The sequence below is a fragment of the Platalea leucorodia genome (genome assembly GCF_965183815.1).
Source record: "Platalea leucorodia genome assembly, chromosome: 3".
Taxonomy (NCBI): Eukaryota; Metazoa; Chordata; class Aves; order Pelecaniformes; family Threskiornithidae; genus Platalea; species Platalea leucorodia.
In genome coordinates, this window is record NC_138825.1 from 60,148,111 (window position 1) to 60,292,289 (window position 144,179).

At 38.7% G+C, this 144,179-nt stretch overlaps 1 protein-coding gene across 4 annotated transcripts; it reads left to right on the plus strand.

Annotated features, from left to right (window-relative positions):
- The first annotated feature begins 4,590 nt into the window (after nucleotides 1–4,590).
- On the plus strand, nucleotides 4,591–118,753 carry ZDHHC14 (zDHHC palmitoyltransferase 14). Of its 4 annotated transcripts, none has more exons than XM_082305375.1 (9): nucleotides 4,591–5,687; nucleotides 65,546–65,718; nucleotides 80,983–81,141; nucleotides 94,089–94,226; nucleotides 98,256–98,304; nucleotides 103,135–103,237; nucleotides 105,009–105,118; nucleotides 108,327–108,429; nucleotides 117,517–118,753. In XM_082305375.1, the coding sequence occupies exons 1-9, from the start codon at nucleotides 5,437–5,439 to the stop codon at nucleotides 117,916–117,918; spliced, it is 1,488 nt and encodes a 495-aa protein (XP_082161501.1). In that variant the 5' UTR covers nucleotides 4,591–5,436; the 3' UTR covers nucleotides 117,919–118,753. The 4 variants fall into 4 exon arrangements, with proteins under 4 accessions (XP_082161501.1, XP_082161503.1, XP_082161502.1 ...); XM_082305377.1 differs by having other exon boundaries at nucleotides 117,562–118,753; XM_082305376.1 differs by having other exon boundaries at nucleotides 65,546–65,706.
- The last annotated feature ends 25,426 nt before the right edge of the window (nucleotides 118,754–144,179 follow it).

Consider the following 144,179-nt stretch of genomic DNA (forward strand, 5'->3'; position numbering starts at 1 on the left):
GAAGTTACTTCTGAAAAACAGCACAGAAAAAGGAGAAAAAGTTTTGGTCAGGAAAACAGGAATATCGTAGAAAACTTACCATTATGTGCTCTTGACATTGTAAACTGGCATGTATGATGTACTGTAGTTTTCAGCAAGTCTGGACCTGCAAGACTACTTTCGGTGTCTCGCATGACAATGGTATTATCACGACTTTGAAATGTTTTAAAATTTATTTTTCAAAATTCATTGTGAAAGATGTGGGAAATGTGCCTAGAAAATGTGTCCACAGCAGTGCCTAGCTTGCTTTCCACCTATAAGAGTACCAGAAGATCTTTCAGTTCAATACCTGTCACTTCATGCCCCTTCTTTGGTTGGAAGTAAAAAGCAATTGGTTTCGCAGTGTAGGATGTGTGGAGTGCAGATATCTTATGTCCAAAATGCTACAGTTTGATAGTGTGTGCTTATTTAATCCCTTAAATACTTTGTATGATAATGCTTCCAGCATAGTCAAGCAGATTCTGCCATGAAGCATGGGAACAGATGTTCTATATGTGTTAGGTGATGTGTCATCTCAGCAAATTAGCTTCCCTGTTGTTTTAAGACTTGCCCTTATGACACCTCCACACTGCAGGCAGGGTAAGAGATAGCAACTGACAGTGGCCACAGCTCTTTCATTAGCATTTTCCTAACAAAAAGATAGTCTGTCTTTCTTTTTAAACTAAGTAATGTTTCTGCAACATATTCATCTGTTGCACGAGATCAACCTGAGTCACAAATAAGAAATCGGAAGAGTACATACCGTAACGCATGATCCTACAAAGTTTTATGAAGAGAGAATATTATTCTACCTACTGTGTTTAAGATTTAATCTATTCAGTGCCTCAAACCAATTTTCATTAATGTTCTGAATAAACGATAACAAATGCTTTCAAGAATAATGTTGAATTGTATGAAATATTAGCTGAATAAAGTCTTTTTTGTAGGGGAGTTTTCAAATTGTTTTAAAAACAGCTTCAAAGAGGTGTTGATAGTGTGTCCATAATGTTTGCAAAAGGGTGTCAATAATACTCTAAATTCCAACGCAATACTGGTACTGATTAGGGACTAGAACAGGCTATCATGTGAAAAGTACAACGTGTGGCACTGGATGATCCTGTTAGAATCAAAGTAAATTCACTGTTGAAAGTAAAAGTGTGTTTATTCTCTGAGTTTGACTTTTAGAATTATTTTTCCAGGCACTCCTCAAATTCCTTTATGCATTTCTCTCAATTAATATGGCTGAAGTTCACTTCCCAACCATAACGTCTTAAAACCCAAGGGAAAGACCGTGGAGCAAGACAGCAGCTTGAACGAGGTGCTGGTATTGTTTACAAATGTTTTACTTCTGAAGAGTGTTTCTGAAATTAGCCTGAGTGCTACCCGCGAAGATAAGCCAACAATGAAATTTTTACATAAACTGTTTGCTCTCTTTGCAAAAGTCTGAAATATTTTATAATCTCAGGAGAGAATAGTGCCATTTGACATCATACAGTCATTAATATTGTCAAAGCACTGAAGACAGATCTCCAGCAATATGCTAATAAAAACCTGATGAAGACTAAAAAGGCTTGTCAGTGAACCACAGAATTTCTGTCAGCAGCCTTCTGCTGGCATATATTGATGCTGTATTCATGCAGATCGGAAAAAGTCATTAGCTGTTTATAAAGAACATTTCAAAGAATAAAAAATGCTGTGATATGTAAGTTAGGAGATAGCAGGCAAACTGCTGACAACAGGCACTACGAGAGGAGGAGGAGATGGGAAGGAATAATGCAGCAGCCTCTATTCCATGCGGGAAAAAGGATGCCAATGCATTTGCACAAGAGATGATAGCAGAAACTGGTCTTACATCCCGCTGCCCACTTGCCAAAGGACTACTCTTTTCCACCTTGCAGAGGGAGACACCCCTCCATATTTTTCCCATGTGGCTGACGTTTCAAAAATGATTCCTGTGTATCAATATAATGGATCATACACTCACCAGGAGAGTGTCTACCAGGCTACTCTGTATAATTTGGTTACCAAAGTAATTGATTTCCTCCAAGGAAGAGGGAGTATCCAGTGCTGGTCAATCTGTTCCATGGTTCCTTTGTTATCAGGCACTGTTTATGGATAAAGAATTAGCTTATCACATTAAATTCAAGGGATAAATATTCCATTCCAAAATTAGAAACGGAATTACGAAAAGAGAAAACACATTGCCTATGTATGAGAACTCAGCTGCATCCTCACGCTGGGTTTTTGGTGTCTCTCCTAGGACAACATCGGAGAGAGATGCGGGCTCGTTGCAATATGTCTTAACCTTTTCCAGAAATTTTTTCAGGATGCTTTTGGGTTTCTTGAACTGAGGGTTGATTCCTACGGCGTGTCCCAAACTGGCCTGTCCTCTGCAGGTTACGCAGCTCCGCTAGCAAGTTGCAAACCTTCGTAAGAGACGCGTCGAAGCGAACCCGTTGTTAGCAGCGCGCCCGCCTGCTTCTCCCCAGCGGCCCACGGAGAAGGCAGGGGGCAGAAGCGGCAGCGAGCCGCTCCGAGGGCGGCCCTGCCTCGGCGGCGGGTGGCGGCCCGCCGGGGCTCTCGGCAGGCCCCCCGGCCGCCGGCGCCGCCGGGCACCGGGGCGGTACCGCGCGCGGAGGGCTCGGGGCAGGGCTGCGCTTCCGGACAAGCTTTTCCTTCGCGGCTTTCACCTTTCTGGGATCAGCCTCGTGAAGCCGGGACAGAGTCAGGGCCTGCACGAGCACCTCAGCGATGGTGGACAAGCCCGCTTCTTCCCGCAACGTAACGGAGCGTGCCGACGCCGCCGCTGGAGCAGCGAAACGCCTGCACTCGCCAGCAGGAGCGGGGACGGCGCCGCTTTGCCCCGCTCGCCGGCGCAGGGGAGGGCTGCGGGCAGCCGGGGCGGGAGCAAGCTCCGGCTGCGCCGGGCGACCGGGCAGCCGCGGAGGGGCAGCGCAGCGCCCAGCGGGACGGGTCAGGGGTTGCAGCCCCGGCCCTCGGGCCTGACTGAAATACAGCCCCGGAGATAAAGACCAGCCGCGGCCGTGGGGAGGGCGGGGCTGCCTCGGGGGAAGGGGGCCCTGCGGCGGGCGAGAGCCGCGGGGCACAGCCGGGCCGGGCCGAGCCGCCTCCCGCCCCGCACCGGGCGGCAGCAGCCGCCGCCGGGGCAGCCCCGCCCCGCTCTGCCCTCGCCGGGCCCTGCCCGCGCTGCCCCGCGGCCCGCCCCGCCCCCTCGCAAGGCATGCTGGGGCTTGTAGTCCCTCCCGCCGCCCTCCCGCCCCCGGGGCCCCTTCGCGGGCGCGGGGGAACGAAACTACAACTCCCAGCGGGCGGAGGCCGGTCTGACCGGCACGGGGAGCGGGGCTGGTCCCGCTGGGTCGGGCCGCCGGGGCGGGGCTCCTCTTTCCCTGTCGCTCACCCGCCCGGCCCCTTCGCCTTCGGCCCGGCAGCTGCAGCGGGGGAGGACGGGGCCGTCGCCGCCGCCCGGGGCTGACGGCAGACACCGCTCGCGGCTCGGCGGCGCGTGCCTGTGTGTGCGCGCGTGCCGGGGGCGGCGCGCGGGCGGCTGGTTGCGTGGGCCGGGGAAAGCGAGGGCTGAGCGGGCGCCCCGCGCGGGCGGGAGCGGGGCTCCGGCGCGGGCAGCCGCCGCCCGGGTCGCTCCCCTGCGCCTCCAGCCCGCCCGGCGGGCGGCTGCCTGCGGGGGCGGCGATGGCGGAGAGTTAGCGCTGTCGCCGCGCTCTAGCGGCTGGAGCGAGGGCCGGGCCGGGCCGGGCCGGGCCGGGGCCGGTGCGGGGGAGCCGGCTGCCCTCTGGCCGGGAAGCGGCTGACTGACTGACTGACCGACCGACCGACCGACCGGCCGCGGCGGGGGGTGCGCGCCTGTGTGGTCCCGTCCCTCACCGCCTCCCCCCGCTCCTCCCGCGGGCGGCCGCCGCTGCGGTGGTTACCGCCTCCCCCTGAAGATGCGGAGGGGGCAGCTGCTGCTTCTGGGTCTGGCTGCTGGGGAGAAACCTGGGTAGCGGCTGCGGGGCACAGCGGGGAGAGGAAGTCGCCGCCCTCCGGCTGGCGGAGGGGGAGCCGGGCGTTCGTCTCGCCTCGCTCCGGGCAGAAGCGCAGCGAAAGCGGGGACGCCGGCGGGAAGCCGCTCCTCTGCGCCGAGGGGAGGGGGCGAGGATGCGGGGGGCGGCCCGGCACCGCCGCGGGCCGTGGGCGAGAGCCTGCGCCGCGGCGGCGTGCGAGCGCCCGCGGCGGCCCTGAGGCGGGCGGCGGGGATGGTGGCGGGCGGGAGGAGTCCCGGCAGCGATCTCCCAGCGGCGGCGAAGCCTCCCTCTCCCCTCCCTCCTCACCCCGCTTCCGCACGGCCGGCCGCCCGCCCCGCGGGGCTGCGGCGCCGGGGAGCATGAGGCGGCGGCGGGGACCTGTTGTGTAGCGGCAGGCGGGGGTTAAGCGCGGCGGCGGCGGCGCCGCCCGGGGCGCGGGGCGTGCGGCGGGGGAGCGGCGCGGCGCGGAGCGGAGGGAGGGGGGGAGGGAGGATGAGGACCTGCCGCCGGGGCGCTGGCGTCTGTCGGGGACCGGCCCTGCCCCGGGCTGCCTCGGGCTCGGGAGGATCCCCCGCGGTGGAGCCGTGAGAGGGGAGAAGGGCGGCGGGGAGCCCTGCGCCCGCGGGGCCGCGCCGAGCGGCGGCCGCTTCCCGCTGAATTGCGGCTTCAGGAAGAAGAGAGCTTGAAGTGTTTCTCGGAAGCTGGAGTTGCAGCCTCGTTCCTTTCGTGCTCTTTTTTTTTTTCCTTTTTTTTTTTTCTTTTGCGTAATGATTTGTTACGCGCGTCTCTTGAGGGAACGGTTTAGGAATGGTCATTTTTAGCAGTGAAATCTGCTGCGCAAAGGAGGATTATAACAAATCTCTATGAATGATAGACTCGATTGCTAAACCTTGCCGTCACCAACCTTCTGACCCTCGGAGAGATCTCTCAGGGTGTGCGTGGGAAGGAAAAAAAAAAACCACCCTCCCATTTGAAAATAAACTTGAAAAAAAAGACTAAATTTTTTTGGACAGCCTAACTGCTTTATAATTGCTTTTTTGGGGGGTTTTTGTTTTTTTTTTTTTTTTGGGTCTTGTTTTGTGATAAGTTGTTTTAAAAAGGATTGTCCTACGTGGTTGTTTTGTAACTGGTGGAGGAAGGAAGGAAGGAAGGATCCCTCTCAAGCGTTTCTGATATGACAGCTTTGGTTTCTCAAGAGTTAACTGCTGTTTGCATGATACACCTATTGCTAGTCTGGTAGCAGACTTTTCATCTTTTTATTTGCTTTTTTTATTAACTGGGGCTGGTGGAGAGGGTTGTCTTGGTCAGAAGAATATTTGCACATATATATATTGTATATATTTTTGGTGGGGTTCTCCCCACATTTTACTCTCTCTTGATGACTCCTGGAGGTGGTAGTGGGCCCATGAAAGACTGTGAATACAGTCAGATCAGCACACACAGCTCTTCGTCTCCCATGGAGTCTCCCCATAAGAAAAAGAAATCAGCTCCCAAGAGAAAATGGGAGGTTTTTCCTGGAAGAAACAAATTCTTCTGCAATGGGAGGATCATGATGGCTCGACAGACTGGAGTCTTCTACCTGACTCTTGTTCTCATCTTGGTCACCAGTGGACTCTTCTTTGCATTTGAGTAAGTGACATTAAAGTCTTCATATCTTCCTTCTCTTCCTCTAGTTATTTATTTTCTGGCTGAAAGCAAACTAAATGTGTTTATCCAGAGAATACTGACTGAATTCAGCTAATGTTGATTTATATAATTGAAAATATGATCTGATAAGATGCTGAGGGATGCATGATCCTGTTTTGGTTATCATACCCTGTGGAAAACTGATGTTTGAGGGTTAAGGCTGTGATGCTTTTATACCACAGGTTTCCAGCTCTTGTTGATGTTGCAAGAGGAGTATAAAACAGCACGTTTGGGATGGTCAGGAAATGATGCAGCTTCTTGTCTATCCATTACTCTGCTGAGAATCAAAACTGGCAGGTGCAAAAAACCTGACCCTTTGTTGCAGAACCGAATGCAAGAAAAGCAATATCTTTCATTAGTTTATGAATTAGGCCTTTTTTTTTTTGTCTTGAAGTCTAATAGCTTGTAGATGAGAATTCCAAGTTAGTAAAAAAAAAAAAAAAAAAGAGCAAGCTGCACAATTTTGCATGTACCTAGCTTTCCACCACTAGGTAATAGCATTACTTTCTGTTTGTGAAGATAACTTGTATATGGGTTTGGTCTTAGTTTAAGCTATGTTTGTTCTGGAGTTTTGGATTTGTTTTTAAGCAGGCTTCTGGTGTCCTCTTAGGGCTTTTTTCTCTATTGCTCTGAATCTTAAGGAGTCCTTTTCATCTATAGAAAGTGGACACACAGTGACAGCAAATCAAACGTACTGATTTTTGCACTTACATTGGAGTGGTTAAATTAACTATGCATGACAATAAAGAATTAGGCACTTGATATGAACAATACAGTTCAACTTTTATTTACTTACTTTTTTAAAACACCGAGTACAAAGGTGCTCACACTGCCAAAACACCTGCTATAGTAGTAATTGAATTCTTTTTAAGGAGTTAATGCTACTTTAACTGTTTTAAACTATTGTAGCTTGATTTGTGGTTTGTGGCACGAAAAAATTCTTCAAAATACATATACAGCTCTTACTATTTTCTTGAATAGGAACTATTATTTTTAAGTAAGCTTCAGCGCTGCCTCCAGAAATTCTGTTCACTTTGCTAAGTTGAACAACAAAGGTCATTCATTACTTGGCATCTTCAAGGAAGAAGATAGTGACATTAACAAACCCTAAATTGTACCCGTTAAATGCAGACCATCTTAACATACTGCTAACAGTAAAGATGGTAAAAATGCTCAGCAGGTAACCAGTGGCTAAATGTATATGTGAGCTCAGCAGAGGAATTGTCTTTAGTGGGCTCCAGATTACTTTAGAGGGATTTATTAATTGTAAATCTTCTGCAGATACTGTGAAGCTGCTTGAACATCCCTTTGAGTAGTTGAAATAACACAGTCAATGACGGTATCCAGGTACTGCAAGTGTGTTTACTTTCCTGGTTTTAAAGAGGTGTTAAAGGTGTAACCTGATAGTTTGCATCAGGACTGGGTGCTACTCTGTCCTGTTTGCCATGATTAGACCTAGTTTTGGAAGGCTTTTCTGTGTGGACGGACGCTCGCGTCTGTGTGCGGTCTCATCACCTTCAGCATTGCCTCTGAAGGCAAGCGCTGGACTTCCTGCAGATACCAGAATGTAAATGTAGGATCAAAACTGTAATGTTTTATAATCATGATTATAAAACTTCTTTATTAAGCCACGATTTACAGTTTAGTTATCCGTTTTAACACTTTGATCCTTCAGAGATAAATATTCTCTGCAGCTGCATGATTCAGAACTGCTAAAGCAGGATGAGCTGGTAGCTTCTGATTTCATTACTACTGTGAGTTATGTGCTCTACCAGAGTCGAACACTACAGCTCCTATCGTGTCTTTGAGCTTATTTGTAGTGTAACAGTATGGGATGGACAAGATTTTTAGTCAGGCTACAGCATTTTGATATATAATTGGTGCTTATTCTAACCGGAAGTCTTGAAGCAGGGAAAAATCTTTGGCTTTATATAACTATATAAATTCTGTGTGTATGTACTGGTCTTGAGTCATTCTTGTACCACTTGCACTCTCCTTTTAAGGAAAATCAAAGTAGAGGTTGGCAATGACATTTCGTTTTTATAATAATAAGGTAGATTTTAAAAAGCACTTGCACTGGAAAATTATTGCTCATCCTCTGAAGGCTAATTAAAAAACAAACCTTAAGACACTGAGAATGGTGTTCAGCATGTTTGTGATGTTTGAACTGCAGAAGGTTGTTAATGTTACAAAGAAAAGAGGGGAGTCTCTTTGATTAAACAGTGTTACTTTGAAGGAGTTTCTAATTGTGTCTCTTAGTAGTCGTCTTAAGTTACTATTTATTGATCAGTTGATAACTGTTGTTAGAGCGTCACCTCCATTACTTGGCTGATTTGTCTATGACACTTCTCATTAACCAGCGATTTACAGAATATGACAGAAATGTGCTTCAGTCCTTCGTGTACACGTGGGGCAAAGTGATTTTTTTAAATGGGCATGTGCCTTGTGTGTCTGAACTGTAAGGTCAAACTGTCATTGAAGAGGAAGATACCTTGTATGTTCTTGGAATTGTTTGGCCTTTTTGCTACAATTGAAATAAATGATTTTGTTCCCTTTGGTTTTGGAAACTGGAAAATACGTACTCATGTTCCAAGTCATTCGCTGGTTGCAGGCAGTGAAGAGGGGGAGTAGGAAAGAGGTGACTTTGACAGCTAACTCCTGGGAAAGCCTCATGCTGACATAAACACTTGTCCTTTATCCTTTTGGCTTCGTTTGTTCCTCTAACATGATTTTTCCCCCTTTCCTTTTATTTTACTCTTGACACCCATTCATCCAGAGCTGTATCCCATGTGCGCTGGAATGCTTTCCAGGGGAGAAATACATTTCTCTGGATCAACAAATCCTAGCTCTCCAAAAGCAAACATGTCATATATCTTGACCTGTATAGCTTTTCACATTGAACCGTGCCTTTGTAATCTTTGTTTCTTCATATTTATGCTTCTGTGCTTTTTCCTGCCTGCTTTTTCTACCTCCTACTTTCGGCTGGTTTTACTCCTTTCTCTCTGTTGACTTTTCTCTCTCACATCTTCCAAGTACATCACCACTGCTTCCTTTTATCATTTTACTGTTCTTTTTCATTTTCAAAGAGGTAAGCCAGAATTTGCTTAAAAGGAAAACAACAAGCCATGAGCTTTCAAGCAGGTGAAGTATTTATAATTCCTGCCTCCCTCCCCTTCTGAAGGAAGACAATGCAAGTAACAAGCAGTTTTATTTCTGTAACTTGCCTAATAAATGTAATGTGAATTATTGCAAGCACTTTTGGGTCTCAAGAGGGATGCTGTGCTTGAGGTATTCTTAAAAATGATGCCTATTTTAAAATGCTGAAGATGAGGCAGCACAAATTACTGAATTAGTCTTTAAAATTTAGGTATGTTATTTTATCTTGGAAATACATTTCCTAGCTCTAACCTTGTGATATTTAGCTGTTTTTCTTTTTTTCTTGCAAATTTGGCTTTGTGTTCAACTTCCTTTTTTTCCTTTGCCTTGCCCCATTACACAGACATACGTATTTTTTTTAAACTATTCAGTGCTCATGTAAAAGTAGCTGCATGAAAAGCGTGGAAAACAAATTCCTTTCCCCAGAGCAAAGACAGCATCCGTAACTGAAGGGCAGATCTCACTGCTGTACCTAGCCAGTTCAACCACTGTATTTACATATATGTAAAGTCCTTTATTGGTGCAATAGAGAGAGGCAGAACTAAGGCACTTCATACTTTCTGCTTTTATTCTGCTAGGTATACATACTCAGAAGAGAAAAGAACCCTTTATGCCTATGTTCATTTGGGGGTACTGTTTTTGCAGGTTACAGGGAAGCAAAATGGAGGCTGAAAGATATGTTTAACACACTAGAATATGTGAAACAGACATCTTTTTGTTAAATGACAAGTCTTGTATGGATGTACAAGCTTCACCAGTTCCAGAGTGGCGGTAGGCAAGCTTGGCTGCTTTGCTACTGTAAGTTAACGCTGTCCTGTCTGCCAGCTCCCTTCCTTCTTGGACCTCACTGCGCAGGTAGCAGGAGGGAACATGTCTGCACCTGAGCTGCTTCTGTTCAGGCAGGCAAATTAAACTTCCCTTAAAAGGAAAGTTTAAGTGAAGATGCCGACCGAACTGAATTGACTCAGGCACAGTCCTGTTTTCTTCTGTCAACTCAGTTGCAGGGTGAGTAGCTCTGGAAGAAGGTTGGAGCAGATGGTAGGATGCCGGAAGGGCTGAAGCAGTGCAGCTCTTTTCTCTGTAAACGTGAGTCAGAGCCCTATCACTTCTGATATAATTTGACACTTGCACTGATTCAACAAACTGGAGGGTTTGTTGTTTTTTTGTTTTTTTTTTTTTGAGCCAGTTAAAACTTGATTTTTGTGAGCATTTGTGTAATTGCACTGTCTTTCAAAAGATGGATGTCGGAAAATTATTTAAACTGGGACTGTTTATATGGACATGTGTGTACAAATCATTGCTTTCTGTCTGCTCTTGCAGTTGCTGGCAACCTGCTCCATGCCTCCCACTTTGAAAACCAGTGTGACTGGAGGACATTCATGAGTCACACTTTCTGATGCAGTGTAGATTGTTCAATATTGAACTTCTATAGGACACGCTATGGCGAAGTGGTGTAACTTGCTGCTCACTGTGACAAACCTCTATGTGTAAACACTGATGTCAGTAGGCTGAGCATTTCACTATGGTATTGACAATCATCTTCATCTTATGGCAGATGTTTTCTGCTCTTGCAGGAGGTGGATTCTTAGTGTCAGGTCATATTCCAAGTAGGTGGAATGTTCTTCATCTAATAACCTCCTTTATCTTTCTTCCTCTGCTCTTAAGATGTGTAGCTTACTTGTGTCTTTTGATGACCATGACCTTAAACTGCCAGCTCCTTAGAAGGAAGTGCTACCAATCTGACTTCAGCTGTTAAAGGTTGCTATAAACTTGTAGGGCATTTGCTGCTGAAGATGTCAAAATGGATTTTAAAGCAAAAACCATGGCATATAAACTAAAATACTTGTTCAACAGAGAACTGCATCCTTTTCTGCATGGAAGGCAGTAGCCGCCTAATAGTGTGTAGTGGCGTAGGCGAATGCAGTGATGAGTAGGTGTTTTTTTTCCCCCCAGTTTTGTTTTAAAAAAATCTGTCATTAAAATTAAACCAGAGCAGTATTTCTGTTTCTCATTCTGCCATATTATGCGTCTCTGATAACTTAGACATGGAATACAGTAAGTCTAATCTTTAGGGTTTACATTTTGTACTGAGTTTATATAGATATACCAAATGATATGGCAAATTCCTAAGGGATGGTATGCATTCCAACCAGATGTTGTTTATTCCTTGCATTTAAATTACCCTGAAAATGTTAACTGTCAGAATCAAATATCTTTCAGGTACAAAGTATATCTAATACTTTTTTCCTTGACAAGGGACTTTCCTTTCCTTGGTCACAAAAAAGTTTACTTAATTCATCTCTTTGCAGTTTCCCAGTGATCTGTGCAAGTATGTCTGCAAGTTTCTCCTTGGCCAAAAGGGAATAGTTGTGTACTACCCTATCTTACAGTAGCACTTCACTGAGCAGGTACATCAGTTTAAACTTTTAAACCTGCTTTGAATGAATTATATGATATAAATTGAAATCCTTGTACCCAGAAACATACTAATAGCATTTGATATTAGTTCATGCACCTCTACTTTTCAAGGGTAGGTCTGTTTATGTGGAAATGGATAATGATTAAGTGCTTAATTTTTCAGATTAAAATTCTGTGGGAATATTGGAAGGTAACCGCTCTTGTTTTTAGAAGTCGTACCTTTTTTACTTCCCCTGAAACTGCTGAGGCTTTTTATGGTTTTGTAACACTAACTCCTTTTCCAAAAGAAATATTAAATGGCTTTTTTTTTGAGGGTGGGTTTTGGGTATTTTTGTTGTTTGTTTGTTTGTTTGTTTTATTCAGCTTAGTTGATGGCCTTTATTTACTGTTTCATGGAGAAGACAAGTTTTGAATAAAAATTATATTATTTTAGTTTACTCCTTTCTCACCTACAGTTCTTTTATTTCCATGTTTTCTTTGCAGAGGTGGAGGGAGAGGAAAATAGGGAGTATAATGGTGTAAGATGTGATGTTGGTTTCTCAGATACCACGTCCTCTCAGGACCTTGAGGAAATCGCTGTGTAGCTTTTTGACCATCGATACATGTGCATCTTCAGAGTGAAATGTGAACGTTTGTGGTCTCTTTTGCCTAATGTGTCCCCCACCCCTTGGAGAAAGAGGGGAAATTCCATCGCAGCCTGCCAGGGGGTGGTTTTCTGCTCTATCATAGCTCAACATGGTGGTTGTAGATAGGTGTAAATTCTTACCTGGGATATTTGCTATCCTTTCCAGAGTGGGGGGAAAAAGGTAATTTCAAAAGTTTGGTTGAATAGAACAGACTATTTCACTTGGAAGGGACCTACGACAATCAGCTAGTCCGACTGCCTGACCAATTCAGGACTGATCAAGTTAAAGCATGTTATTAAGGGCATTGTCCAAATAAACACTGACAAGGCTTGGGGCATCGACCACCTCTCTAGGAAGCCTGTTCCAGTGTTTGACCACCCTCTCGGTAAAGAAATGCTTCCTAATGTCCAGTCTAAACCTCCCCTGGCGCAGCTTTGAACCCTTGCCACATGTCCTAATGCTGGATACTAGGAAGGAGAGCTCAGCACCTCCCTCTCCACGTCCCCTCCTCAGGAAGCTGTACAGAGCAATGAGGTCGCCCCTCAGCTTCCCTTTCTCTAAACTAGACAAGCCCCAAGTCCTTAGCTGCTCCTCACAGGCCATGCCTTCCAGCCCTTTCACCAGCTTTGTTGCCCTCCTCTGGATGCATCCAAGGACCTTCGCAGCCTTCTTAATTTGCGGGGCCCAGAACTGCACACAGTAGTCAAGGTGAGGCTGCACCAATGCTGAACACAGTAGGTTAATCACCTCTTCTGACCGGCTGGCTGTGCTGGGTTTGCCGCACCCCAGGGTGCGGTTTGCCCTCCTGGCTGCCAGGGCATGCTGCTGGCTCGTCCTGAGCCTGCTGCCGACCAGCACCCCCACGTCCCTTTCTGCAGGGATGCTCTCCAGCCGCTCCTCTCCCAGTTTGTACTTGTGCCTGGCATTACTCCGGCCTAGGTGCAGAATCCAGTTACTCTTGCCTATATAAATGTCTTCAAATATTTACAAATCCTGATGGATAATACTTCTGCACATCTTCAGCCACCAGAATGTGAGGTTAGACTTGTAATTTTGTGACAGTTGTTTGATAAAATCTGTCTTAATTTATCACTCAAAAGTTTGAGGTTTCTGTTGTTGCTATAATCTGTATAGTATACCTGTTTTGTTTTGCCTTTCCCTGAGTAGATACTGTTGCCCCTTTACCGGAATGGATGTGTGCCAAAGGTATAAAATGTACCTTCTTGACACTAGTGTAGGGACAGTCATGTTTAATAGATTTACACTATTGAAAAACTAATTTCTATTAGTTCTTCTTGGAAGACTGGCATTGCCATGTGACCTTCTCTGGGACTCTTCTGACATCAACCCTGCAGAAATTTTCATACCTTGTTTGAAGGAAAGATGTTTTTTTCCCAGATGTTTTCTCAAGTCAGTTTCTCAGGAATCATGTCGCATGTTTAGGTTCAGGTAAAGTATTCTTTTTACTCATGTTTATATTTGGACTCATGATGCAAAGAATACCTGTGTTGCTACACGATTTGTTTTCTGTCATAGCTGTGTTGCATTATTATTTTGTAAATGGCATTTCATACAAAACAAAGTATATCAGTGATTAGCTACCCTCTGGATGACTTTGAAATTATCTTCCTTTAGAATGAAAAGAGAAAATATTAGTCTGTGCAGAACTTGAACCAAACTGTTCTGTTCATTCTCTTTTTTTGGAGGGGTGGAAAAATATTTTGTTAAAGACATCTGGGCTTATTTGTAGATTCAGTAGAAACTGAAATGCTGAAATTTGAACTGGACGTTAAAATATAAATTCTCTTTTAACAACTAAGTTATACCTTTTAAGTAGTTAAAAACAACAACAAAGCAAGGCCTTTTATACTGCCTTTCTAATGGAAAGAGTCTCTCCATTCTAGTGCAGCATTAAGCTGTTAGTTGTGACATTCAAATGAGAACTAAGTAATGAGAAGTGAAGGTGACTGCAGAAGAGGAGAAAGCTGAGAATATTTTTTACTTTCTAAGCTGCGTGATTGTTTCAAAATAGCCCAGTCAAAAAAGCTACTGGCTTAAAATACTGGGACATTTTGAAAAATTGCTTAAAATGTTATAACAACTTTATCTAGGAAATTTTTGTTGTCCTGATTGATGATCCTTCTAAGCGAGGCTGTAGTAGCTGATGATCACTTAAGTTCCAGGCTGCCAGTAAAGGTTTGTACGTGTCAATGCCGCTCGTCTTTCATTTGGCAAAACTGATGGAAAAGGAGAAAAATCCCCTGAAGTCAGCTGGAACCACCAAAGTTTGTTAACCTTCATATAATTACAGCCCATTTTTTTCAGAACTTCATACAAAAACTGTAAAATGGTTAAACTTTTTACAAACTAAACCAGACTGAAATCAAGATTAAGTCTATGTGTAACAGCCAAAAATAAAATTCTGTTCATATTTCTCACATCACAGAACTACTAGATGTTACTAACATGTAACGTACTTAGGGAAGGAGGCTGGAACATTTTGGAGTTTTTGTGTAGCACACACCCTGTCCCTTACCCTGTTGTACGTGTTCATATTCAAACTCCTGTTTGTACTGCAGTTACTAGGTGAAGGGGGCTTCGTATTTGCGAAGCCCAACCGTGGGCTTTCTGCAGTGTGCATTAGTGGAGATCTTGCCCAATTGCATTCCAGAAGTTTAACTAGTAAGTTGACAGCGTGCTGTAGTGCTATATGATTATTCAGCTTCTGCATCCCTCATCACTCCCTTTTCATCAGTGTCCATAGGGTTTATTCACGTTATTGTGGGATGGTGGCTAATGAGGTCTTACATAATGAGCTTGGCTAATGAGATCACAGCTGGTTTTGTTTTATGTTTTTCCACTCCTGCTGTCCCCTTAAGTTGCTTACTGCAATACATGCTGGCAGTGTGCATTTATTGTGGTGAATGTGCAGTCAGTTCAGCTTCTTCTTTAAATTTTACTCGCATTTTTAAAAAAATATTTTACAAAACAGAGGTTAAATAGAATACTGAGAATTAAATTGAAAACTGAGAACCTGATCTCAGAAGTTAAGATGTACGTAAAATCTGCAGTTAGTGAATTTCATGTTATAGTTTAAGTGCAAGATAACACTGTTACATTGTCTGCATTGAGTGAATGTATGAAATAAATTTGTGGGTCTTAGTGTATGTTTCTTACACATATGACCAATATATGTTAGTTCTTAAGAGCAGGGAACAGATATGCTAGAATTTGTTATTATTTCAGCATAAACACTCAGTATATTACTAGAAGTTAGGAATGTAGATTAATAAACATTGGCAGGGATCGGAAGCTTTTTCCCCTGCTAGGAAAAGGAGTACTAATACAAAACTTCTGTTTCTGATTGTGATAAATTTTGTGTACCCTCTTTTTTGATCTGTCTGGATATCAGGAAATTGCAGTCCTGGTCTTGTGTGTTCAGTACACTTGTTAGATATCCCACTGGTTCTGAATGCCCTGTTTCAGGGTAGGAACAAGTGTCAGACCAGCCTGTACTTAAATTTTGCTGGCATGCCTGTTTGTGCTCATGGTGTGGGTTTTCATGGCACAACTATCTATGCATGTTCCTTAGTAAATACTGTTTTATTGGGAAAAAGGCCTTTCTACTGTTTAATTAGAATGTGGAAGAGTTATAATTTTTCCTAATTTGGAACTATGTAAAGCAGTTAAAAGCACTAGAAAGAAAAGTAAAGGCTAGAATAGTGGTGACTTCTCCCTCATCAGTATTGCAACTCTGTAATAAACTTGCTTCTTGTGAATGTGATTTCTTTAAAGCTGAAGCTCATAATGCTTCTATATAGTGAAAAAATACAGCTTTTAAGGTACTTTTATCATTCAACATGATTTGAACACTTTCCAGGGCTGGACAGGCATCAGGTGTGGAAACAACCAAGTAAACTTTGTCATTAGTCTGAGTAGACTAGTGCGTGAAATATGTTGTATGGTGTGATATAAAAGATTGGAGTGCACTGTGTAAAGAGCACAGTCACTTCCGGTTTGCCTCAGTGCATTAGCCTGGAAAAGAGAATGCTCAGGGGGGATCTGATTAAAGTAAGTACCTGACTGGGGAGGGGAAGTTGGGGGAAAAAAAAAAAAAAAAGAGCCCTGGACTCTTCTCAGTGGTGCCCAATGACAGGACAAGGCGCAATGGACACAACATGAAATACCATTTAAACATAAGAAAAAAGGGCTTTTTTGGTTTTATTTTTGTTTGTTTGCCTGCTTGGTTTGGGTTTTTTTTTTTTGCTGTGAGGATGACCGAACACTGGCACAGATTGCCCAGAGACGCTATGGACATACTGAAAACCAACCAGATGTAGACCTGAGCAGTCTCTAGCTGACCCTGCCTAGAGCTGGGGCATTGGACTCTATGATCTCCAGAGGCCCCATCCCACCTCAGCCGTTCCATGTGGGATGGGACCCTGTCAAAATCTGAGAACTTCTTCCCGTAAGATGGCAAAAGGTATATCTAGTGAGATAATTTTAATCGTGTTTTAATGACCCATTTATTACATGCATATTTCATGAGAACTTCAGTTTTACCTAGTCTTGGGATCTGAACCTGAAGTCTCAGTCCAACAAAACTTAAAAATTTGCAAGTGAAATAGCCATAGCTGTTCTTTCTGTCCCCCCTTTTCTCACCTTTGAATATGGCTTTCTTAGTTCAATGTGCATTTTCCAAGACTTCTTGGAGGTTCTTTTCCTGCTTTATTTCACTTACCTGCTGTTTCTCACCAAGCTTTGCCCTCTACTACCCATTTGGCTTTTGCTGAATTATAGTTAGTATTTTCTCTTCTTATCATGTAAACAACAGCATTAAGTTTAAATAAAATCAAGTTCATCCAGAAGAATGTCTCTGTATACGGTTGTTCCAGCAGTGTGATGTATTCATCAGTTTGTCCATGTCTCACTTAAATTTTGTGAACATTTCTTTCCTTCCATCTAATCTTCCTAGCCACTTTCTCACTTTTAATAGACTTAAGAGCACTGTTGCTGTAGAAGAGATGGGGAAGCAGTAAAAATGAATTTGAAAGACTTAGTTTTCCCCTTTCCATAGTCCTAAGGGATGAGCATACAATTTTTTTCTGTGATCTATACTGTATTTGACTATATAATTGTGCAGTTATGTAAAATCATGTCTCCCAGTGCTTGAGCCAGGTCAAAAAGTTGTTTGGATCCTGCAGTTCAGCTTCCTCCTTGAGCCTGCTACTTGACAATACTACCTTCAGACCAACTCTTGTACCTTAATAGATAGCATGTTCCAGCTTCTGGACTCCTATACATAAAGGATGAAATGGTTTGTCTGAAAAGCTGCTAAAGTTGGACTTGTTATCTTTAGGGAAGGGAAAACACCCTAGATATGTCGGATTAATCTAAATTGCCTTTAAACATTGATTTACTCAAAAAAAAAAAAAAAAAAAAGTGTAAATAATTCCAGTAGGGCAGGTGTCCAGTTCTGATTACAAATTGAAAATGAAATTATAAGAGGACAAAGTTTAAATGAAACAGAGCATATTTTATTTGAGTGAAATATATCTGAATCTCTGCGCCCTATAGTAGCTATCACTGCTAAGTTTCTATGAGGCTGGTGGAAGCCAAAGGGGCATTTCCCCATACCACATATTCAAAGCGCTGTTTTTTTCAGAGTGAGCTTCATGCCTGTAGACCTGCCTGCTTTTTCTGAGGGGACACGGGTTGGACTCTTACTGCTCATGAATTCAAACAAAACTTCAGAGCATTCCACAGGAGCATGCCGGTTTCCTTTCTGTTTAGCAGGCTCAGTTGCAGTCTGCTAATCTGCGAATCTGATGGTCATAGGCTGCTGAAAAGGATGGACCCCCCCCTCTTGGGGGTTGGACTAGGTGACCTTTAAAGGTCCCTTCCAACCCAAACTATTCTATGGTTCCCTTCTCCCAGGCCTCAGATGTTACTACTTTTGTCTGGCTCTGCTGTTTTCTCCACCCAATGGTGAACCACTTCAGGGAGTTCCCTTCCCACAGAAAGCTTATCCTTCCCTCCTGCCCACACAAAGAAAAACTTTCTGCTGCTTTAGATCCTTGACCTGAATCCCTGAAAATGCAGAAAAATGTTATTACTAGTGCAAGGGAGGAGATTGTCAGATCGTCTTAGCTATAATTCAAAATTGTATCCCAGCTTGAGAAAACTCATTGTTACGTAGTCTCGTTTCATTGTTTGGCATCTGTGAGGGCACAAACAGAACATCTTTAGGCTTACCTGAAGTACTATTTAGTTGCTTAATGAGAAACTAGAGTTCTGTCATCTTAACCATATTTTATTTCTGAAGTAACTGGATTGTAGTTTACAGAACTTGAGCTTCAGCGTCTTTCAAATAACACATTATTAAGTGCTCCTTAGTTGTTCATGTCTTACTTTTTTTATGTAATTTTTTTTTTTAAAGACATGATACCCAATTCTGTAACACAATACAGGGGCAGTAACTGAAGCATCCTTGCCTGTGTAGTTTGTGTTCCCCATATCCAGACTGCAGAGCCAATGTATTGTATTGCATTTGATAGCAGAGCCTATGGAAAAGCTGCATGAACGCTGCTTCACCTTAGTTTGTAAAAACAGCTGAGTTAGCTCAAAATATGCTGAACTGAACCAGGAAAGGAGTATTCTCGGTCCTTGCTGTTTCTCCCATGCTTCAGATGAGGTATCAACCAACCCAGGGAAATTGCCTGTTTCTTCACAGTCCCATTCAGCTGCCTACTTGGGTGTTTTTTCATTTTGTTGTTTTGTTTGGTATTGTAAATGTTGAAAGTTTCAGATGAAGAAAGAATCATAAAGCTGTTAATGGAAAATTGAATAGCCTGCATACAAGAGGCAGTTGGAGTGGATGTCTCTATTCACAGTGCGATAAAAGAATTGGCCTTTAAAATGATTTTGTTAAATAAGACACCTAAAGCTAATCAGAGCAGAAGGAATTGTCTATAGAGCAGAAGATGGGGAAGAAGTTGTAGACTGAAATCTGACAGAGATGAATCTAATTCAAGACCCTGAAAGGATAATCATTCTTCTTTTGCAAGACACTAAGCTCAGAAGGCGATCTTCTCTTTACTTTGAGCTGTGGAAGCTCTGAGACTTCTCATCGCTGATGTGAGTGTTCATCTTCAGAGTAAAATATGGGGTTTTTCCTCTAATGTAATGAACCCCAGACCATTTTAGGATCAGGCTGCACTGTGCGTTGTTTTTTAATGCTAGTCTCTGGAAGCCAGAATCTCATTTCCAGTATTCGAGTGTATCAAAAGAAGTGTGCTGGGGGCAGGATGTTTCAGAGGAAAGTGTATAAAGATTGGATGAGATAAAATAATTTTGCTTTTTTACTCAGCTCGTACTCAAGAGGAGTTTGGGAAACAGGCAATTGGCTATGAATGTGAAAATCAAAACAGTCTGATATGAGAAAAACGACTGACATGCTTGGATGCCAGTAAGTGAAACTGTTGCGGGCTGGCATCCAGCTCAATTGAAAGGTAAACATGCCCTTCCCAATGTACATACCTTTCTATTATTGCATCCTAGAAAACTTTAACCAACAGTTAAAGTTGCTAAATGATAGTCTGGAGGTGCAATATTACCCAATGGTTGACTGTTCTTGGCAAAAGTAAGTTTATTTTCTGTTCTGAAACTTTTTTTTAAACCGTTGTTGGCACTAGCCCTTGCTGTTGCAACAAAGAAATGGCATTTGTGAAAGGAGAACATAGGTTCATTGCTTCTTAGTCCAATACAAAAGAAGCAACCTTTGTTGTAAAGGTAATTCACTGTTATTGAAATAACACTGTCACTGAAATAAGCTTTTAATCTGAGCTTTATTTACAAGCATTCTTTCTGACTGTGAAATAAAGGTCAAAGATTTAGGGAGCGTGCAACTTGTCGCCAAAGTTGATCTCTACAGATAAGAGTTGCATAGTTAGGTTATTCATCCAGAATGAGTACATCCCTAGGCCAGCTATGCTTGCCTTCATATTCTGAATGACAAAAAGACTGACAACTTTGGAAGATTGTTCCATGCACGTGGAAGAGTTGAGCCGGGGGGAATAAGGAGTGGGGAGGAACTGAAGTATCTGCTGTAGTATTTGCTTCTGGAAATTAATTTCAGGTACTTGAGGGACAGTTGTTTTGTGTCCATATTTAGTTAGTACCTATAAGTAACCTAGTAATAACTTTTAATATGCATGCTGGATTTTTCAGTTGTTTTTGTATTCAGTACTGTAGACAGAGCTGGACTGCAGAGCAAGATACTTAACTTACACTGCACTCTAAGTTGCCTATGGATGTTGTATCCTACCAACATCTCTCTCACTTCAGAGGCTGAAAGAGAAAAATAAACATAGGAAAAATAGTTGTGAATAGATATGAGATGTTAAAGTGGCTCATGGAGATACACTGTCCTAGTTCATCAGCGCAGAATTAAGAACTCTGGGAATGACAGCATGGTGCATAGATCTTCATTATTCGACTCCTTTTGGAGTTTGGTTATTTATGTATTTGTTTTAAGAGCAGGTCAGAAAAGTGAGCTGTTAAGGACAGTAATACCAGTAGTGCTTTAAGGTTTCAAAATCTTTTTGTGTTTTTTTCAGTCCAGAAATACTTTTCCCTTTTCTTACTGTTCCTGATTTCTCTTGTGCTAATCTTTCATGACAGAGAAGCTCCATGGCTCTGGCCAAAGTTGTTCTTTTTTTACTTCCAGTGCTGTGATGGTGAGGGAAAGACCCAGGGGACAGGCTTGCAGGTTACATATGGAAAAGAGAGTGGGTTATTCTGAATCTTTGTTATACATAGGCAGGAGTCTGCACGTGTGAGAGTCTCGCAAAGATGTATGTTGTGTTGTCTTCATAGAAGTCCAGTATTGACATCTGCCCAAGCTTGGGTCTTTTGTGCATGCTAAGAACTTGATTTTTATCAAGTAAAATCTTTGAAACCTGTGCCTGTGCTGGGCATGCCTCTCTGTGGGCATGGCAGAACTTTCACTGAGATGAGTTTTGAGCAATGCCAGCCTCCTTGGGAGTTTGGTAGCACAGCTGCTTTTGGGAGCTCTGTGGGGCTGCTTTCACCTCTGGCTACAGGCAGCATAAATGAAGAAACAGTGAAACTGCTTCATTCACCATGCATCTTCCAGTTTCTGCAATCTCCAGTTCTGTGTATTATTATTACACAAAATTCATCTTCGCTTAAACCCAGGTTCATTTCCAGAACAGTCCCACCCACAGCTTGAAGTGAAGCAGGGCTCCTCAGGGGGTGGGGAGCTTGAAACTAAAAGCTCTGTCATAAGGCACATGACAGGGGAAGGAGAGCCTGGCAGAAGGGTGTCACATTTAATTTCTACAGGCATGCTGGCATTTTATTTCATCTTGGCAGTCTTGAATGTAGCAATCTTGCAGTTTGTTTTAGCATAGTTTTTCTGTATGTAATTATTAGACCAGTAAGTTCCCAACCAGGCACTATTTCTGTTCTTTTCCACACACTCCCTCCCAATTCAATGTGTCCCCTTCCCTCCTCTTTCCAAATACCTTGTACATGCTTGCTTTTTACCATTGTGTTCTGTGGACTGATGCTTCAGCACTTTTCAGAGAGCCATAAGGGGCAGCAGTGCCTCTTTCTTCTGCTCAAGACAGCTTTTGAACTTGTTGCAGGGATGGTAGAGGTAAAGGCAAGGGGCTTCATTCATTTTGTGGTGATGCTGTAGTCCTGCCCTATTTTCTTCTCATTTCTGCAAGTCTTGCAGATGAATCTCTTAAAGTTGCTTTTGTTTTTCTGTGCTCCTCTAATTGAGGAGGGAAGCACTATAGATCGTGAGAGTACTAGAAAAGAAGAGGTGCTGCGCTGTGTGCTTTTACAGAGGGAGGCATTTGGCTGTTCAGGTGACACTTGTTTGCCACTGTTCAGTTATCTTTTACAGCGCTTGTGGTGTGGGTGACTGGAAGAAACTGGGGAAGGTTCAGAGATGCTCTTTGCAGGCAACAAAGTACAACTGGGAATAAGTAAAATTGGGCAGCCCAGGCCTTGACAGAAGTATTTCTGCACAGGGAGGGCTACTGCTCTGCTATATAAAACAAGGTGGCTTGATACATAATCAGTCTTTAACATGGTTCATAATATGTTGTACAGAATACTTGATTAAGTGGGTCTAAATGTTGCTTGTATAGGAATTGCTATAAGAAAAAACACTTTGTAACCCTAAATGCTCATTTTGCTTTTCAGTTAAAGCTCTAAGCAAGTTGCATAAGGGGAGCTATTTGATTTAAGTACATGTCAGTAGTCAGACTTGTGGAATAGCAAAATGACTGCTGAAACTGCCTGGGTCTTGGTGAAATGGAAATTCACAGCAAATTTAGGTTGGCAGAGTCCATGGTGTAATAGCATTTAATGCAGACAATTTTAATTTTGTGAACATTTTATACATGGTCTTTCTTTACATTTGCAAAAGAACAAAAGTAGTAAGGCACTGCTCTTTACAAGGTAATGTACTGCAGATAGTTTGGCAATTAGGCCTACCAGCCCTATATTGACTGTTTTTATTTTTTGTGTTGTAAAGCTTCAGAATCTACTTTATTATTATTTTTTGTAATTACTTCCTATTTTATTTTTGTGTTCTAATTCTGACTGACAATCAGCTTTCATTTTTTTATGTGTTAGCATTAAATATTTTTTGTTTTGAAGGTGTAGGAAACTTATTGCTGCTTCAGCTTTGGTCATGCATTATAGTTCTAAATTTATTTTCAGTTTGTAAGATGACTCCACCTTCTGATAGCTGTGTTCACTGAAGTGGAGTAAAGTTCATTTGCCGGTAGAGGAAACTGAAGAGATCAGCTTGGTTCTCCAGTGACAGCATTGGTCTAATATGCATGAAAAAAGTATAAATAACTCAAAGTAGCGTTTACCTGTATGTGGTAGTTATAAAAGGGCCAGGTGTTGATCAGAGTACAGGCAACTCAGACGTCTGTGCATGTGTGTGACAGATCTGGCGGGTGATAATTTTTGCTTTAGTACAGATTTTCCTCAGCTGTGTTGATCAGCAGGCACAAAGACTAGTTAACGCTAAACAGCTGGCCAGATGGAGAAGCAAAACTACTTTTGCTTTGCTGCTTGTTATTGCTTATTACTACATTATTACACTATGGCTTGGGGTAGGTTTTTTGCAATAAGATTGGCACTGGCTGCTTCCTCAGCTAGTTATCGAGGCTCCCTGCCATCTCGAGTTTATTTTTCTTGCACAAAGCCTGGGAAAAAAGATGAACCTTTTTCTGAAGGTCACTGTGTCCAGCCGTCTTTCTGAGCAATGGGAGTGAGTGCATTTCAGAACTACTGACCCTTCATATGTAATATTGTGCCACTGGCTGCCCTCATTTACATCAAGGACCCTCAGGACATGGAGGGGATTTCAGCAGTTGTGGAAATGAATGAGGAGGATGTTCCCCCAAGGTAGCTGGATGCAACCTAGTCTTGTTCTGGCAGGTTCCACTGGAATTTTCTTTAAGGAAAAAATCATCCACAAACAAACCTTTTTCTTTATTTGATGAAAACAGAGTTTTAAAGGGACTGTCTTATTCTTATGGTAAGACATCAATTAAATTTTAGTACTATTTGTGATTTTCTTTGAGATGGGAGGCTGGCTTCTGGGAGAGCTTGAATCCAGTCATCCACATCTGTTTCTTTTGATCTCATGTTATGTTTGTGAACACAACTATGTCACCAGCTTAATAAAGGTATACCTGTAGAGTGGAATTTGACACACGGTGGAATCCTTCCAAAGGAGAAAATGGCCACTGACAAATGCAGTCCTGGTAATATATTTACTCCCCCTCCCGTTTTTGGCTGGGGACAAACTTACTATGTCCTTTCCTAAGAAGTATCTGAAATGTAGTTGTGTTTTAGAAATGTGGTTTGTAGCACAATTCATATTATGAATTGAAGGCCAACTCTAAGGTCTTGTTTATTAGAGCCAAAAATATCTTTTGGAATGCACTGAATCTTCCCAGATTTTTTCTTCAGACTTGTTTTTTTCTACATGCTTATGCTTTAAATTATTCTTCAGAAATCCTGTTTTCAGTTTGTACTCCACCAGTAGGACTAACCTAGTCAAATGAAACTCCTCAGAATAGTACATTTCTCCTTGCAGCATTGCTTGGTTAGATGCTGGATAGCAACTCAACAAATATTTGTGCTCTGTGTTGTGCAAAACAACGATAAAAAAAAAAAATCTGTAAAGGGAAATCTGTTGCGAACAAGTGGACTTCTCTTTCAGTGGCACTGAACTGTGACAAATATGGCATTACGAATCCATGCAGAGACCAGATTAGATCAGATTATTCTTTTCAGACTTGAGTGACGATTTCTATGAAGTAAAATCTTAACGTGTTTGGAAGAGATCACAGGCAATGCTTATTATGTGTACAAAAAAAAAATCGTTAAATGCTGTTAGTGGCAGTGTAAACTGTTACTGTAGATCAGAACTGGCATGTGTTTAATTACTTGACCATGTGGGGTTTTTTTCTGTTGCTTTTACTGGAGAACTCTCTCTCCTTCCTTATGGTCCTGATTATGCTTGGGGTGATGTGTAAGGGCAATGTAATGAAAGATGCTGTCTTCCCTTGGGTATTGCTTTCCTAACAGTAGATAAGTTAGGTGTTAAATTGAGAAATGTCTTGAATTTTTTTTATTTCAATTTTTTGAACTTCTTCCCTTTTATTTTTGTCAAAATTAGAGAATCTATCAGTTAAACTAGCAGTTTCTTCATCACGAGAATTTCTTCCTTCTCTTCCTCTTCCCTCTCACCGCCCCAGGTACCTTAAAGAAGGTTGGGATTTCTTTTACCCAGAGAGGATGATGCTGAGAGAGTTATGGTGATTGCCTTTGGATATGTAGAAGGATGATAATAAATGCTTTTCCACATTGTTTGGGATGTGACAGGAAGTTCTAACTTTAAGTTGCAGCAGGAAGTATTCAGGTTAGAGGTTAGTAGACATTAGGGGAAAAGAACCCTTTCCAAGCATAAGGGTGGATAAGGACTGAAATAAATGTCCTAGGAAGATTGTGGAATTGTCATCATTAGAAGTTTTTTGCAAAGCAGGCTAGACAAAGCTTTATCTGAAGTGGTTCATGTATAGGTGGTCTTTTCTTGGAGAAGGGTAACTTCCAAAGCTGGTTCCACTACCATTATTCAGAAATATATATATGAAATGCTAGAAGGATATTAGTTGAAACTGATATTTTTCTTGTCCTTATTAATAATGCAACACCATTGGGGGTGGAGAGAGGGAGAGTACTGTGTATTGATTAGAACATAATTATGTCAGTTACTTAATGCATTGTAACTATTACTACGTAGAGGTGATATTAGAAAGGACTTTCGAACTTTGGAAAAGGGGACGGCTATTGGTGACTCATATAAAAGAGTTTTAAAAGGAACCTACAATCTAGAGTTTAGAGTTGTTATAGAAGACTATTAATGTGGAAATAAATTAATCTAAATATTCACTGATGTCTTAGTAAAGGTAATTAATGAAGTATGACATGAAAAATTTAGTAGGTTACCAAACTGACCAGATGGTCAGGATCCACTCCTACTGCATACAAAAAAAATCTAATTTTATTATAAAGCATGTTCTTTTTCTGTGTTCATATTAATCAGCTATATAATGCTATAAATGTGTTTTCTTGTTAGTAGGAAAAAATCATACTCCACTAGTAAACATACAATTCACTTCTCGCTTACAAAGGTGATTCATCAGTCCATCTCTTGCAAAGTCTGAGGGCTCTTTGAAAACAAATAGTACTGTAATCCTGGGCATCACTTTTTCAGAAGAAGATGTCACCTATGATATGTATCTCGTAACAAGGAAGAGTTGAGCACTTTGATTCCCCCTTGAAGAAAAATGGCAGATGGGAACAGCTTGCTCATGCCCTCAGCTTCTTTGATGGCTAGAGGTAGGTTGGACCAAGTAGTCAGGAGCTGTGTTTAGCTCCTGCCTCCCTGATTTCTCAGACAGTGTATGTATAGTTTCTAGGAATCCCTGGAGTCGTAGTATGTACACTTACCAACTGTCTTGACATATACCATGGAAAGGACTATGGCCTGAAGCCATCTTCTGCCACTGAAGAAATATACGGTCACCTTATTAGAAAAAGTGTGGTCTGGCATCTTAAATATATTAAACTAAAATCAAAGGTAGGGCGTGAAACTTGCAAAACTTTCAAAGTACTTATGTGTTTCATGTGATACATTGAGCTCTAAATATGTGAATTTCCAAATTACAGTATGTGTTATGACTTCCCAGTGAGTTTCAGTAGCATTGGTGAGAGATCTATTAAAAAATAATAGTGTGTGAAAACATGAATGTTTGTTTTGGCGTACATGAAATAAACACTCATGGAATCCATTCTCACTGTTTGCATTACTAAACATCTGAATTTTAATGAACTAGTACTTACGGTTTTTTTGACATGTCTAAGCAGGTTTACCTGTCCAGTATTAGCCTTGGAATCAGAGTAAGTAATGCAAACCTTAGTTTAACAAGGTAACTTTGAGATAGACATAGACAAGTGATGAAAGCATTGGCAAACAAATTGTCAGAATGGTCCTGAATTGACTGGAAGGACAATAGACTGGTCCACAATGGCAAGTGGAGGGCAGTTTGCTTCCCTCAAACTGTTGAAGTACATCTGGGACAAGTTGTCCAAGCTGTTCTGGGAAATAACCTCTTAAATTGGTGCAGGAGCAATTTGACAGCGAGAGAACACTTTTGGATCTTGTGACATGGCTGTAATTACTAGGCTTAATCGGAGTGTTCTAGTAAGTAATTTGAAGGGTTAACAACCACCTCTGGACCTGTTGTTTTGCAGATCTTTGAGATCTCATTTTTCTGCTGTAGCTAGGTGTTCTCTCTTACTGCTGTTGATAGTCTCTGCAGTGCTTAATAAGCAAACAGCTAACCTGCTCTATTTGATCAGAGTTAACTTGTAAGTTGTTTCCCAACATGTGGAATCCTGCCCTCCCGCCACTCAGCCATACTTTTTATCTCTTCCTTTGTTAGCAAAGGAGGAGGCTGTGCTTACCTTCAATATATATTGCAAATAAGCTAGTTTGTACAGGCCAGACTTGACCATGAGTTTTAATCCTTTATGAAGAGCATCGTGTTAATTACCCTCTCAACTGGAGTGGTAATGGAGTTTCAGCTCCTACATCTCTACCTCTGTGACCCCAGCTGTGATGGTTCATTACAAAGGGGAGAGAAGAGGTTTCTTCGGGTGAGTGGATACCAAACTATTTTAGTCTGTATATGCTTCTATTACTTTGTGGCTGTAATGTAGAGTTTTGTATTGTGCAAAAAGAATGATATTTAATGTTAAAGGAACTCTATGGGAATTGTGGGGAACATAAGTTTCAAACTGTAAAGCTTTCATGGTTGAATGTTAAAAATCTGTGGGATAGGAATGGATCATAACTGCCTGGTATTATATTCCCACTCTGTGCTAACACACTGTAATTGTGTTTCTGCCCGAGTAGGGAAAAAGGCTAGCTGCAGATTGTATGTTCAAATATATATATTCCCCACCCAACTTCACCACATGCCTATTAAAAATACTGCTTTTAAGGCATTCTCTTAACTGTATGAGGGCTCTAAATCAGTTACTTTTTAGGCCTAACTTGGCTCCTAACACTGGGACTTTGCAACTAATTTCACCTTTGTCCTGTTTTGTTTTTTTTTCTTTTTTTCTTTTTCTTTTTTTTTTTTTTTTGGAAGTCTAACATACTGTGGTAAAGACAAAAATTTGAGGTAACTAATGTTACCTGTTTTCAGATTTGATAGTGTAATTGATTTTACTTTACTGAGGTAATGTGTAGAAACAGGAAAATACTGCTGTGTGATGCTAGACAAATCGCTTAGTGCTTGGTGTTACCATGACCTTCTTCAGCTGGGTCCTTCCAGAAGATTATAATATTTTCTGACAAATGTGACTCAAATCAATACTGTAATTACCACTTGGATGTATTTGAGAAGTAGCAAATGGAAGAGAGAGTGCCATAGTTCTCCAGCCATCTTTCTTCTGCTTTAATTTGCTGATGAAGATATATTTTCTGAACCTTTAATATTAACTAACAAAGAACGACTTGTATCACAAAAATCAGAAAATAATGTAACATACAGAAGAAAAATATAAAACTTGTTTTCTTTACAGATTACTTGTGGTGGTTTGTTTCTAAATTCATAGTTATGCTTGCATTAAGTTTTTTTGTGCTTATCAAGAACATAATGTCCTATTTTTTCTATTAACTTAATGTGTGCAAATTTTTGACAGAAAGCGCTTTGATTTTCTGTGAATCTAGGGATATTTTGTCACAGATTGAAAAAATGAAGCAATGAAAAAAATTTAAATATTAAGTATACTTGAAAAAAATTACCTATAAGTAGATTTAAAAAACCCTTATTTATAATATTTCATTTTGATTGACAGAAGTAGTCTTCATTCTATGTAGGTGTGTTAAGGTATATAACTTCAGACTAGATGAAAACTCCCTATGTTAAAGAGACCTAGCTATCTCGGTGACCTTAAACCAGTAGGCAACTGGTTTGTAAAAAGCTATTTCTTCATATATTCTGCTTTTTTTTGTAATTTGAGATTTAAGTAATCATCATAGCTCTGACTGGCATGTGATACAGAGCACATTCTTTAGGGTACACTTCAAGTCTGCTTTATTTTTTCTCCTTTAACTGTGTTTTCACACTGATTTGTGTTAAATTTAGTCTCTGTTTTAGGTGTGTATAGTGTGATTGGTAAAATTAATTGGAAAATCTGCTGCTTCTGTGTCATTTCATAATGACAGAATTATGTCTTTGTTATTTTAGATCAAAAATGTAGTCACCAGAGTACTTATTTTATCTTCCTGGTTTGACAGCCCTTAACATACTTGGATTTTGTGTGTGAGATTTACCAACAACACATAGTTTGAGTCTGGAGAGTGAGGAGCACTAGGCTGTTCTGTGTTTTCTAAAGCATTGATTTAAAAAAAGTCCTTGTAATTATAGTTCCTATATTCTTGTGAAAGAGAAAGTATAGCATCACTTGAATAATAGCCAGTTTTATTCCCACTGAAAGATATATTTCCATGAGCATTATCAATCATAGAATTTTGCGAAAAGAGAACAATTAATTCCTTTGCTATAAGACAGAATGTTACGAAACGAAGAATATGTGGTGGTTGGTTTTTTATAATTTATCATTGCAACTTTTAAGTTGTTGATTAGGTTTACACTGAGTAATTGCTGGCATATTCAAGGCAGAAACATGGACTTTTTGAAGAGGAAGTTCATTAATTCGTCCCATGCTGCCTTTGTGGATCGTTTCTAACTTTAAGTGTTTTGCATTATCCTACACTTTTGTATATTACCAAAGATTTTTTTTTTTTGGATGCAAAAGTTTTTTCTGATATTCATCTGTAATCTAGTCCTCTCTCAATATCTGAAAAGTGCAAATTAAAATACATCTGATAATTTTTCTAACTTAGTAAAAATGCTGCTGTGGAGTCCATGGATTTTCTTTCCCTGCTTTTCCCAAGTTAATGAATGCAAGTACAAAGTAAAACTTTCTTCCAGGTTTTTCTTGGGGTATGTTGTCCACTAATTTGTTGCTGATTTCATGCAGTAAAATGCCAGACAGTTCAATTCAAGGATTTCTCTTGTATGACTCTGGTTTTTTGTATGCACTTAAGGGTGATCCGGAAGACTTTGAAATGAAACAGAATGGGTACCTGCAGAGTATTCTGGAAATGTGAATCAAACTTTGCTTTGGATATCTTTTGCAATATGAATTGTTATCACGTCTTGTATGTGTTGTAGTAGGGAGATCTTGTACTTTTGATCTTGGCTAACTGAACAAGATTATGTTGTATGGATATTGTTTAAGTATATCTGGGTCTTCCTTTCTAGCAGATAATGAGGATCATATTAAATCAGCTATAAAATCTCCTTTGCAAATGTTCTAGTATCTAACTTCCTTGCCAGTGGAAAAAATAGGATGGCTTCTCAGACTGATTTATTTTTTTATGCAAACTATTTATGATATAAGCAGCATACATAGAATTATTCTTCCATTTCTACCATGCCTCTTTTAAAAAGTTTCTAGGAAGAGGCCACTTAAAAAAAAAAACAACAAACAACTCAGAACTGTTTTGTCTACCTTGTCAGCAGCTTCTGGTGTTGCTATCCATGTTGTTTTCAATTTTTGTTTATGGATGAAATTACCCAAAGATGTGGTCGAGGGGGGGGGGAGGACTACAAGACCAGTTCCTTTCTAAACCTGGACAGAACAACCAAGGTACATTAATGAGTCATAGACAACTAGAGGTAAATATAGTCATGGAAGACACAGAATAAGATTAAGCTCGCTGTCATCTTTGTGTTGGCAATTCAGATACATCTGCCTGTGCAAATCTTGACCTCTGGTGCCTAAGCTGATATCTCAGCCTCTTTCTCTGACATTTTCTTATGAATATCTAACTGTCAAATCAGGGTTAGCATGACTAACACAAAGCACTATCATCTCCTTTCCTACCTCCTCTTTGATCAGTAGTAGCAGTAAATCTACTTCCTATAGATTTTTGGCTTGTTGGCATTGAGTGACGGCCACTGGACATCCGATGTTACAAGTGCACTCTCTCCAGCTTGCCTTTTCTCATCTGTGATGGCAGTAACAGCAGGAAGATTGGGTCTTGTGTATATGTAGGGAGAAATACTCAGTTGCTTGAGCGCTTTGTACATATAGCCCCTAGCTGCCTTGCTATTTGCACAGTGGTTTACTTTTGGTGGCCTGGCAGAAGCCTGCTGCGAATTAGATGCTTGCAGAGGAAGAAGGGTTTTTAAAATGCCTTCTGTAAACTCATGGAAAGATATATAAGAAATACCTTTATAGAAGACGTTCTATATATTTGTGGAAATGTTTATAGATGATACTGTCTTTTTGAGAGTTTGGCTGTAAGGGTGTAAAGTCTACCTTTGAACATGAAAGAAAACTAATTTGGGGCTATTTTATTTGGCTGCTGTCTGTAGAACCTGACATCTAGTTGTGGAGTCCTGTCCTGAGTAAATCAGCAGTGCATAGTCAGGAGACTGAAGGAGCTTAAAGCAAGTCTAGTTGAAGATTGAGAAGGGAGTAAAGCAGATTTGTGGAGCAGTTGTTTTTTTTTTTTTTCCAGGTTTTGTAAACAGAGCAAGTTTTAGTGGTGTTTTTCAGAGAGCAGGAGTCCAAATCCAGGGGTTCTTTTGAATAGTGTAATTATTAAAATCTGCTCTTGGGTAGTTGCTTACATGGAAAAGCAAATGTTTTTCTTTGTTACAATCAGCAGAGATGTGAACAGCTGCTGTCAAAGTAAAAATTACTCCAAATTATTTTTTGGGTATGCCAGTCATTGCTACAGAGCAAGTGAAGACTGGCCTGTTTTGGCACCGTTTTTTTATTTCATAAGTTTAGCCTTGTCATCAATTGGTTTCTTCCTTCCTTGCAGTGCAAGGAATTATGTTAAATCAGACTTAACAAAAATGCAGCAGAAAATATAATCTTATTTCCAGTTTCAGAAGAAACAAAATTATTTTACCTTTAATATTTAATCAACTCTTCTTTTTTTACTTGTCAACATGGGTTTTCATTGCTCATAACACATATACTCTGAAGAAGCATTTCTTCGAAGAAGGTGTTTTCTTTTGGTGGGTTTTTTTTTTTGTTGTTTGTTTTGTTTTGCTGGCGATTTTTTTGGATGGGGTGTTGGGTTTGTCTTCTGTTTGTTTTGTTTTGTTTTTTTTTTTTTTTTAAGCAAAGACAATAACTTTTTGGCCTATTGAAAGGAATAATGTTAATTACTGTACATTTTTAATGGAATTGTTTGTAGAAGAGATTAGACAAAGTCTTATTAGTGAAGGGATGGTCTACATGGATTATAGTAATTTTCAGAGTTCGTTTAATACAAATGCCAGAAATGCATTTTTCTGTATAAGCAGTTATTTGCCTACATGAAACAGTTTCCTTTTTCATTAAGATCCTGTCCAACTGAGAATGGTAAAATCCAAACAAATGCAATGATGGCCTTCTAATGATTTGTAAGTATGCAATTTAAATAGGTAGTATGATGTATTTTGTCATTTAAACTCAGACTTAAATATTCATACGACTTCGGGATCGGGTTATGTGCCCTGCCTTCTTTATTGACAGCTGCCTGGAGATACAGTTCAACCTCATTTTTGAGAGCTGTGTTGATTGTTCAGACTGTAAGCTATTCTCTAAGTTACACTTACTCTTTCAGTTTTGTTAACAAGAAAGGCCAGTTGCAGGATATAACAAACATAATGTTTGAAAGATTTGCAGTAGCCAGAGGAAAAACACAGTTGTGGTGATATTGCTAGTGATTTAACAATTGAAGGCTTTCTTATAGGAATTGACAGCATTTCCTATTATGCTTTTCCCTTTTGAGATTAAAACAAAGCATCTAGACAAATTAGGATCTATTTTTTCCTCTCTTTCATAAACTGTACCCTTTGGCTGACTGTTGAACTAAATGAACAAAAATGTTAATGTGTTTTTGTAAATAGTTCTTGTGACTTCTAGCTTAAGCATGGAAACAATCTTTGCTGCTTTTCAACATGACGGTAGTGCTCTAACCAGGCACACAGTTCCCCTGCTGAGTAAGGAATGAATATAGATACCAGGATTGAGTAATTCTCAAGGTAGCTTTTTAAGATCTTTCTGCTTTTTAGCATTAAAATGTACAGATGAAAACGTATGATGACTATTGAGAGTTACAATACAGTTTTGACTTTAGTTCCAGTTTCCTCATTGCTTATAGAAGATACAGCATTGTAAAATCTGTATTGACTGTTGAAGATATAAACAGGTGTTTAAAGAGGTCAAGTTTGTAACCTTTTGTCCTTTTGTCTTAGGGGAAAGAAACTTTGAAAAACTAGGGTTTGCATATGAGAAACAGTTATGCTGTCAAGAAGGCAGTGGAGTAAACTAGACTTAATTTTGCTACATTTTTCTCTTGGGTCTAGAACCCAAGTACTTTCAGGCATTTTTGTTTAACAAGTGAATCTTTATAAAGGAGAAGTAGTGAAGCTTCCCCTCCCCCCCCCCCCCGCATCATCTATAAAATCATTTTAAAATAACTGCATCTCCATGAAAATTCCATGCCCCGAGTGCTTTGGAGAACTCTCGGTTATACCTGCCCCCAATACCCTCTTATCTTCCTTCCCACAGTTATCTCCGGTATAAAAGATAACTATTGGCAACAGCTGCTGCTTCTTTAGCGGAGTACTAATTTCTTTGTCACCTCTACCTTTTGAGTTTAATTAGAGCAAACAAGCTTTTAGATATCCTTTATTCCTTTGTCAAAAGCAGGTGGAAGGTTTGTCCTGGTATTTTGGAAGTTTTGGAAAGAAGCTGGAAAAGAAAGAGTAGATGGATGTTGTTTTGTATATACTCTAAATTATTAGAAAAAGTGTGAGAGAACTCTGTAATTGCCTGTCCTGCTTGGCCAAGGAATTCTGTGGCAGTTGCAAAGACTGGATCTGCGACTGGCGACAGTAACTATTGCAGCCGACTGGTGCAGAGCGTTTTCTTGGAATTTATATTGTTACCTGTTTTTTCTTTTCTTTTCCTTGTATAGGAGTTGCATAGAGACAGGCAATGCTTTGTCTGCAGTGTATGCTTTCATGTATGTTTGACTGAGACACATGCCTCCAAACTGCCACATTTTTGTTTTGAGGAGACTGCAAGAGCTCTCTGAATTTGCGTGTATAACGTGCAGTTAAAATTTTATTTAAATGGTAGCTAAGCAGTATCATATAGATTTTTGTTGTTGTTTTTCCCCGCTGTTTGGATTTAGTGGTACTGAGCTCTGTAGAGGACAGAGGAATTGGCGAGTCTGTTTTCAGCAAATACATGTCATCCACTTGGCCTGATCAGGATGTTTGCACATATTTTTAGTGTAATTGACTATCCTGGTAACTTCAGATATGTAAACTCCTGGTTGTGATGTATTAGTAAGATTTTTATTTGAAAGAAATAATCTCTTAAGTCATAGTGCTATTATTTACTTTGCTTTTATATAGCAACAAAAATAAACTGTTATATTTTTCTCGTAATAAAATTGATTTATATGAGATTAGTGTACAAGTAGATTCTGGTCCACAGAGATATTTAGATACCTAGCTTCCTGCTGGAATCAGTAGAATTCCAGAGAGACACCTGAAATACATTTCTGAACCTGGCCACAAGTACTTTAAATGCATTTTTTAGGCCTAACAATAACTTTTCTTTAAAGTGATCACTTTATTCTTTAGAAGCGTAAGTTTCTTTTGCAAGAGATATTGATATAATACTATGTATCACAGAGAATACCATCAAGAATAAATGTATTTCAAAATGATTGTATAGATTTGAATTCAGTTTGCTTGCTGCAAGGGTGTTATGCTGTTCTGTTCTTTAAGGGTAACTTTACTTTAGGACCTGTGAGAGGCAGTTACTGTTTTGGTAAATATCCATGGTTTGCATATTAGATTAAGCTGCCTGCTGGCAGAAAATATTCAAATTGAGAAAGTAATTTAAAAATACCCAAACCTGCTCATCCTTAATTTTTTTTGTTTTAAGAGCAGTGTGTGTGAGGGAGACTAAGATGAAGGGGTAAATATGTTCAAGTATATAGCAAATTGTGTTTGAATATGAGGAATAAAGAAGGAGGGTGTGTAGGGGATTCATTTTGCTGTTCTACCTTGTGGATAACACCTCCAAAGGGGGTCTTTACCTCTAGCGAAGAGGATAGTGAGGGACTTTCAGGTTAGTGAGCGTGGGCATGATTTAATTGATTATAATGATGTGTTTATTGCATGGTTTCCTTTGGGACAGTTCTTGATAGTGTTTGTGGCTAGAAGGGACCGTTAAATCATCTAGTCTGCCATCCTTTACATACTACAGGTCTCTATATTTCATCCAGTTCTCCTGATAATGAGCCTTTTCACTTATCTGACCAAAATGCAGTTTGTGTTTGGCTAAAGTGCATTCGTCAGAAGGATATCCATGCTTCATTTAAAGACATCAAGGGATAGAGAAGACACTACTTATTGTGCTCGTTTTATTCTGATGATTGCTCCACTTCCTTGTTTGAAGGCAAGAAAAAAAAAAACAAACCCCAAACCAAAAGTATTTCTGCATTATGACATTGATTTAAAATTGATCTCAGTCTTAATTACATTTAATATATTTTTGTTTTGGGGAATTCTGCTGTGCCCTTTGGCATTTACATATGAGGTATGGATATGGTACAAAAATCACAAATTGATTGGAATTAACATAAAAGTTTTCACTGTAGTTTTATCTAGTACAAACATTTTATAAAATTCTGTAAATTAATTAAATAATAATAATATGATTCCTTCAGCTTTTTATTAATTACTTTTGCCTCTGAAACTATTTGCAGCACAGAGCTTCCATTAAACATTATGAGGACTGGATTGCACAAACATCTGCTGCTAGATTTTAATAACTTTTGACTGGTATTTGTCTTTTAGCTTGTGCTAGTTATATTTAGAACTCTTCTAGCTTAAGTTTTTCACAACGTTCTACAAAAGTGATGTTTTTATATTTATTAAGTTTTTGTGTCTCGGGCGTATGCGTCCGTAGCACTTGTCATTTCCCACACTGTATGTGTACTGAAGAAGCATTGTATTGGCCAAAATGCCTAATTGCTTCACAGCTTCCTATGAGAGTGTTCTTTTCCGTCAGGTTTTGGGTTATTGGAATCTGTCCCACATAGCACTAATAGACCTTCAAATATGGCGTTACTTTCCATTCTCCTTCACTAGGTTGCTGTTTGGCACGCTATTGCATTGAGGTGCAAAATTGCTTTCAGGATGTATGTTTTGGTATACATGACTCTAGTTTTCTGTGTTGTGTAATTTGGTTTTGGTCATGCTGTGTGTGTCCCTGCTCCCCCAGTAACAAAATTTCATCCCTTCATATGTAATCCTCTTATTTTTAGTATGGTGACCTACATTTTTCTTCCAAGTATATATTTGAGAAGCTTGGGACTACCAGCCATATCACTGACTTTATTTTAGAATTTAATTATAGAGTACAGCTCAGTGTTGGGTTGAGAGCTGGACTGTGTTCCTACCTTTCCCAGGTTTCTTATAGTGATTAATTTAAAATCAGAATTTCTGTAGGTAGTCACTACTTGACTTCTTTTGGCTCAACTTAAGAACCTGGAATTTGACTTGGAAAAGTGCTATGAGCTCTCAAGTGCAATTGAATTCGTGGTAATGTCGTGTTAAGTAAATATAAAATACTACTTTTATATATATAATAAAAATACTATGAGAGGTTACCTAGTCTGGAACATAGGCTGCTAGGTGTTTCAGTTTGGCATCCACAAATTTTGTTTTTGCCTTTCTGTGCCCGAATTCTTCCATCTCAAATCTTGGGGTAATGCTTTATAGATTTTAGGGGTGTATTTTGAGGACAGTGTTTTGTAAGACATTCAGTTGATATAATAATGAGCCTTATGGAATGCCATACCAGGAAACTGAGGAGTCTGCCTTTGTAGAAATACTTGAGTATACTGCTCAGTACAGCAGGCCTCAAGCTATATTTCAAATGCTGAGAAGAAAACAGAATATTGAGTGGTGGCTTAGTAAACGTGTTCATTCTTCTTTTTAACTGAATCAGGGAGCAGCCTTGTGGGGGGAGGTAGGATGTGATCCTATAACTAAAAACTTGACTGTAATGCATACACACAGGGCAAGGGCAAATCAAGGCTCCCAGGTATCTTGCCCGTTGTTTCTGGCAATGTCTTTGACATTTGCTGACTTTGGAGTGCTTGATTTTGCAACTTGATTTTTCTCTGGGCCTAGTTTCTGTTTGTAACTATACAACACTAGGAATCGCCTGAGGAACCTATGACAGAGTGAGAGATGGTACAGAACAGTTTATTTTGACAAGGTCCATTGTTGGGCTGAAAAGAAAAGTGTCGTGCCAGAAAAAAGGTCAGGTGCTTCTGAATTAAGAACAAATGGCTGATATGCCAGTGTATTTGTAAACTGTGTTTAATCATTGCTATGGACAATCTATAATTTATTTGCCACTAAGGAAAAGGAACATGAAATTTCCTTCTCAGAATAAGCGATCTAGTGTGGGAGCTATTCATCAAAGTTTGAATGTCAGAAAGGTCATGGGAAGAGATTTGTAAAATTTTCTTAATTCCAGAAATAACTCCTTCGGCATCCGAAAAGAAACTTGAGTGTTTAGGAAAGAACCCATAATGTATCTGATACCATCCTGTGGCAGGGTGGGTCGGCTCTGTGTGATGGATGTTCTCTTCAGCAGAGCTGTATGTTTTCACATACCCTCCCTTCCACCCTGTGGGAAGAAAGGGGGAGGTAATAAGCATATATTTTGTGTGTGACAAGCAGAGTTCATCCCCTTTGCTGCTTATGTCTGTCTTATTTTGATTTTGCTACTCTGTGTGAAAACCAACAGTATACTTTAGAGACCCTATATTAAACTTGCTGTTAATTAAGTTCTTCAGATAAATTTTTCCCAGCAGGAGAATTTTGAGTCAGGAAGATTTCAAATGGAGCTCTCATACAGAGGCTCCTGCTGTAACATGCTGTGCTCTGTGTGAAGGCTCTCCATGTCTAAAATGTCAGAATAGCAAGGTATTCATCAGCCAGTTTGTTAATATTTTTTCCATTCTCTAGGCAGACAGATCATCATAAAATAATTCCCTTTTGTAGCTCCAAATATTTTCTACCTTTCTTCAGTTTTCTCATGGCCCCTAATTGTCCTCATTTCTAAACACATGTTCTATGTCAAAATGATTTTCCTAGTATTTTTTTTTCAAGGTCTGGCTCTTAAACTGTTAACATCCTAAGATTGCAGGTAAGAAACGGAAATAGATTTCAGAGATTTTTTTTTTCCCCCTAGATTAAGTATGTCAAGATGCAAAATAATCAGTTGCTCATTGTAGATGTCTGTGAACTGCCCTTGGAAAATTGTACGTTCAAAGAGATTAGTATGAGGAATCAATATTATTCCCCTTTTGCTCAGTCTTTTCTCCACTCCCCCCAGAGTTTAACTAATCTCTGTGATCAGTATTAATGTAGGTAACAGTAAAGAATGTAAATATTCTTTCTAAAAGAATAGTAACAGGAATAACTTTAGTTTCTTTTCTTTAAAAGCAAAGCATGTGACATTTTAATGTAGAAAAAGATACAGCATAATTGAAGCAAACTGATTTCAATTTGAAGTGTTTGTGGACAAGATTCACTTTACAGAAAAAAGGTGCTTGTAAAAATTGCCTGTATTTTTCCCCCTTCCTTTTTTTTTATGTCTGTGTTGTATACAGGTCCATAGAGTAATATGTGTGCAGTGTCAGATAAAGGAACACCTGCTACATAATTGGTAGACCAATATAAATCTTTCAGGGAAGTATTTGATTGCAAGAGGCAACTCTGCCATAAATAAATCCTCTAACAAATTCCAGATCAGCACTGTGTAGGTTTCTTCCTGCCAGTTTTTTTTAATTAGCTTTTTTGATAAGACCTTGTTGATGACTGATATAACAAGGCAGGCAGAGAGCAGAGGCAATTCAGGAACATCTTAGGGTCTTTCCTTACTGGTTTCACTGTTGGAAAAGAACCAGCATGTAACAAGGTTTTTAAAATATTCCTTCATCCATGATTGGAGGCTATTAATATAGTTCATGCAAAAATGTGAAGCTTTCAGAAAAGAGAGTGGTTTTAAGAGTTAAAATTTTAGTTTCAAGCATTTTGAGAATAAAGATCACAATGAAGAAAAATGAAATTTTTCTTATGTGTTAAAGTGTGGGTTTTGTTTGTTTTTTAATAATACCTAGTGTTGCATTAATATTTTAAATGCCTGTTTTGGCAACCATTTCATCTCTCTGCATCCAGTTTCATCTTCTATATGATAATCTATGCCATTTTTCCCTTTCTGTTTTCATAATCTAGAGTGCAGCCTGGCAATTTTGTTCTTCCTATATAGTGCTTTTTTTCTGATATCTGATACTTTGTAGTAAAAGATTGGCACAAATTTAGCAAAGCCTTATCTGGAGAATGGCTTTATAGAGGAGTTGTGAATTTACAGTCATATGTTAATGCTGCATAAGTATACATGGAGGGCAGCTTTAATTGTAATGATGTTTTGAAGTGCCTTGACTCTACTGAAAGTGGCTCCAGAATGGATGAAAACTGCAGTTCTGTGGCTGAAAGGAATTAGCAGAGCCCAGGAAGTGCTGTGTAATGGTTTTCTTGATGATTCACAGCACATTTATTTTTAGCCAAGGAAAAAAAAAAATTACTTCACAACCTGGTGGTGTTTTGAAAAACTGTGAAAGAAATCAAAAGGTTTGTTCTGAAATGCATTGCTCCTATTACAAAGTAAAAATGTGTTTAAATTCACTAATCAATTTATTTTTATACATTTGGTCTTTTTAATAATTCAGTTCTAAACTTCACTTTACTCTTTTTTGAAGATGGACTTCCTCTTATAGTAGAACATTTTATTTTTAGTGGATTCTTTCAGGCCAAAGAATAATATGACTTTTCATAGAATCACAGAATACCAGGTTGGAAGGGACCTCGAGGATCATCTGGTCCAACCTTTCTAGCACAATCTAGACGAGGTGGCCCAGCACCATGTCCAGCTGAGTCTTAAACGTGTTCAGCGTAGCGGAGTCAACCACTTCCCTGGGGAGATTATTCCAACGATTGACTGTTCTCATTGTGAAACATTTACCTCTCATGTCCAGTCGGAATCTCCCTGGGAGTAACTCGTACCCGTTACCCCTTGTCCTCACCATGTGACTCCTTGTAAAAAGGGAGTCTCCATCTTCTTTGTAGCTCCCCTTTAAGTACTGGCACATGGTGATGAGATCACCTCTAAGCCTCCTTTTCTCAAGTCTGGACAAACCCAGCTCTCTCAGCCTATCCTCATACGGCAGGCTTCCCAGACCCTTGATCATCTTGGTGGCCCTTCTCTGGACCCCCTCCAGCCTGTCCACATCTTTTTTGTATAACGGGGATCAGAACTGTACCCAGTATTCCAGGTGTGGCCTGACAAGCGCCGAGTAGAGAGGGATAATGACTTCTTTATCTCTGTTGGTGATGCCCTTTTTGATGCAACACAGCATCCTGCTGGCCTGCTTGGCCGCAGCAGCACACTGTTCACTCGTGTGACTTGTGGAGTTGCACTGTCAGTTTTAGTTCCTCTTTTATCAATGCCACTATGCAACAAACTTGCTGGTTTTAAACCAATTGCAGATTTGGAATAATTACTTCTGGTGAGAGAAAACAATTTCAGAAATGTTTCTGATGAGCTTTCTTTATCAGATGTCCTGGGAGAGAAGAGAATTCCAGCTTTACTATGCTCAAGTCAAATATATTTTTTTATTCCTCAGAGTGCCCATTTGGATTACAATTAGTAGGACCATACTATGAAGTTAGGACTATACAACCCTCTGTCAGAAAGGACTTCCACTGATGTTCAGACTTACAGCTAACAAACGTTAGAAGTTGCAAGGTTTTTTTTATATTGACTTTTCATATATTATTTTGTTTAGTGCATTTTTGTCAGATTCCCTCTTGTAGAGGTTTAGGTCAGCTTTATATAGTTGGTATATAAAAAAAAAAAAGCTTGACTGTGGCACTGCTAGCACCAAATCTTTGCTTTGATCTTTTTTTTTTGCTTCCTCAGATTTCTCAAATTCTCCTGCACTAGCTAATGCCTGTCATCTGTCTTTGTTCTTCAGAAATAAAACTTTGAATTAGCTTTTGCATTGCTCCATAGTTAGATATAGTTACCTTGGAAACACTTTAAAGTTTCTTGGGACCACAAGAGTCAGAATACATGTGCGCATATGTGTGTGTACACTCATGTATATATAAACATGTATGCATAGGAATAATTGTGTGTGTATACATATACACATATACATCTATACGTACATGTGTATGATATTTGATTCTGAAAAATATGAATTTTGTACAAGATGTGAAGGCATAAAAAAGTATAGCAAATTCCTTGGACTTCGTGAGATTTACACATGCAGCTATCTTAGAAGAATTTAGATATGGTTTTAATTCATGCTTTGCATGAGGGTTTGGGTTTTAGTGTAAAACATCCGTTTTCGTTGCCTATTTTGCCCAGGTAGCTGGCCTGTTAGGTGAGCAATCAAGATGCTTATCATTTCTTATACACAAGTCAGGTATCTAATCACAGTTGGAAGTCCTGTAATCTTGACCATCACCTTTGGAAGCTTTAATAGAAGACCAATCTTAACGTTTCTGTAGCTAAGAAGTTCTTCAAGGTTGGATGATATTTAGGTTAACATACTGTGTTGAGCTGTATTTGGTGTACACTGTTACTGTATCTGGTATGTGATTGCTAGCTTTTCTGATTGTTTTGGTTGTAGCGTGATGTAATGTAGTGTTGAGAGTGAAATTAGTGTTATTTATAATTAACATTTTTTCTAAGCTCTTAGTAGTTGTATCTAGCAATACCATAAGTAAAAATAACATTTTGAAGTGGCTTTGAGGAAGCAAAATGAAATATTGAGGAGAAATGATTACTTAATGGCTTACTGCTTTAAAATAGTCGCTGCTATTATAGCTGAATTTCTTCAAATAGGAGTGAGACAGCACCAAGCAAATGCAGTACTAGAACAAAACCTTAAATGCTGTTTGTGTTTTGTGTTGGCTGTCTACTAGGGATGAATTTCATGCTCAGTGAGAGAATATCAGAATGAGTGGCTGTAAAACCCCTTGCAAAGCCTTGGCAAAGATTGAATATGAAAATAAGTATCAAAAGAATAGTAAACCAGCTAGGTTTGGGGAAGATACAAGATCTTGGTTTGGAAGAGTAAGGCAGCAGTTTCTTTGTCTGATGTTAGATTGCTGTTACCAGAAGAGAGAGATCATCTTTCTAATCCACTCCCGCAGTTGCCGGTATGGTACTTTTTACCATGCTCCAGTTCTGACGCTTTGCGGACTAGTCCCTGATTTCCTCCAGTTTGCTAATGGGGCAGAAAGTGCCCTTCCCCAGCCCTCTGCTGGGTCTGGGTGAGGGAGCTGCACCGGCTCCTAGGGAGCGCTGGCGCAGGGTAAGCGGTGGGACTGTACAGCTGCAGGGTGCGTGGGCAGAGCAGGATCGATTGACTCCTTCCATCACACGGAGTCCTACCTTTGTCTGTAATCTCGGTGCTTTTTCATACTACAGAGCAGTCGTTTTCCAAACACACCCTACATTCAAGTTCTAATTTTGCCCATTTCAAAACCATGTTGCTAGTCTCTCCTACCACAGCTGCTTTGCAAGAGATAAGATGCATCTCTCCTTGACCTCTGGCCCAATAGGCTTTTTTTTTTTTTTTAGGACTTGCAGATTTTAGACCTCACCTTTTAAACATGTATCTTCCCACTTGCACATTTCAGTGACTTAGAATTCTTTTTACTGGAGTTGGATTTAGCCTTCATATTTTGCATAAAACCTTATCAATATGCTTATTGTAACTTGTAAATCCTCTGAATGAGTTTCTAACAAGCTGCAGAAATCCTTTCTTGTGAAACTTGCAGTACAAAATGTTAACATAATTTTCTGCCTCAGCTCCTGGTTGATCTTTTTTTTTAATCACGGGCCTCTGCTAATCTAGGGATTAGTACTGGTTTCCTATAAATTAAACAATTTAGATGAGGATAGTTCTTTTGGCTAAAAGTATGTAAATGTGCAACTTTAACATTATTATTGAAAGTTTCTTACAGATTAAATTCTACTATTTTTATGCAAGTTAATAATTATTAAGAAGATTACTATTTAATGAGTGGGTTTTTTCCAGGTTGTCAAGAGTTAATCAAGAATATATCTTTATCTCTTAGCAAAAAAGTGTAAATCTAAATAACTGTAATCAAGTGTAGAGTTTACCTACCTCACTTTATTTGCTATATGTCAGAGATACTGACTTTCATAGTTGTTGGTTTGGGGGTAATTTACAGGATCCATCACTTTCTGTAGTCTGTAGCCTGGTTTGTTATTGTGTGTGTCTTGTTTTATATTGTGTATGGCTTGGTTTATATTGTGCATATGTATTATGAATCACTTAGTAATCTGAGAAAATATTTTTATCTTTGTCTGTTTTTTCTTCTGCATAAAATTAAACAGCTGTTTCCAGTGATGCTAATTCAGATGTCTGTTTAAATTAACTTTGCTTCATAACAGTCCTTTTAATAAATTAGGGTTCTTTAGTGTAGCAGTAATCTAGGATCAGTAATCTGCTTTTAAAAAGTGTGCTAATTTGAGACACAATCATTGAAGCAGGCTGTCAGCACTTTACATTGGCTTTTTGACTTATGCATGGAAAATTTAAATTGCAAAAGCAACTATGGTCAAAATGTGATTGTGTTGTCAAAAGTAATGGATTATGCTCTTCAGAAATTTCTCACTCTCATGCTATTCTCCTCTAACAGGTGAACTTGTCTTTTAATTTTAATGAGTCATTCTGCTACTGTGAGCTCCTATTATGATTTAGGTGAGGTAGAGATTTCTGGCAAGCCTGAGCAGAATAAGGCTTTTGGGTACTGTGCAGGTCTTTGCAAAGAGTGTCGGATCTTGAACTAGGCAAGGTGAACTGTAAGTCTGGATAGGACAAGAAGCAGGAATTTATTTGGTAACTTTTATGATGAAGGAATCCAAGTTAATATGTTTGTCACTTCAGTGTAATTGATTTTATGCGTTTACTTAAGTATCATTAGCTCACCTCAGTCAATGAGTAAATGTGGAAAGAATAATGGTCGGAGATGAGACTTTCATTGCCCCATTGCTGGTATCGGTGCATTACGCACTAGTGCCATTTTGAGTAATTGGCAGTCTTTGTTTCAGCTGTAAGTCCTTGTTCTGTATCCACTGCTGGGTTACTGATCATCTGAATGTTTAAAATCTTGTGGACAGAAATAAAAACAAGAGCCTCTTGGTTGTAGCCTTGCATTTTGAATTTCTGCAGTTTATAGGCCTGTCTTTGTATTCCGTGAAGGAATATTAAAACCAGCAGTTACTTTAATGGTATTGTTACTGTCTGTTTATCCTCAGTGTTCAAGAAGTTCTTAACTGAAAGGTTCTTTCCTCTTTTGTTAGGTGTCAGCTGAATGGTCTGACCATCTCTCAGCAAAGAAGGAAGGAAAACACTGTTTTTACTGATTGGATTACTTGAAATAAGAGGGATGTAGTCCTGCTTCCTCAAATACATTATTCGCGTTTTGATATCTCTGTATCTGTAGCTGAACTTCATGAACTCTCAGCAATTTTAAAAATGCAAATAGCACTTTTCTGTTAAGTAAAGAATGACAATAACACCATTCTTTCTAAAGTAGCAGGTGACCATGGTATTATGCTAGCTTGCTTGCTCAAAGATGTAAACAATTACGCACACTGGCAAACACACACACCTGAAAACAAACACAGAGGCAAGACACTGAAATAAACCAAAAGTAACTACAGCGTGTGCTTTTCTAAGTTTATACCTACTTTTTATTTCTAGTTCTGTTACAATCAATGTTTGTCATAACCTGAGTTAAGGCTTCAGAATCTTTCTCCAGATTTTGGGAAATGGGCTGCATTTTTGAAAAGATGTTTCATGTCTCCAGAGGCAAAAGATTCACTTTTTAGAAGCTACATATTAGACATTCCAGGTACTAAAGTTTGGTGAGCCCATGACTGAAGTAATATGATAGGATTTCTCAATCAGATAGCTAGAACTATCAAGTTAGCTTTCTTTTTCAGTCATACAAATACCATTCTGAGGTTTAATTAATACTTAGACTCTTTCTAGTGCAAATCCCTTCCAACTATGTGAAATCTTTATTATAAAGTTGTGTTAAAGGAAACATTTAATATGAATAGTAAAAGGTTCAGATAAGCTGAAGTTCCATTTTCAAAATTTTTTACTGAAGTCCAGATAAACTAGATGGACTGCATTTGCTTCATCTTTTTTCAGTTCATCAAAGGCAGATGTTGAGTAAAACTTTGTAGTTTGTCTTTGTTTACTTTCCATTTCTTCAGTTCTTTCTTTCAAAATGCATTCTAAAGCTTTTTTATGGTACTTAGGGCAAATTCAGAGTTCGATATTTGTCTGAATTGTTTTCACAAATGCAATTATTTGCTGCTTGCTAGTCATATGGTAACATATAGCTAATTTCAGTCTTATTAAAAAAAAATTGTCCTACTTAGTTTCCACTTCAATATGCTGCTTCTTTCAGTTTTCTGTATTATCATACCCACAATGGAGCATGGCACGCTCTCTGGGTTTCTTTCACATACGACGTGGGCATTTGTGTTTCTCTTCACTCTGTCTTGTTAGCCTTCTCTCCATGCCTCTATTTTTACTGATCTGTTGTTTCTTGGAAACAGAGGCAAAGCATCTGTTTGGGTGCTCACCTTACATTATCTTTGATTTCTATATGGCATGAATGCACATTTCTTTTCTGGTTTTGTGTTGTTATTTTTTTTCCCAATTAAAAAAAAGAGTGACAAAATTGTACTTTTTGTTCCAATTTCCTAATTCAAATATTTATTTGAGCAGTTCTCTTTTTAAGCAAACAGTTCTTGACTTCCAGGATGTAAATGTCACATATCAGTATGTCTTCCCTCAGCATTTCTGTTGACCTTCTATTCAGTCCTGGTAACTTTCTTGAGGTGTTTATTTGTATAGTTAATTTCAGGCACCTGTTTCTTTCTGTGCCTGCACCTCCAGCCAGATAATTTTTCTGCTTTTTGACTTAAGAAATGACAAAACCTCCTTCAGATCCAGATTCTTGTGTTCTTTAGTTCTACTGTCTTTGTCCTTCTGAGTTGGGGGTGGGAGGAGGTGGGGGGAAATACCTAATTACTGACTGTTTTATCCTTTCATCTAACTTCAGTATTTAAAAAGCTGATTCACTTTAATACCAGTTTATTTCCTATGACCTGTTCCTCTGTAAAGTCCTTCCTACTATCCAAAACCAGATTTTAATTAACATTAGCAGTGTTTTTTGGCTGAAGAAGTCTTTGTCTATCAGGAGTGCTACTGCTGCTTCTCTTTGGTCTATTTGTGAAGAGATCATCTTTCCAAGATGATGAAATTTTTGTTCTGTTAACCTCTATTCCCCAGCCCAATTATTGCAAACCCTTAGTAGTGCTGTAAATAAAATCTTTTTAAACGATCATTTCCCTAAATGACTCTGGCCAAAGCTAATTCTGCTTTATCCAGGGAATCTGTATTTCTAGTTGCTAAGATGGTACTAGCGCACTTCAGTATCTAACTGGCTTTACTTTTGTTTTACTTTCCAAAATACCATCTATCCTTCAGCTTTGACGTGGATATTTCACTATTTTTCTCTGTAGTCTCTTTAACATGCTGAATTTATTGTCCTGAACCAGTATTTCTAATTTTTCACGTTGTGTCTTCCAGGTTTCATATAGTCAAGTGCAAATGTCTGTTGTTACTCTCTAAGCTCTTCTGAAGGAGCCAGTTCAGGTTCAGTTGATTCATGAACGACTGCAGTGACTACAGCTCTCATCCATATCGGACCTTCTTCTCTGCTGTCCTTATAGCTGGAGAATTCTTTAATCCTCTGCTGTGTCTCTGTATCCAGCTTTGCTTGGGTGCAGAAACCAAAACTCCTCTGTGACTCTCTTGGAGTCCAAGGATCCAAAATCTTCTAGGGTACTGACTTCACGTGAAAACAGGTTTAAGTTTAAACTCGTACACATGGGGACTTTCCATATTTCCTACCTAATGCCTCTGTTAGACATTTTTGCTTTGGTCTGCAGAATTACGCATAAATTAGCCTGAAGTGGATTGGGTGTTTACCTATAGGGTATAAAGCCGCTTCAACTTGCTTAAAATCCTGCCTTTAATTAAGATGATGCAATTCTGAGTGCGGATGAGACCTGATTAAAATCCAAAGTGCAGTTGACATTGTCTTTCCATTCTGCTTTGTTAGACCAAGCAAAAAATGAGTGCCAGAAGAATTGTTACTAAAGTTGCAATAATATACAAAGCTAGTCTGAGTGTCACCTCTGTAACATGTTAAGAGTCATAATCTGAATATATGGGGGTTTTATGAACCATATTTTTGTACACTATCAACAAGATGGCACTTGCTGGTCATTTTCATTGTGTTGACCCAATGTACTCACTATCATGTCACTTAACAAAATGGTGGTGGTGGTGCACAGATAGTTGCCAGCGATACTTAAAAGAAAAAAATAATCTTGACAACAAAGGATTGTCTGTTTCTTGAATGTTTGCATTTCTTCAGGGATCTTACTTTCCTTGTTTTGAAGCTTGAGGCCATACAAGGACATGTATTTTTGTATGGCATTCATCATTCAGTGCGCTGTCGGGTTTTGGTGGTTTGTTCCCCCCCCCATTTCAGACTTTGCCATTGATTGCGCAGTCACAGAGCTGCAGGGCAGAGAGGGAAATGTACTTTTCTGTCACTCAGAATTTGCTTTTGTTGGAGAAAGCAGCAGTGCTGAAAGGAACAAAAATGAAGCATTCAGTGCTGCATTGAAAATGCCTTCCCCCCAAAAATTATTCTTCTCTCTTTATTATAGGTTTATAACACTGGGATATAGTTCTTTCCTGCCAGATTAAGGTCATTGAAACTGCTGAGTTACGACATGCTCCTGAATAAAGAGCCTCTCAGGTGTAGTAGTCTCTGTAGCTGTTTCTCTGTTGAGCAGAGGAAATGGTCCCCTGGCTGGAGTCTGCAGTGTTGGAGCACTGAAGTATTTGTCAGGTGCTCAGGTAGGCTTGTTGCCTACCTAGCAAGAAAAAAAGTCGTTTACATTTTTATTTGTAAGAATTGATTATCAGGATGCTTCCCTGGACAGCTGTATTGTTGCTGTCTTCTAAAAGAGTCATTTCACTGTGAACACAAGGCGCCGCTGTCAAGGCTGCTATCCATGTTTCTGGCTGATGTGCACCGGGCGAGGGTAGAAGGGCAACACTCAGGACTCTTGAACACTGGCGAGGGGGATTGATCTGTTCACAGGAAAGGGCTGTGAACTAAGGAAAGCTATTATCCAACAGTTAGTTTTGGGGGAAGGCATTTTGGTGCTTCCTAGCTCAGATGGTCAGTAAGCTTCGCTACTTAATCCATTCGTAGTTCCCCTCCAGTGCTGCAGTGTTAATCCTTTTCCAATTCAGAGGTGTTTGTGTCAGCTTAAAGATGACACTGAGCATTTGGCTTTTGGATTAGGATCATGTGATTCATTCTGTGTTTGCTGGAATTTATTTCATCAACTCATACAGGCTTTGGGAACAAATACAGATTTGTCCTGTTTCTTAAGTAAAGATTTCTAATAGTAAACGCCAGAGAGACTGACTTGGACATGTGCTTTTTTTGCAAATAGAAGGTGCAAAATGCCCGATGTCTGTATTCAAGATTCAAAGAAAGAAGGCAAAAATAAAGGAAGCTTGACAATGAAGGGAATTTTTTACCCATGGAATCATAGGATTATTTTATAATTTACTTAGGCCTAGAAATAGTCTAGTTATTGAAGTATTAGCGATAATGATATACTGTAATATGGAGAATATGTATCAATTCCAACAATTTAACGGTCATTCTGTCCCAAGAAGATTTCGGTTCTACTAAGTAAACTCATCTTGCAGCAAATATTTTTGCTTGACACAAGAGAAAAATTGCAGATGAAAGAAATTTTATATTAAGTAGCAACAACTCCCATATAACACCAACATTTTTTTTCATTATCTAGGAATCAGAGGACTGCTATATAACAAAATCAACAACAAAAGAAAGTCAGGAGCAAAGTGAAACTTCCCTTGTTGTTGTTATGATGGTAATGGTAAAATTTGCTTTGTAAATGAAGTTCACATCCCTGCAGATGACCTGATCTATTTTAACTTAAATAATTATGTTTTGAAGAGACTGAGTGGAATTGGGGTTTCTGTTTGAAAAAGTCTTGTCTGCAAAATTCTGTGGAGTGCAACAGTAAAACGTTTAAAGGGCTGGGTATTTTTAGGTGCTTTGGATTGTTCCTTTAATCTCAATTATAATGGGCAGCAAGTATTGCTTAATAACGTCTATTCATATTATCTATAAATGTCTGTTGCTTTCCTTTAAAGTTTTTTGTTAGATTATTTGATTATTTTTTTTTTTGCAGGTTCAGTGTTTACGTAGAATGCTCCAGGGATTGTAGATGTAACTTACAATGATGCTGCATGGTACTTATTATATTGCCAGGCTAGAGTAAGTTCCTATGGTGTGCTTCAAATAAAATGGAGGTGTCTGATTTTTCCCTAAAAATATTTCAATGTTTTTCTCTGTTGTAGCTGTGTTTACAGTTCAACTGAAGGTGATTGCAAATCTTTGAAGGCTGGTGATCAACTATTTATTAACAATCTAAAATAAGAGACAGACAAATCTAAACAATGAAACAATATTTTCAAAAAACAACCTTCATTTTTTCCTGGGGAGGGCGTCAGCCTGGTCTGTTTCCTTGTTCCCTGGAGGGCTGCAGGGACATTCCTGTCAGCACAAGGCAGGGGTGTAAATGACTCGGGCGGCTGAGAGGAAGAGGAGCTTCAGCTGGCACCATCAACAAAAAGTTACTCACTCTCAGCGTGTTAGTGGAGGAAATTACTGTCTGTACAGACTACTGTTACTCCTCATAGTGGCAAACAGTAAATATCTGATTGCTTCAAGGCTCGGATATGGTAATTCAGAAAGTCTAGGGCTTTTTTTTAATGAAGATACTTTCTTGGAACATGCATGTTTCTCAATATCATTCACTTTACAGAAAAAAGGAGAATTCAGGTATCTCAAGAAACATTTTTTTTCCCCCAGAACTTTGAAGTAATTTCCTCAGAGTTATTGTCTAAAAAGCTGACAGACATGCACTGACTATATTTGGAAAGAAACTGTCGCTAACGTATCTGTCAACATCAGGTTCCTATTAAATGTTTTTGAAAACCAGTTAAGTTCTTGTCTAAACCTGAATGGTATCATTTTATAAAACAAGATTTAAATGTATAAAGGACAAACACCTTGTCTCTTTAGGAGAGGCTGAAACACTTCTTGTTCGGTATATTTTCTTAATTTTTTGTAACTGCGGTATTTTTTTAATGAGACAACTAATAATCAGCATAGTAACATACGGAGCTACTATTTTAAGCTCTCCTCCTTTTTTTTTTCCTGTTGAATTGTGTAAGCCAAGCTGTGTATCCTGTTAGTAATAATTTGTATTTCAGTATTGCCTAGAGATTCCAGCTAATTTGCTTGCTTCTTAGACAGTGTTTTTGTACAGTAGAGTCCAAGACCATCATCAGTGTTCACTGGCAGCAAAAAACCCCAATAAAAATAAATAACCAGGCGGGATTTTTATAGTCATACAGAGTTTGGCACATAATTACTATGTCTTGATTATGCCCTGGATAGGGCATATATATCTAATGCACATATCCAATGCCCTGGATATGCTCCAAAAAAGCAGAGGGATAACAGAGAGGTGAATTGCCTTTGCTCAAGGTCATGCAACAGATTCCTGGTTGATCCAGGAAGACAACTTTACCGATTCCTGGTCTCCTGTCCTATCCACTGAACTGTTTGTGACCTCTGTTGTAACGGGCTTCCCTTAGGTTGATCCATCCCCCTTTTAAGAGAAAATAAAGTATTAGTTCATCAACCAAAAATGAAGACCAAAGCACACATTCACTGCCCTTCAAGAGAGACAAAAGAAGCAAAGATGGATTTTGTATTTAGCAACAGTTGGAGGACACAGTATTGTTTGTGCAATACTCTCTAGGTCTCCAGAGATTCTTTCCTAAGCATAGAAAGGCTGAGGAAGTGGAGGCGTTGGCATGGTGTTGAAGCAGCTGCAGAGGACTGGCTAAGCTACAAGTATCTGAGTGCAGAGTAGGTCAAAAAATAAGGAACGTTGCTTTGTTTTCAAAGAATATATAGTTTTAGCTAATTCTAGCATGAGCATTATAATGTCATATACAAAATAGAGATGATTGCAATGTAGGGTTATAATATAGCGCATTAACAACTGGGTTTTTTACGCCATATATTTCTAAAATATTTTCAATACTTTCTTTTGTAATCTAGACACTTTCTTGGACCAGTTTGACTGTAATAGGCCACCTCTGGCCAGTAATGCTGCCAGAGCCTTTGTTTACACTTCACTTACTCTTGTTGACTTCCTTAGCGTAGACACTTATTGTTTTTACTTTAGTCTTTAGTGAAGGAGAAATACTCCTTCAAATTATGAATTTTTAAATCGTGTTTATAGATTTAATTTAGCTCTTCGGTACCATATGAGAAGCACCTTGAGAGGTTTTTGAAAAGAACAGTGTGCCAGCTTTTTAAGGAGAACAGTAGGGAAAAACAAAGGAAAGAACTTAAGTCCTTTGCTTTGGACATCGAGTAGTCAGTGAAGAAACAGTAAAAATACAATAAAATAGGATAAAATAAAAATAATATATAAAATAATATAATACAATAAAAAAGGATTTGCTGCTGTTCAACTTTCCTTCATAAAAACCTCAACAATTTTTTGGTTGCTTTTGACTCTTCTATTTTAAAATTGTTCCATTTATTGCTCTATTGTAGTTTTTAATATAGCTGTCATTAACATGCTTTTCTGTGAATATTATTCTTTATGCACTGATGCTCTTGACTGTGACAGTGGAGACTGGGCTTCAAGGAAACTCCTGCTTAAAAGCCAACAGTAAGAACACAGATCATTCTGTTTATAGACCCCCATTGTATAAGGCACTCCCTTTTGTTTATCTTAATACCTAGCTAGATATTACAAGTTTTGGAACACCAAACTGTGGACTCATTCCTATGGGTGTTTTAATTATTTTTGTTATGTATGTATGTATATTTCCAGAAAAGGGAGAGAAAGGGTTAATAGAGTATGAATTAATATACTCTCTCAAAGATTAGATTTATATTGGCACCTAGGTCCCATTACAATCGGTGCTAATCATGTTCCTAAATGCTTGGGTTTTTTCCTGGGACCTTCTCCTAGTGTAGGACAGGCTTCCAGAACAAGTGTTTCCTTTTTTAGGTTACGTATCAAAATGCAGCTTAAGATGCTATGAATAATTATCACTGCTGTTGAGGTCATGTTCAAAGAGGGAGATCCGTGCTGTCCTGAGGATGTTCACAGTGAGTTGATCATACCCTCTGTGCAGTGCATCAGCCTGAAACACAAGCCTGGAACTCGTGGTTGGCAGATGTGGACTATTACATTTTCATGGTTGTTCACTGTTCTAAGAGACTGAAAAATTGCAGAGAGTTCATACCTTAATATTTCTCAGTGCCTGTGAGGAGTTGGACACCAATAACAGGGCTTATATGCATTCATCGCCATGAATTTCAATTCAAAGGTAGTTGCATTACAAATCTTTTTGGGGAATGGATGCAGTTATACTAGCAACTTGGTATTTGCCATGCTGCTTGCTATTTATTTTGGAGTTTGTAGCTTTTCTGAATAGAAAAACTGCACTCTCTACTCTTGCATATTTACCTCTATTTCCCTCCAGCCCCCAGTATTTTCTGCATGTTTTAAACAAGTTGGTAGGTGGTTAGTATATATTTGGGACATAGAGGATATTAATGTTGCTTTGCAATCCAGGACAAAATGCAATGTTTAGAATTTTAATTAACATACATTTGAAATGTGAGTTTCTCTCTAGATTACAGAGTGTGGGTTAGGATCATGTCTGTTGTTTATAAACCCTGTAGCCTTCAGTCCTTTTTTCATCCTTTCAGCAAAATCTTATTAGAATCTTCTGTCTGCTGGTAAGAAGACTTGACTTTGTGGACAGAAAGGAAATGTATCTGACAAAGTGTCAAATATGAGAAAAGAATGGAAGTGGTCCAGTAGTGAGGATTATTTGGTTTATTACTTTGATAAAGACTTTAAAAAATAAACAAGCGTGAGTTCAGTACTTGGTTCATCAAGAAGTTCAGTTGCTTCTGGACTTCAAGTTGTGAACTTATTCACAGTGATATGATGAATTATTTGGTGTGTTCTTCATACCAGTGAACCTTTGAGGGCTTGATCTTCCTCAAGCTAATGAAACACTAGGTAATATGCTATTGTTTAATGGATGTGAAAAATGAAGTTTTGTTTTGAAGTGTAAGAGGGCAAAATAATTGCTCTTGGAGGAATAAGTGCACATAATGTTATTTAAGCTTATAATGTAAAGTTCAATGGATCTGAAATTAGATTTACAACTGTATTTTGATTTAAGATTGCTTGCATGACTGTTCATTCTTCTTTGCCTTCCCCCCCCCCCGCCCCCTTCAGACAAAGCAGAGTATTGCGATAAAGAATTCTATACTTCAGTTGTAAAGTAGAGTAGTTTCCTGTGCTTTGAGAGGAAAAGGATTTTTCTATACCTGTGAAGAAACAGAATCTTGTGCTCCTGGTCTGTCTTTTATTTGTAAATAGAAATTACTTACTCTGCTGCAGTGTTGCATGTGTCTTTCATATGCTTTGCTTTTTCACTTATTCACTGTGAGCATTAGCTTAAAGTTTACGACTAGGAGCAAGACGAACCAAGGTCTCTCCTCTACACACGTAGACAGAAAATGCTATAAATCCCCATTACATTGCACCTTTACATAGGAAAGCTATTGAAAAATGAAGCACATACCTGACATCTCTTGAACTTTGTTGTCATGTTTGTAAGGGCACAGAAAGAAAGGAGGAGGAATACGTTGGGCATTTATCCTTTCATTAGTGCAACTGTTTGAAGTAATATAACCGGCACGCTTCTTATAGTTAGACGTAGCTCATCTCTTTGAACGTAGTATGTTCTGCAAACCCAAAAGGCAAGCTTTTCCATGGAGAATGGACTTACTCGGAGGACTGGCTAGAAGAAAAGAGTAAAGGCTGCAGAACATTACCGAACTCTGGATCTTTCTCCTGGTTAGGGTCTGTTCCTGTTGTCGTGTGCGAAGATGCTGATTAATCCAGGGTAGCACCTTCTCTTGAAGTTCAGTTGCTGATATCCTCAGATAAATCAGGGCACTGGCAGGGTGTTGTAAGGGCTGCAGCTCCCCTCTGGTACTGTAGCACAAGGAACATGTGCGTTTGGAGCTGGCAGAAGGTCCCAGGCAGCCTCTGTTCCCTGCTGATCAGAGTCCAGCCAGGAGAGAGCCTGAGGGACTAGCTAAAGGCAGCAGCAATCCTGGTTAAAGACAAAACACTGGAGTAAAAGGTGGGGCTCGTGATATTACTGCTTGAAGGACTCCGTGAAATAGGTTACACATCACCAATTTACGTTTAGAGATGGTGCGCTACGAAGATACAGGATGCAGCATGTTACGCCGTTTTACACAGCCAGTTGCTTTTTTTTTGTACGATAGTGGTCCTATAGTGGTGTTCTGTTTGTTGCTGCAATCCTGGTTTTATTTTGGCTTCTGTGCAATTGTTTTATGTATTCAAAAGATTTCCATTTCTATTTAACTTCATGCCCTGCTAGTTTCCTGTTTGTGCAAAAGTGCCAAAGTGCAGACCAACAGTTGGAGCGGTATTTGCATGGTTGAATGTATCTGGGAGAATTGTTTACATGTCAGCATCTGAAACTGGGAGGAGGACAGCAGGACATGTTTGACAATGGAAAGACGGAGAACAAATCTTGTGTTGCAATTCCTGAGAGTATATTCTGGAAACAATGAAGTAACGGAGCTTTGCTCTGATTTTCACGGCTGGCTTGCCTTAGGGAGAGAGGTCATGTTATTCCACTTGCAAAATCATCTACTAGATGTCTATATAAATAGTGGCAAAAGAAATGCTCTTTCAGTGGGGCTTGGGATCGTATCATATGGACAATAACAAGTTGTATAATTAAAATGGTAGAAGAAAAAAAGTTTGAAATATACAGTTGCAATGGATGCAATAGAGACCTTTGCTTTGCTTCACCTTCTTGTGAGACTTTTCTAAAAAGTTGTGGCAGTCTGACAAAAATACAGATGCTAAACTGAAGAAGTAAATTATACTTTTGAAGAAGGGTAGCAGTAATACCCTATGTTCATTATTCTCCCCTACCTGGAATCCTGGTTCAATTTACGTTAAAGTTTGGGGTTGGTGGTAATTACTGAACAAAATTGCAGTAACAACTCAATTGGGAAAAGGCTTCAAAATTTTAATGAAATAGTAGAAAGCGAAATTTGCATATGAAAAAATTTAAAACTGAGTGGGAATTTTAAATAAAATATTTTTAAGACACAATGTAAAAGCTGAGCATTTCTTCTTTGTTCATCTTCTATTCAAGTCTTGTTTATGCATTAGCAGTCAAAATATTTAATTACTGTACCACAGCTAACTGTAAAGTAACTGTGGTTCTTAAGTGACTGATGTTTGTGTGAGGAACATCGTTCTCTTCAATGTGGAAATTTTTTTGCTGTTGAGCTTGTCACAGAACCTTCTGTGATACTCTCAACTTTTAACCATTAACAGGGATGATTTTCATCCTTAGTTTTTAATTTTCACAGTAACATTTCTGTTATAACTTCCTTTAATTGTATTTTTCTATAATATGTATTTCTTGATGTAGCTGGCTTAAGAGAAAATATGCTGGAATATGTTTCCCTTATTTAAACAGGTGATTTAAATCATAGAATTGATGTATGGTAGAAATAACTTTTGATGAATTATACAAGTGTTCAGGAAGGGAATATGGTATTAATAATTTCAGTCAGTGGCCTTTCTCAAGAGGAAAATGCCTGTGCATGATATATTTGTGGAACTACCAAGAAAAGCATAATATGATAGAGCCACCAATTTTCAATTCAAACATGCTTATCTAGGTTTAATAAGTATTCAACGCAAAAGCATATACAGAGCATTTTAGATGTCTTCAAAAAAAAAAAAAAAAAAGGAAAAATTCAGACAGAAGTATTTCAATATTCAAACAGTGCAATCTTTCCTGCACACATCCCTGAAGATAATTAAATGCTATGACATAGAAAGATTGCTTCTGAATCACGAGAATTAGCAATGTATGGTATTTCTTAAACCCTTAATGCCTGGATTTGCATGACTTGCACCCAAATCTCAGTTCTAATGCAAAATAGTGAAAGGCTATTCCTAGTTTAAATTACGTTGCTAACCAAAATATTTGTAGTGGTAATGCTTTCTGTGTAGATGAAGCACTATGTGCTTTATGGTTTCCCATGAAATAGAAGATTTGCCTCAAGCTGGTCTTGCAATTTGTTTATATTTAAACTGACTCATTTTTAGATATGAAGAGCTGGCACTGCTGTGGCATGATGTGTGCCAATTAGTTATTGGAGGTTTTTTTAATCTGAAGTAGCCTGCAGTATGCCAGTCTGTCCAGTGCATGCTTAGTCTGGGATAAGAGAATTCCCGTGATACTGTGAGGAGGCAGTAGGAAAAAACAAAGGATGCCATTTCAGGGAAAAGTCTCCCAATGCTTGTGGAGACCCACGCCTGTGAAGTTACTACGGACAGGCCTCCTGGGTCTTTGAGCAGGGTAATCAAGTCGCTGAATTGCTACTGCTCAGTTCTGCTTCTTTTGGGGAAGAGGAGGTTAAAGTCTCTTGGTTTTATGCTCCTCCTTGCTTTATGTTCCCAGTTGCTTTATTTATAAACATGTGATGCACACTTCTGATATGTAGTGTGGGCAGGATCATCAGTTCTCCACTTTTTAATAAGTAAAGGAGGCCCAGGAAATGCTGTATCTGTGAAGCTTAGCTCTGTTGGTCAATGAAAGAGCAAAGGCTTGTATTGCAGTGAGTTCCACTGAAAAGTTAAGGTATTTTTTCCCTGGGTTTTAGATTACAGTTCATTTGTGTGTTTTATTTAAAAGTCTTGCGGTGTGGAGAATTGCAGAGGGAAAAAGACACAGTAAAAAAAACCGAATCCATGTAAGACACTGGGTCGGGTCTACTATTCCTAACCTCTTATGACTAAGAGTGGGATTTCATTTTGTGGCTAAGTCCACATAGCAGTTGAATGCCTCTGCAAATGACAGTTCAACTTCATCCTGCCCTCTATGTGTTCCTACCTGTTCACTGGCACTCATTACTTCATACAGTGAGTGAAGTTATTCAGGAAACTCATCTAACAGAAAAGGAATTTTTTTTTTTTTTTTTTTTTTCCCCACAAAAGGGAACAGGTTGAGAGCAGTTCTTTTGTTTTAACTCTGCGTTAGCCAGCTCAGTTGTGCTTACACAAGGGAAGTGACAGCAGAGTGTGGCAAGGGGTAGGGATTGCATTGACAGGCCTTTGCCCTTTAGCAAGAGCTAGGCTTTACATCTAGCCTTTAGACCTTATAAATTGTGCAGGGCGAACACAAAATACTGCTCATTGAAAGCTTGGAGTTCACTATTTGGCAGCAGCTTACTTGCGTATGTTTCCATTTCCAGAGAATCCTGTGGAAAAATCACCTAGAAGCTTGTACTCCTTCAGGGACTTGCGTTTGCGGCATAAGGCATTTCCGCTTGTTTTGTCCCAGTTTTCATTTCTGTTCATAAGTACTTGGGATTAACCTGATGGTTTAGTTATAAAATCACATAACAGGAAATAATAAGAAATAATAAGGAAGTAATATGAAGCATAACAGGAAAGAAAGTGTTCTATATGCACTGTTTAAAAAAAAATCCTGAGTTTGTGCATCTAGTGGAATTCATTAATTGGTAGTCTTTTACTATGGAAACCAGACTTTGAACAGTATTCAAAACCAGAGAATTAAAGAGCAAATATATTTTTAGCTTTTCAAGTAAGTAATTAGTCAGCGAACAGAAATTGCAATAAAGCAAGCCTTTGATTTGCCGCGTGGTTGGAAGCCATGCCTTTTCTGAGGTTGTCTTTTGAGGGTATGTCATACTTGCATTGGCCTTTCATAAAGAAACTGATTATTGGTAAGACTCAGGCTCTTGACGTATAGTTCATTAGATACTTCCCATTTGCTTACTACCTGGCTTGGAAATTTCTGGCCAACAGTTGATGCAATCAGAATTTTAGAAATTTTGTTTTGCAAAACAAGGAAGTTCCTTCTCTGTATAATAAAACAAAATTCAGTTGCCCTTGAAGGATCTTCAGTAACCACATCTGTTTTGCGGACAGGTTCTTTTTGCATTACGTATTTTATCTATCTCCACTGTGAAGTTTGACAGTGGATCATTAGAGGTAATTCATGTAGCAATAAAAATTGGGAGGTCATGCAAGGCTATTACTTTGATTGTTGCATATCTGCTGCATTAAACCCTTAAGATCTTTACCTGTAGGAGGGAGTTTGTGGTTATCTTACACAATGTCATAATCAATGCTGCTTGCTTAGCTTCATCTGAATTCCTACATCCAAATCCAGCCAGCGTAAATCTGATTTCAATGGTAATGCACTACAATATAATGGAGTCAGTGCTGCTAGGAGTTCCATTGACCACTTGCTGGTTTGAGCAGGGGAGGGAGAGGTCCCTGCAGTCTTTCATTCTTGGTAATTGCTCATGTGTTTTGACATCAGCTTTAAAGATCAAACTGTGTCAGGTTTTCACATGAAATTTTGAAGACTGGTTGTTGAGCTTTTGCTCTTCAGGGTAACATTAAGCTAATTTTATTTTGTTCTTGGTTTGAGAGAGGTTCTAAAGTACTTTATTAGGTTTAAGGATCATGCTGTTCTGTAATCTGTGTGATTTCATCATATTAATCTTCTTTGTTTTAAGTAATAATTTCTAAGTGCTGGTAGAGGCTGGGACACTTAGTTACCCAATATAATTACTATTATTCTGTATGTGTTCTCACTTAAAAATTATTTTTAATTAGAATTAAAATTAAGTGAAGTTACCCCCAAGCAATGTAACAAATACAGAAAAAAGTAAGATGTATCCAGTGCCATAAAATATAGAATAAACTAGTGAAGCATTCAAGCACAGCTAAATGCTTCTTGTCTGAAACCATTCAATAAATCTCCATTTATGGTTAGGGTATAATATTTTAGATTCTTAAACTGAGGAGGCTGTAATATTCTGCCTATTTCTTCCCTTCCTGCTGTCATTCTGCCTTTTGTTTGTTAGCTGTTGTGTTTTCCATAGTCTTCACGTGTTTGCAGCATTCCAGATTTCCTGGACTTGAAATGAAGCAAGTATTAGAAGAGTGATTTTTGTCTTGTATTTTATCAAACAAGTTTTTGAAACTGATTGACCATTCTGAAATGAGGGAGTGTATGATGTTAAAAACCAGTTCAAAACACAAAAAAGAATACTGAAATAAATCCATTTTTTTAAAAGCAAATTTCAAATCCCATTGAAATTAGTCTGTGGTTTCCTTAATATCTCTTGAAAATTTTGAGAGGAATTTTAAAGGCTGTACAACAGAATCAGGCAGGTGTAGCAAACTAATGCAGAACCTCCCTAGCTAATCTTGTTAGGCATTTCATGTAACATTGCTTGGAGTAATGTCATGGATATGCACCACCACAAATAATCTATACTCAAATTACATCACATTTTCTGTGTGCCAACAGCATGCTTGTGCAGAATTAACCATTAACTGGTTGATGCATTGCAAGTTGTTTCCTATTGTAACTTTTTTCTTGTGTCGGGTCTTTCTTAAGAGTTTCTTCACATTAACTTTAAAATAAGGTCCTCTCAAAGAGGTAGTAGGATGCTGGGTTTTGGAGGTGGGGGTGGAAACATATGAGCATCCCAAAAAATACTGACTTAAGAACCGATACATTCAAACATTCTTTGATCTTTTTTTTTTCTAGTCTTTAAATTAGGTAGGTACTTTTTTCTGTGGCATTGTTTTCTGCTGTAGCTATGGCTAGACGATGGGAAAATTTATACCATGCTGCTTAAAATTCTGAGTGTATTAAAACTATGTTTTAATATCATAGGTGCAGTACCTTTGAAGTCATCTGTAGCAGGTTGAAGCCTGCAGTATATGTGAGAATCCACCATGCAGTCTTTAAAAGTGCTTCTGTGATTCTTTCTATACCTCCTTATACTTTGCCAACACTTTTCCTAATAGCAATATTAAATGTAATGTTCTCAAGTTGAGATTCTGCTGGAAAACGAGTAAAAAGAGGCAGCTCTCCAAACCCTACATCAGTGAAATTACTCCACTCTTGATCATTCTCTTTGTCCTGTTTATTTTCCTACAGTTTTTGTCAGGCAGCAGCCTTCAAGGTTCTTGCTGTGCCCTCATATTTTGCCCATCCTTGCATCTTCCTCTGTCTATGTTGTGGTCTATGTGCACATCTTTGGCTGCTTTCTTTAAACGGGTAACTTGTCATTAGAAAAGTAAATTATAGGCCATTTCTGTTCTTCTAGCCCAGAGCCTTGATTTGCCTTTAATCTATCTGTATGGGTATTCTGTTGCCCTTTCTGAATTGACCGAGGTCAAGGTTAGAACGTGATTTCACAAGAGGCAGTGGTCTGGATGAAAACCTTACTGACAGCTGCTGAAGCGGATTTCTCCTCCCTCTGTCCCAGCTTCCCTTTCCCTCTAGCTTTTGTGTGTGCTTCTGTCTCTCTTGCCTTGTGCTCATATCAACACTCCTTTCCAAGTGCATATTTGATTTGTTAAAGAGGCAGACAGAGAAGTCAACAAAATGGTGGTCTCTTCATACATTTTAGTAAACTAACTTGGCTCACAAAGAACCTGGCGAAGATTTGCGTTGGCGTAAGGTCAGAAGTTTGGGACTGAGTGGCTTGAAGCAATGATGCAGTGGAGTTGAAAGGAAAGGGAAGCTGAGAGGAGCCATAAATAAGAGCGGCAGGACAAAACCCAAACCCTTCGGGTTAGTTTAAGGAAAGCAGCAGAGTCTCATTCGGATGTTAACTTGTAACGTGTGGAACCAAACGCAGGGTTCACAGTGCAAGCCTTCTCTCTTATCGTTGGACACCACCTGCACACCAATAGCTACTGGTACATTAAATAGGCAATGCCTGCCGAAACATAAATTAAATTGATGATGTAGGAAAAAGAACAGTAATTTTTTTCCTTATGTTACTTGGTTCTACTATACTTTATATTATGCTTTTCCTAGAGTATGTTTTTTTTATATCTGCTGCAGAGTTTTATATTGGTGAAAAGCTTGACATAAAGTATCTTATTATCAGTCTTGCCAGCCAAGCTTGTAGAGGTCTTTTTTTTTTTTTAATTAGTGTAATTAAGTGTGATAGCTACTACATCTTTGCATAAAATCTGTACTTTTGTTGTTTTCTGCCTGCCAGCTTAGCAAATATTAAGTGAGATCTCCAGTTTCTCACAGGTTTGTGCTCTTTAGTAAGTGGCTGTATTTGTTATGAATGTCTTTTTTGTAACTACAGGGTTAGTGTCTCTCCAAGTTAGACTCTCTCCAAAATTATCCCTACTGGATAGATTTGTCATTTGCTGTATCTCCCCGTCAGTGAATAACAACAACTGTCAGTGAACTGTTCAGGAAAGCCTTCATCTTTCCAGGAAAGGCCTTAAGGAAGCTTCCTTTTTTTCCCTCCCCTCTTCTAGTGAAAGAGCTTAAAAGTTGTAGGACTCAGTGTGCGCTCTTCAGTACAGTCACTACATATGTTTTTCTGCTGATCTCGGTAGCCACAGGGAGCATGGTTATGCAGTTAAGAGGGCTGCTGGGTGGTAAGAATTACTTTTGTTGTTCTCCTGCATCCTTCGTTCACAGGGATGATACTTGATAATTATCTCTTAAATGCCAGTGTCATTTTATTTTTATCTAGCTGTGACAGACTAGTCTTCCAGCAGATTTTACTTCTCTCCTACACTCATGCAAACTTTCACATGATGCTTCAAAAACGCAGCTGAGAAGCCAAGCAAAAAACAGGGCTAATTTGTATAAAGCCCCTCTATTAGTTAAACCAAAACCTCAGGTTGTGTTACTGGTTGCTATATGCAAATCCAGATGTTCTCTGAAGAAGCTATTTCCACAATAACAACTTCTAGTGGGATATACAGTCAAGTAATACTTCCTAAAAATGTGTTTTCCGGGATGGAGCCATTCAGTACTTGCTCTGTGCTATCATTGCGGATACCAGTAAAGGACAATTGTTTCACTGTGTCTAAGATGTAAAGTGAGGATGTCAGCTCATGTCTAGCAGTTACCAAGTGCTGATTTCAAAAGGTACGTCACTACTTGCTCTGCAGATGTGCATAGGACAGAGATTTGTTCTGGAGCTCTGTGCTGCTTTATCATAAGCGGTGCTGCAGACAGACAGCCCTCTGTGCACGGAGTCCCTCTGCCTGAAAGTTATGAAATTTGCTGTCAGGAAATACCTGCTAATATTTACTTTAAAAACTCACTGAAAATACCATCCAGAAAAGATATTTCTTGTAATATCTGAGGAAAGCTGATGCCTAAAGGGATGCAAACTCAATTGAAGCAAATTAATTAAGGAATTTGAGCAAATATTAGGAATAATCTTTTTCTGTGTATAGTATTTGACAATTTTAAAAGTAGTAACACTAAAACAAATTGTTTAAAATAATATTGACTTAACATAGCAGTACAAATGCAATTGTTACATAAGCATGCAAATATAAATTATATAAATATGCAAGTGTATTTCTATAGATGTATTGACAATTTTGAGCTAAAATCCACATTTTTAATTCAAAGCCATTTCTAGTGGATTTTTTAATAACCCAGGAGATACTAAGATTTTTTTCCCTGGTTTTTTTTGGTGGTTTTTTGTGTTTTTTTTTTTTTTATACAGACATGAAGAAAAGATGGTCTATACAGTATCTGGGGTTTTGAAATTTAAATGACAGGAACTTGAAAAATTAATTGGGCCTTTCTAAAGGATAGATATTGAGCTCTCAGCAGGCCCACGTAATGTTATATGGTCTATTGGTACGCAGGTTAGACTGGTTTGAATGGTCCTGCCTAGGCTTACTGTCTGAATCTCTGTAAGGACTGGTTTCTCAGTTTGAAATAATTTCTCAATTGGTGGAGCATTAGTTGGTTATTATCGCCAAAGGTGACATCTTCAGTCTTTTCTAGATTGTTACTGAAGCAATTCCAAGTCAAAGTTGATAAAATACAGGGTGTTATACCCTGAAAATACCTTTAGGCAAAGCAGGTTACCTTACTCTTGCCCTGTGGTGAAGAGTGTGCAGGGCTTTGGGAGTGTTTTCTTTCACTGCAGATGGACTTGGTTCAGCAAGGCAGAGACAGACATTTTCAAGCTTTTTTACTAAATGAAGTCATCGCTTTTCGGCAATGCAAGACTTGCTCGCTATTTCAGCACAGGGTTTTTTTCTTTCTACCAATTCCCTATGAAATTATTGTTAAAACAAAACATGTCACTGTCATGAAGGCCCTTCAGTTTCCATTCTTTGAGTATCGCTGATAATTTGAGATTCAGGTTGTGTAGGTAGACTCCATTACTGTTTTTGCATTGGCACCTGTCTAAATTGTATTGCACCTACTGTGCTGCCGTGAGATTATCTCATGGTGCCTTTCGCACACATACAGCTCTTGTTTGGTCAACAGACTTCATCACAGTTGCAATTTCTTTGGTATGTGTAATGAATAATGCAATAGAAGAATAATAGCGCTGTGCTATATTTAGTGTTCACTAATGTGCACGTTCCCTCTAATCCTTTTAAAAATACGTTCTTGCAGCCTATTTGTATTTTTGTCTGAGCATATTACAGTAGTTTTGATTTCAGTAATCCTTTGTGGCAAGAAATAAATTGTGCAGTAGGACATTTATGTGGTATGAAAGCTTCTGTTTGGTTGTTCGTTCTGACTTCTCTGACATGAAGGGAGCAAGGCTTGTATCTACCAGCTGTCTTGCTGCTGCTTCCTTTAGTTAGCAGTGATTTCATAAATCTGGGTCTTTGACACGGATTTTCTGAAAGTGTGCATTTGAAGTACGTTTCCTAGTATTTAAACAGTCTATTCATTATATGAAACTACAGTATCTCTTGCCCCTCACCTTCTTTTATACCCAGTTGTGTTTTTAATCTTTCATAACTTGTTACACCTGTAATATTACATTCATGTAGGGCGAAAGATGAATTCCACTCATAGTGATGGTATGATGCGCTGTGTAATGCGTTTGGACTCACTGCATCTGTGAAAACCATGGTGTTCAATGAAACAGCCAAGTACGTTTAAAAGGATTATGCAGGGAGATAAATGCTTGGTACATGGTAGCCGGTATGAAAAGTGTTTCCGTTCTCTCCCTATCCCGTCGGCAGAAGTGATGGACAGTGAAGCTGACATTGTCATCGCTTGCTCAGAGTTAACATTCCAGTGAGGTTAACTGACTTGCAGTGCAAAAGTTCACGCGTCTGAATCATCATTTAAGGCAGTGAGCAGAAACAGGGAAGACGATGTTAATTAAACTTGATTGATACCTGGAAGCTTTAGATGAAGCTCTAAGGCATAGAACTTGGTTTTCGGTTTGTGTTGGTTTTAGGCTTATTTTATGACTTCTCATGCAGACATCAGAAATGCGTGAAGTCATCTCTGTGTTTTGCCCACCTCTACTTAACATAAGAGCAATGAAGAGTGTCTTCAGCCTGCGTGTTTTCTAAGATGATCCTGCAGTGCTTATTGTATGACTCAGATTAATGGGAGGGGTATACTATGTAACATCTAAGTGTTCATATCCCCTCTTTTTACACAACTGTAAAGAGATGCTTATATTTGTGTGTTGTTTAGATTCCAATGCTTCTGTCCATTTTGATTTTTTTACATGTGAAGCATAGAGGAAAACTTGCTAAAACTGTGATCCTGTCTTAAGCCCTGCATGCATGTTGTAAATCTGGTAACCGTAGAGCCTTTTTTTGTGCTGTTAAAGGGCTTGATGTTGCCCTAGAGCCCCCTGGATTATTTGTTTCCAGGGGTGTTGAACTGTCATTTGCACTTGTCTTACTTTGTAAATGAGTAAACAAGCTTACCAAGTTACAAGAAATGGATTAAGAAAGAGAATCAGTAGTGGTGTTATAATATTGATATGTACCAAGGCTATTAAAGGAATGTGTCACAGGTGTTAAGTTCTTGAGCACATCTTTGTGATGGACAATAAATTCATTTTATAGACTTAATTACATTTTTCAGTTTAATTACATTTTTCAGCGTGGCTTATTTCATCATGTTATGTGCTTTGCTTTTTATTGCTGAATATCTTCAGGTTATTTCCCTGCCCCTGCTCCCATCCCCCCAGTTTGCTTTATATAATTGGGCAGTAGATGAACAAATACATGAGCTTATAAGATCCTGTAACAAAAATACTTTCTTTTCTTATGTAAATGAGTATTGCATATTAGTAAGGTCATTATTATGCTTTTTGGACTTTTATTGTTTTAAACAAATTATGAGAAATTTCAGAAGTGTCATGAACACAAACAGAAATTTCAGCTTCAATAAACGGTCTAAGACAAGTAATGTATCAATAGAAGAAAGTGAATTCTTCATATGCATTTATAATGGTAAACAGTTTTTGAAAGCAACTTGCAGTATGTGTCATTGATTATGTTTAATCTCTTTTCTTTTCCCAGTTGTCCATATTTGTCAGAGAAGATTACACCTGCTATACCTGCAATTGGTGGGATTCTTTTCTTTTTCGTGATGGGGACCCTGCTGCGTACTAGTTTCAGTGATCCTGGTGTCCTCCCACGTGCAACACCAGATGAAGCAGCAGATCTAGAGAGACAAATAGGTAACACTGAAGGTCTGTTGTCTCTTCGCTTTCCTCCCGAGGGTGCATGTACTGTGTGAAGGCAGTGTGCTGCTCTGCTCATGGGAGGAGTTACTCCTATCTTGCCACAGTAATTGTTTTGGAGTTGTAACGTCTGATGACACTGCAGTGATTCCTGTGGAAAGATGGTTGATCAGTTCTTCACTGAGAAAGACAGTAAACAAAATCCTGGCCCTGCAGAGTGATAGTTATTACTGTAAATACTTTTCAGCAAGTATGCGTCAATTCTCTCTGTGGTGCACAAGAGAATACTTTCTAAAGTATTTTTGGCAAGAAAGCTGATATTGCAAAGGTTTACAATTGTGCATCTTTTAAAGTAATGTACCCTCAGAGTTTAACTGAATTTAATTATGTTGTTGTTTATGTTGTGAAAGAGTGAGATAAGTCTCTGTGTTAATGTACAGTCTCGTAAGTTGATGCAGTCTTGGGAAGGTTTTTTTCAGTAACAGTAATAAAATGTTACTATTTTCTATCTGTGTAAAGCCAGCACAATTAAAGGAGAGTGAACTAGATTTTAATCAGCCTCATTTATCAAGAGAATTATTAACTAAATTCTAATTGTGGAATTTCTACAGCTGCAAATACGCTGAATAGCTATATGCTACCTGCATAAGAAAACACAGGAGGAGTTTCAGAGATGCTTCATAAACAGTAGTTTTGTTTGCTTATTTTTTAGTAAGCTACTAAAGCTTACTGAAGGCTACTATATCTGCTTTGATATGATTGATAGTCAATGGAAATCCCATGTTCTGAAGCAATTTCAGAGGAACACTCACTTGTATAGTTGAAAAGACAGATAACAGGTTTATGCAAACACAGGAGAAATACCTGCAGGGTCCTTGATGTTTAATACTATAGTACGGTCTTAGGCTTTGTTTACTGTTGCAAATAATTTAATGCAGTAGAAACAAATGAGTGCACTAAAGCTGTTGTTGCAGATGCTTCTGCATCTATACAGTGTGAATTTACTTCAGACTAGGTTTTGTCTGGTTCTCTCATAGACTATATGTCCCCCACAAAGCATGGGTGAAAATGTCATGAGGGGCAAAGTCATTGCTTTGGACTCTTACGCCATGTTATGGGGTAGAGTTAATTTGGTGTACACATGGAGCAGAAGTTCTGGTTTAGTTTCCTCAGAAAGCAAATGTAGTTTGTACGCACCAAAATCACAGTGCAAACCATGCCAGTAAGTGGGAATGCTAGGAGAATTCATGTCAAAGTAGCAAAATGTTAACAACAATATGGCATTAGTTTTCTCTTACTTTGCTGTTAAGAGACAGTAAGCACATCATGAAGTTATATCTTCTACTTAAGAGATCTGTTGGACAAAGAAATATTGTTAAGATAAAACAAAAAAATCTATCAAATTATATTCACTATTTAGGCCTTTATGAGCCTTTAGCAGAGGAAAGATAACATGTATGTATTTAAAAACAAACATACTTTAGTGGTTGTTTGAATCTAATGATTTCATTGTGATTGAGAAATCTTGTCTGAAGGGCTCAGTTTCAGAAAACTGCTGTTGAGGGAAGAAGAATGGTTTTATTTTCTGGAAACGTGCACATTATCTTTGGTATGGATTATTTTAAGAAGAAGCAGGATTTCAAAATATAGTGATGAGTTCATTGATCATCACTACAGTGAGATCATTTTCTTTCACCAGATTTGGAAGATTCTGACCACAGCTGTTATACTGTGTTATGTGTTAAGATAAAAAGGTGTCTGTGTAATAAACAGCATTTTGTGTATTTCAAAGCATTTGGATTTGAGTTCTGAAGTGGAATCAATGCATTGGCAGCATGCTCTGTGCAGCAGCTAATTGTACTTTGTGCTCTTTGTGTAGGTTTGAGGCTTTTGGAACTGTGTGATCATGTAACGTGTTCATTGAACTTTGTGGGAAGGAAATCTTTTCCCATGGGTGTGTGAAGTCTGAGATGTGTAGTTCACTGAATTTTATAGACCTGGTATAGATTTCTAAAACCAGAATCTTCTGCTGGCATTCACATTTCAAGCATAAAACCTATATTGCTTTTATGCATTGTTTGGACTAATTGTGCAGAGCCAGGAGCCAGCTGTCATTGCCATGACAGGAAGAAGGTTACATTGAGCCAGTCAGGACTTAGCTTTGGGCAAGAACCATACTTTACATAGTATACAGGGAAGAGAACTGTTAGATCCTAGATGACCCAGATAGCTAAATCCCAGATGGATAAATTTAAATTCCTATACATTTTCTTCTGTTTGCTTACTTTCTGATATGGCACTCTGGATTATTTAAAAAACAAATCTTCAGTCAGCCTGCCCTTACATGCCATAAAGAAATTAAATCAGAAATGGAAGAGCATTGTGAAGCCATATTCTCACTACACTCCCCCCTCCCCGCCCCCCCCCCCCCCAAAAAAAAAAAAAAAAAAAAAAAACAAACCAAAAAAAACCCAACAAAACATTAAAAATGGATATGGAATGTGTTTATACTGAGGAACTGGAATTCTCTTCAAACACAATAATTTCAGTCCTTGCTTGTGTAATAGAAGAATCCCTAATATTCACAGAATCCAGATATGTGGAGAACAGATGCCAAAGTTCAAATTTGTGTTGTTGGGAAAGCTAACAGATTTCTTAGGAAGACTGATTTTAGAGCTTATTTTTTTTTTAGCTTTTGCCAGTGCTGTCACTGCAAACATTTTTCAGAATCAAATACTGAGTACGTAATGTGCTGCATAGAAGTGTGTAAGTTGTTATAATGGGTAATGGCATTATTTTTATAGCTGGGAAGGAAAGGGAGTGGGGAAAAAACAGTATCACAGAACTATTTGGGGAAATGTGGGGAAAATTGTAATTTCCCCCTTCTTTCTCCTTTTTGCCCCCACGTCTTCTCAAAAAAAGTTATTCTTTCTCTAGGAATAACTTGTGGGAGGAGGATGGAATTCAGGCAGGTATATTGCTTAGTGTTGCCAAAAAGGAATGCCCCTTTATATCATAAAATTGTGTTATAACTTGTAGATAAACAATTGTTTAAAATTTAGAGATTTCCAGAAAGAGCCATTTTGAAATAGAGCTTCCCATGTAACTGTTTTATTACTGCTTTAATTACTGTGACAGCTCACGAGTATTCTGTGGCTTTTAAAATGGTGTTTTCCTTCAGTTTTATTAATGCACTATTTGGGGAGCAGTGGACATTCTTTGCTTATTTCAGTGCTGGAGTTCCCAGTGAAATGTCTTATGATTGGAAGGTAAACATGTTTATTAGATATTTGAAATCATGAGTATCTTTCTAATTGAATAACCTTCCATAAGACTTACTTGAAGAACTTAGATTTCTATTAAATCTTTACACTTCATAAGTTTGCCACCATGACCTCTCCCAGCTGTTTCACTCCAGCAATCCCAGTGCTCCTATTTTATTTTTTCCTCTTCTTGTGGTGAAGCACAAGTAGTCTTAATTTGCCAGTCACCATCCTGGTCTCTGCTGTCCTAATGGTGAGTAATAGTATATAAGCCATTTCCAAAAAATAAAAGCAGCTTATCATGCCTGATATAAGTTACTTAAGACGTTTAATAAAGGAAGCAGCGCTGCTTTCTAAATAAAATAAAACATGAATGATACTTTTGAAAGTTTAAACTAGGAAGAAGTAGTATGTTTCTGTTAAATTTCACCTTTATCAAATTTGGCATTTAAAGGTAATTTAAAAATGAAAGCTTAACAATTGTTAGATGAATACCAAACTTGGTTTTTAAATTATCACCTATTTCTACTGAACAACACACATGCCATCTTACTTACATGCATACAACCAACCCATTTGTGTCAGCTGGCCTTTTACCTTCTCAGAAAAGCAGCATTGTGTGGGACACTGCTGTACCTAATCAGAAGAGGTTCTCATTAGGAAAAAGCTGAAGCACCATAGGAGAACACAGTATGGAAGCCTGTACTCATGAAGCATATTTAAACCAGAACTAGGAGAAGGGAAGACATTTGTGTCCGAGCCTGTTGACCAACCATCTTTCTTTCACTTTTCATATTAACAAATTTCTTTAAACCCATTTTTGGCTAAGGATAGGATTTCAAAGTTGGTTAGAAGCAAGATTTGCGGACAGATCGTTGGGCTTCTTACTGCTGGTATTCTGTTTTGTTTCTTTTTCTCTGTAACGGGAAAAGTATTGAGGATTGAGAGAATAATTTATTCTTACTATAGTGTGAGATCATTGTAAGAAAAAGCTGGAGCATAACTGTATATGAAGAAAAATGTATTTGAGGGAAGTTACCTTAACTCTGGTTAAAGTAAGGATATACTTGTTGTTGCTTCCCTTGCTAACAGTTTGCTGAGTAAAAACAAATGGAAGAGAAAGACAGGTATGGTGTTTTGAATTGTGCCGCGTATACTGTGGCTGATAGTTCAGCTACAGAAAAATCAGTCCTAATTCCTTAAACTGTTTGAAAATTAATGAAATAAAATCTTCCCAAACAGTGGGAGGCTTTCACACCTGCATTTGAGAAAGGAACAGAGAAGAGGATAAGATGCTGAAAAGAATAGTAGTATCCATCTAGGTATTGTCCTATGTCCCCTGTCATTTCTGTAGGTACTTTTCCATTTCTGTGTCTGTTTCTTTGAATTTCTTGAGTCCCTTAGGCAGAAAATGAACTTAAAATCCATTAACGAAGCTGCTACTGAAATTTACTTGCTGATTATCTACTGGTAATAATGATGGTGCAGTTGGGGGAAAAAATTTTCAGAACAAAAACTTGTGTAACCTATTATTTTTATGTAAAACAGATGGGCTTTCTAATGGAAATTTACCTTTTCAGTAATTACATATAAATATGTTAACGATGACAGTCTGCTAAATGAGATTGCAGGTGAGTTGTTGAAGAGTAGATATTAGGGTTTAGTTATCTTGCTATGACACATATTTTTCACCACTATATCCAGCTACTTGGTGAAATCTTGAGTGTTCTGTAAATCATGTTTTAAATCTGCTTTTATTAAAGGATTTTTCCCCAATTTAACCATAGCAAATGAATTCCTTAGTTTTTAATTCCGGTACCCATATACGCAATATTTAATTGTATATTAATTGTATATTATTAGTAGTATTATGGTTTTGAAATGGATGTGGTGTAGTAGTCACTTTAGAGTTTTTATGATGTGCAGTTTAATTCTCTGTTCTTGTAGAATGGCAGACCTATAAACAGCCTATAAATATTAACTGTGTTCTTGGCTCCATTTGAAGGATTAGGTATTTTAAATGCTTGCTAATTGGCATATAAAGTGGCTTAGATGCATTATTTTCATAATCCAGTGGTTATAAAGACAAAAAAAAAAAATCAGAAGTAGCAGTAAGTTGTTCTTTGAGTAATGAGAACCTGGACAGGTAAGGCAGAAAGCGGCACTGTAACAATGCACTTGTTATTAGGGCCTTGATGCAGAAACAAGTTACCGCAGTTTGTTCCAAAAAGTTCTTTGGGTTTTGGTTCCTGTTTCTGGAGAATCCTGTGCTCTCTGGTGTTGAGAGTCCATTCTGGGTCTCTTTTTCTGCTTCTTGTTTGTATTGCATCTGTTAGGCACATCACCTTGAGTTCTGCCCTGTGTTTCCTATACTTCTGTTCAGCCCTGCCTCCATGGCACTTATCTGGATCCTACTTGCTTGCATTTTTTGTTGTCTGTCACTCCTTCCTCTTTTTCTGATCCTTCCTCCCACTTGGCTTTCTACTCACCTTGTGTTTCTGTGATGGGATTTCCTCAAAGCTTTTCCTTTCTCTGGGCTGGGCAGGTGCCTCCTCGTTCTTGTGGAAGGGATAGGAGTGAGAGCCAGGTTCCTTGCCCTGGGTGCTTAATGGCAGCAATCTCCAATAAACCCAGTTCTGCTGGAATGTGGCATCCTTAGTTTCTCTGGAGTGATGGAGTGTTTATAATCTTTTCATATATGGAGCTAACGTGTGCTCTCCAGTAAAGAAATCTGGAAGTTAACTTTATAGCTTTTAACAAGCTGCTGCTGAGGATATCTGAACCATGACACCACCACCACCACCCCCTTTTCTGCTGCCAAAATTTGTGCAGAAAAAGTTGCATGCTAAGCTCAAAGGCTACAGCATGTGCTAGGTTTCAGCTCCTTTCTTCAAATTCTCTAACACGATAGAGGTATTAAAATGTTTGCTATTCATCCGAGTTTCAGAAGTGGTTGAATCACCTTGCTTAAGCATGCAAAAACCTCAGAAATAAGGTACATAGCTTAGGCTACAAAAACTCACCAAGGTTTGTTTTTGGGGTTTTTTTAAGCATAAAAATACGGAAAAATATAACGAAGCATTCATGTGGCACCTTTTCCTAATCAGTGTTAAGGTCTAGTTTCATTGATCTTTTTCAAGGAATCCATTACTTAGAATAAGGTACCGCATTTAGTCCAAAATACAGGCACAAGTTCCTGTTCAAGGAATTCCTTGTTTACCCTGTGTAAATACTGATCTGTGTCAGGAAATAAATTATTTCAAATAAGCAGCTGAAAAGAATCACTTTTTCCTTAAAGAAAGAGTCAGTCAGATACAGAGTTTTGGCTAAATGCAAACTGAAAACTATGAATTAGACACTGAAAAAAGGCAAAGATTGTAGTAAAGAGTTGATTAAGAGAGCCAAAATGTTTCCATGTGTGACTGTTTCAGAACTTGTGTTTACAAATTTTTTTTAAAAATGGTAGCACAAGACTTGCTTCACGGGTTCGGACTGCTGAGCTGATCAAAACCACTGTCCTTCCTTCAGCAGTAGCAAAACCAGTAGTCTTCCAAAAAGGGCCAACGGAGTCTTGAAGTGAGGAACTATATTGCCAGCAAATGTGGATTTTAGGGCTCAAGTTCCCAAACATGAAGGCTTATGGCAAGTCTAGTGGAGAGGAACAAGCTAGGTAGCTATAACAAATCCTTCTGCCCTAAAACTGCAATTCTGGAATCCACAATGGAAATGGAAAGAAACATCTTTGTACTGTTAAAATGTATTTTTTAATGTACCCTAAAAAGACGTATCCTCGTGGAGTGGCATCTGTGCAGCAGGAAAAGCTGGATGGCTCCTGCAGTTCAGAAGAAAACTTCTATGTACTCCAAAACTGTCATTCTGGTTTGATGGACTTGAAACTTGCTGTAGCTTTGAACTTGAGGTGCATTTTAAAGATGAGGTGCAAGGTTAACAGTAATATACTTCTAGGCAAGACGTTCTTCAGATAAATCACCTAAAAATAATGCCTTTACCAAATTGTTTCTTTTCTAAAATTCATGCATGTAACATGTCCAATCTGTGGCTTTTACTCTATTCAAGTTGTTCTTAGATACTTAAGACTTAGTCTGCCTTACCTGTCTCTCTGGGAAGCAGCCTCACAGAAATTGTTACAGATGCAGTGAGAAACTGTTGTGTCCCAAGAGGAGGAATTCTGATTTAAGAATGCTATTTTGAAGTTCTTTTAAAGCTTATTAAAATTTATTTTTGTGTGTCAGAAAGCACAGAATAGGACAAACAGTTCTCAAAATAAGACCACGTAAAGAAACTGCCAGTACTCCATTCATTCAAGTGGCTTTTTTGGAAACAGTGTGGTCATGCTGACAGCATGAAATGTTTCCATCTAGGCTATCACCTCTTTCCAGGTGAAGATGGAGGACTAACAGAGCTGTGATGCTGCTGTTTCCACCATCAGCGTACAGGAATGGAAAGCAGTTGTTTCCTGAGGATTTGGTGAGGCGGTAGGAGCCCAGCCTTCTGTGTTCATAGCAAAACAGAAAGCGAAAGGAATTGCAAAAAAATGAAGGATGTCCACAAAGCAAAAGGGACCTCTCTTATTGGAAAATATTATATTAAATGCACATCGTCAAGCTATCCTCATACAGAGGAAGACTGGGAAGTGTAATAAGAGGCCATTCTGTCCGTATTTGTAGTTTTACAAAGATTGCAGTCAAAAACATACGAGTGTCAAAAGTGGAGACAGTTTCCAAAGGTGAGCATAAAGAGGTAGCACAAGCGTATAGGGGAAGTGTTGGAAAGGCAAAAGGGGACTAAAGTCAGTTACAACCAGCAAGGAACAGTAGAAGACAACAGGGCAGGTTCTGTTAGAGGTCAGAGGAAGAAAGAGAAGTTGAAGGCATGCTGTGTAACTGGGGAATGAGAAATAACAGAGAGCAGTCTGAAGGATTCAACACTCTGATCTCAGAGGAGAACTTGCACACTTCTCGCCAGCTGGTAGGAAGTGTGGGTCAGAAGAGGGAAAGTAGTAGTAGTAGTAGTTAAAAGAAAAAGAAAAATCTGTCCATCTACTATACTGTATCTATATCTGTCTATCTAACATTCTATTCCAACAGAAATCTGTCTCTTCTATTGCTAGAAACTATTCTCTGTCTGGAAAGACATGGAGCAAGCTGCTAAATGATGAAATTGTAAGAATTGGGGCTGCCAGGGGGTGGGGTTTATGGCCATTTAAGACTGAAAACAAGCAACAAAGTATTTCAAGAGCAAATCAAGTGTAACCAAACTGATGTCCTTCCTTGAAAGAGTAACTGTCTTGGTGGAAAAGAAGCAGCAGGTGTGCTAAATTTTGACTGTAATAGAGCTCTTGATACTGTCCTGCATAGGATTCTTTCTATATAAATTCTGGAAATAAAGTCTAGATGAAATTATCACAAAGTCAATGAGCAACTTGCTGGAAAGACTTTTCTGGCAAATGACAAGTGATCAAGAAGGATCTTGCAGAGACTGATTGGGCTCAAGAAAAAGGGAATATGCTTAATTGTAAAGTTGATGCTGAGTTGGGGGAATTTGCAAGCACTCGGCTCTTTTTTTTTATATACTCTAAATAGTCATAGCAAATTTAGGGAACAAATACAAAATGCATGATTACAAATGGAAATCAAATACTAACAAAAAGAGGGCTCAGTAGTGAATGGTACAGTAAAAGGGGACTTGAGTGTTATCCACAAACAGATTGAGTTGGCATTGTGATATCATGACAAAAAAGGGAAATTCTTTTTGGGATGCGTTAGAAAAAGAGTCATTACATAAACCAGGAGAAGTGACATTCTGCAATATCTAGTGATAATGAGGGCTCAGTTCACTGGCCAGTTTTTGACACCACGTGTGGAAACTCAAGAGGAAGGCAGCAAAATGGAGAAGTCTAGTAAACAAGACCTCTAAGAAATACATGTGTTTGGCCTAAGAGAGGGAAGGGGCATAGGTCTTAAAATACTCTAGTATTTTTTCATATAAGATAATAGAACAAAAGCATCTAGATGCATGAGGCTTGTATAATGCGAAATCACTGAAGATAATGTAGGGTTATTTACTATAAAAGTGCTATAATCTCAGTCAAATGCAGCAGGACCTCTGGTTTTTTTTCTTTTTTTTTTTTTTTTTTTTTTCCTAAATGGGAAATTAAACTTGTTGGTGTAGTATTTTTATTTTGATTATAACTTTCATGAAAATTGAAGTAGTTTTTTCCAGGGCGACCCCAACAGTAGTTGCATCCTTTTCATGGTGCATAGAAGCATATTTTCTGTGATCACACGAAATACTATATTGAGGGGGGCTGTTGTTTCTATGGGAAAGTGAAAACTAGGAGCAGCCTTATTTTGTAACCTCTTTGCAGTTATGATATGTTTTTTGTAGTTAGTTTAGTGTGAAGTCACCTCAAGTGGAAAAATGTTTATAGGATAATAAATTTCTAAATATAAAGGCTTAAAGGGATAACCAGCAGAATGGGTTTCACAGATGGGAAAGCATTTGTCCATTTGATGCATACAAGATTAACAGTTCTTCCACAATATTGATATTTTTTGCATTGAATAGGTGATGCAGATAAATAAAAAGACGATTATGGTAACTTACCCTTCCAGCTTTAAAAAGGCCCATCTATAGCAAGGAAATGCTTTGGATTTTTCTTCAGGGTAACTGTCTTAGCCTAGGTATATCTTCCTAATTTATTCTGTACAACGAGCTCAGGCCAGTTCACGGTTTCTGCTTGCTTTCTTTTGCCTTTTCAAAAGCCCTGAACTCAGTATATTAGCTACAGGAGCACACCATCTCTGGAAGCTGGCTTTGTCTTGGCTCTCTAATTTTCATTGATGCTCAAGATTACATTTGAGAATTCTCCACAGTTCCATCCCTGTCTTTCATTTGTTTTGAAATGCACAATTTGATTTCCTTAGAGCTTTATAAAATTAAATTCGTGCCACAGCATAGGCATTCCGTAGAATTGACAGCAGCCTGAACAAATACATACTGCTTGTGTGTACAGTGTGTGTATGTTTTACTTTCTCTCCAAAGGTGGGATACCAACTTGATAGGCTAATAGTCATACCTGATATTGCATGCTTTAAACAATGTTCTTAAAATAAATTTAGTGAAATTACTTTGTGCATCAGGTCAGTCTTTCAGAAAGCTCTTACTCTCTGTGCTTCTTTCCCTCAGCAAATCACTAAAGATTACATTTCTTTGTGGGAGCGAGAATACCTTCCACATAAAGTTTTAGACTTCAAGATGATGGTGCAATTCAGCTCTTAAGAAAATAATGCATAGGTTTTTCTGAAATCAAGGCAGTAAGTCTTTATCTAAAGTCAGGAGCAATATTTGGTCGGTATCTCTTGTTGGCTATCAGATGAAGAATTATGTGAAGAATGCAGTTAGCAACTGCTAGGTTCAGTCTAAGCCAGGTTCCCAGCATTGTTTGTCCTCAAGATTACTGACTGGAAACAAGAAAATGTTATTTGATTAAGTTCTTTTCCCTAAAAAAAATAAATTACTCTTTCCTCTTGTAGCCCACTGTTGTTAAGCTTGTAGCTTAGATTTAAGTGGTTAAACACAGAGGAAGACATTTCTTAAAGGAGGTTTGCATTTTTTCAGGGTTTTGGGGGGTGGTTGTTGTTGTTCAGGTGTTATAGGTCATACATAAAGATTTTTTTTTCATTGCATTATCTTTTTCTTGGCAGGAAACATTACAACTACTTCAAGTTACTAACTTTTCTAATGATATTGTTTGAAGATTGAAATTGTGACTCTTTAAAGTTGATGGCAAACCTTGCATAATACAGTTGTTAAGTTTGTGTAGAGACAACGTGGAGAGACCTTCTAGAGACTGTTTGTCCTAGGATCTCAGGAAAATTGACCAAAAAAGCAAATGCTTGATTGAGCGGGAGAATCCTGGTGATATGTATACAAAATTTGAGCCTCTGTGTCTCATCTAAACAGCACCTCCTGTTTGTTTTCAGCATAATAATTTGAGAGATCTAAGTGGAGTTTGTTGTCACATTAGAAGGTTGCTAGACTGTGCTGTATCTCCATTAAATACTTGGAGTGACTTTCTTGCAGCAGTGCAGGTACTTTGGTCCTGCAAGGATATGAATTTTCTGTTTGGGGGTTCTGTAATAGGATAATAAAAGTGCTGGAGCCCATCTAGTGCATGAACATTTGAAACTGCTAGAGAAGTTATAAAATGTGTCAGATCAGAGAGGATGGAAGGCAATCCCATTAGCGGGAAAATTTTAACCTTTTTGTAAAATAACTTGCTTTACTACATCAGTAACAGATTGGAAGAGAAAAATGTAAAAAGTAGTGGTCAAATGGAGGTTTATTTGGGGAAGGTGATTCCGTAAAGGTTAATCTTACTATGCCTTAAAGGGACTGCATATATTAAAAGATATAAAGATATTAAAAGATTTAACTGTGTTAGAACCCAAGTTTAAGCAGTCAAGTTGAAGTCTGAAAAATCACTGTGAGACCAGGACATGTTTAGCACATTTAGGTTAGATAAATCTGATTAAATCCAAGCACATTTGACCTTGCCCCGCTGCCTGTTTCCAGAAAAAAAAATTGTTAATAAACAGAAAGACTGGAACTTACGGGTTTGATTATGCAATTTAGGATTGCGGGTAAAATCCTGACTCCATGGAAAGTCAGCAAGACTGTTTTCATTATTTTTATTTGCATCAGCTTTCACCCTTGGATTTTGAGATTAGTTTTCCTCAGAGAACTAGGATTCACTGTCCCTGTGAACTTAAACTTCCCTGCAAAGGTTTGGAAGGAAATCCTCGTAGAAAGCCAGCATTGTAAGTGTAATGGGCTGGCCAGTAGTCTCCCTTCTCCATCAGAGAAGAGGGAAGTTGCCTTTGAGATTCTGCCAGAGCCCGTTTTAGAATAAAATAGATACAGTGCACTTTTTTAACTTCTTGAACGGTGGGGGAATACTGGTTTTAGTCAATGTGCGTTTTTTATACATAGATGTTTCATTAGAAAAAAGAGCATTTTTCTTTTAAACAATTCACCTTGACTGGTTTAAGTCATTTTCTTTCAATGATCATGTACGTAATCAGGAATAATAAGATTTTGTAAAAGAAGAAAATCTGAAATATTAGTGTTATTTTAGGAAATTCAATGCATCAGCATTTCTAGCAGTATAGAAAGCTACACCTATGTAAAACTCAGGCTTCATTAATATTTTTGACAATTATGCATGTAAATTTGAGTATGAGTATCAAATGGAAATAATTGGTTTATTAATGAACATGTTATGCATGCACATGTTAAATGCTTTATTGGATAAAAAGCTAATTAGGGCTAATGACCTGCATTTTTGTTCACAATTTAAGTCTATCTTGACAACACTATGACCAGAAATGGGCATAGTGCTGTGTTTTGTAAGGCCTATGGATTTATAGAAGGACTAAGAATATTACAAGCCTGCTGCTGCTGATGTCACCGAAAGTACGGAGTATTAAAATATATTTATCTTTTTCAGTGATAGTAACTAAAATCAGCTATAGGGGATTTTTATTAACAAAAACTTACTATGGTGTTTTTCTCCCCTAAAAAGTATTGTCTTATGTAGATCTGTACTAGTACTACAAGTTATTTATTTCAGCATTTCATGCAGACTGTGATAATTTGTTCTACAGAAAAGAAGTTTTCATTGTAAATATGGAAGCTTTTTTAATGTCATCCCTGAATTATAAGAAATTCTTCCCTGTTTTCTGGATTTTAGGAATCATCCATGTCTCTGTAAAGCTTTAAATAGTGTAAGCACAGTTGTGCTGTGCCCTCAGAAGAATATCTTTTCAGCTTAGTTCTGAATTAGAATGCAAAAATCAAAAATTACTTAACTCAAACTGATGTGTCGTGAGGACAAATAAACTGTTACGCAAGCGAATAAAAAAATGGTTTTTATTATAACCTGAAGAAATTAAATCATTTCTATTGACCTCATCAAATTCTTGTATCTGCTAGAGTGCTTTAAAATCACAATTATTTAATTAATGAGTTTCTTTTAAACAACATAACTGTAAAAATCAAAACCATATGAACATTATCTTAAGTTTCCCATTGCACATTAAACAACTTTTGTTGTCTAGTTATGCTTCAGCATGTAAATACACTAGTAGCTTGTAATGCAATACTTATTTAATAAAAAATATTTAATAAAAAAATAATTTAATAAAAAAAGTCCTATTGGCCTTGAGATCAAAATCAGTATTATTGATTGTTACAGGAGCCACACAGTAATCTGTACTTCCATGTGCGGATCATAGGACCTGGCCCAGCACCCCAGAAACATTGCAGGGGTTGGTTTAGATCCAACACAAGCAAATGTGTGTACCTCATCAGGGTCTAGTAGGCTGCTTCTAAGCTGCTGTTTCTTCAGTATTCACCACTTCATTCTCATAAGAGATGCGTAGGAGCTTCACACCCTGATTCCATCATTCTCAGCGATTGCTCCCCACCTTCTTTTCCAAGAGTTTTTCTGAAATCTATTTGTTTCAATGGTCAAGTTTACAGTGGTGTCCCACTTTTATTGATGCATGTTTATGGAGCAAGTGAGCATGTTGCAGATGGGAACTTCTTAAGCTACATTTGCTGCCAAATCTAGCATATTGTATAATTACACCTTTGCTAGCACAGCTATGCTCTCACTAATTTGAACACCTTGCTAGGTAGGAGGCTTGCTAGTTGCCCCATTGGAAAATGTATAGTTTGTAAGCTGTGTAAATATGTCTGCAGGCCTGGCAAAAATTGTAATTGTGGGGGACATTTCTAACGATCTGAGCTCACATACAAGTTATGGATCTTTTAGTAATGTGTCATCCAGCCCCATGCTTGTCCAACATGAAAGTGAGGGGGACAACTTAAAACACAGCTGTGCAGGTGACTGTGACTTCGAAATGTAGTTTCATTCATACATTGGAAAACAATTTATTTTACTTTACTATTGTTATTCCTGTTCTGCCGGTCCAAGAGTGATAATTTAGGGTTGTTTTTTTTTTTTTCCACTTCTCTGGTTTCATTTGATTGCGATTACACAAGAACAGATAAACTGAGAAAAAGGTGCCACTTTTACATGTTCAGCTTTCAGAGTATAGCTCAGCTTGGGAGCATTTAAAGAACAAATTTGAACTTTAATGATTTAGCCTAATCAGTCCTTTAGTTGCTGGAAAAATGAATGCTGATGCCCTAAAATAAAACAAAAGCAAGCGAACAAAAGCAAGCAAACAAAAGCCAAAACCCCACCACTTGTACCAAATGAGGTATTTGGAAACTATTTTTATGGAACAGACAAACTTCAAGATGTGTAAAAGTAACACTGGGAGTTAGATTTTCAAACTTTGAAACAGCAAAAGCTGTGAAGTACTATCCTGAATGTGCTCCATTGTATCACAGCATTTAAGAGATCTCAAAGTGATGATTGATCTTATTTCTACCATATGCCAAGCTCTAATGATAGAGCTGCTGTTGCTTAAGTAAATGTGCAGATTCTATATTAAATTGTAGAATTTCTGCAGCACTTGTAGAGACACTATTTGTTATTACAGGAATTCTAAAAAATTCAGGAAAATCCTGAAGATAACTTGTCCAGTTTTTACCACCCTGCACCAGTGGTCACAGTTTTCTTTAATGTATTCTCTGTGAACTACTAGGGGATATGAGAGTGTAAGAGTTTTGGGATCAAGGTAGCTGTCTGTGTTTGAGAATTTGTTTTGGGTGGTTTGTTGTGGGGTTTTTTTTGTTTGGTTGGTTGGGTTTTTTTAATTCAAATTGATTGGCTATGAATGCTATTTGTAATTAATTCTCCTTTTGCTACGTGTCATTTTAGGGGAATAAGAAGGGAAAAAAGTTGTTTAAGTGTGTTAATATAAATTTGGAACTTGCTATACATTGCCATCAAGTTCTGTGCATACACCATAGCTCATGTGAAAAATTTAATGTGTTGTACTTCCATGTTTAGATATTGCAAATGGCTCCAGTTCAGGAGGATACCGCCCCCCTCCCAGAACAAAAGAAGTGATCATCAATGGACAGACAGTGAAACTAAAATACTGTTTTACTTGCAAGATTTTCCGCCCACCTCGTGCCTCACATTGCAGCCTTTGTGATAACTGCGTAGGTGAGTAAAAAAAGATACGGCATATGTTCAATTTAGTAGCTTATGTATTGTTATGAATACTTTTGATATGAGAGAGAAAAGAGTCGGTTAGTGACAAGATTACTCATGAGGTCACTTGCTGCATTCATCCCTCTTTCCTACAAGCTCTGTTAAATGTTAAGAATTTTAGAGGAGGCAGAAGAGGAGATCTGGCCTAACAGATAGGTGTTGCTAATCTAGGAAGGAAAAATATCTTCTGATGCATACATCTTTCCTAACCTGCTCTGCAAGATAAAGAACACAGTTCAAATAGGGCTGCATAGTAGTGCGATGAACTTTCTAGTACGGAGAGAACCCAGCTTTACAGGAGTCTCAGAATTGTTTCCTTCACCAAACTGAATTCAGGGCAAGGAGCTGCTTCTCCGGTTCATTTCAGACTAACTGTAAGGTGCAGTTCAGATGGTTAGGGCTTGCGCTGTGACCAGAATACACGCTGTAGGTGATTCTTACCTTTGAACACTAGAAATTTTAAAGTCAGAATCCATAAGAAATTACTGGGCAAGCATGCTATTTTGAGAGTAAGTAGATGATGTCAGGACCTAAGGATATTTTGTAATGATAGGGTTAGTTTTTTGTTGGTTTTTTTTTTTTTTTCCTCTGAACATCTTGTCTTTTTTCATGACTATTTTCTTTGGAGGGCAGGCAAGGTGATTAAGATATGCTTGGATTTAAAAGCAAACCAAAAAAACCCGCCAATCAAATCTGAGTAGTGTTCTAGTTAATTAGATCACATTTAGAGTTTAGTGCAGCTGATTAGCACATGTTGAGCCTGGATCTTACGCATTCAAGAAAATAATGTAGAAAGATGTCTCCAGCTGAGAAATCTAATTGCAGCATTCAGCACTGATATTTTTAGATATAAAGCAGTCATTGGAAGAATTACAGTTTCGTGTTTAGAAGATACTCATTTAGGGAGTACACTTAGATCAGAGTGAAAAGTTCAGTCTTTCGGCCCTATACAATCAATTGGTACCTGTAGATGTTTCCTTCAGTAAATAAGTTTTTCTGGTGTATTAGAATTGTGTAAGTGTTGTAAAAGCTATTGAACTTGGCAAGTAGGGATGTTTATGAATTGCAGTTGACACATTTTCAGAAAAATATTATATCAAATGTGTAACCTGGACATTACAGTGGTGTGGTATTGCTCAGGAAACCTGATAATGTGAAAATGCAGTTGTTGACCAGTGCTCTAAATAAAAGCTAAAGGCTGTCTTCTTTACTGAGAGAGTACATAAATAACAGCAACTCCCATGCATACATCCTGAAGCTTATTTTAAAATAGTGTTTCAGCTGTTTTAATAAACTGCTATGAAGGATTTTTCTACATGTTATTCTGTAATCTGATTGTGTCCTTTTCATACGAAGTTTGGAAAACCTACTCTGTGAAACATACAAATAGTGATGGGGGAGAAACAACTTAAACGATCTTGGTCTTTTGATTATGTCTGTGATGAAGCAACAGATATGAATTATTATGAATGTGTATCAGAAAAGAGTCTGAGCAAATGACTCATTTAAAAGATAATTGTATCCAAGAAGATTAGTCTTTTCTGCTCCTAAAATAGGTATGATCATTGCAATTTTCTCTTGCACATTTTTTAGTTTGAAGTTATTTATTTTAAATTAATTCCATGCATTTATTGGAATGGATTTGCTGTGGTTTTTCTCCTCAGCATTTATAATGGGAATTACAATAAACTATGACTTTTTCAAGGTTCATTGCATAGTGGCTTTGTTTCCTGATTAGGTACAGGTATTTGTCATATAAATATTCAGCTGTATTGAATGCAAAAAGTGAAATCTACAAGTACCTGCAACTAATTTTCTGTGAAAAATAGGTGTCAAGAAAATGAGATTGCTCAGGTACTTGTGGAAAACTAACAGTCTAAGAGCGTACACTTAATCAGAATGTGTTATGCAGTTTACCCCCACTCTTAAGTTAAGATTGCCTTTATGATGATGCTTTTAATTTTAGTTTGTGAATAAATCTTATAATAGCAATGAGTGTTCTTGTGCCACTATCATTTGCTAGTTCCTTATTGATGTAACTAAATCAATGCAAAAATATTCCTACTTCACATGCATACAGATATTTAAGTAACTTACGATTGCAACTCACGACCAGTATGGCTACGTGTTCCTTTTTACCATGTTGTTCCTGAAACTTTTGATGTATAGTTATAAACTAACTACAGAGACTACGTGATACAGGAATGGAGTCTTTCTTCAAACCAGCACTCACTGCTCAGAAAAAAACAGTATGCTACTTTTACCTAAAGGTATTTTATGATACTGGGCAAATGAATGCAGTGTGAAGGAGAGGTTCTTTCATTCTGTATTTTCTACTGGTGCTTTTCATTCTGTAAGGAATCTTTAGCAGCATTTTAAATATGTAAGTACATACAAAAATTTATTCATCGTTGGTTTTTTCTGCCCTTTGAATTAATCCTAACTTTCTAGTTGTCTAGTAAGCATATCTGTTGCTTGATCTTGTTTGTTTTTCATTTAATCGCTAAATTTTTTATAAATGGATAAGTAGTATATTTAGATAAAAATATGAAGAAATAGCTTTAAAAAAAAAAACACAAACTAATCTGAGTTCTGCCCATAGTAATATTTCAAACTCTTTTAGCTTTACAATGTTTTCGTAGTAGTATCCAGAAAAATCTGGATTTTCATGCAAATGCAGTTTGTTGCACTTATGTCATGCCTTCAAAAATTTGGTTGCCCTGAGGCAAATATTTTGGGCGTATTTCTGACTTACTTTCTCTAACTGCCTTTGGGAATGGCAGTTGGAAGTTAGCCCCTCAAGAGTTTTCTGTGTACCATTATGTTGCTTAAAAATTATAAATGAATTTAAAATAATGTACACATAAACACAACAGATAAAGACTTAAAAAAAAAATAACTACAGCAGATATAAATTCTGAGCTGGTTATTGCTGGGTTTTGACAAGAGGTTTTGATTGCGCTGTGTGATGCTAGTAAGAAGCCAGTGGTTGGACTTGCTTCTGAAATTACCAAATTACCTTTTTTAATTTATTTTTGATGATTTCAACATCAACTGTGTAATTTCCTTTTTTTGTTTTCTTTTAATGAATTTTTGTCTTGTTTAATTTGATTTCTATAATAAAAGCTGAACAAGAAGCAGTTGGCTATTTCCAAACTATTTAAATATAGTACCGAGTGACTAACGAGAAACAAACAGTAAAGCAACTTAGCCCAATAATCTATATGTCTAAAGCCTTCCTTGCATTCACATGCCACAGTTTTACTTGTCAAGTGAAGTAACTGATTTAGACTAAGGCAAAAACCCAGCATAGTGGAAGAAGAGATCCACTATTTATACTAATCTTAGAGAATATGGCCTTTTTATTTGTTTCAAAATCTGTTTATTGTAAATTTGTGTGTGACTGATAGATAAAGATAGCTTCACCAGTTCCACTGTGTTTCTTTCAACACATGATTTTTTTTCCACAGAGGATTCAAAGCTCAAATTTTTGAAATTGGATGCCACAACTTAACTTGGAAACATTTAGTTCAATTTTTCAGAGATCACTGATGAACATGAGAATGGCATACTAAGTTAGACCAAAGTTTCGGTTCGTGCAGGAGCCTGTTTCCTGCCATGGCCAGAGTGGATCCCTGGGGAAGAACGGGAGAAGAGGGCGAGCATGTGGGGATGCTTCCTGCTGAATATTCTCACGCTGACAGAAATTTTCAGCATAGGTCTTCTTGAACCCTGGGGGATTATCCCTTTCTTTTCAGTAGCTCTTGATGGATCCTAGTTGGCTGCCTTTGTACCTAATGTAAACTTTTTGAGATGGGGAACCAGGATGCCAGGAATGCTGAAGGCACATGTACCATACTGGCATTTTCTTTCGATATTTCTGTTTTCTGTAGGAGATAAGATTTCTCTCACTTGTAAGTCTGACTGCTTTTCTGTAGATCCTAAACATGAGACCAAGTGTCAAGATTTTGACAGAAATTTTGACAGAAAATATGCTATATGAGAAGCCAGTAGACACCCCCTTTCTGGTTAAATCGTTGCTTCTGTAAAGCGCTTTTCCCAGGCAATTATAGGTATTGTCTTCCAGTTTTGGCCTTGACCAGACTACATTAATTTATTGTTTTGAAAATACAGGGTGTTATACCCAGCAGTATACCAAAGAGCGGAATTTGAATAAAATTGTTTTTAAAAGTAGTTTCCAAGATTAGGCACCAGTGTTGTAAATTTATTTTCTTAAAATGGGGAATTAATTATTAAAACACATGTAACATATAACACATGCAGTGTAAGACAAAGAGTGAGAATTACCAGTGTCTTTTGGGAGAAGCTCTTCCCTGTAGTTACTCCAGATACCACCATCTTCCAACCTGGAGAACACAAGTTACTTAAAAACAGGCTAAGAAGTGGCATTGTAACAGTTTGGTTATTATAACACCAACACTATGTCTAAGAGTAATTTTCCCAGGACTTCGTGGTCCTTTATAATCAGTGTCTATTTACTTGATGTTAGGACTTTGTTTTGCTTGGTTTTAGTTCCATTCTGTAGCACTCTTCCTTCATTACCTTATCATGTCCCTTCTTGCTTTCAGTTCCTTTTCATGATCTTTGCCTATTTCTTTCCTTACATTTCCTGCAATGAAGAGAATACAATTTTCACTTCACTTTGGGCCCTGATTTTTGAACCTGTTAAACCTTAGCTCCGGGTCTCTTGAAGTGACTCTTTAGCTGAACACTTAAAACTACAAAGTTGGCTGATATGTCCTTTTTTTTTTTTTTTCTTTTTTTCCCTTTTCTTTCTTGTATTTTTTTTTTTCCCCCAGTTTTTACATGTGAGAAATAGCCTTGGCTCTTTTTGTTTGTGCTACCTTTTTTGGGCACTCAAAAAGCTGCCAAATGGAGTACACACCAGCACTTACAGAAGTAATATATTATATGTTTATGATTGTGCCATCTATATACTAGATGTACTTTAGAAATTCGGGGAGCACGGCATGTGTGTCAGAGTTGTTAAGCCTAAGCCAAGGCACTGGGAAATACGGCAGAAAGTCTCCTTAAAAAAGATAATAGTATTACAGGTTACTTCAGAGAGAGGTTGTGGCTTATGTATTGGTCTGCATATAAAAAAAGCAGAAATGATCATAATACCCAACTGAGTAAATGATGTTGTAAACCTCAGATGTCAGAGTAAAAATCAGGGAGAAATTACCAGGAAAAAAAAAAATCTGGAACCTAAGAAAATACACAAATGGTTACATTTGGTGCAATAACAATTTGAAAGATGGTTACGGAATTCAAAGGCAGATACAAGGCAGCAACAGAAGTGTGTAAAACATGTGCTTTCATGTAGAAAAGAGAGGAACAAAGCCATGAACTTTGCGGATGCTGATAGCTGGTAAGGATACCACGCTTCCCCTAGGGACGAGTTGGGGTTTTTAACTCTCTCCCTCCACGGCTGGGTGTGTGTCTGGCACTTGTTTGGTTCCCAACGTGTGAAGGTGTTGTATTGACGAGATGAGGTATGTAAGGAGAGATTGTTAAGCAGACAGGTCCGTTGCTGTGCACTCTTCATACCTATCAAAGAACAGTCATTCTAAACTGCCGCCGCTGCCTTTGAAAATGTCACCATTAATGTCCATGCAGTCAAAGGGCTTTGTTGTTAATTAGTCAACATTTATTATTGGAGGTAGCAGTGAAGTGAGGTATGTGACAATACAGTTTAATTACTGTGAGCTATCCTAGGGCAATGGCTGGATGTTTTCCTAATAAATCAATTGCTATTCTTATTTAAAAAATTAAAGATGTTTATTTTGTTTTTGTGAATAACACTAGTGTGCCACTATTGAAGTTGATTAGTGTGGAAAATGTTGACACTGGAACTGATTTTCTTAAAAAGACCCGCCCAAATGGCTTCGCTGTCTGGGACAGAATTTAAACAATTGTGAGAGTGAAATATTTGTTGAGTAGCCCTTGTGTTTGTGTTTCTGATTGACTTTTTGTTGTAGATATCCATGCACATTATTAATCTATTTCATTAATAGAGGCCCATCTTTCCCAATGTTACATTGCTGTTTCAGTTTGCATCACCTTGTAGAGATTAGTGTAGTGTCCAGAATGTAATCTGGAGTAAACCATCGGTGAGTATTTCCTGAACGTAAACTTGAGGCTAGAAGGCTCTTTCTGTTCCATTTGGTTTTCTTGGGGTGTTTTGATTTGTGATCGGAGCAGAAAAGTACTGAATCTCAGTGATTTAAAGGATCCATTGTGCATTGTCCACAACAGATGTTCTAAAATAACATCAGCATGCATATAAATGCAACTTGCAACCAGTGTCTTGTTCTTCACCATTTTTTTTTTCATATAAATTTCTACTCTGATTTCATTCCACAAAAGCAACAGCAAAGGCATTGTCAGGGGAATGACTGTCACACAGGTGAATGTTGTGTAAGTTAAATTGATCCATATATTTGATTGCTGTTGCCAATTGATGGCAAGTCCTATCAGTGGTTTTTTTTAAATATGATTAAATAAACAGTTTTCTTGACTGTGAAGGATTTAATGCCACAGTTATATTTGCTTTTGTACATGCATACGTGACTCTCAGCAGGCTGTTGGGATTGAACGCTGAGATGAAAATAAATATTTTTTGGTAATAAAAAGTATTCCTTATATGGACTTTTAAAAACCTCATTTGTTTTCCTAAACATTTCGAGAGCAACCAAATTCTGAAAGTACCATTTGTCATAGAAAATATCAAGTCAATAAGCCTGAATAGATGTGGTCATATCATGACATCATAGTCCTACAAAAAGCTGTAATTGTCATCATTATAAATATGTGCAGATGTGTCAGTATCTCTACATAATTGCTCAGTGTGGGTCCACGACAATGGACTTTGTAGTCCTGTGTTGTACTGCTACTATCGAAAGTAATTTTGAGTAATGCTGGCCCAGTTGGTTGAGTTGTAATGTGATTTTTTGACTGACGCAAGATTTGAATAGTGGGCTGTTGACTCTTCCCAGTCCTGGGATGCACGTTTGTGTGTGTTAAATAAAGATGGTAACATTCAGTGAATGCCTTAGGTTTGTATCTTTGCCCTACAATGCTTTACTTGAATGGGATGGACGAATTAGCAAGTGAATTAAGTTAGAAACTTGTGCTCGTTGGCATCTCCTAGTAATGTGACCTAGATATTTTTCCACCTGTAGACTTTTTGTCTTTGAGACTTGCCTTCACATTAAGCTTTAGAAAATGTATGTTGGCATGCAGTGATCCAGTTGAGCAAGGGAAAAGGAAGCAGTTGATAAATAAATAATAAATGTTTCTGAGATCACACTGCAAACAGGTGAGAAAAGCTGCAAACCGAAGGGCCAAGCTGGCCTACAAATGTTCCATGTAAAAATGCTTTTTTGTTCCTTGTAAATTATAAAGCTTTTATAAAATGTTGTGAAAGAGGAAGGAAAGCATTGGGGTCATTTTGTACGCAGTTTCCTGGAGTGTAGTGATTGAAAAATGGAAGCTGAGCATTTAGGGATTTAAGAGTCTACATGCTGTGCTGTGGAAAAGTAGAGATTTGACTCTTCGGTTCTGAGCAGCAAGGAACGTGCTTCAGTGTGGCTTCTGAAGGAAACACTCTTCATCTAAGAGACCATTGCTTATTAAAATGGGAAATGTTCTCAGTTTTGTTTTCATCTGAGATATCCAGCAGTTAATGTTTCTTAAGCAAGTTTTCAAATGTAAATTTTCAGGGAAGGTAAAAACCGAGAGAAATGTCTAAAGTATGATGGAACTTGTATGTTCTTCTGTCATCCAGTTAGCATATATTATTAGGTGAGCATTAATGAGACCACTGAGTCATGTTAATAGCTTGCTGCTTCCAAAGGGGCAGTATCTGAACTTCATCCTGGTTTTTTTTTTTTTTTTCACCCACTTTTGTGATTTTCCTTTGTGCCTGTTCACACAGCCCTTAGTAACACGCAGCCATTGTTAAGTCAGGTTTTCTCACTAAGCAATGAACGAAATAATTCCTTTTTTTTTTTCTTTCCTGCCAGTTCAGGGAACTGACCTGACTCATCAGCAGCTTAGACAATGACAGAAGGAAGCAGGATGAAGTGGCAGGAAAGGCAGCATGTGGCTATCGCTTTCACCGCTACTAAGCTTTTAGATTGGCTCTGTTATCTTGTGAAGCTTCACCCTTAGGATTTGGTTATGGGGGTGCTGACTATCCTCAGAATCATAGAATCGTTTAGGTTGGAAAAGACTTTAAGATCATCAAGTACAGCCATTAACCTAACACTGCCAAGTTCATGACTAAACCATGTCTCTGAGCACTACATCTGCCCATCTTTTAAATATCTCCAAGGATGGGGACTCAACCACTTCCCTGGGCAGCCTGTTCCAGTGCCTGACTACCCTTTCAGTGAAGAAATTTTTCCTAATATCCAACCTAAACTTCCCCTGGAGCAACTTGAAGCCATTTCCTCTTGTCCTATCGCTTGTTACTTGGGAGAAGAGACCGATGCCCACCTTGCTCCAACCTCCTTTCAGGTAGTTGTATAGAGCGATAAGGTCTCCCCTGAGCCTCCTTTTCTCCAGGCTAAACAACCCCAGCTCCCTCACCCATTCCTCTTGAGACTTGTGCTCTAGACCCCTCACCAGCCTCGTTGCCCTTCTTTGGACACGCTCCAGCACCTCAATGTCCTTCTTGTAGTAAGGGGCCCAAAACTGAACACAGGATTCGAGGTGCAGTCTCACCAATGCTGAGTACAGGGCGACTATCACTTCCCTGGTCCTGCTGGCCACACTATTTCTGATACAAGCCAGGATGCCATTGGCCTTCTTGGCCACCTGGGCACACTGCTGGCTCATGTTCAGCCGGCTGTTGACCAGCACCTCCAGGTCCTTTTCTCCAGCTCTCCAGCCACTCTTCCCCAAGCCTGTAGCATTGCATAGGGTATTAGAAGTCGTTATCCAAATTCAAAGTTGCTGATCACTTGGCAAAGGCTAGTAAAATAAAGTCACTGTTTCAGGTTTACTGACAGCTCTTGAGCTTTCTTACCTCTTTGGTTTTCTGTGGTCTTTACAGCAACATTTTTAGTCTCCATTTACCCATCTCCTCTTTTCATTGATACTTCACCTTATAAACTTTTCATACATTTTCTCAGTCTTTTTTGTTTGCTTCAGCTGTTGCTCTCAGACCCTGAAAAATTAATCAAAACTGGATTTCTCCTGCAGTCCTGATAAGTGTTAACCTGTAGTGAGGTTGGTGCTACAGCTAAGATGAATTAATGCTTAGCTGCTTCTGAAAGGATCATTTCATCCCTTCTCTGGCTGTGTGTTCTCACTGCTTCTCTTGGGCCAGCTTTGGTGTTTGTCTGATACTGTGATGAGCTGGTCTGGGGAGCGAGGCAACAGAAAATTAACCACAGTTTTAAATTCATCTGGCTCTGTCAACCAGCTCCCCGCAGGGTAAAATGAACACCAGGCTTGGCCTAAGGACGGAGAGCCATAAAACACACAGGCAAGAGATTGTTCACAGGACTACTAAAAGGGGAGAAGCTGGGCCATCTGTTCTAGCAGTATTCTCGATTAGGTAGATATGACTGTAACAGCATACCACATCCTGAAGGCAAATACCTTGCTGCTTTTGCTTAAAATTCAGTGCAGGAGGATGATCTATCCCAACTTTTCTATCCACAGGATGCTTCTATAGACAAACACTTCAGCCCTTGCAGCTTTCTTCCTCCCTCATTAAGAGTTCTAATACACTTTTTATTAACAAGAGTTTGTATTACCAATGTTTTGATTCTCTTCATCCGCCTCAAATATTTTTACATTAACCTTGTCACAAATATATGATTGAATACAGCAGCATGTTAACTATGCCCTATAAATTTAAACCAGAACTGCAGTCATCACCTCTAAACAGTCCATTATTCTTCATAACAATCAGTTGCATTTATATTTGCTCTGCATTTTAAGTTTACGAAGGCCAGAATTCCCAGTTTTTCTCAGCATCAGTAGTTTTTCATTTCTCAGTGAAGGTAAATCTTAATTTTGCTGCCAACATTGTTCAAGCCAAGTAAAGATGTCAGGCAGAGCTTCCTTTTCCAAATCATTGGTTGTTCAGTTTGCAGGCATCTGGTGTGCCAGAGGTGAACCTTAAGATACTGTGATATTTCTTCATTAATACTTATTCAGCCATGTCTTTTTGTAAGGAAGAAGAAACAGCTCTAGATTTAAGAGTTTATATTTAACAGCATTAGAAGTTTCTGCTTAGTATGTGTCTGTTCATTTTGCCAGGATTGCCTTTTTTCTCTTGCATTAACAACTAACCAGAGCAGCTCACAAGCTGTAAGGCTATTATCTTTAACTTGCATTTACATATTTGTGCTCTGCTGAGTAGAATAATCCCTTGCTTTTTAATATACTGTTTTGTGGCATATAGCATAAACGTCACATCCCTTTCTATTATATGACTGAGAAAAATGAGGCCCATTTTATTCATCATAACACTCATGTAAACCCTTTAATACTTCTCCTTTTCATTAGAGCTGATTCAGATTTAACACTGTAGCAGTGTTTTTCATATCCAACTAGCCTTTTCTGTCCATTTCTGCATTACAAACATCTTAGGTAGTTACTTAGCTTCACAATGATTGGTAAGGTATTTATTGAGAAAGCAGAGCCTTTCAGTTTACCAAGAAAGTTTGAAGACAGAAATTGGAGAGGAGTGACAAGTAGGTTAAAAATACCAAGTCAGTCTTTAGTAAGGAATATATAGGTATGTGTGTATATATATGTATGTGTGTTTATAGATAGGGATATGTGTGTATGTATGTGTTTTTATGGTTGTCTGCATTTATCTGAATCTATGAAATAGATGTCTACATATATCTAAGTATTGTTTCATGGCTAGAAACAGCTTTATGTCAATACAATTTGTAGGTTCCTACTGTGTCAGCATAGAAGAGGATGAATGTGTATATACACAATTCGTCTTCCAAAGACATGTCATGATTTTTTTTTTTCTCTGAAGCAGTAGGGTACAAAAGTACTCTAGGATTATGCTCTTTAAAAGGCTCTATAACTGTATTTTTCTTTGTGTTATTATTTGTTCATGTATTGTATTAGGTCCCCATTAAATGAGGTAAAGTGGTTATCAGAACATAAAGACTCATTCAGAAGCATAAATGTAAAAATAAGCACTGTTCCAATGCAATGTCAACTTATTTTGGGAATACAACTGTATTGCACTGAATAAAGGTAGTATCACCTACCCTTTTAGATACCAGAGTGTTTAGTTCTTGGTATTCTTAGCACTACTTGTTAAATCAAAGTATTTCTGAAGCCTTATCCTAAAACAGTTCGGTAACTTCACCTTGAATAGCCCCATTGGAATTTGAAACAGATTTATGGCAGAAACATGTGGTCCAAAGAGCTGTCACGCAAAACTGTTTAAAAGAACCCTGAAAGTTGGGTGAACTCAGAAATCTGTTGTGCATTTTGGTTTGACTTTTTTTTAATGAAGATAATTCTAAATACATCCTTCAAGGAAAACCTCTAATGTAGGTCTTGAACATAAAGTCATAGCTAAAATAAACTGGTATGCTTGGACAGATGTGCCTTTTTAGCATACGGCTTAAGGACTTCAAATTTATAGCTCGCCTTTCCTGTGGAATTACAAATAGTTTGATATTGTACGTCAGTGGAGGCATAAAAGTCACAGAAAACAAAACAGGATTTGGACAAGGATCAGAGAGTGAGAGGGAGTCAGCATGAGAGCATCTGCCTTATGTTATGATCTTGGATTTGATTAAAAAATTTAAAATTCTGTCATTCTGTCAATGTAATCTCTCCAAAGCCAAGTTAAGAAATGCCGATTCGTTTCCTGACAATTGCTCTGTTGCCATTACCCGGCGTACCGGGACGGGAAGGGCGCTCCAGGCTGCCTGGGGAGAAGCAAAGCGAACTGCTCCCTCTGCCGCTTCCCAGCACTGGGGCATCTCCCCTGTGTGGGGGACACTAGTTTCTGACCCACTCCGGCCTTTTCCCGTCTCCTGGACGACTTAATCTCTCAGGGAAATAAAGGGAAGGGGGCTGGCTTAGTAAAAAGAAGAGGGAGCCTGTAGTGCAAAGGGTAACAGAGCGTTCAGACAACATCTACCGATTTTTATACCATGTGGTTTACAGAAAATTCCTGCAAGAATGAATAGATTATTGGGGAAAGGAAAAAAAAAAAAAACCAGGTATAAGCAAATTTTACAAGACTCTCTGAATCTTAACACTTGGAAAATGGCTTATGTGAATGGTTTTGCTATTTTGAATGGTTTTATATGGCAGTGTCAACTCTAAGTGGAAAAATAGGTGGTCTGGAATGGAGAATATTTTGAGCGAAGCAATAAAAGGAAGTGGGAGAGTGTAAATATTTCATATACCATAATGGATGGATGAGATGATAGTAAACATAAAAGTCAGAGGTGTGATCATGACAAATATAAAGAAAACAACATAAAAAACTCCAGTTCTGAGTAGAAGAGTCACTGGAAGAAAAAAATCCTTATTTTGAAAAAATAAAATCCAGTAGAGTTGGTACCGCTGCATGTGACAGTGGATAAATACAGGCTTATTGGTCTGACTGCACAATTTCTCACAATAATGCTATTAGTTTAACAGGAGCTCACCTCAGCCATGCTTTGATTTCTTTAAAAGCTGTAAGGTTTCATTAAAATACTCCCTTTTTCTTTTCTATTTTTTCCTTTCTAAATAAGAATTTCTCTGTGGCTAATTTGCAAATGCCAGTTAAATCATGAGTTTTAATATAGTATTCAGAGAGCTTTTTTCAAATAAACAGCATTTTATTAATTGTTTTCCATTTTTTTTTCTTCTGCCTCTCATTTCAGAACGGTTTGATCACCACTGTCCCTGGGTAGGCAACTGTGTGGGGAAAAGAAACTACAGATTTTTTTATATGTTTATTTTATCTCTGTCCTTTCTGACAGTCTTTATATTTGCATTCGTTATCACCCACGTCATCCTTCGTAAGTATGCTGGTGAAATCAGATTACGTATGTAGCCATTTGCTTGAGTTTTTTATTTTTAAGTTAATCTTTTATCATTCAGGGTTTATTTATTTATTTATTTATTTGCCTTTTCTCTGAAGCTTCACAGTCCCCAGTGAGTCCCATTCTGGTCTGTAGTAGACCCTGGTCATGGTAGTCATTGATCTAGTGCTGGCTTTATCTTAACATGGTGTTAATTTTTTTTTGTCCTTTTATGGATGGTTTATTGGAAAAGCAGCACACATACTGTGTGTCTAAGTATACAGATAGTATCATTTTCCCAAAGAACTTTTGTGTGCCTTTTTAACTGTAAACATGGGTTACTTGCCATCCAAACAAAAAGGTAAATTGCTAGGAAATAGATTGGAGCTATTTTGTACTTTTTGTTGTTTGCTGTTTAGTTTTACATCTTTTTCTACCCTATTTTTAACACAAGTTACTTTCATTTGCATAGACATTCGGAGAATAACCAATTTATAATGGAGTGAATCAGATAAGCTATAGGAAAATGAATATTCATGAGCTTGATTTTTATTTGTATTCTGGATTGGGTTTGAGGAGAGTATTTTCAAGACTCTTTTGGGTAGGTTTTTTTTTTTCACACATGTAACAAATTTTGTTACCTCCTATATGATGATGATGATCTAATTTATGGCGATAGGTTATATGACTTGTCTTTAAAGACCTTTTGTATGTTGTGGGGTTTTTTTTAACCTACTATCATTAGGAAGCTTAAGAGCGTTCTATCTTTTCACTAATTATATAGGATATTGCCTTGAACAGTATTTCTTTAATCATTTTGGAAATGTGATCTTTTTATTCCTTTGTATTCCGTATTGCAATGGAAACCTGACAGAAGTAGTAAGTTCAGTTTATAACACATTTATAAAGCTAACTTGATAATGGCAATATTTAGAGAATGCTTACTGAAAACTATGCCAGATTATGCTCCATTTCCTAAATTACTTACACTGTGCAGGGATGAAAATTTGTATTTTAAGAAACAGAACTTCTCCTTTTACTTGTGCTTCACAAAAGAAGGATAAGAGCACTGAGCGGCTCTCCTGTAGCTCAGAAATCTAGCACATAGACTAGAGCTAGGGGCACTTTTAATTTTGGGGGAGTCTGGATCAACAAATTGTTCTCACTGCCAGATACAACATTTCTAATATTAGTTGAAAGAGCAGAGAAAAGATGTACTTATTATTTAAAAAGGGAAAAGTAATTATTGGAAAGAGGACACTTCCATTAATACTCAAATCCTTGAAATGTATTTGGTCATATGTGAGCATATACATGCACACTTTTTATATTTAAGAAGGAAGCATGAGGGCTTTTTCTGTCATCTTGCTTTGCTACAATTCAGTAGTTGAAAACACCAGTCTGACAATATAAAGCTGCTTTTGAAGCTAGTCTACCTATATTTCATAAACAATACAGTGGGGGTTTTTTTGCAGTCTTCAGCATATGAATTACCAATATTATGCCAATATTTCATGTTCTGTATGTCAAGTGGAGTTATCCAGTGGATTTTAACTTTGCAATGTCCATACCTAATTCTAAGTGTGAATTAGGCAAAGAACAGAGAAATGAATTGTGCCTCTGTGTGGTTGAGCAGCACTTCAGCACTATGTAGGTGTTATAGATAATGTATAGTAAATGTTAAATGCTGACTTGTTTAAGTATATCAGCTGTAAAAACTTGTCACTATGAAGGTTTATCTAGCTTCGATGGGACAGGAAAAACCTCCCGAATTCTAGAGACTGTTTGGTCCTCAAAGGCAATGGGAGCAGGTATGAATTGTGATTAGTTCCTTGATGTTTGTTTGCTATGTTTGAGCATCAAGCCCAGTTTTCCAATTTATCTACTATAATCTTGACTGTGTCCAAAAAAAGACTTCTTTACAAATAAGGTTTCTTTATCATATCAATCACTCCACTCTCTCTGTGCCTAACCATGCTTCTAGAAGTCTTCATATCTACCTTTTTAATAGTTACCGCTCAACCATTTTTGTTCTGTTTTGCAGCCTGCAGGCCTTCAGCTGATGCTAACCATTAAGCAGCATTCTCAGTTACTTAATCTGAACCTTTGCAATTGGCATAGGGGGCTTTGTGTTAGTGTGCCTGAATAAAGTCTCAGTTTTTAGACCTGGGACTGTGATCTTCCTACAGTGTTTCAGTCATCCATATGTATTTCCACAAGTTCTGGCAAAATTCTTGATTCTAGAGGAAGTCCTGCTGACTTAATCAAATCCTGTTCTTAGCTCTTCTGAAGATGATCCTAGCAGGATTACTTTCCCATCAGCAGCACTTTATTCTAGATATCCTGTGTTAGACTGAATGCCTTCTGACAATATCCTTTTAGGAAGGGACTGACGGATATTTATAGCAAGTTGTAGGCATTGACCTTAAAAAAAAAAAAAAAAAAAAAAAATCCTTTGTGGTTCATCTTAATAGGGAAGTTCTTTTTCTGCCCTTGTTGATCACATAGGAAACCTGTTTTCTTTTTTTTATAATATCTCTTGATTTAGAAAAAATGTTGAAATCTGTTTCATTTTTAATAAATCCTGCAAACTGGCATTTTTGTAATTTTTAGTGGGCATAAGTGGTGACGAGATATGAGATACATCTTAACTTTTTGTTTTCTGCAGCACTACTTTTGAGGCATTCATTGGAAATTTGCCCTTTCCAGGATTAAGAATGCTTGCACATAGTATTATTGAAGATGATAGAATTACTTTGTAAATCAGATACTTCACAGGTGTTGTCTTGCGAGATTTTATTCCATCTCCCCAAGCTTAACACGTTTTTCAGTAGTAGTGCCTGTCTTCACAGTTCCCCAGCTCTGTTTGAGGCATCAGTATTTCAACTTTATGTCGCATTGAGGAACCTTCCCCTTCTCATATATTGGGAACTGCTTGGAAGAGTGCGACCAGCAGTAGGGAATAGAGATCACACCTACCTGCTGCCATTGCCATTAAGGATCCTAAAAAGAGTAAGAAGGTAGGGGGAAGTTCCATTAGTCTTGTGCCTTGAGGCTAAGAACCAATTATGAGAGTCTGAAAAGGCTCAGAAATACAAGGTAAGTAACTTTCCCTTTTTAATGGCAAACAGTAAAATTGACCAGGCACGTCTAGAGAAAATATATGTGTATGCACACACATACATATTTTTTTTCTTTTTGTTTTGAAGACAAAGTTGGTCTCTCTTCATACAAATCTTCAGATGAATTTAGCTAAGGGGAAATTTTTTGCTGTGGGAAAGACTTTCATCCTGATGCATTGAAATCATTTCAATTATAAAGTAAAATGCAAACTGTGTGCCTTATGTGACATTGAGTCAGTTTCTACAGACTAATTTACTTGTTGCATATTTATCAGAAAATTGTCAAATTGCCCTTTTTAATGAATATCTCATGGTTGTGGAACGCAAGTGGATACTTCTGCATCTCTAGTTCATTGAAGCATGCTACTCTTGAGCTCTTTTTAGCTGGTAGATATTCTCTTCTTTTTCTAGAGGCAACAAGCACCTATTAGAATAACCTTCTGTGCAGGTGCAGTAGGAGCAGGATTATAGTCTAGGGAACTTTGGTTGCTTCCAGAACAAAGGACGGAAAGTCGAGAATCTGGATTTATAGTATAAATTTTTCAAAGTAAAGAAGTTGCTTTGAAAAATAGTATTTCAAATGAAAAAAGTAGCTTATAATTTTTTGTTTCCATATTAGGTCTGAAAAGAACAGGAATAATCAGAAATCTTGTTCATTGGAAAGTATGCATGCATCAATTTGGTATGACTGAGAAAATATCCTGCAGGTGTTAGACCTGATAACTTACCCAAGGTTTTTTTCTGATGTTGTTGCTGCTGAGCAACATAATCCCAGATTTATATTAGTAAATCTATTCTGTGATTATTCAGTTGATCTTCAAATATTAATTGTGTTAACGATGCTGAAAACAACCTGCAGTCCAATTTCTTACTCAGCTGGTAATTTTGGGTTCTATTTCTATAGGTTCTCAACAAACAGGATTCCTCAATGCCCTGAAGGACAGTCCTGCAAGATATCCTTTCACTGAAACAAATTGTAGATCTTGTTGCAAAATAACATCTGAGATTTTTTTTTGCTTGTTTTCTTGCTATTGTTGGATATGTGCATTTGGGACTTTATCAGTTAAGGATTTTATCACTTCCTGTACAACAGGATTTCTCACCACGTGTTGGAGGTAGGAAAGAGACTGTAGCCTAGGGTGGTTTTTATTCTTCATCTTTTGCAGAGTAGTACTCTTGACGAAGGTCTGTAGTTTCCATTTGTGATGGAAATATGTTCCATGTATTTGTGGTGGAATTCATAAATATATCTCACAATATACCCATGCTGTGGTTTCATTTAAAATACTAAATAATTCTCCTTTTACAACAGAAAGTATGCAAAATGGCTGATTCTTGTCAGGATAGAAAAAGTATGTTGTGGAACAACTGAAACCATAAGCTGTCCCTGAAGAGTTCAATTCCTGAAAGTATGTATTCTTATGTTTATTTACTGTTTTTAGAGAAGTCATTTTCAAGTATCAACTTCTGTTAAGTTACGTAAAAGTATACAGATGTATACACAGGGACTGCTATTGTTGTTCAGCCTGGAGAAGAGAAGGCTCTGGGGAGACCTCGTTGTGGACTTCAGATATATAAAAGCGGCTTATAAAAAAGACAGACTTTTTACCAGGGCCTGTAGGACAAAACAAGGGGCAACGGTTTTAAACTGAAAGATGGTAGATTTAGGTTGGCTATAATGAAGAAAGTTTTTCCAATGAGGGTGATGAGACACTGGAACAGGTTGCCCAGAGAGGTGGCAGATGCCCCATCCCTAGAAGCGTTCGAGGTCAGATTGGATGGGGCTTTGAGCAACGTGATCTAGTGAAAGATGTCTCCCGCCCATGGCAGGGGGGTTGGACTAGATGATCTTCAAAGGTCTCTTCTGACCAAACCATTCTGTGATTCTATTCTGTAAATACTCTGAATTCTTTTTGTCACTTCATGGGAGCTTTTTGTATATTTTCTGCTCAGTGAGAATGGAAAATATTCCTTTTTCCTGTCTGAAAGCAGCTAACATAATGGAAAAATGGGAAGTTGACATAACTTCTGTTTAGTTTCTTCCATACATTTCTGTCCAGATGGTAAGCTTCCCGCTCCTTATGTATATGTTTTGAATGGTTTGTGTCTGAATAAGTGGTTTGCACCTCTCACAAAGCTGCTATAAAAAGAATTCTTTCCCATACTTCTGCTGGGGAAAAGTCTCTTGTCCATTGTGCCTCACACAGTTTGCTCTTTTCCCCAGAAGAGTAGGAAGAAAAACCTCTTAACTCTGTCATTTGTAGTTGTGCATAAAGGCAGACCTCTCTTTCCAGGTAGTTTTTCCAAGTATCAAATTCTGCGGATTCTACAGATACAATTTTTCATGTGTGTGTGTTTGTGTTCATCAGGTAAAGTCATTGAGCTGTAAACTCCCTTTTTAAGCAAAGCCAGTGTTCAGTTTGGTTTGGTTTTGTTTTGTTTTTTTTCTTCACAAACGATTTTTCAAAGCACAAAGTGTTCTGAATAGCACAACAATAGCTTCCAATTAAAACAATTACAATAATTTCTTACAAAAGATGATTCTTTCAAACTATTTTCAAACTGAGAATCGCTTTCAGTTGTCCTTAAATCAAAAGGTAATTGATTACGCATTTGAGGATCCTTGTACAGGAACAATGGGCTGCTTATTCATAATTTTTAGTCAGAGATGTGCTGATTTGAAAGGCTCAGTAGCACATCTTGTAGAAATGGCCTGGTTTGATAGTGATATGTTGGACAATTTAATAGCTTGGTTACAATCCCTAACAGTAAAAAATGAAATTGTCCAAATAATATTGGGAATACTGCTTTGGTGCAAGCCAGTCAATTCAGGCACAGAGAACATTGCCGTAACAACCCTGTGTGAGAGATACCAAGGGAGTGTTATACCATATTATGCCAGTAAGTTATACTTTCTATTGCTTTTTTGTGTTTGATTTTTAATTAATGGACTCATGTTTAATTAATGGAGTCATGTTAATCTAACATGAACCACCCCTGCTGTTCTAGAGATCTTTGGATCTTGGTGTGGGGAACTGGAAAAAGTCCCTTTCTTGGGGAAAGAAGTCCCTTTCAGTTCAGAACTGAGAGAGGTCTTGAACTGAAAGGAACTCTCTTTTTTGTCAGTAGGAATTACCGTGTGGAGGAAGAAACTCGCATTTCAGGACCCTCTTGAGTCTAATCATGGTGAGGAACATCCTGTCAGTGGTGTGCTCAGTCTCCTGATGAGGTTACAGGAAGCCCTTCTCCCTCTCAGGTTCCCCTTTCTGACCTGGGGATTCTTCCTCTTAGTCTTTGTGTGTAGGTTCCACCCAACAGTGCTCATCTACAGCCGTCCTTACAATTTCTACCCTCTCACAGCCAAGTTAGGTGGACTTGTACTGTGCGTAATGTTTTTGGGCTGTTTCCTTCTTTTACACCTTTCTGAACCCTCTGCTAACAACAGAGGGTTGTTATCCATCTTTATCCATTCTCTTTCATTCTCCTTGCTTTAGCTGTGGCTGTTGCACAGTCAGCTGAGACCGAGCTCCTATCTTGTGTTGGTTTGGCTCTCCACATAGTTTGAGGAGGAGATGAGAGGGAGAGAGTAGTAAACATGCTGCCCAGCAATGCACTTTGGTCATCCTGCTTCTTTTGGAGCAGATTTCCTCAGAATGCAAATGGCTCTTTTCTGGCTTTTAAACCACTCTGAGTGAAGTAGGCTCTAGAGGAAGTTATACAGACAATTCAGCTATTTCCCAATTCGTTAGGTGAGAGCAGACCTGCAATACAAAACTCTTCACTGTTAACTAATGTTAGGATTATTTATCGCAAATACTTAATGTCCATCCATGCATTTTGCAGTCTGTGTCTCTGTATAATGGTGAGGAGCTGTCATGTTTCTCTTCTATTGATAGGTTCAGCGATAAGGATGGGTTTGTATGTTTCAAGGCTGTGTCCTTGTTCTGGAATATTTTGAGTTGATGTTGTCTTGGAAACTGACTTCACTAAAAGTTGGCATATGGTTAATATACAGATTATTTTTATCCTATTCTTTTCCCATTGTCTTGTTCCTACTGATTTATTATATCTGTTTTCCTAGGAACCAAAGCCTTTTCTGCTGTTGATTCATGTTCCCTAAAAAAAATTTACTATTGAAGTGTTGTGGAAAATAACATTCTCGAAGCAGATGTATTCTGAGTTCATGGCTATTGTGTGTAAATAAAAATATATATTAAAAAAACTATGGCAGGAGGCCTTCTACAGAAAGTTGCTTTTTATGCTTAATTATATAAAGTTTAGAAGCAACTTTATTGTCTTATTGCTGAGATGATGACTCTTTTAGATTTAAAGGAATGATATAAACTGTAGTAAGTATGCAACACTGAGTGCTGACTGACTTTCCTAGTATACCAATCTCACTTTTAAAGCCTGGTTACTTCTTTATGGCATTTGGGTTATGCAGTTTATAAGGAGTGAAAACATAGGTAGTCTGAAAAGTTCTAGTGGTGCATGCACAAATGCATGTGCACACCTTCGCTCCCCTCTTGGAGGTGTGGGTGCTCTTGCTGTACGTGTACCTGTGCTGCTACCTACAACACGCAGGTGAGAAAGCACCCACAAGCTCACATACGTGTACCTCAGGTGCAAGTCCATATATGTTGCACCCCATACTGGCAGCGTGCTGTCTGGGTGCAGACTACTAGCAGCGTTTGACAGGGAGGATGCTCTGTCTGGGCTAGGCAGATGCCAGCAGAGTGACTTGTCGCTGTACCAAACCAAGTTTTGGCTGCTGCTGTTCCCACTTCAAGTTCTCTTCTGCCATTTTTTGTGATTTTCTTACAATTTGGGCTGATGCCTCCTTCAAAAAGTCTTCTGGTAGTTCCTCAGCTACTGTTTAATAGCAGCACAGTGAGTTGGGAGCTGATAGTCTTCTTCCTTAACACGATGAGTTTGGGGCAAATGCTGCTGGGTTTGGAGTATTCAACCCCACCCCAGCTATTTACACTCACAGGCTTAACATGAGTTTTATCCAGGCTATTTGCCAAGGCTGGGCCATTCAGGCACCCTCACAGTTGTAATGTAGAATATATCCAGTTATTAGAGGGACTTGAGAGAACAAGTGGACTTTGTATTTTACTTGGACTAGTGCACTTTGATGCTAGTTTTAGGATCCCTGTCAGCATCTTAACTTCAGTAACAGAAGAAGGACAGGAGAGTCTAGCAGTTAGAACATACGACTGAGATGCAGTTTACTCAGTTGTTGTTGCTATACGTATGAGCACAGATCTAGAACCCTTAGTCCTGGCTCCAGACTCCCATTGTGCACTAAATATTTGTACAAACATATCTGTTCAGTCTTTGCTATTTGGCTAGCCTTGGGTTACCTCGGTTGTGTTTGATCTTTCCCTAACCCCATCAGAACTGTTATTTAGTGTTACTTATCAATTTAGCTGTCTTAATACAAGTGTGATGACTTTTATAGGGTGAATGAAAACTTGAATTTCAGCTATTAAGATTAGAACCACTCATCAGTAGTTTCTAGCCTTTTTCACTCTGCAGACCCTTAAATATTTGCTGGTGTAGATGCTATTCAGTGGCCCATACACTAAAGCCTACTGACAATAGGCTTGCTTTTCTGAGTTTAATTTTTGCTGACCCCTTTGAAGCACCGCAAAGATCTCAAGGGACTTGTGGACTATAAGTTGATTACCCTGAATTTTCTGATTGTAACCACTTGTTATTGGATATAACGTTGTTGGGTTTTTTTTCCATTTGCATATATTTCCTTGACTTTCAATTACTGTGCTGGAAGCTGTGGTGTGTTTTTTCTCAGTATGGTCCATTGTTGGCCTCTCAGGTTTTCACACGTATTTGATCAGCTCCAATCAAACAACAAATGAAGATGTAAGTTCATAGTATATTTCTACATATATGTTTCTAAATAGTAATGAGGAAGTTTTTCTCTGTTATTCTTAGAGAAGTCATACCTGCCTGCATAGTTTTGTGAATGCCTCAGTAGGAAAGAAGGAAGTAACCTGGTCATGCTTGATTCAAAATATCAGAAGACATCTTTTGGGCTGTATTTATTGTGGCTTGAAAATGCACTGGTTACGTAGGGTGTCCATTGTGATTTACACCCACAGGACCTGTATCTTGAAATAGGAAAATATAGAAGAGAGGAGACAAAGAAACAAGTGTATCTTATACAGTAGGAAGTTACTAACTAATTTTCAGTATCTCTTGTTCACTAGGAGTCCTAAATATTCTTTGACTCAAAAATTGCTTACTGTAAAAATTGCAAAGTGTGTTGAATTCTCAAAACAGAATTTTCATCCTTTATTTTATTTTTCCTTTGAAATTTCTTTGCCAGTCTGAGGTCTGAAACCCCTGGCAAGGAGTATATCATTAATTTAAAGGTCAACTTTTGCATTTCTACAGTTGTCCTGTTTGCACATAGGTTTCCATTGTTTTCGTGTGAAATTATGTTTAACTGTGTGTGGAGGTTTCATGTATCCTCCCCTAACTAAAAGGAGATATACAAAATGAATGAAAGGAGAAAATAAAAATAGCCAGGTAGCTAATGGTATAGAAAGCTTGTTGGATTACTTGCTAAATTCCAACAAATTACTGCAAGCTTAAAATTATTTTATTGTAATTATCTGTTGTACCTTTTTTCATAGGTATCTGGCAAACATAAAAGTAGCATCTTGGGGACTGTCAAACACATGTTTTGTTATTGTTTAAGGTCACAGTTAAAATTACAAATTTTACAATAAATACCAATCAACCAGAAAAAATTTACCAAGCAGTCTCAGAATGAATTGTGCCTCAGCATCAAGTATCTGAGCAAGTAGCCTGACTGAAGAAAGCTACCTCATTAGTAAGACAGATGAGATCCTCTGGTATTCCTCGGTTGTTAGGTTTAGGCCAACATTGTCTCTCTAGATGGATCCAGCATGCTTCCACTATCCCCTCTTCCCTCAAATGTCTCTTTTGAATTGTTGAAAGTCAGATAGCAGGGAACTGCAGCGGTGTAACATGTCTGAATTTCAAGTAAACTGTTCAGTAATTTCATTTAAAGCATACATTTCCAAGTGAATACAGTAAGACATTTTACTCAGGCTTTCAAGTATCTCACAAACAGAAAAGCAAGACTAGCTAAAAGAAAACGTAGTATGTGCTAAAAGGTAGTAATGACTGCAGTTGCTTCATAATATTTTAGAGCCATTTGTGAACTTTAAGGAAGATAATGTTGTGTGGTATTGCACAGCTTGAGAACTTACTTACCCAAGAGTATGGAAAAGAGGTGCTTCATTGCTGACTTTAACGGTATGTTGCAATTGAACCTCTTCTGTAGAACACATCATGATATTTGTAAAATTAAGCTTCGGCCACTATGTTTAGATGCTGAAAATTCCTACTGTGAGTATATTCATCCTTTGAGATTTTGGGTTGTCTAAATCTATGAACGTAAAGCATGTGCTTGCTTGTAAGATTTTAAGGTCCAGCCTTTATAACAGCCCAAAGCTCTAAGCTGTTTGGAAGGTGTGATCATGGGTTTTCTCTGGTCTGCCTCTGATGTAAGTAGTATGTTGCTGCTTTGGTAACCCTTAATTTGTCTCAGCCATTTTCTGTTTTGTATTATATGTGATGCATCTTGTTCATATCTATTCAGATTAAAGGATCATGGTCAAATAAAAGAGGTAAAGAAAACTATAATCCGTACAGTTATGGCAACATCTTTACTAATTGCTGTGCTGCACTCTGTGGGCCCCTATCTCCAAGGTAAGAGTATCAAAAGTATTGTTAGTATAAATGAAGCCACATGATTATTGATGAAAAAAATATTCTTTCTGATTGCTTGAGTTCACTCAACAAAAATGAAGTTTTGTTTTACTGTCCATTAGAAGCTTTAATTAAGTTTAAGTAAAGAGATAAGTTGGTAAATTGTGGTTAAACTAGGTTAGTGACCAGATCCTGTAAAATATATTTCAGGTTGACATCTGAAATGAAAATAAACTTGCTTATCTCTTGTTTGAACTTTTGCCACTGCAGTTAATAACTTCTAGCAGTAAAAGATTTCTAGTAGTTAGCTGTTGCATGGTGGGTGATTTGAAAGTTTATTAAACTCTTACATACCCAACAAATGTGACATGATTTTAGAGTTTAGTTTATTAGCTTGATAATTGTTCATTTTTGTCTTTTCACTCTGAACTGTTTTATTTAAATGGACGGTAATTTTCCTTTATTTATAATACTCTTAATGTATATACATTAAGCTGAATTTGGTGGTCTTACACAAAAGCAATTCCAGGGAAAGCTTAATGGATTAATTTTTGCTGCATACATTTTCACTTTTGAAATCCAAAATATTTGTATATTCAAGGTTGCAGATGATTTTTCAGCTTGAACAAAATGTAATACAGAGCTGAGACTAGAGAAATAAAACTGGCAGCTGGAAAGACTTAATTCTTTCCTTATTCCAGTGCACAGTGTTTAGATAGTTTGTGTAGTACATGTACAATAGAGGCCCACTTCCTCTGTAGAGCGTGGGTGACATCTTGTAGATTATTTTTGTGGCATACTCATCAGTTGAAGCTGTTTCACTTTCTCTGGAATTATGTAGCTATGAATCTGAACTATCGAGAAGAAAGTAAGTAAATGATTTTATAGTCCAGTGGCTAAGGTGTTTCATTGGAAGTGGGATATCTGTCTTTGCTATTACGAATATCAGAGATGGTTCTTCTATGAGCAGCTGAAAGTCAACAGGAGAGGCTGACATCTTTTTCTAAGGAGACAACTGAGTTAAGATTTCCACATACTGGGGTTAACACTATAATCCCCGTGGTGAGAAAGCCCTGTCTCTGCTTCCTGCCTGTATGGATGGTGCCTGAAGCCAACCCTTTAACTCTGCCATTTTGCTTTTCATAAAAGTATGTGACATAAAAACTCAATGCCATGATTCAAATTCTTTTGTTTGACTCCAAATGGAAATCTTTATTAAAACTACATAATATTTCTCAGTATTTGAAATAGCATCTTAGGCTGATACAAGTAGCAGCACACAATTAGACCAGACTGGCATTGGCTCCTTTGTTTTAACAGAGTTCATACACTTTTTCCTAAATTCCATGTAGCAACATAACTATTTAGATGCCAAAGTATATGTAGAGTTTCTGCAGGGAGACATTTTGTGACCAACAGTAAAAATTTACTGACTGTAACATGTAAATTATAACCTTGCTTTTTTGACTTTTAATCTCAGCTGAGTCCCAAGTCACTACATAGAAATTTTGTCCCTAAATTCTGGTAAAGTGGTTTAGCAGCAATTACAGCTTAAAATTCAAAATGCTGAAGTGCCTTTGAGAATGGAATGCAGATTAAGAGAGGATCTGTAAATAATCCAAACTTTTCTCACTTCTGTTAAAGATCGTGTTAAAGATCGTGTTAAAGATCGTGTTTCTCATTTTTAAACTAATTTAAAAACCATTAAAGCAAATTTAGAATGCATTTTACATGTCCTCAACAGTGACTTTCAAATCTTAATTTGATCCATAGCTGTCAGCATAGGTCTAACTATTGTTCTGATATAGTAAATCATGTAACTTTTTTAAGCATCTGATTTTTGAAGGAGTGCTTTCCACATGGCAGATTGTAATCTCAGGTGGATTTCTAAGTGTTTTGAACGTACATAAAAACCTGTTCTACAGACCTTCATGAGGAGAGCTTAAACTGATCTCCAAGTGGTGGAAACCTCATTGACTTTTGAGAGGGGAAACACCTTAGATTTTTTGATGCATCCTGTTCTTATCTTTTAAAATTGAAGCCATCTTGACCCTTAGTGAATTTAGACGTCCCATAAATCAGCAAATAAAACCAGTGGTGTGCTGGCTTTAGCTCTCAGGTGTTTTAAGGCATTCCTGTCATTATGTCTTTGTAACTGGAACTATAAACCCTCCAGTTAAAATTTGATATCCTGTGATGAAATTTGTAGTTTTCCAGATGGGAAGTAGCATTGTTCAGGTCACATGAAAAAAAAACATTTTGGCCTATGATTAAAAATATATGGAACTAAAAATGAAAGCTATATATAATTAAGAAAAAAAATCCAACTTTAATGAATTGAAGCATAAACAGTTGAAAAGTTTTTGGTGGTTTTTTTTTATATGGAAGTGATACGAGCTAATACACAGGTAGAATACAGTACTTCAGTACTAGTGGAACTTCAGTACTAGTTCAGTACTACTGAAGTACTACTTCAGTAACTAGCAGAACCTAAGTGAGGTTTATAGTTCTCAAATTGAGAGTAAAATTGTATGTGGAATTTTAGCAAAATCTTTAGCTAGGTCAGATTATTCCATTCTATTTATTTTTTTATAATCTTATGTAGATTTTTACTTATTTTTATTAATTTCTCCACAAAACATTTTCTTAGATGGAAATAAGAAATTTTATGAGTGCATCACTTTGGTAAGAATAGTGGAGCACTGTAAGTAGTGTTAAGTAGCTGTCGTGAAACACCTGGCAAGTAAGTTGTCTGAGCAAAAGTTCCTTTTTCTTTCCTTCTAAATTTTGTGATTAAGTAGCTTTAATTTAGAGGTGTGTAAACTGATAACAACCTTCAAAATAGATGCTGATTCAAAGTGCACTAGTGAGTTTCGTAATTTGTTTCCACACCTGTGGTTTAAAATTCTTGGGTTTTGTGGTATCTGCTGGTAATCTTCTAAATCTTTTGTCTATGATAAATATCCAGAAAAGTAGCAGTACATATGACTATGTGGTGGGTAGTATTACAAGGAAACAATTGTCTTGCTTATGAGTAGAAATAAGTCTTGTACTTCAGTTGAAAAAAAAAGAGACATTTGAAGGTATTAGCGAGGTATTAAGGTCTGTTGTACAATAGAAATCTTTTCTCTTTCTTTTTATCGAGAGGAGGTAGTTATTAATTAGAAATATCTCTAACATTTTTTTCTTTATTTTGATTATTCTGTAGCTTAATTGACAGAAGAGGATTTATACAACCAGACACACCGCAATTAGCAGGACCATCAAATGGCATTACTATGTACGGGGCCACACAATCGCAGAGCAACATGGTAGGAATCATCCCATAGTGTTGTTCATCAAGATTCCTGTGAATGTTTTCCTTCTCCACTTTCATGTGAACTAATCAAGTAATAACTAACTGGATACAGCTGACACTCTGGGTGGAATGACTTGTTTATTAACACTAAAGAAAAAAAACCCAAGGCTCTTTTTGATGTATGTTTCACACAGTGTAATAGTTATTGCTCATGGATTCTAAAAAAAGAGAGGCTTTTCTACACTGTTGATTTATTGAATATACTGGCATTTTGACTTTTACTCTTGACACCTGCTGTGTTCTGAACTGGAATATTCAAGTATCGTGGACTTGCTCTGGTTCATCATTTTCCAGCTAATTGTTATTTTGTATGGCACTTTCTTCTTACCCTTATTTCCTACTTTGCTTGTACACTGCAGTTTTGCATAGACTAATGTGTTTTAAAAAGCAAAGATGAACAAAGAGGAGTTTCTAGGGGAGAAGTATGTTGAAGAAAGAGCAGGAGGACACTGAACTTCCAATGAACAAAAAATGGCAACTGGAGTGTTACAACAAAAACTTTTAAACATCTTTGAAACTGTGCCAATAGTTTTTACTTTGTTTTTTGCTGGTAGCGTTGGCTATCATAATGGAAGATAGGATTTCCAGTGCCAAGAAGAAGAGAATAACTGGAAAGAGATCTTTTTCCAAAGGCAAGCATCTTACATATGTGCCTATTTCTGAATTGTTTTCCACATATCTTCATATTATGTGGGTTCTAAGACTTTGTCAAAGAAGCCATGGTTATGGACACCCTCCCTCTGCCAAAAAAGAGGAGGCCACAAGGCCTTCTGACATAATTCAGCCTTTCTTTTGAACAAAAGAAGAAAAGACTCGCTATTCCCAGACAGATTAGTTTTAGTGTCACTGATAAACTGGTATAAAAATTTTGCTGTAGTTCCTAGCTGTTTTTATTTATTATTTTGAGGATTAAATAGAAGATTTGTTAGTCTCCTTAATGAGAAAATGTATTAAAGACACAGTATTAACTCTGAATCTTCTGCGAGGTGCAGTTTTGCAGGACAAGGTAATGCTCCATGCAAATTTTCCTCAAAAACAAATGTAACTCTGAGAAAAGAGAAAAGGTGGTTAAAAAAAAAAAAAAAAAAAAAAAAGAAAGCAAACCTCAGAAATAGCCTGAGGTCTTTCAGGGATTACCCAAACTTTCTGACTCTGTCAAGACTTTTTATTTGTGAGGATCATTAAACCACAATAAGTCCCGGGCATTACATTATCTTAACATTATAAGAATTATACTTGCATTGTAGGAAGATGCTATCATTATTACTAGTTATTAATGAGAAAATCTTGTGCCAATTTGATAGAAAATTGACTAAATTTGTCTCTAGAAATGGAGAAATCTGTTACGGCATTACTTTAAGTCAAATAGGTAGCTCTTATGATTTCAGAGTGTAATAGCTGTAAAAACACAAATTCTTCAAGGTTTTGAACTTTTCCTAGAACATTGCACTAGTCAAGCTGGGAAAGGCTTGGGTTCTTTAACAGTTATCAGAGTCACTTGGAAATGTGCAGCTTTCATTCCTGAAAATGAGCTCTCAGAAAAAGCTTGGAAAATGTAATAGGTCATGTTTGGTACAGAGGAATATCTTTAAGACTGTGATGCGATTTTTCTCAGGGTGTTATTCCTGGTCTGTATCCAAGACCAATTGGCTTCTAGTGGCAGCTGGCTATTAGCATTAAATTTCTCCCTTGAGTTTTGTTGCAAACTGTTAAAAGACCTGCTTAGTTTCCCAGTCTCTCTAGCACTATTTTCTCTTCCCTATTTAAAATCTTGCGTTCTTCCCTGAGTTGCTTGAAGCAATAAGAAATTATAAATTCATTTCCTGCTGGCAACAATGCACAGGGACATAACTTTGCCTCTGATTTCTTCTTGTTTCACACTTCCCTTTTTCTGTGTTCTGAGGTCAATGGTTTTGCTCTTCTCAGTAGATTCTGTACCTACTTCAAGGTTCCCACCTCTCCTATCTCATAAAGCAGCAAACAGCAAAACTGATTTCCCTGTTTCACAGTTTCTACCAAAAATAATTCACTTTACTGCTAGCTTAGTTGTTTTCAGCCATTCTGTACCACACTTCCTGTTCTGATTTAACTTTCGACAGAAATAATCAAGTAAAACTTCATCATTCTGTTTAAACCCTTTTCCCACTAAGTGACCCCTAGTACTTTTCCAGGCTCTGGAAACAGTATCTGTTTCTCTCAGCTTTCTTCCCGGTACAGAATCTTAGATTCCTCTGAAGAAGTTTGGGAACAGGAGCACTGGGAACACCAGCCATTCAGTTGTTCTCCCCTGAAAAGGTCTGCTGAAGCTGCTTGAGTGAAAGGCAGTAGAGTACTCTACATGGCAGAAGCATAACAAGGCATGCGGCATCCTGGTGGGTTTTTTGGGGTTTGGTTGGTTGGGTTTTTTTAGAGGAGGAATCTCAGCAAGATTCTCTAGAATCCCTCTTGCTAGAAGTTCAGATGCAAACATCAAAATTTCCTTTGTTGATTGATAGTTTAAATAGTAGACTAGCTCCTGACTAGTCCAAGCCCAAGACTCCAGTGGAAGCAGAACAGTAGAGGGAAAGGTTTCCTTTTTACCTCGTGTCCTCACTGACAAACATTAAGCAAAAGATGGAATATGATTCAGTCTTCCCTTCTGGAAGGTTGCATACCTCTTGGAAAAAAAAGGCAGAGACATAAAATGAAAAACACTTTATTGGAGCTTAGGCAGGTGGGCCACAAAGAACTGACTAGTTTGAAGGGAATGTATCTGGTACTGCAGCTTGTATTATTATGGTTTCAGATAAGGACAGGCAGAGTGAAATTCCTTGACTTAAGAACATGTGTAGATCATAGTCTTAGTCCATAAATACTTTTTAAATGGCAGAGGTTTAGCCATTTATGCATTATCAGAGATAATTACACTATGTCAACACATTGAACTCTTGAGTACAGGAAATAATTTATTAGAAATCCGAAGTGTGTTCCAGTACACCTTTATGGTATGTCTCCCTAGATTTTATTCCAGAATATATTACATCTTCTTATCTCTACATTGAATCTTACTGTCTAGATGTTATACTACCTAATCCATATAGGGTGCTAAAATGTCTCTCCTACCCATTGATATTAAAGGAAGATTTTAATGAGCATCTTCTATCACACTTGTCTTCTCTTATTCCTTCCTCTCCCTCTTTCCTTTCCTTCTCTTCCCTTCCCTCAAGTCTTTTACTCAGTGACTTGTGTCTTCCTAAATAGAATTCTTGTGCCTCACCCAACTAGCATCTGGTCATTCTTTAAATCTCTCTAGGTTGCTTAGTATTATATTCTGCTTTCATTTATTTTAATACATCTTTTAGTGTGGCATAATTTTTGCATTTAACCTCAAAATAAATATCAGGCTAAGTTTAAACTTGCCAGACACTTGCTTTCAGTGCAATACATTCTCTCTTATTCGGGATACCATTTGTGGGGCACTATTTTTGTATTTAACAGCTTCTGTGGTAATTTTGCCTGTGAGACTTTGAATATTTCATATAGGAGCTACCCTACTCATACTAGTGACTCAGTTTGTCACAATCTCAGAAAGTCAGGGTTGTTGCTATAATCAGTGCTTCATAGACCCATACTGTGATTTTTTTTTATTTTTTTTTCCATAAAAGAGCTTTTTCTCCTGTTCTCTCCTTAGTATCTCCCCTATTTTACTAAATGCTGAAGTTTTATTTACTTTTTTGAAGCCTGGAAGCATATAATTATTTTTTCCTGGTATGTTCCCAGTGTTTTTAGTCTCTTTTTCAACATAATTTGAAATTAATCTGGTAAATTCATTAGCCAGCTTCTCAATATCCTTATCCAAGTGACAAGCATGGTCACTTGGAGCTAATGATCTGTAGATCTGATATTTCCAAAGTATTCCCAATTGCATTTTATTGCTGATTATTTTTACAAGCTCTTCATTAGTTTGATTGCCCAAGTATCTCTCTTCTTAAGAATTTTTTTGCATGAAACACAGTATCACACCCATTATGAAATCATAATTTTCTCTATTTTATTCTTTCTTTCTCTTTCATTTTAAGGTTTATTTTCTTTCTACTCTGAAAAAAGTTCTTATTTCACCATAAACCCATCAGCTACCGTTACCTGGATCTGCACTTCTGTAGTATTTAGCTTTCTCTTAAAAGCCTGAGTTGATTCTTGGGTTTTGATACAGGGTATTTTATTCTTTAGTAATCCATTATGAAGGAACACAGAATCCACCTCATTCCGTGAACTTTTTTAGGGGAATTAGTTTGCTTTATTTGTACTATGATGTCTGTAGGAGTTCTCTAATGCCTTATAAAGTGATAGATTTTACTTCTGTCTGCCTCTGTGTCAGGACAGGTTTATTTCTTTGTTTTTAAGAAATTCACTTGTACTCCTGCATTCTAGGCATCTCTTGTTCAGTGCTTAGGTGGTTACTTGTGTGCCAAATTCCCTTATTTCCACTTCTCTCTCTCTCTTTTTCTGGATACAAATTCTTTAGTTAGAGTGCTTGTTTTCTTACTTATACGTACCACTGAAAATTATAGGAATCACAATAGTGCATGCGCAACATTCGTCACCAGTGAGACGTGCAGCAAAGTCCTCTCCCAAATGTTCACATCAGTATTTCTAGCACTGATCTGGAAACAGGAATCCAGCTGATCCAGGGAACTTTAACTCTGACCATCCTAGCATACTTTCTCCTTTGCTTTTCATGTTGTCATTATTAGGAGTAAGTATTTCTACCGTGACAGTACAAGGATCAGCAAGGATAGGAGCCCCACTTTGCTGGGAGTTTTACAGGTGTGTTTCCTTGTATATTTGCTGTCGTACTTCACAAATATAATTTATCATTGCCCAAAATGGAACTTAGGGCTCTTATCAAGTCAACATTACTACAGTCAACGTTGATAGAGAATTTTCATTAAAGCATTTTACTTCACAGTTAAAATTAGTTAAGGGCACATGCAGTAAATCAACTTCAGTGTTACACTTTGGATTGAGGTATGTTTTAGAAGCAATTATCTTGATTGTGCATATTTACTGCATTTTTGTTCACATCGGAGAGCAGTATCAGAGCACATGAACTAGATTTCTTTCAGAAGATGTGCTCCTGGAATGCATCCAATATGCTCTAACTATTCATGGACATTCAGTCCATAAGAACAAACAGTAGCTAGTCTGAAGTAAAATCCTTGGAACAGGTATAGTTTCCCCTTTGGCTTCAGAAGCGTTTCTCTTCATAGATCCCCTGGTGCACTGTACTACTTGCTAGTGGAGCCATTGACTTGGTGGGTTTTGTGGCTCAGTTGTTGCACAGTATCTGCAATACCATTATTTTGAGTGTGAAATCCTACAGCTGTTGGGAACAATTATACAGCTCCATCCCTCCACTCTTTACCCATCTATTGTATCCATCTGGTATGGCATTTCAGCATCCTTTCTGTTACTTCATAGCACTGTCATTCAGTGCTGTCAGTCTCCCCAAAACTTTCTGTTGTTTGTACTTTATTTGGAGATGCTAGGATAATTCAACCTTCTTTTCTCCATCTTCTGAGAACTGTAACAATTCTTTAATGTTACCAGTGTTTAGAAAATTTTTAACAAAGTTGATTTTAAATTCAAAGTAAATAATCTCTGGCTTTGGCATTAGAAATGTGAAAAAATATATTGCTATGTACAACTATGTTAACATGTATGTTTTGTGTATCTTACAAAAAAACAGATTTTCTTCAGAAAAAAAAAATCAAAAATATTGTTTCCATAGTTGTTTGTATTTATTATTTGTGAAATAAATGCAGAATTTTAGGTTTTGTCTAATTTGCTTTAATTTGTGCCTTTTGATGTGAAAATAAATACAGATATGGCTAAAATTTCTATGCACGTATATAATTGAACTTCTGTACTGGTAGAACTTATTAAACTTGTCTTACCTTCAGAATCTGCTGTTCCTCTGAAACAGCGGAAATTGTAAATGGAAAATAAAATCAGTAGATCTGACGCAAGAAGGTACTGGTGGAATAATTTCTACAGTAGATTTTTACCTATTCAGATTTCAGTGCTTGGCTTCCTTTTTTTTACAATCATAGCCTTTTTTATTCTATTTGAAATGCTGGCATTGAATAATTAATGTGATTAATAGCTGTTAATTCTTTTGGCCCTAAATTTCATCTAGTTAAGAGTGAAATATGGAATCAAGGAAAAACCACCATGCCAGCCCTATAAACAAATCTGTTTTCCTTGTTTAGTTTAGTGTTGGCTGTTGGGACTCAACAATAGTCTACCTGTATAGTATATGTTGTTTTTATCAGATGGTTTTGAGAGCTTCAGTGAACACATCTACCTTTTCTAGTATAAACCCCACTCTAGTCATTTTCAAAAGCTGTTTACAGCCTGTATTTTCCTAAGAAATTTCATGTTAATCACTGTTAAATAGAACAAAAAAAAGAAAACCTGAAATGTACCTGAATAAGAGGAGAGGCTCTAGGGAAGTGACAAGTGTATGGAAGAGGAAGAAGATATATGCAGCACCTGAAAAAGTTTTATAACACTCTGTTTAATGTAGCTTTATGAGGCTACTTTATCTTTTGGCTATTGATTCAGTTGAAATGCACTAGAGTTGGGTAAGAAGAAAATTAATTCAGACTATAAAATGAGTTCAAGTAAATTACCTTCAGCTAATTTAAAACTGTGTACTTGTATTGCCTGGAACACATTAATGATTTCCTTTTGAAGATCAGTGCTGAAGCTTCACTAAAGCAGTAAGTCAGCTGCTAACATTATTTGTTTTCAATGTACCCCAGTGGTTATAGGCATTCCTTTGTTATTTAACATGCTCTTTGGCTACTGCTTTTCAGAGAAGATGGATTTTATTGGTCTTTTTGAGGTTTGAAAATTCAGTTAACAGATCTTTAAGGTCTGCACAGTAAGGTTGGTTGAAGGGCTATAGTTTAATTGAAATAAGCAGGCGTGAATAACAGTATATTAATCAAGAATGAGTTATTCACACTGAATTACTAATTGAAAGCTTGACTTTAAAAGATGCTGACAGTTTTCTTCTTAGTAAGATACTCATGCAAGGTTTTGGCTTTATGCCTGTGAGTAATCCCTCTGAAATGATAGGGGACCACTTCAATTGTTTGGCTGGGGCAGTTCATCATCTTGTGGCAGAAAAAATTGCCTGCAACGTATATGAACTGAACTGATGTAATAGGAAGTCAGTGCATTTATCTTTCTGAAAGCATAAGTGTTGGAAAAAACATAACTGAGTAAGGATTGGACTTCGGCCTGTCAAAAAATAGCTGGTCTGGGAGTCCTAAACCACTTAGACACATTTAAAATACTACGTATTTACTGTGACCAAGTAATCTGCTTGCACACTGTGAATGTAACGTGTGTGCATCCATCATTAAGCTATTCAGTGGTGGAATTGGAGGACCTGAAAATATCAGAGGAAGCATTGATAGTGATGGTTTTCATCATGCAGTAAAGGAAGCAAAAGTCTTTCTGTGAGTTCACATTGAATATATCACAGTGGCTTATTAAACTCAAATGGGCATTTTAGGGAATTGCTGTAATGTTAGTAGCAATAGTTATGATTGGGAATATCTTGAACAGATGTCGGATTTGTAATGTCTTTCAGTAATTTGATATAGATCGAAGAAGTCAGTCGTAAAGCAGAACGTATTGCTTTAACAGAATCCTTGAAATAACAACAGTGAATAGGCATGTCTTACCTCTGGATATATTTTTTTATTCTGCTTGCTTGCTTCCAAATTTTCTTTGCTGCATTGGAGGTATAGTTCTATTCATTGATTGTAGTGTTTCTCTTGCACAGCAGAACAATAGTATGGCAAATGAATCTAACAGGATTTTGAAAATCTGCAGATGTTATAACTGATCAGGCTATGAATTAAATAAATATTGTCCTTGGAAGCTCTCAAAAATCATGCCAGTTTGTGTTAAAGAAACTTAATTTGGCAATAGGTCTACTACCCACTTAGCTTTCTGGACATTATTGAAACACCTACCTGTCATCTTGTCATCTCAAGGAATGAATGATAATTTTGTATAAACAGTTCTTAGGAATGATGTAGAGCCAAAAGCGTTCCTGGTAATACTCACTGTGCTTAACTGGATTTATACCTAATGCTGAATTTGGCTTGCTGTTGTGAAAGTGCTTGCCAGAACATTTGTGTTTTGTACCTTGATTCTTCACATTGTCAAGATTAAATCAATCAAGCCACAGCCTAAAAATCATGAAAGTTGATATCAAATTAATATCAACAATTAGGCAGTGCTGCCTAATTTCTACACATCCTATAGAGTACTGAGTATAGTGTAGTATATTCTCTAGAGTGTATATATAATGTATAAAATTGGGAGGGGGGAAATTTTTGCTCATAGAGGCCGTATTGCCAGCTATATCTTTATAAAACCACCTGCATCAAAGGAATTCTTCTGGAAAACTTCTGTAGCACCTTAATTCTGACATCTGAAGACCAATTAAAAAAAGACAGTTGCCTAGTGTTTTTGAACTTGGAAAGATGCTTGGATTATGCCTTTGGGCCTCTCTATGAACTGCTAGCTGCTCTAGGGTAAAATGAGTAGTGTGGAAGTGATTCACCTCACCTGGAATTGGGGAGGTTTTGAGGTACCCAATGCAGTTAGTTACACACGGACTGTGCAGCTAGGCTTTCCAAATGGCTTCAAACAAGAATAAGCAAAGAATTTGAACTACAGTACTCATAAAATACTATTTTAGAGGTTACCAAAATCCTTAAGTGAACACTGCAAATGTTTATCACAATTTACTTTGATGGTAATCCAAAGCACTGGCTCAGTTATGCATGCTTTTTTTTTGTTTTCCTGGGCAGCATGCAATGGGATTTTTGGGTGGCTAACCATGGAATGATACTAATGGCTTTCTTTTTTCTCTTCACATCCCATTCTTTTCCATACCTTTTTATCCATATTCTCCCTTTTTTTTGTCTGTTTTGTTTGCCTTATATGATTTTGACACCCTTCCATTCTACAGTGTGACCAAGATCAGTGCATTCAGAGCACTAAATTCGTTTTGCAGGCTGCTGCCACCCCCCTACTACAGAGTGAGCCAAGCATAACTAGTGAAGAGCTACCTTTACCAGGAAAGACTACTATCAGTGGGCCTTGTGCAACTCTAACTCTAGGGCAACCGACACCACCATCTTCTATGCCAAATCTGACATCAGATACAGGTTTGACAGACATGATACCATTAAAAGAGGAACACGAAGGTCATCAGTTTCTCACTCCTGAAGAAGCTCCGTCACCCCCTGGGATGCTACCAAGTGGAAGTCCTATTACACACAGCCATACAATGCACGTCCTGAGTCTAGCCAGCCAGGATTCATTGCATGAAGACTCAGTACGCGGTCTCGTGAAGCTTAGCTCAGTTTGAACAGTTTTTTTTGAACATTGCACCATTTCTTGGTGTCTATACAAATCTCTACTTAACAGGAATGACACTGCAGTACCACTGTAAGACTTCGTAACATGCCTATAATGGAAACTTTACGCGTAATGGAGTCTACTAAAAAGACAAGTTATTTTTTCAATGGAGCTATGCCATTTTTTTGACCAGGTTGTTAGTGGTTGGGCTTTGATGGTGACTGCATTTTATTTTTAAGCAAAACCAGAAACGGTCAATAATCTTGTTTCCTGAAGCTTGGGTACAGCAAGTTGGAATTCAGCCTGTAACAAACACCATGTACAGTACAAAAGAGAGAGATTCTTGGATGTAAGTGTCATGCTCTGTGTTCTATGCTCTTGTAATACACACTTGTTAAGGCTTACCACACTTGTGGCCAGAATGATCTGCACTTACATGTTATGCTACTAATATTTGAGATAGAAAATTACCATTCCATTTGTTAATACAGAAAAAAAAATGACTGCAGATATGGATTTGCATGCCACGCTACAGTATGTGTTACAGTGGTGTTGGTATTAAGAGAAAGTGCTGCTTTTTTATTTGTGACTTTCAAAGTGCTGTTTCATTTAAAGACAGTGCAACAAACAAATTAATGGACTATATTATTTTTTCAATTTATTAAAGTTTATTTTAAATTAATCAGTGGTGCCTAGAAGATGGAGAGTTACTGATTTGATCATGTTGCATATCATTTAACCTTCTGTTTAAGTGTTTAGAGTGAGGTATTGTGTTGTGCCATACCACAAGATTCTTCCACTCCCTAATGTGATACAATTACCTGTGGACCTCCAATAAAATGACATCCTCTATTTCTTGGACATGTGTACAGTTATCCTTGCACAGTTTTCCTGGGGAAAAGAGGGGTAAATCATGATTTGTTGACATAATTTGTAAAGATTTGACTGGAATATGTTTACATAATGAAATCAGAGCTATGGAGGAAGAGCTGGTTACAATTAGGATTGCTTCAGCATCTTTTGTGGTTTTGTTTGAGATGTGTATTTGTTCCCATAAGAAGTCTTTATTTGGAAACAGTAGAGTTAGCTCTGCTTGGACTGTAATTCTGTGTTCCTTATCATATGGCTAAAGGGTGAGGGACTTAAGATTCAAGGCAAAGATAGACAGCTTAGTAAAGTAATATTAAATGGTTAACAATAGACTTAGCTGCCCCCAGCTATCATCCTCCATTTGTATTTGTCCTTTAATATTTTCAATTGAAATCTTGTTTTCATAGAATTCTTCTGTGCTTTTTTGTTTGATTGTTTGTTTAAGTAAAGCACAATGAAAAGGTTAAAGAGATTTTTATAATTATTTTTTGTGATAGCTGAAGAGAACCTTAGTTAAGCTGAGGAAGTTTAATAGCTTTAATACTGTATTTATGATGCCTTTCAGGATGTGGAACCTGGATTCTTTTTTTTCCCCAGGACAAACTAAGTGCTGAGTGTGCTTTATCTGATGCTTCTATGGCATGAAAGCATTCACCAGTTAAGAAGTGTAACAGTTCTGTATTTTTCACCATGATCATTCACTGGCATCAAGCTAAAAATCTTTTTTTACTTTCATCGTTGAAATTGAAGACAATCAGCCTGCAGAAAATCAGTCACCCATGCTACTGAAGCTTCAGACAAGATACTGACAAATACCCTACTCCTCTAAGATTCCATAAGCAATCTGTTCCTATAATTGATGATACTAGCTTTGACCTAATTCAGCGGGTAGAACATAGCAACACTTTCTCTCTGTAAGTGCCGTAACGGGTCTACCAAAGAACCTCTGGCAGACAAGTCTGTCCTAGCTATTGTAGCTACCCTCCCAGCATTTTCCTGAAGCTGGGACAATTTCGAGTTCTTTCCACCAGCCAAACTGTAGTGACTGACATGTCCCAGTTGGCTGGTCTCCCAATAGGCCCCAAGTATTGGCATTTATTTCCCTGTCCGCTCTTGAAGAAGACTGAGTGATGCTCGTCATCTTGATTTCATCTTTCCCTGATATGGTTTCTCATGTACGAAGCCATGAACATCTGCATTAAAGCAGGTAACGGGTTGAGGGCTGGAGATCCTGGTCTCATAGGCCTGGGTAAAGAATCCCTGCGTTGAGTTTGTAGACCAGTACTTGACTGAATCATTTTCTCATAGGTGTCTGTGGGTAGTTAACTGTGAATGCATTACCCACTACATAGATGGACAAGTCAAATATTTTTAATGTGGTATCAAAACTTCCCGCTTGTAGCAGTAATGATGAGGATCGCTATTTTAAGGAAATTGTTCTTTTTATGTCTCCCTGAAATACCCAAGGGATTTTATGCTTCCAAGAATACCAACTTTGTGACAACACTCGTATGTCATTGCCACAAGAGAGTAGTGCAGAAAGCTGCACGTCAGCTCTGAGTTTTAACATGCAACAGAAGGGAGAAGGAGAGGATTAGTCTTTATGCTGTTTTCCATGTGAAACTTGTGCTCATGCATTTCACCATAATTTTTTTAACCACTTGTCTTGTTTATAACTGAGGTATAAGAATTACCTAACAAAATTGAAACAGATGTGCTACTTAAAACAGATGTAATTTTTTTTTTAGGAGTTTTGGGTTTTTTTTTTTTAGTTTTTAAGATCACAGCCTTGTTTTTTAACATGATGTTTATGTTTTTAAGTTTGGCACTTGACACTAAATTAAATACTTTGAATTTGTCTATCTAGATATTTATATCACCCTTATTTTAAGTCGTCCTTCCCATCTCAGTCTTTTTTAAATGGTGACATCTCTAACCTCCCTGGCATGGCTGCATTGTGAGGACATCTGCTGGAAGATTTCAGAACTAAGTCTGTTAACCCATATGGTGTGGTATTTGCAGTCATTGATTGACAGCAGGCAGTAATTTATAGAATCATAAAATCATTTAGGTTGGAAAAGACCTTTAAGATCATCAAGTCCAACCGTTAACCTAGCACTGCCAAGTCCACCACTAAACCATGTCCCTAAGCACTACATCTGCCCATCTTTTAAATACCTCCAGGGATGGGGACTCAACCACTTCCCTGGACTACCCTTTCAGCGAAGAAATTTTTCCTAATATCCAACCTAAACCTCCCCTGGTGCAACTTGAGACCATTTCCTCTTGTCTTATCACTTGTTACTTGGGAGAAGAGACCGACTCCCACCTTGCTCCAGCCTCCTTTCAGGTAGTTGTAGAGAGCGATAAGGTCTCCCCTGAGCCTCCTTTTCTCCAGGCTAAACAACCCCAGCTCCCTCAGCCGCTCAATGTAAGAGTTGATCTCTAGACCCCTCACCAGCCTCATTGCCCTCCTCTGGACACGCTCCAGCACCTCGATGTCCTTCTTGTGGTGAGGGGCCCAAAACTGAACACAGTACTCAAGGTGTGGCTTCACCAGTGCCGAGTACAGGGGGATGATCGCTTCCCTGGTCCTGCTGGCCACACTATTCCTGATACAAGCCAGGATGCCATTGGCCTTCTTGGCCACCTGGGCACACTGCTGGCTCATATTCAGCCAGCTGTCACCCAACACCCCCAGGTCCTTTTCCACCAGGCAGCTCTCCAGCCACTCCCCCCAAGGCCTGGAGCGTTGCCTGGGGTTGTTGTGACCCACGTGCAGGACCTGGCACTTGGCCTTGTTGAAACTCATACAATTGGCCTTGGCCCATCGATCCAGCCTGTCCAGATCCCTCTGTAGGGCCTTCCTACCTTCAGGCAGATCAACACTCCCAGCCAGCTTGGTATCATCTGCAAACTTGCTGAGGCTGCACTCGATCCCCTCATCCAGATCGTTGATAAAGATACTAAACAGGACCGGCCCCAGTACTGAGCCCTGGGGAACACCACTTGTGACTGGCCGCCAACTGGATTTAACTCCATTCACCACCACTCTCTGGGCCCGGCCATCCAGCCAGTTTTTTACCCAGCGAAGAGCACGCCTGTCCAAGCCATGAGCAGCCAGTTTCTCCAGGAGAATGCTGTGGGAAATGGTGTCAAAGTCCTTGCTGAAGTCCAGGTAGAGACAACATCCACAGCCTTTCCCTCACCCACTAAGCCGTCCCCTTGTCCTAGAAGGAGATCAGGTTGGTCAAGCAGGGCCTGCCTTTCATAAACCCATGCTGACTGGGCCTGATCCCTTGGTTGTCCTGTAGCAACAGGTTGCAGCAAGTTGATCGAAGAGATGCCTCTAAATAGGTTTTTGGGCCATTCCCCTCACCTCCATCACAACTGTCTTCAATCATGGGCGCTGCCTTCATTGGAAGGCATCTGGAATGAGTCAGCAAAGTAACTATTCATCACCTACTCTACAGATTTGTTTTTTTAATTTTATTTTGGTTTTTTTTGAACTATGGTTACAGAGTATGCAAACTAGGGATTCAAACTGATAATCCTAGTTAATACTGCACAGGGTTTTTCCCATGTTTTTTCTTTGGCAATTGGCATACTAATATTACATATTTCTTTCCACGTTTGTCTGATTTATAAATGTAGAATTGAAGTGAAAGTTGATATTTTCATAAAAGTAAATGTTTGTTTGTTCTTAATAATCTAAAATCTTTGTGTAAAAACTGGTTAGTTTATCTGAAAAAATATTTATTCTGCTTTGGGTTTTATAAATAACATTTTTCCCTTCTAGGTGTCTATGCAATATTCTGTGTAGAATGAAATATAGTGCTTCATAAAATGTTTTTAGAGGCTCTTTATTCTTGTGATTTCTCAAAGACATTTCTATTTTAAAAGGGAGTTTTATATTCATATCAGTTAAGCAGTAATGTAATAATGTCAAAATATTATTCTGTTTTTGTATAACACTGCGTCCTTTATCAACTTTTTATCTGTTCATGTTAACTGATTATACAGGTAGATGTATTTCTGCATAAAGTGGTTAATGCAGTCATTAAAATAATCTTATAGATGGAGGATTAGCTGTTTTGCAGTTGATCCCAGTGAATGATCCTAGAAGAAGCAAACTGCTCTCATAAACCCACAGACCTGTGAGTTAGCAGCGTGTGTTACAAGGGAGATGACCAACTTGTGATACTGCTGATTTTGTATTTTTCTAAATCTATGTGGTGAGTATAATAGGTAAGTAAATTATTGCCTAATGTTCAAAATACTAAATGAAGGAACATCTCTGCAGGACTAACTAAACAGCTTCTGTTTGCCTTTTAGTTCCCCAATTCAATACAGCTTGAAGAACAAGTCAGCAAGTTAGAGGGGGTCTAATCCTTACTTTATTTCTCTTCTGGTTTAAATTATATGTGGGAAGTGTTACCATGCATTTGTCGATTCCCCCCCTTCCTCTTATCAGCAGTGGTCCCCTGAAGATGAGGATGATGCGTTGGGCCTCAGAGCAGCCTGACTCTGTTTTAAAAGACAATTGCAGCTTTAGTGATTTTCCTTTAAGGGCTGAAGTGAAATGAGGTAGCATACTTCAACACACTTTCAAATATTCTTAGGCCCCAAATATGAATGGAATGTGCTTTAGGCAGTTGCATATAGATGTAGTTTATTTAAACGGGAACTGTCCTAGTTTTCAGGATCCATCTGGGTCAGGGCTTCCTGGTTTTGATCGCCTGCCTGCCTGCAAAGACACTGCAATTCAACATCTGCCTGAGTGCACTGCCTGGCCTTCCAAAAGACTGGTGGGATTAAGTGAGCTATTTAAACCCATGCAAATCTAGATTAATTCGGAGTTGATGCAGCAATTCAGTTCCATCACCAGAAGGCAACTATCTATTAACATTCAACTGCAGATTTTGAAAGTTCACCACAAACAATGCAGGGTGGAAAGGAGAACAACTTTGGGATGTTATGAAGAGATAAAATAGGAGTTTTATTTCTAAGGTAGGTCAGAGAGGACAAGAATGAGAAGATGAAAGGGAGGAGACTGAGTGAAAGCAGAAGAGAGAAGATTAGCAGGTGACATGGAGGAAAAGGAGAATTACCTGTAAGCTGTGGAAGGAGAAGGAGGGGGAATAAACAAAAAAGCCACATGGGGAAAAAAGAAGACAGCTGTCAACATTAATCAACAAATTTTTTTTAAAAATCAAGATAATTGTTCACTGGTATTCAAATATTTTTTGTGAGAAATTTCTTAAAAATCATTCTAGAAAAAAAATTAGAGAAATAAGGTCAGACTTTTGAGAGAAAGCAACTGTAGGAAGATGATGAGAAAAATGAGAGGAGTTGATCTGCCCTCAAGCTCCTCTCCCCTAATATCTTTTCCTACTTCTGCTTTGAAAATACATCTGTAAATATAAAACCAGGTAAAATCTTGCTCCATTTGAAGTTGATGGGAAGCTTAAGACATTGACCATGCTAAAAATGGTAATTGCTTTAGCATATTGCATTCCCATACTGATAATTGTTTTAGCATTCTATATTTCCGTACCAGAAGTGCCATTGCACTGGGAAAATGAATTGGTGTAGCATAGGTCTGTGTTTCTTGGTGATGCCTTCATTAAATTTGCTCACTTTTAAGAAAAAGTGTTTCCCTAAGCAGTAGTCTCACCAATTGGACATGAAACCTGGAATTCAGTCAGAGTTTCTGTGACTAGTGTGCAAATAGGAATTAAGACTACAGGCTAGATAAAGTTTGGGGTTTACAAACCAAAAAGATCTGTCCCACAGAGATAGATTTACTTTGCAGTATATACTGAAGTCAATTCCACTGGCAACAAAACGTCAATGCCAGTGTTACCTTTATGTATTTTATGCCTTTCCCAACTTGAGCTACATTGCCTCTTCTGAAAACTTGGAAAAACAAAACTAAGTTTAACCCCACTGTAATTTAAATCTCCCCAAACCCAAAGCTCGTAACAGCTGCTGGGACTTATCTGCGTGCATTTAGGTGTAGATATACAAAAGACACAAAGGGACCACCTTAAAGCAACTTGGCTGAGTGATCTGTGATGTGAGGAGAACTCCTGGAGCCTTTCTTGAGCTCCTCTCAAAAGCACCGTACACAATTGAGAAAAGGATGTGAATTTAGCAGACTCAAAAGTCTCTCGCTTTGGTGCTGTGCTCTGTAGTCTGGCCATAGCGATCTGCAGGGATCTGACTGCTGGGGGCTGCCAGCTGTGAGGTGGAAGGTGAGCTGCACTATTGAGGTGTCTTACTTGTTAGGGAATGAACTTCAAAGAATGGTGGAAAGTTCAGCCAAGGTGGTGGCGCTGTAGTTAGAGCAGCGTTCGCGTGAAGGGCGTGAGTAAGGGATTCCTGTTGCGTACGTGTTCACTAAGCACGAGGTTTTTGGTAGCAAAGGTGTGAAAGTCCTGTGACCTGTTTCCCGAGTCTCCCGCGCTGTCAGGAGAGCGAGCGCTAGTGCACAATGGGTTCACGCAGTTTGTCACCAGGACCATTCATTTCTCTGTTTAAAAAAAAAAAAAAAAAAAGAGCCACTTATAGGTGAGAGTATTAACTTAATTCAGTGTAAGCATGTGTAGTTATTGCGTGGTTTTGCAGATGAACCGGAACTTTGTTGCAATAAACAGAAAATTGGATATATCTGATTTGTCTGCCCTGCTACCTACCTTGTTGTAGTGCAGCAGCTGATTGTGGTTATTGGCTGGAACGAGAAGGCAGGAGTTCCTGGCAGAAACCACAGCTGGGTGAGATTTCTTTTGGTTTCTTTTTTTTAACAAAGTGTTAAGTTTCCTTCTAGGTAGGTCACAGAAAATTAAAAGCATGCTCAGTAGTGCTGACTAACCAGCGAAGTTTCTAGCACACAGAAAATAACCTAATATTTTTGGGTACTTGGTTTTCTTTCTAAATTGAAAGGAAAAACAAGGTTCTGAAAAGTTTCCACAGATTCTGAAAACTTCAATTGAAAAACCTTTTAGAACAAAAATGGTGTTTATCTTTAAATAAATGGTAGGTTTATGTATTTCATATTTAATTTATTACTTATATGACTTTTTATCTCTATTGAAATACTAAAAAAAATCTCAAAGACCTGTTGTTTTCAAATTCACAATGTCTATCTTTTTTTATAGTTACATTTGAAGAAGAAAACAAGGTTAAATGCTTTATTCCATAATTACATGAGTAGCAGCTGTTTCTAATATTCTTGTCTTACTCTTGAATACTTTTTCTCTCGTATCAAAGATTAAAATCCTCTTCCATCCCTAAATCTATATTCTGTAACACATCGTACCTTGTTTTTTAATTCTTTAATAATCAAACTTCTGATAGGATAAGTCAGGAATACTAAAAACAGTTTACAGAAATCAGAAAAAAACCCAACCAACCAAACAAACCCAGACTATTTTTTAGTACTTGTGTCACAAGACTTTACTGCACAATAGTAATAGAATTAGTGCAAGTTATATGAGATGACTTGCTCTAGATTCCAGATTCTGATACCAAAGAGAGGCAGAGAAAATTCGCGTTTTCATTTTTGGGTATCTTTTCCCTTCCCTCCGCCTGTTTCCCCACCTCCTCAGAAAATCCTGGGGCAAAGGAGCTCAGGATCCTCCAGCCTGGCAGACAGATGCATCCGACCCAGCCTTTACCCCCTTGGTCACACCACCCCTCTGTGTGCTTACCCAGCACCCTGCTAGGCAGCCTCCCTTCCGTCTGTGCCTCCTGAGAAACCCTCCGACTGCAAGAAAACGGGGCCCAGCTTCCTCCGGCTCTTTCATGTGGGGATGCTCTGGAAACGAATACTGTCACTGAGCTCACCGGGGAGCTTTTCTGGAGGGTATGGGAGGCACACAGGAACAGGAGGAGTTTCTCAGTTGCTTGTTTTCATGAAAAGCACAAGGGTTTTGTATTTTCAAGACCCCTACCCTTTTATATAATTCGATTCAAATATATTCTTATTTAGGGGCATGGAGACAGACACACACACTGCCATACACTTGCATAGGAAACCAGGCTGAAAAAAATTACTAAAAATTTGCATTGACAGGCTAAAATATGTTATAGGAAAGGTATATACGGGTGAGGAGGGAGTGAGAAGACTTATATCCAGAACTTTTCGACTAAATGCCTGGGACTGAATTTCTTCTGGCCTTTGGTTCTGTATGTATCCACATTAGTATTTTAATGCACTTTTGAAATTAATTTTCCTGTTATCTCTGCTTAGCACTTCGGCTCATATTATGGAGCAGTCTTGTAATACAAACTAGATTTCTTCTAAATAAACAATAAACCAGAAGACAGGTTCCAGCAGCATGCCTAATGCAATCCAAATGCTAACAGAACCAGACTGGAGCAAGTCCAGAGTTTCTGTCCCTGAAACACATACAGTGTGGACATCAGGTCATCAGCACCAAATGTCTTGCTACAGGAATCTATGCATATTATGCTCACTAATTGTGAAAGTAGATATAACCATAGATAGATTTCCCAACAAACTTGTATTGTGCCTCTGGTTCATAACGCTGAAGTCATGCCCTTCCTTATTTAAAAAAAAAAAAACAGTATCAAAATACCTAATAGTCTGTCAAAGTTAGCTTTTGTGAATTTATAGGACGTGTTTCTTTAACATATAAACAATAATTCTTACATGAGGAAGTCATTAACGATGTACCCAGAAAATGCTCCTGGAATTTTGTCAAATGCAAGACTAACACATGCGATTCAGGGACGTGCTTTCAGTAGCATCACGTACCTCCATAAGCTACCCACTCGCTCCAACAACCTGTGTCTAGAAATCTTAGGGCCTGGTTTCTTGTAGATATCAGTTTCATTAGTTCATAAGCCTTAACGTGAATTATTATGAAGAGATGGTTTCTGCTGGTAAGGCTTTGTTTTAATTTACGCAAATCTATTTGAAGAGATTAAAGTATGTATTAATTTAACTATTTATGTTGTTTCTGAATGATGTCAAGTTTTGTTCCTCTCCTATCTGCTCGACAGTCAGTTGCTCTGATCTTACATTCCTGACATAGTGATTAGTGATCCTGATGCCTGAGGAATGGATTCATGTTTTGAGACTGGTGGTTGCATTTCTTCTTCCTACGTGTTCCCACTGGCTGTAATGACAATAGCATCCGACAGAATTTTACTAACACATATTTCAAGGATAATTAAGGAGCACAGCACTGATTAGAATACGTACATAAAATGTCTTAAAGATATGCATTTCTCTCACTGACTGTAAGGAAAGAACATCAGATTACGTTAGAGAAAACAGAAACATGGCATAGTGTGTTGGATTTTATCTAGTCTCATATGGGCAGTATCACATTCATACAAACTGATATTTGTCTGTGGTCACTAGTGTTAGTGGGAATGTAAAGCAACATAAGTTTAAAGTGGTAGCCTTGAAGTCTTTAATGTAGTGTCTTTCCACTGAGATGCACAGCAACATGTTGTTAATAGCACCAGTACAGGGATAGATGCATTATACGTATACATTATGAGGAAAATAAGAATGGGGATGCTGCATGGAGCCCGTTATGTGATTCATGATGCCCGTGTGCAAACTAAGCACGCGTACAGGCCTTAAAATTACAACTCGTTAGTACTTCATCTTATTCTGGATATTAGCTGTTGACCCAGCGTGCTATTCACATTATCAGTGCTTGAACATCTGCATTATAGACATTTGTTCATACTGAGAATTCTGTAGTAAAGGTACTTACACTGTAAGTAATCAGTCCCAAAACACACAGAAGTATCTCTCTTGCTTTTTCTGAAGGTGGCTTTTGCTGATTTCTCTTAGAAAATTTAAAGAAAGAAGAAAAAAAAAAAAAAAAAAGGAAAGAAAAAAAAAAAAAGGAGGGCTTATCTTTGATACCAAAAGCTACTTTCTCCTTTTCCCCACCCAGAGACCCAACCATACCTGAGACTAATGACTTGTTTTCCTGCTCTGTGGTTTGGTAGCCTGCAGGACTCGCGCGCCCGCTCCCGCAGTAACCAGCAGGTTATCCGTTCCCAGCTGCAGTCCCGCGCGCCGCTCACCCGCACGGTTCATGCTGACTGGTAACTGGGGCTGACCGTTGCCCTGAAGTGGACTGGTAAGTATGAGCCAGATACTGGTTCTTGTTTGCTGACCTGTTCCCTCCTACAGAATCCACATGGTTTAAAGGACAGTAGCACTCAAAAAAAGAGAAAGAGCTTTTCAAATCATTCTTCAGGGTTCTAATTAGGCAGTTTTCTCTAACTAAAATGTTTGAGTACTAACAAGCAGTAAAGAACATGCAGTGTAAAATGATTAGTTATTAAGATTAATTTTACAATTTGCAAGTAGTTTAGAAATATAACCGTATGCCTGTCTGTGTGTGAAATCAGAATTTTGGATATTTGTCTTTAGCATGCCAGTAAGTTTAGATAAGACATGGAATTTCCAACAGAAAAATACAGCTCAGAGGACAAAATCTCTGACCCAGTGCAGGCAGCCCCACTTAATTAAAGGGTTTATATTTATTTTGTTTTTATCTTTTCAGGGGTACATAAATGGCAAATACTGTGTTGGCGTAATATTATTCTTGACATATGTAGACTTTTCTAATTAAATGACCCATATTTTCTGAATAAGAGATTAAAAAAAGAGGGTGCTATTCTTGAGTGTAGAAAGTCTGTTTGATTTCAGGTTTTTTTAAACACAGCTTTTCAACACTCTGTGTCTATTATATCGGATAACGTATAACCCAGATCAACAATAAAACAAATATCCCAGTTTGGTGTCTCACCAAGGTGCTCTGCAGACTTCACAGAGCCAGGCGCTGTCCCAAGACAGTATCATGGTATAGATCTGAGGTGCTTTTTCTTTCTGTTCTCACAGATTTAGGCAGTGTTTTGCTTCATTATTTTCAATGGTAAATCTTTTTCTAATGGACGATGCAGTCAGTCGCCGTTCTGCCCCAAACAAGGAGCAGGAAATGTTTTCATGTTTCTTCTCTGTCATTTGAGTTGCATAAATGTTTATCTCTGTAATTTGTCCTGCAGTTTCTTCTTCTAGCTGGCAATGACTGACTCTGTCCTGCTTTGTTTTTCTGATTTTGTTGTAAGGAGGATGTTCTACTAGGAAGTTTCTTCTAAGGGACATTTAGCAATGCTCCTCTTTGATTTCTAATTGCACCTCTCTGGAGGGGCAATCAACTATAAACAGAGTTTCAGATGTTCAGATCTTAAGTTGGAGATTGTGAGGTCTGTAGCCTTCCTTTGGGCCTCAAATGTCATCTCTTCTGTTTGAGACAGGACTTTGAATGCTTCCCCCCTGCCCCCCCCAGCTTGTGTAGGTCTGTATTAGTTTCCTTAGTGAACATAGGAATTCACAAATATAACAAAGATGCAATTATATTTATGATCAAATGATTTAACTTTTTCCAGTGATGCATGAACTGAAAAAAGTTTTCCCCACAGTTGCATAGGTGTCAAAGAATAGGGGAAAAACAAGATTGTATTGGTTTTGTCAAGGAAATATGTTTTTAAAACAAACGAAAAGCCACATTCAATTCACATGGAAAACCTGCTGCTCTACATTTCTGGGCTTTTTAAGTAGTCCTTTCTTCTGGCCACGCTCACGTTTATTACTTGCACTTAAATGTCACTTGTCACTACTACTCTGGCCAGTGTTTGTAATTGCTTCCTAAATTGGAAACACACCAATTTTGAGGCTGAGCTACGTGATGGAAGAAGATATTGCCTCCTCCTCTTCACTTGAAGGCCCTGGGCTATCAGTTTCCTGCCCAAGACTCGCATTTTCTGTGATTCTTTACCACAGCAGTGTGAGAGTCTTCCACAGCCTTGTGAGGCCACTCCCTGTATCGCTGTAGGGGGTTATTGTGGTCCGGCTGCTGGGCTCCGCGTTGGTCCTTGCTGAACTTCACAGGGATCCTGTCAGTCCTCCAGCCTGCCCCAGGCCCTCTGAATGGCAGCCCTGCCCTCGGCACATTGACTGACCCCCCGCCTCCACCCCCCCACAACAGTTCGTTGTCATCGTTCTCTGGTAGCTTCAAGGGTATTAGGAGGATGCACACCCACATGTGCACGCACAAGCTCAGGATGATCGCCTAAGTCGATTTTTGCTTAGAAAACCCCTCTAAACAATCCGTACAATTTTGCTTTATGCTTTGATTTCCTTTACCTGCAAGTCCACTATAGCAGGGACTTCCAGCCATGTACATCTAATGCTGACTAATATCTGACTTTGTTTCCCTGTTCAAAGAAAATACGCCTTAGAATAGAGCTTCTTTCAGTGTACTTCTGCAGCTCCCCAGTGTTTCTGCGTTTTATCTAAAGTAATTCCTTGAGCTCATTTGAAAGTCTGCTGAAAGCTTCAAGGCAGCAGATTACTTTGTGTAAGTGGCTTGGTGGATGACTCAACCTATAAATGATTTAGTACCTGTCTTTCCAGAAGGGATGAAGCTAGGTTATGTGTTCTATAATTCAGAAAATACTTAACACTTGAGTGAACAGGCATATACAAGAAGAAACACGATTCACTCAGTATTAGAGCAAATCCGTTGCTTGTAATTTTTTTTTCTTTCATCATTATTCAATGTTCATCATTCTAAGTTCAATAATGTCAAGGATGTAGGATTATGCACCCAGGTCTAGAAGACAGCGGGAACGATAACATTGTACTGTTGTACCGGAGCATTTAAAACTTACTGGATTATAAAACCAAATGTTGTTTGTTGTTTTTTCTTTCAGAATAACTGCTTATTATAGTGCAGTTAGGTTCAATGATGTGCTAGTTCAGTCCTACAGAAAATGTAACGGTTCTTTTCCTGTGAAAATATGTATCTTCAGCAGGTATCTGTGCTGTAAACATGTATTGTCTACCAGATCATCTTAAGATTCATGCTCTTCCATTTGTTTAAGTAAACGTTTATTTACTGAGGTATAATTCATAGCCACTGTCTTCTTAAAAAGGAAAGTTTCCAGGCAATAATTGTGCCCACTTGCAACAATATGGGAAGTTTCCACTGCAGTTTTTAGTTAAACTGGTGAAAAACCACTCTGTGAAATGGACCCACATGACACTTGTGCATAACTGTAGTCTATAGGTCTTTACGAGGTGAAGACCTTGTTCTTGAAATGGAAGTTTCACTGGGAATTAATGTATTTATCAATCAAAGAAAAATAATTCCTTTTTTCAGGATCTGATATAGACAGTTACGTAGAAGATACTTCAGACAAATTAACAATTAGGAGACCACAGAAAACTCACCTCTACTGTTCATAATCATTTTTACAAAAGGAGGACATTGCAAAAGGACTAATTCTTCTCAGAGAAGCATTCTTTTCTTTTTGGAAACTATTGTGTACTGGCAAGTATTACATCTATAAAAACATGTTTTGACTAAATTGCAATAACTGAAGAATTCATGTTCTGGAGGGGGGGAAAAAACAGCCATGAAAAAAACCACACAATTAGCAAAATGGTTTGGGGGTTGGTAGTATATGGCAGCTATTTAGTGACTAGGAATGAGTTTTGTAATCATTCCCATGAGCAAAAAAAAGGACTCCACTTCCAAGAGATAAAATTTTGTCTGCAGCCAAGGCCTTCTGAAAGTCTTTTCCTACCCACCTGTACCACTGTGAAACTGGCTAAGCAATTGATAGTTTTACCCATCGTATGTAACAGGTATTGGAAGCTAGCACACATGGCATTACCCAAAACCTTGCCATCCAGTGATTTGATCAACTAAGATTTAGGTAAGATTAACAATTAGGAAAAAAAATCCCTTTTCAAGTGACCCCTCTATTGCTTTGTCTGCCAAGGTTTGAATCACTGTTGCCTCAGGTTAATGGTTTACAAGAACAATTAAGTAAATAGGTATACATTGATGCCAAGTTCAATTCTTAAAATGTAGAATCAGTACTCTGCGGGGACAAGAGTTAGATGCATGTGTGAGCTAGTAAACAGATCACATTTTGCTGTCCTTCTCTTGTTTGCTGTTTTAATGTTGCCCTCAGTATATTCTGGGGTTTGGAGTTTTTATTTGTCTTTTAGAATTTCCAAGAAAGTGAGAAGCTTTTGTGTCTTTCGGGAAATCAGCTGGGTTTTTTCCGCTTGAAGCCTCCCAGTCTCAAAATTGGGGTAATTTGTTCTAATTTAACCCATGTCCTAGGCTCTGAGAAGACAAAGTTTAGCTCTACAAGGAAATTAAATACATTTTGTAAAGGTCTTTTTTTTGTTCCCCATGCCCATTTTCACTGTGAGGAAACTAAATTAGAGGTGTGTGGCCCAGTGAAGTCATTAAACTGGTGTTAGTACTGCAGTAGATTATATTTCACAGAAAGCAAAAGATACGGGTTGCAAGTGTTAAACCCCAGGTTAAATTCAGGAAATAGTCACTAGGAAGTATCGCTGGAAGGGACCCTGAAAGGATCTGACCCATTCTTGTGTCCCGACACATACGAATACCTGTCTCTCTAACACCCGAACAATTTTTGCTTATACTGGGTGTAATGAAGGAGACTTCACAACCTCTCCAGGCTCACACTTTCTGTTGCTTCCGTAGCCTCACCATTAGACACATTTTCTTACTGTCTAAATTAAATACCCCGCAAGGCAACTCACTCCCATTACCCCATGTCGTGGGCGTTCGGGGCATGCTGGGCAGACTGCGCTTTTCTCAGCGCTGGCAGCTGTGTTCTCCTTGGGCAAACACTCTGCTGCTTCGCTCTGGTGGGGCTCCAGCTCTCTGGCCATGCTCATTCCCCTTCTCCCAGCTCTCGCCGGGCCGGCAGCACCCCATAAGGTGCACGGCCTGTGGAAAGCCAAACCTGAGACTCTAACTGAGCCCTAAACCCTTTACTGAAGAACTGCTACCCAGCCAACTCTTCTCGCTTGAGCCATGTTCTTCGCTGTTTCCATGAGACACTTGGGACTGTTCTGTAGAAAAGGAATACCTGTAGTTGTTTAGGGAGGCTTGGGAGGCTTGATTAATTCTGCTTGGAAAAGTCTTTAATGGGACATCTTACTGAAGATTCAGAACATCTTACTGAATTGGATTTGATTTTGAATTTTTTTTTTCCTAAGCTGCAATAGAAGTGAAGAAAAGCTGAACAAGTACTTAATCCTACTGTCTTACCTGAAAGCATAGGGAAGATGATGGAAATTTTAAATAACTTCGTTTCAGGGGATGCACTGTGACAGTCTATTTATGCCAGCTCATCCAAAATTCATAAGACAACTGGCATGATTCTTTGGAGAGCAATCGTCTTCATCATGCAGTTGTGATAAAGCTTCAGTACAACACAGATCCCCATTCCTTATTATGAAAAGACAGCTAGTGTGGAGGGCTTCAGTTTCCAGACACTCATGAGAGTCTGTTGGCGATGATCGTGTTAAGTGTCACATTAGGCAACGCTGCACAGTGACAGAAGAGGCATTACGCTGGTACATCTCTGTCAGATACTCTCGGCTAAAGTGCTCTCAGAAAGGCTGCAAAGCTGGATGGATTGTATATATGGCCCTGGTAGTTCCTGTGCTCTGGAGAAGGGATATTTCTGTGAGGTATTTGTGTGGTGGTCTGACCACCCATTGAGTACCTCCTTCTGTGTGTACCATGAATGTCATTTCTCCATCTCATTCAGAAATGGAGGTCTGTTGGGAGACTGATGGGGGAGGAGAAGGGGAGAAGGAAGCAAAGGGAGAAAAGGAGGAACATGTATTTCTACAGGGATGAACTAATACCTGTTTTAAGCCTAGGTAAGGAGGTTATTTATACACGGGTCTGCGCTTTAGGATGTGTTGTGCTGAAACGGTTTGGTTATATGGAGTCTGCTTCACCTTTACATGCAGATTCTGCTTGCTCAGCACACAGAGTAAACAGAGGTTACCCTCCAGCAGCTGCCTCCTGATAGCTCTGGGGAAAGGACCTTAAAAGCAGCACTTCCCATGCTTTCACCCCAGATAAAACCGCAACAATAGCAAATACCTAACCAAATGCAACATAATATGGAATTTCAAGCCACCTACCAGTTATAAAGCATTTGTGGATTTACTATGTTCAGTTAGTCCCTCAGGCTTCCTTCTCAGTCATGGGGAACACCAGTGCTCCCCAGTAGCGCTCCAGTAAGTGCTGAGTCCGCTTGTTCTGCTGTGCAATATGCTGGGGCTCAGCTGTCCAAGCAGCAGTCGTTCTTCCTCTGAACATGCAAACAAACCAGCCGGGTCAGGGCTCCTTAGCTCCCTCCCATATTGGAAATGCAGCTCGTTTCTGTGAGAGAGATTTATTGCTGCATTCCCTTATTTATCAGAGAACTTGAATTAAGCAGCATTACTCATGTTCTCTGATGAGAGGCTGTGTAGGGCCAGAAGGGTGCTACTAATCGCTGGCAGGTAGCATGTGCCTTATGCTGTGGTTCATACAGTGCTATAAGGGTGTTTAAAGGATTTTAAAGGGAGTGCTAAGGACTGAGTGAAAGGTGTGTAGGCAAGAAACTTTGGGTACATGTACCTCCTGCCCTAAACAGGCAACTGCATTTCCAACAGTTCAGTCTTTTCCTAAGTAATTTCAATTATTATTTACAAATGGCTTGATGGCGTAAGAACAGATAGTTGCAGAGGAAGAGAGGAGTGTGAAAGACAAGTAGAGCCTAAAGTGCAAGTCGGGCTCTGGTTCAGCTCAGCACTCGGCAGAAAAGTGCTTCTGAAAAGACTGGCGTCTCAGCGAGTGGAGGTGAAAGTAAAAGTCCTCAGAAGTCCTGTAAAAATGTCATTGACCTGGAAAGAACAGAGCTCTGAACCAGTCATTTGGCTGAAGCTATAGATTACACAGGGAAACAATAACAACAACAAAAAAAAGTAGGAAGCACAAAAGAAAAATTATAATAGCCATTGCTATGGGAATTTGATGCTTCACGACCACTCAAACCTCATGATCTTTCAGGCTGTGTTTCTTCTTGTAATTGGAAAGAGGTGAAAGCCCTGTTCTGAATACAAGACAGTAGTACTAAGGGGGTTTTGTAAGATGGGGAACCATTTAAAGCACATCTGCACAGTAATCATAGGCTAACTGATCTTGGTGTTCAGTCAGTAGAGCCAGTCATCTGGAGTAAGTAAGTGTGCCGTGCAGGCCTACCCTTAGTGACTAAGCCGTAGGACGCAGTCAGGAAGCTGGATCGCTGACTTGCTGTGTGAGCTCAAGCAAGTTGTTTATTGTCATCATGTTTACTGTACCAAATATTCTACAAACTGGTTAGGTTCATTTTGGGAACTCGTGTTGTGTTACAACACAAAGATGCAGTTCCCAGGCAGAAAAACGATTTCACTTAATCCTCTGCTTCCTCATACGTAAAATGTGGCTTCTTGCTCCCTCCCTTTCCCCCCAGAGAAAAGATGTGTTTAGTGAAATTTACTTACTACAATGAAAACACATACCAGTGATCTGGAATTTGAGAATTCTGGGGTTCAGGTTTCGCACGTTCTGCAGTCCCCAGGTGCTCCAGGTTGATGGAGTAATATGTGCTGTGCTGTGGTTTAAGTATGCTGCATTATAGAATTGTCATGGATCAAGTATTTTTCATGCAGGCATTTACCATATATATTTAGTATGTGCATATGTACACACAAACCTACACCTACACACATTGTAATAACTAAATTTGCGTGGAGGTAAACGTGTTTCGACACTAATAGTCATAGCAGGTTACAGGCAACAAAGGGGGGAGGATTGCTGCCCTGACTATCTGAATTATCGTCAGGCATTAAACTGCCTCCATTCGGGGATGCTTTATTCTTGTGCCACCCCGTAAGGAGAGAAAATGTGACAATGTTGCACTTACTTAAATTGATGTTTACTTTATTAATGCAAAGTGGCATCATATTTCTTAAATGGAATGCATTTCCTATGGTTCGCTGCTGAAAGAAAGTTTGTGGTAGCTTGGGCCATATGTTAGATGCTATACAGGGATCTGATGATAGCTGAAATATCAAGAGAATAAGGTCTAATGGTTTCCAAATTCTATTTCTCAGACTACCTGCAATTTTTGAACTTTATGTTAGTAGTCCATAAAAAAAAAGAGTTGTTCTTGTTTGCTGCTGCTGTTGCTGCTGCACTGGACTTAAAAGAAGCCCACTTTTTTTTTTTTTTTTTAAATTTATTTATTACCTTGGTAAGAAACAAATGGCTGTCATTGTCACAGAGATGGTGTCAGTCACTAGCAGAAGGGAGAGCAGACATTTTCATGGGCTAGGAACAGAACTGAGAACCTCTGGCTCTGCCAGACTTTTCCAGGCAATGTTTGTCCAGTGTCTTTGGTGTAGGCAGCTGCCAAGCCACGTGATTTTATACTGAGCTGAAACCTATTCCTGCTCTTATAGAATCTGTGGGGACAGATTGCAGTCCAGGTTCAGAAGATCTCAGTGCAGCTCTGTTGGCTTCATTATAAATCTGTGTCTTTCAGATTGCTGAGAGCTGCACGGGGGTTCAAACACGCCAAGATGCTGAAATGCTAAATCATGTCTCTTCTCCCCCAGCTGCCTCTCCAAGGCATCAGGGAAGTACTTTTCTGAGACATATTGCTGTCACCTTCCAGATCCCGAAACAGGTTTTCTGGAGTCCTTATTGCTTATACCACAGAGCAAAAGAGATGGATCCTACACTAGGACAGATGGTAAAACTCTGGAGGGAGATTGTACAAAAGTGCCTTCAAACTCTGTGCTGCCCCAGCCAGTGATAGCTGCGTGCTCTGCTGCTCTGTGAGCAGCAGGTTGGTGCCCTATAAATTGCCGCAGCCCAGGTTTACCTGATAATATCTTCAGGAATCCACTGGAGCCGAAAAGAGCCGGCAGAGTGCAAGGATCCAGGCTTCCTCATCCCCACAGGAACGCAGTGCAGATACTACACAGTCAGGGTGCCACTGGAGATTTACTCTCCAGCATGGAGGCCTGGCAATGACATTAGCCTTAGAGCCTTTTAGTGCTGCCAGGTACTTCAAAGCAGTGACCGTGCAAGCCAGAATCCAGGCCAGTCCCTTTTTAAGCACATAGCGTTGGAAAAGAAGAGGAAATATTCTTGCTTTTCATATTTGGGCTGTGGCCTGCATGAGTATATCGCATTGTTGGCATAGATCAACTATATTCACTCATGCTAGGACTGTCCTTAGCAGATGCAAAATAGGAAAGGGAAGACAAATGTCCTTCCAACTTCCTTCCCTTGCAGTCTAGATCTAACCGTACCCAACGTGGAGAGCAGGTTTTCTAAGTCCCGATAACTATGACTCCTGCCACAACTTCATGGTTATCCAGAGCTGAAGATGTGCCCGTGCTGTAGCTATCCTTGTTATTCGCCTTCTAGATCCTCATTATTACCTCCTAAGAGTGTGCAAACCAGTATTTTCTGGGATCTGCATTTCTGCATGGTACATAGGTCTATATCTTTAACAGAGTCTTATTTCTGCACATCATCTTTTGTCCTTGCAACCCACATTTCAAGATGATTCAGGTATCTTCATGTGGACTAAAATTACCACACCTTTGAAGGGAAGATATATGTTATTTTCAGTCCATCATTAAATTGTATTGAAACTTGAATGGCAATTTTCCAGGTTTTAGCTTTTCTTTTTTGATTGTTTGGGTTATTTTGATAAGAAAATAGATTGCAAAGGAGGAGGGGTTGTGCCTTCAGTCAGCTGATGGCAGTGATATGTGCCTACAATAGGCACAGGGGATGAGGACCAGCTGTATCTGCTTGGCTTGCAACCGCTCTCCCAAGGCCCAAACGAATAAGAAAAGATGCCAACATCTCGGTGAATCTTATTTCATTCCGAAGCATTTGCTCTACACAAATTAGCTTACTAAAATAAATAGTAATGACTTCTTTCCTACTGAAAAGGCCAGAAAACAGCAAAGAAGTTTTCTAAATTAAGTTCATCTCAGCAAACTTCAGGAAAAATTCATTTTTATCTCCCTCTCTCACTAGCACTAGTGTAAAAGTCAAAAGCTGTTGTGTAGAAAAGTTGTGATGAATAGCATAGTTTTCTTCCCTCAAAATCAACTAGTAGATCAAATCTGTTCAAAAGAAACTGAATTTAAATATTTATTTCTTTTTATGTAATTCCCTGAGAGCAGGAGGAGTGGCATCTGTAGTGTCCTAATAAATCATTTAGACTAATTCAATCAGAGCTTGTTTCACATGAAAAGGTTCCTGGAACTGGCTAATTTCTTTATTTCCGTATTAATCAGGATACTTTTAATCAGTTGGAGATGTCTCTGTACAATTAATAAAACAGGAAGTCAGAGCAGGTTTCAGAAGCACTTCAGAAGTACAGTATGTGTAACTGTAAGTTACAAATTTAAACTTCGCCTCTTCTTTAGGCGTCATTACAAATACAACCTAGAACTAGAGCAATTATGAGGTCATTGATCCGGTTAGTCCAGCCACATGTGTTTGCAATGGCCAGAAGGAAGATGCACGATGTCCTGCCGTGAGCAGTGAGGAGATAATCTCTCCCAGGAAGTGCAGGCCTGCGAAATGAAGCCTGATGATTTTTAGCCATTTCATAACATCCAGGATGATCTTGCTAAAAAAAAAAAAAAAAAAAAAAAAAAGGGTGGTTTTGTGTTTCCGTAGAAATTTCCAGCGCTTGTGATTCCTACTAAGATCTTGGCATTTGTGATACATGTGGTAGTGGGTTTCCCTAATTATTCAATACCTGTTGCCTCCCCAAAAGTAATTTTTTAAACTTTTTTATTTCCTCACTTTCGATCTCCATATTAAATCTCTTTTTTTGTTGTTGTTGTTTGGTTTTGGTTTGGTTTTTTCCGCCCCATTGCTTCCTGAGGCAAAGTAAATAAATGCATTGCTTGTCCAAGGTTTGTTTATGGTGCTAGTTCGTCACTGAATTTAGGCTTACTGCAATTTGCTTGCTCATAGAGACACATGTGGGGCCGGTTCTTGAGAGCAGCAGTCCTTGCAGATCATATACAGGTTCCTCAGCTCTTCCCCTTTGGAAGCAAAGCTCAGGACGCCCGGGGCTGTCTCCAGAAACAGCTTTCTCCAGGACTTGCATCCAGTTAAGTCACTTAAGAAAAACAAGTGTTCAGCATCAATCTCCGTTCTTTAGATTTTCCCCCAGACAAACCCCATCAAAATTCCTTTTAGGCTACCTGGACTTCAGAGGTGAACAGAGGGTACGAAACCTCCATCGTGCAGCTGCCTGGCAGTACAAGTAACTGTGGAGCTTTAACTGTCAAAGTGTGCATTTAAATATGCAAAACCTTCTTCGGCAGAGGCTGAGAGAACGTACATTAAGCTCACCATAGAGCATCTTTCACCATAACGTGGCAGATGATAACTTCTTACATGACGCTTTCACAGCACCTGCACAAGAAGCTGCAGTGTTAATTGGGATCTACAAATGCTGCACGTGTCGTTTTGACTTCTGGCCCCCTGATATTTGTGCAGTTGTGGCAGAAGCCAGTATCTGTCACCCCAGCCCTGTGCCCAGCCCCTGATGTGTTATCTGCTCTTAGGGTATGCTTCTGTAAACCCACAGGGGTTCCAGCTCATGCAGTTGTATTCCAGAGAGCTTTAATTATGCCCATACTTTTCCTTTCCTCTCCCCTTGTGCCTTCTTTTAGTGAAATAAGACCTTCTGATCAGAAGGGCAGGAAAGGTTGACCACCAAGATTGATCACAGCAGGCTCTGGGAGAAATGCTCAGGCTTTCCTCCCAGGGCAGCGAGAGACTGGGACAAGAAGGGCTTGGCTGCCTTGCGGTCGCTTGTGGTGTTGATCTCTCAAAGCGATTCTGACAAGGCAAAGATAGGTTTTCTGAAAGTCAGCATTTTCATAGCTTTTGTGCATGATGCTCGTCACCTTTTTTGTCCAGCATTTTTAACAAAAAGGGGTGCATTCTGCTGCCTGCTGCACAGATATCCAGCTAGAGTAACTCCATCACTAGTCCAGTGAACCAAATAGTTTTGTTTGAACAAGTAATTTTCTTGGTGAATAAAAGCAGAAATGAGTGCTCCCGGTATTCTCAGCAGAAGTTACTGGTTTAGACTGTGTACTGCACTAATGGCTCTGTACAGCCCCGTTTGCCCAAGTTAGGTAATCTGACGCTCAATCAAATGTCTGTGAAGAAGGTGGTGTTCCCTAAGCAAAGCAGCCAAAAAAACCTGTGCTCTGAAACAGCTTTACTTTTACCAAGATCGATTTGTGACCTTTTCCTTATCATTTTGCCATGCTCAGTAAGGCATGCCTGAGGTGTCCATTCATCTTTTAGTAATTGTCCCAAACTCCTGCTAGGTTCTTATAAAAGACAGTATAGAAAGCCATGCTTGCTTATATAGTGGTGAAAGTCTTTGGGATTTCACCTTATCTCGGTGACAAGCTGTAGACACTAAAAAGGGTTTGATCATGCTACATATTCTGTCTTCTCAAGGTGCAATTGGTATATGTTGTCTCTCCTCTCTTCAGGGTGTTTTTGCAACAGAGAACCTTAGATTAACAAGATAGGATCGTTAATATATCCCATTTTTACTTTACCTTTGAGCCTGGCATTTCAGTTTCCTTCCTGCCACACTTTTTGCAGTCCTCTCCTGCTTCAGCCTGACCATGTGCAATTACTGCCTTCCCAAATGTTAAACTCTATTAAGTAACTACCGCTTCAGAGCCAACCTGAGCCCGAACAGATTGCAAACCCACTGTGAAGCAGAATGTACTTCCGCGTGAGGCTGGACAGCATTCATATTCCAGACTGCAGGTTTTTTCCCATAATTATCCATGTATTTGAGATGAGTATATGAATTTATGGGCCAGTATATAGTATGATTTGTCATGTAAAATTCATGGCATTTAATGCACATAACCCATTACTGTGGACAGAGTATTAATTAAATCCCTTCAGTGCAGTATAGCTTCTTTGAAGAACAGCTTGCCCAAACCCTACTTCTGAAACAGACAGTGAGTTCTCTCTCCATGTGACATATTAGTCATTGAAATATCTCTTAATCGGATTTTTAATCAGCATGCTTTGGCTTTTCTTCTCTAAAACGTGAGATCTGAAATGTTACCTAAGACCAGATCATTCCTTCTGCAAAAAGAGGCCTGGGGGAAGTTGAGGGACGAAATCGCTGCCAGCAGGCTGCACCATAGTCCCTCGCTGGGCCAGCAACGGATGTACGGGAGTAACCTCCCCGAGGGGTAGCAAAACCTGGCGTTTTACAAGACCTCGTAGAGGACTCTGTGCTTTTGTGTAGGAGCTTTCCCTCATTCAGACTCCCTGAGCTGCAGCTGCCTTGGGATATCTAGCCGTCGGGGTGGAGATGTTACTTTTGTCTGAGATGCTGGTACAGTACCTGTCACTGTCCTATCTGAACGGTTTGCATTTGTTCTTGCAAGTAGCCCAGGATACGTGCTGGCAGACTGGCTGGTAACACACATCACCTTACCCGTGCTCAGTCTGCCTGTGGCCCCATGCTAAGGTGCTAAGTATGGTCGGGCTCTTCTGTCACCCCCCTTCAAGTCCTGATGATGGACTCCTTGTGCCTTTGCTTCTCTGCCAGTGCAGTCACACCCAGCTAGTAAAGACCAGCTCTGCAAAGATGGTAGGCACCTTCTGCCTGCTTTGGCAGTTTTGGTAGGAGTGCAGGCACATAAATAGGTGGCTGGTGCTTAAATCCTTTGCAGAGTTCCTGCGAAGCGTCAAATTAAGGCCATGTTGGAGCAGGGAGTTGAAGTATGCCTTCCAAGGCCAAATGGATTGACTAATTTACTGGATTGAGTTTCTTCTTCTGACCTCTGCTTGACCTCTTTTGGCGATGAAAAAAGAAGTCAAGTTGTCTATTCCTGGCCCACCCCAACTGCACTCCCTCCCCAGAGCAAGCCCCCAGCGCAGCCCCTTGCCTTGTGGATGGGACCCTATCATTGCACCTGCCTCCGGACGGTGCCCTGCGAGGGTGGGATGTGTGGGGCGCACACATGCTCTCATTTCCACCCTTGCTGGGTGCTTCATTGCTGTGTCCCTCCAAGAGCGATAGGAATTATAAAGCAGCTGGCCAGCCGGTGCCTCGGCAGGTATTCAAGCTCTGCTTAGTGTAGCTGCGTTGGCCAGAATTGCATAGCTCCCTGTTCCGCCTTCCTCCTGGCTGAATTGATGTAGAAAGACACCCCTCAGTTAAAGAGCATTTCAGCTTCTTCACTGGTGCTTTGAAATATTTTCTCATCTCTTCTATCTGTTAATATTGGCAAGTGCCTGTGTTGGCAGGTTCTTGTGTTGCCAGCTTTCGTGCTTTTGTCAAAAGCCCTTGGGTTGCTCTGCTAAGCTTCAGCTCCTGCAGCCAAATGATACATGACAACATCTAACCTTGTTTTTTATGGCTGAAGAATATCAGAATTTAAAAATCTGGAAACTAGAAAAAAAAAAAAAACAAACAACTGAATCTTCATTGTTGTTAATAATAATAAAATCATGATGTTATACTGCTAGTCATATTATGTATGGGACACATGTGGCAGTGAAGAACCCTTACCAACGGTCACAGAATATAAGTTTTACCATGAAATTTTGCTAGGAGGAGATTCTGCAGGCCACAACACACTGATCCAAATCTTCATTCTGTATTAGTTCGGCCATTCAGGCAGCACTACTTCTCATCTCTCATGCAGCAGGTTTGTTGGTTTGATGGTGGGTACCTACAGGGTCCCTCGCTGTTAGCAAGGGCACTCAGGTATTTTCTGAGGCAGAGCAGTTCCCTTGCTTCAAATGCCTCTTGGTGTTCAAAGCTTGGCCTATTGGTCCTGCTTGCAGCCTTTTCTGTGACCTTCTCTTTCCAAGGGGAATGTGGCGACCAGCCGTCCCCTCCGCACTGGGAGGGATCACACTATTGGCATCCCTGCCCATGGCAGGGGGGCTGGAGTTCGATGATCTTTAAGGTCCCTTCCAGCCCAAGCCATTCTATGATTTCCTTCATTACAACGGGGAGAGAGAGAATAGCTTGGTGTCTACGTTATGCAGCTGCAGGGAGCTGCGCTACTGGAGCTCAGGAAAATGGTTTTCAGAGGTTAAATATTAGTAGTGGTATACTACAGGTCACAGTCCAACTCTGCCCCTTGCACTTTGCTCTGTGTCCATTGAGGGCTGGCCGCCCTGGGGAGAGAGCTGCCTCTGCTCTCCGAAACAGCCCCCCTGGTTGTTTGCTGGGGAGAGCTGTCTTGCCCAGTCAAATCCAGCTTCTTTGTCCTTTTCCAGCAAGGGAACTAAAGGCAGAGAGGTTAAATGCCTAAGTAAGGCCAAACAATGAGCCACTACCAGCAGGCGAACTGAAACTCGGGAGTCCTTGGCTTCTGCTCCTGTGTTTTCCCTCCTGCTCGAGGAG

What these genes read in the sequence shown, in the direction of transcription:
- ZDHHC14 (XM_082305375.1), top strand. Translation starts at nt 5,437, where the DNA reads ATGACTCCTGGAGGTGGTAGTGGGCCCATGAAAGACTGTGAATACAGT. An exon ending in CTGAAGGACAGTCCTGCAAG is followed by an intron (nt 98,305 to 103,134) that starts ATATCCTTTCAC and finishes ACTTTCAATTAC; the next exon opens with TGTGCTGGAAGCTGTGGTGT. An exon ending in CACAATCGCAGAGCAACATG is followed by an intron (nt 108,430 to 117,516) that starts GTAGGAATCATC and finishes TCCATTCTACAG; the next exon opens with TGTGACCAAGATCAGTGCAT.